General features: G+C 34.3%; 8 protein-coding genes and 3 non-coding genes across 11 annotated transcripts; 8 read left to right on the top strand and 3 right to left on the bottom strand.

Moving 5' to 3' along the window:
• Positions 1-58,352: 58,352 nt before the first annotated feature.
• Positions 58,353-60,107, bottom strand: LOC129800706 (iduronate 2-sulfatase). The gene is made up of 2 exons (XM_055845301.1): positions 59,747-60,107; positions 58,353-59,689 (listed from the first exon to the last, which is right to left on the bottom strand). The coding sequence occupies exons 1-2, from the start codon at positions 59,933-59,935 to the stop codon at positions 58,358-58,360; spliced, it is 1,521 nt and encodes a 506-aa protein (XP_055701276.1). The 5' UTR covers positions 59,936-60,107; the 3' UTR covers positions 58,353-58,357.
• A 3,874-nt stretch (positions 60,108-63,981) lies between these two features.
• On the top strand, positions 63,982-65,307 carry LOC129800708 (ADP-ribose pyrophosphatase, mitochondrial). The gene has a single exon (XM_055845302.1). The coding sequence runs from the start codon at positions 64,024-64,026 to the stop codon at positions 64,909-64,911; it is 888 nt and encodes a 295-aa protein (XP_055701277.1). The 5' UTR covers positions 63,982-64,023; the 3' UTR covers positions 64,912-65,307.
• A 144-nt stretch (positions 65,308-65,451) lies between these two features.
• Trnap-ugg (transfer RNA proline (anticodon UGG)) lies at positions 65,452-65,523 on the top strand. The gene has a single exon. It is a non-coding gene; the product is annotated as a tRNA-Pro (tRNA).
• A 2,448-nt stretch (positions 65,524-67,971) lies between these two features.
• Positions 67,972-68,043, top strand: Trnap-ugg (transfer RNA proline (anticodon UGG)). The gene has a single exon. It is a non-coding gene; the product is annotated as a tRNA-Pro (tRNA).
• Positions 68,044-68,362: 319 nt separating this feature from the next.
• On the top strand, positions 68,363-68,434 carry Trnap-ugg (transfer RNA proline (anticodon UGG)). Its single transcript has one exon. It is a non-coding gene; the product is annotated as a tRNA-Pro (tRNA).
• A 2,034-nt stretch (positions 68,435-70,468) lies between these two features.
• LOC129800710 (CUE domain-containing protein 1) lies at positions 70,469-75,428 on the bottom strand. Its single transcript, XM_055845304.1, has 3 exons — positions 75,210-75,428; positions 74,529-75,138; positions 70,469-71,377 (listed from the first exon to the last, which is right to left on the bottom strand). The coding sequence occupies exons 2-3, from the start codon at positions 75,054-75,056 to the stop codon at positions 71,141-71,143; spliced, it is 765 nt and encodes a 254-aa protein (XP_055701279.1). The 5' UTR covers positions 75,057-75,138; positions 75,210-75,428; the 3' UTR covers positions 70,469-71,140.
• Positions 75,429-87,864: 12,436 nt separating this feature from the next.
• LOC129800709 (trypsin-1-like) lies at positions 87,865-89,053 on the top strand. Its single transcript, XM_055845303.1, has 2 exons — positions 87,865-87,947; positions 88,110-89,053. Exons 1-2 carry the CDS (start codon positions 87,894-87,896, stop codon positions 88,911-88,913), a joined length of 858 nt encoding a protein of 285 aa, XP_055701278.1. The 5' UTR covers positions 87,865-87,893; the 3' UTR covers positions 88,914-89,053.
• A 4,288-nt stretch (positions 89,054-93,341) lies between these two features.
• On the top strand, positions 93,342-103,999 carry LOC129800705 (uncharacterized). Its single transcript, XM_055845300.1, has 4 exons — positions 93,342-93,846; positions 103,029-103,194; positions 103,260-103,512; positions 103,576-103,999. The coding sequence occupies exons 1-4, from the start codon at positions 93,836-93,838 to the stop codon at positions 103,644-103,646; spliced, it is 501 nt and encodes a 166-aa protein (XP_055701275.1). The 5' UTR covers positions 93,342-93,835; the 3' UTR covers positions 103,647-103,999.
• A 133-nt stretch (positions 104,000-104,132) lies between these two features.
• Positions 104,133-115,157, top strand: LOC129800704 (syntaxin-6). The gene is made up of 5 exons (XM_055845299.1): positions 104,133-104,730; positions 104,857-105,014; positions 110,783-111,325; positions 111,659-111,788; positions 114,605-115,157. The coding sequence occupies exons 1-4, from the start codon at positions 104,696-104,698 to the stop codon at positions 111,733-111,735; spliced, it is 813 nt and encodes a 270-aa protein (XP_055701274.1). The 5' UTR covers positions 104,133-104,695; the 3' UTR covers positions 111,736-111,788; positions 114,605-115,157.
• Positions 114,581-116,810, bottom strand: LOC129800703 (selenocysteine-specific elongation factor). The gene is made up of 2 exons (XM_055845298.1): positions 116,621-116,810; positions 114,581-116,564 (listed from the first exon to the last, which is right to left on the bottom strand). The coding sequence occupies exons 1-2, from the start codon at positions 116,745-116,747 to the stop codon at positions 115,150-115,152; spliced, it is 1,542 nt and encodes a 513-aa protein (XP_055701273.1). The 5' UTR covers positions 116,748-116,810; the 3' UTR covers positions 114,581-115,149.
• Positions 116,811-124,081: 7,271 nt separating this feature from the next.
• On the top strand, positions 124,082-134,653 carry LOC129800702 (vesicular glutamate transporter 1-like). The gene is made up of 5 exons (XM_055845297.1): positions 124,082-124,409; positions 129,077-129,380; positions 129,439-129,982; positions 133,854-134,130; positions 134,195-134,653. Exons 1-5 carry the CDS (start codon positions 124,339-124,341, stop codon positions 134,517-134,519), a joined length of 1,521 nt encoding a protein of 506 aa, XP_055701272.1. The 5' UTR covers positions 124,082-124,338; the 3' UTR covers positions 134,520-134,653.
• Positions 134,654-138,206: the final 3,553 nt, after the last annotated feature.

Below are 138,206 nucleotides of genomic sequence, written 5' to 3'. Positions count from 1 at the left end.
ATCTTTCCACAGAACATTTTTTTTACTGTTCTTTACTGTTCTCAAATGTTTCTAGGGAACATAGTCGAGACAGGAAGCATAACAGAGACAAGTCGATACTACAGAAGCACTTGAGAACAGTAAAGTGGTAAAAAACATGTTCATTTTTTGAAAATGAAAAGGAAAAATTTTTTCCTTGAACATTTTTTTACCACTTTGCTGTTCTCAAGTGCTTCTGCATTATCGACTGTTCATTGTTATGATTCCTGTCACAACTATTTGGGGGTTTTAGAACATGGGCATGATTACAGAACAGTCGAGAGACTTACAGTCGAGACCAAAAGCATAACAAAGAAAAGTCGATACTGCAGAAGCACTTGAGAACAGTAAAGTCGTAAAAATCATGTTCATTTTTTGAAAATGACAAGGAGAAATCTTTTCCCTGAACATTTTTTTACCACTTTGCTGTTCTCAAGTGCTTCTGTATTATCGACTGTTCTTTGTTATGATTCCTGTCACAACTTTTTTGAGGTTTTAGAACATGGGAATGATTACAGAACAGTCGAGAGACTTACAGTCGAGACCAGAAGCATAACAAAGAAAAGTCGATTCTGCAGAAGCACTTGAGAACAGTAAAGTGGTAAAAATCATGTTCATTTTTTGAAAATGACAAGGAGAAATCTATTCCCTGAACATTTTTTTACCACTTTACTGTTCTCAAGTGCTTCTGCATTATCGACATGATTCCTGTCACAACTATTTGGAGGTTTTAGAACATGGGCATAATTACAGAACAGTCGAGAGACTTACAGTCGAAACCAGAAGCATAACAAAGAAAAGTCGATACTGCAGAAGCACTTGAGAACAGCAAAGTGGTAAGTAAAACACGTATATCTCTCCCCTAAACATTTTTAAGCATTTTACTGTTCCCAACGTTTCTGCATTATCAACTTTTTTTTGTTATGATTCCTGTCATGACAATTTGGCGGTTTTAGAACAGGGCCAGGATTAGGAAACACAGTCGAGACAGGCACCACTACAAAAAAAGTCGATACAGCAGAAGCACTTGAGAACAGTAAAGTCGTAAAAAGAAACGTGTTCATTTTTCCAAAATTACAAAGAGAAATCCTTCTATTTAACTTTTAGCACTTTACTGTTCTCAAGTGCTTCTGCACTATTGACTTTCCTTTCTGTTGGGTCTTGTCCCGACTACTTTCCTCAGTCCTCGCCGTGTTACAAAACTTCCAAACAGTCGTGACAGGAACCAATTCAAAAAAGTCGGTGCTGCAGAAGCGTGTAAGAACAGTAAAGTGCTAAAAAATATCTTAATTTATAATTGGAAAAGCACCATTACATACTGAGGGGTACATTAAGATTTTCATAGCTTTCATCTTCATCTTCAGAAGTATTTTATTGCGTCTCATAAATGCTCGTGTTCTCTTTCATAATGAAATATTTAGCAAAGAACTTGTCGAAGAAAAATCATGCACGGGACTGGAAAACAATTTGTACAATTCTAAGCTCAGTCTAATTAGCAATATTCTCCAGAAAAAAAAAAGTTTGTAAAAGCTTCATTCATCAATTTACACATTTTTCTCCTGGCAGAAATTCCGGGTTTTCTTCAATTACCAGTTTTGACACAAAAAAAAAATGATAATTATTCGAGAAATGGTGATAAAAAATTGTTTTTGTTGAGATGGTGCAGACCGGAACGAAGAAGACGCCTCCGAAATAGGAGACCAAATTATATTGACTTTAGCATTGCAATAAACAACAATGGATCTTAAGTGATTTTTCGGGGAAATTTTATTGAAGAGAGCTGTATGAGTTTTTCTAGAAATTCTCACATCTTCAGGTTACTTTTGGCATTTTTCTTTTGGTGATTGGACCGAAGAGATCTTGAGGATTTGTTTGGTTTCTTTTAAAGTTCTGGTGATGAACAGAAATCCCGCCAATAGACCTCAAAGAGTTAATAGGCTCAGAAATGCTGAAATATTCCATATTCAGTGGTTGATATTGAGTTCAGATGCTGAGTTCCGCGAAAGAATGCCTATATCTAAGATGTGCGTAAATCACTTAACACACTGCGTGAAGGTGAAATAGACAACGGTGATCATCGGAGATGGCAAAACGGCGCCCAATAAATCCCCAACCAAGACGCTTTCTGCTTTTTCTCCCACAAATCGTCATTAGGTTCATACACGTGGTCCAATCTGCCGGATCCTGGGATGGGTGATTCGAGAGAGAGAGGTGCGGTACATCTCCAGACTCAGGATCACCCTCCAAGAGAAATTTGATCTCGATCGTGATACAAATTAACACTGTGACAGACGACGAGGGATTACAGCAAAGATGCTGAGGATGGAATTTTATTTGCCAAATGCTTATTTATTGACAATGACCAGACTATAAAATATTGATAAGTAAATTTAATATCTTACCATATTACCAGCAAAGATCATCACCAAGGAGGATCGGATGCCAATGGTGATCAATATGAGCTCAATAAAAAGATTATATCCTCCGCTTGAGGAATTTTTACTTCAACTCCTCACAAGCATGATTAATAAGATTTAGAGATGATTTCTGAGACTTCTTCTGGGGTCCAATCAGAGAAATCCTTATTGATGATCTTGTTAGCCTCTACAATTCGTAACTGATGCCGCTGATGCCAAAGTGACGATATCTTACTGCATTTCGCACTTTTTCGGCAAAACTTCATTAAAACACTAAGAAAAATTTACCCAGAACTGATTTTTAAGAAAATAGAAACCGTTAAATTAAACAATATTTCTCCAAAATCACAAGTTTCTATACGTTCTATACCTGATCCGGTAGCACAAATTAGATCCAAATTTCAGAATGTTTCCAGCCCTTGAAATTTTCGACCAAAACAAGAAAATACATTTAAAATTTGTAATTACATAAAAAGGGTGGTAAAACGTCTCAGACTTTGCGAAGTGCTCGAACTCGTGACTCATACGGGCTTCAGACCTACGACTTAGCCATATGGCTTAACTGCTATAATTTGTTAACAGTTAAGATATCCTGGAAAAATTTTACTTAGGATTGAATTATTAAGCGCAGATGTTCTATTAGATTACAAAAAACCAATAGAATTGGTTGCTATATAGGATTTTAAGACGTTCAGGAACTAGGCTAAACCTCTAGTCTAATAACGGCTTTAGATGCTATACCTCACAAAAACTGATTCATGAATCACTTAAAATATTTCCCAAAATAGCTTTAAAGGAAATAGAATTGATCTTCGGACAAAAATTACTTAACGGTTCATAACCGATTCCTTACCGGTTCACAACCGATTGAAACCGATTTATAAACCCCTCAAAACATATCCCAAAATGCCTTCAGAGTAATGTAATTGAATTTTGAGAGGTTACCGATTGAAACTGGCTCAGGTTCGTCAGGAATTTCAAGACCTTTCCAACGAGCTCAAACATGACTCCATTCGGTTAAGAAATACACTCTTTAGAGCCTTTTTGTCCTTTGACCTTGAAAAAGCGTTACTGGGAATGATTTAATGGTATTTTCGTGTATGAACGAAATGTCCGCCTGGGTAATTTCTAAATGTTAATGGTCCCAGAGTCGACTTATAGAAGGGCCCCCCGAATGTCCCAAGTCTCTATTTGTGACCATTTGGGACTTCAGACTTGGTGTAAAGAATGACGCTGAGCAAACTATTCGTGGCGGTCGAAACGGATGAAATTAGGTCGCCGCGGTTCTTTAATCTTAAAATTCAAAGACTTTACTCTCAAAAGTTTGAGTATAGAAGCAGAAGGCCAACAAAATAAAGTTCATTGATATCGGTTAAGAAAAATTAAAGATAGAGCTTGGTGTTTTCGTTATAGTAAGGGTCGGGGTACAGTGGGGTAAAGTGGGGACGGATGCCACCTATCGCAAGAAAGATCTCGATCTGAGATGCAAGATAGTAAAATAGTATAATCGAAATAGTTTCATAAATACCGAACATATGGTCCGGGCAAGTTAATAGCTCCGATCAGGGTAGAGTAAGGGAACAGTGCGACCAACCATTGAAACTTTCGTTGCCATTAAAAATGAAACTTCTGACATGTCCCAGCGAGCACGACTTTCCGAAAAAAACAGCGTTTGCTGATTGACTCAGCAAAATTATGCTAATCGGTCAGCAGTTCTCGAAAAAATGCTAACTAATTGGAAATGGCACTACCTCGGAAGTATTGTATTCAAGGTATCAGAATTCAGCTAAAATACATGTGTTTTCAGTTGAATTAAAATCGGTTAGCATTTGGTTCATTTACAAAAATCGATTTTTTGATTTTATTTATTTTTTTATTTTATTTATTGTACTTACACTCGAGTCCTTTTCAAGCTTTTCAAGTAATTTTATGTTTTGCGTTTATGCGGCCACCGCCGTCTTAGCGTTGATGACCAACCTCTGGAGTGAAAACGATGGAAAGCTTCTTCACAGGTTGTAGGGTGGAATCATCGCTTATGGACGTTACACACTTATGGACAGCGTGCAAGAATCTTAAGTTTTTACCTAATACTGATTTTTAGTTTATTTACCTAATACTGATTTTTAGTTTATGACGTGATTAAAAATTTTGTGGTTTTTCGAAATATGTTTTAGGTAAGAACTTATGATTTTTGCAAGCTGTCCATAAGTGTATAACGTCCATAAGTGATGACTCCACCCTATATGCCAATAATTCATAGGATACATATTTTACAATTCTTGATATATGACATAACAACTTCTCCTAAACACCGTTATGCAAAGTTTAACTTTATACCGGACTAATCGAAATATATAATCAGAAATATAATCGGTCTAAGATTAATCGAACCTTCCATTAAGTCGGATGGAGTTGATGTGTTCAGAAAATTTGTAGCTTTTAACGAAACCTTTATAAATCACCGAATTTTTCCAAAGTCTGACGATTAGATCCGGTGATATGGCCGTTTTAAAATTCAATTTTTGACTACAGTGCCCGCTTTGTAATCCAGATAATTGGGAGACAAAATGACAGATGTCCGTTTCGTAATTCGGATGGACTTTTTGAATTTGTTCAACATTCAACGTCTCGAAAATATAATACAGGATTTTTTTTTGTAGGATTAGAATAAAACTTTTAAAGAAGATTAATAAGACATAATTGGAGAAGTCTATTCTATTATACTTCATTTATTAAACAAAAACATCACAGGATAGTTCATTTTCATTGCTGAACACGCATGCATACATAACCTGAAAAGTATTTTAAATGTAACCGTTGAGAACTTGTCCGGGTTACGGCGATCTGGATTAGAAAGCGGGCACTGTACTTATAGTTCGTTATGCAGGGATCGGAGTGGGAAAGGGGGCTCAAATCTTTTTTATCGAAAGGTATTAGTCCCAGCTATAACATACTAAAATTTGAGACTGATCGATGTCACAGGGGCTGAGTTATTGAGAAAACCGAATTTTGGTAGTGTTCCAAAATGGCCTAAGAAGGGATGGACAGATCTGATATTGTAAACCTATTCCTAATAAGTTGTACACGTTTACGAAAATCATGGCTGTTCTAAACGTTACTATTCAAATCCGTTCTTGGCCCGATTCTCAGCAGCTACGTGATGCCATTACCTTCTGGGTTTTTGTCATCAGATCTATTAGTTAGATCTATAAGTTAAGTGGCTGCTAGTTGCTTTAAGAGTTTCCATTCCCTCTCAACCCTTCCAATCTGAGAATCCGACTTGTAGACATTGACATCATAAATTTCAGAAGTTCTTTGAAATTCCAGTTTCAAACAAATTAATAGTTGATTCAATAAATATTCGTCTCAGTGACGGCCTAAGGAATCGATTTCATAAAATTCCCGAAAATGCCTCGTGTAAAAAAATGCTGATCATCTCGAAACGGATATCACTTTAATTCAAACGTATTTTTTTCATCATCTCCCATCGTCTTAAATAGAAGTTTTGTATATAAAACAGTGGTGGATGCGTATCTGGGAGCTGTCAAAACGTTTTGGTTCGTTTATTGTGATTGACTCGGTCTCGGGAAGATTAAGATGAGGGGGTGAGATCGTGTGAAGATCACCGTGAGATGGGCATTTTTCACAAAGACGGTCCTTGCTTCATTTAATTTTCTTTTTATTTATTTATTTATTTTTAATTTTAAAAGAATGATGGACAGGAATGAACCGACACACGCACGAGGGATCCCATTGTATTACTTCTAAATGGCCTGTCAAATGATGAGAAAAAAATTTCATTAATTCCATCCCCTTTGGGGAATTGTGATACTCGTGCCATCCTTAAGATGCCAGTCTCATGTCCAATTCCATTGAAACATTCACGCGAACCGTGATAACCGTGAATTGATCGGAATCTCCCTGAAGTCTCTCTTTTCTGCTTTTGGATTTGAGCAAATCAGCAGCCGAACACCTTCTGCAGCTCGTTCCATTTGACGCCAACAAATCGCCAGGTTGATTAACGGGGTATCCGTAGAATGTCTTTTCTTCTGCTCATTCTCCAGAACAACTTGGCAATCTGACTGATTGTGGATGGTGTGCTTGAACTCGGAGGAATTGTCTTCCAACCAGAGACCAAGCACCACGATGATGAAGAAGTTGAGGGGAAAAAACCATGATGATGGAAGAGAAAGAAAAGAATGGCTGAGCCCATTCGCGAGATAAAAGAGAAGTTTCTCCGGAATGACCTTGTGAAGGACAGCGGTCAAATTTTAAAACATATTTTTATGTTTATGCTGAAAGTGCACTAAAAAGGCAACAAGAGTGAGTCGAAAGTCACATTGCGTTCTTTTTTTTTATTCTTGCAAAAAGCATATTCCTCATCATTTTATTATTATTTTATTTCAACTTCACTCTGGCATCATATTACAAAACTGTACATTTGCGAGAAATTAAAGGGGGAGATATCTCAAGGCAAATGATAAATATAGCAAGAAAATTATATTACTCACGCAATAGAATACTTTGCAAAAATTATACCAAATTGTACATAAATTGTATTACGAAAATCAATTAATAAAAGTTATCAAATATAGGGGCCAACTCAATCTGAGCCGTTTTTCAGGAGACAGCACGAAAGATTCAACTTTGTATAAATAATTATCTCAATTAAATATGTTAATAAAAACAATTTAATTCTTTTCTGTTTGTATGAGCATTATTATAAAAATCGAAACATACATATTTTTACCTTTCAAAATATGTTTTTTTATAAGTTAGCTCTTTGTCATTCTAAATGATGAATTTCATGAAATTAGAATGACACGGGATCAACTTGCTTGAGTTAGTCCCTTGTTTCACAAAAATTTGAACGATAAATATATTTTGTGCCCCTTGACTTCAAACAAAACCGCGCAAGCAATCATAAACAGTAAAATTTTGAAAAACTTTTTTAATAACGAAATTCATTGACTCACATCATCTGAAATTTTATTAAATTCTCTGTCTGAGTGCATTAAAACCTCAAAATCGCCAAAAAGTGAGTTGGCCCCTTGTAATTTCCAAGGAGCGATATATTCGGGAGACTGGGGCAAAAAGTCACAAATCGAAAAGTTCAAAATTCAATATCTTTCAAGATAAATAAGATAGTGGCTTAAGCTTTTTTCCATAAGTTGCCTCCATAGACCTTCTTCGATGTTGTATGTCTCTTAGAATTCGAACAAGAAATTTAGGAAATAAAAAATATTGAAATTTTTGGTCCTATTTTTGAAATATTATTCAAAATTTATGCACTGATGATTATTTCCTAAATGATTTGAATTCTTTGAATACGAATCCGCTATCTATTTTAGAATTTTACAGAGATTATTTTCTCAAGAAATCTTTCTATTAGAACGACCACTTGGGGTAAAAAGTAACAGAAGGTAGGGAGCAAAAAGTAAGGAAAACCTAAGCAGTTTCTGATGTGTCAAACGATTTGCAGTCTCTTGTGTGTTTTTTTTTTCCTAAAATAGCTTCAAAAGAGTTTTTCTCGTTCAAATAGAGAAAACGGTGTTTTACAAAGATGTAGAGAAATAAAGTATCTATGACCATATGTTATCTAGGTATTTTTTTTTAATTTACGGAAGCCCGTAACACAGCGAATCAAAATGTGTTAATATCCCATGCCTGATAAAGCGTGTCTACGACAAGATTGTTCTCTTTGGGTACATAACGAACGTCGTTCTCCTCGTACCATTCATTGGTTGCCTTTGAGTAATGGCACGACGCCAAATCTAGCCAGAAGATCGGGGGTATCATGGCATCTGTACAGAGGCAACAGGGGTTTTTGGAGGCACTCCGTGATGTAAATTGACGATTTCATGTTGCCTGCATGAAGAACGCCTTGCTCGGACGTCCACACGAGCAGATCGCCATTCAAACCATGTATTTTTTTTTAAACTTTTCATAATTTTTGTACTTGTACTTTCTTTTACATCCTGTGCGAGACTCTGCGGTGTAATATTGCTGTCCTGTAGGGGAATTCTGTAATTTTCGACATTGTCAAGCGTGAGTTCGAAACCTGACCATGACCATGCCATTCGGGCTTTTTTTGTCATATCATATGAGTTCGAATATGCAATTCATTGTATTTTTAATGAAATCCCTTTACTTGATGATTTTATGAAAATACAGTACGTCTTGGTTAATTTATTTAAGAAAATTCATTGTCATTTGATTTGCCAGAAATCTCAATTATGTGACTTCTGTGAATGCCACGTGAACTCAAATTGCAATGTCACGGCTACAGAATCGCATTTTCGAAAAAGCTCTCCTAAGATTTTGTTAGATGGCGCTTAAAATGGAATATCGATGTCGATCAATTGCTATGTACCACTGACTATTCTTTTATTCAAACTTTTACTCTGCCACCAGAATTCAATGTGTAAGCATCAAATATATTTTGTCAAGTTAAATAAAGGGAAGTTAAACTTATACCTGGAGTTTTCGGCAACAAGGAGGGATTATTTCTATATTAATTTCCTCTACCCTCGCAGGTATTTAATTCACTACACGACAGATTTGAACCCAATTTGTTATATGGCATTGCCAGAGCGTTACAGAATTCCCCTCCTGGTAATTGTTTGAAGTCTCCTTTTACGTATGTTTCATCATCCATCAAGATGCGCCCACTAAAGCCAGACATCATTTTATCGTGCAGCCTTCGAGCTCGTGTTTTAGCTCACTGATTTTGTTCATCCGTGCGATGAGAGGCTGCTTGGGCCTTAAAAGTTTGCAGTCCGTTCCTCTCTTTGATTTTGTGCACAAGACTGGGAGAACATTTAAGTATTTTAGCCATATCCCTCACAGATGTCGAAGGACTGTTCTTGTAGCGCATGATCGCTTTTTTCTCCAAATCTCAATGTCCAATACCCCGATTTGTTCCACATCCCGGTTTCTGAGCAGTGGTTTTACTGTCTAGGAATCGAAGAACCACCCTCCGGACGGTCTGGCGTGAGGCATCTTTGAGTTTTCGAATGTCCGCGCAATTTATTCTAGGATTTTTTATAATAATAAGTAATTTTCCAGGATCTCTTCCATTACTATTTCGTATCTCAGTGAAAAATGAACAGAATTTCATGAGGTCTGGGTGATAATGATTTTCTGGGCAGTGGTTTTACTGTCGAGGAATCGAAGAATCACCCTCCGGACGGTCTGACGTGAGGTATTTTTGAGTTTTCCAAGGTCCGCGTAATTGATCCCAGGATTTTTAAATACGTGTACACGATCAGTTTCCTTCTCTTTTCCATTATTATTTCGTATCTCAGTGAAATGAACAGAATTTGATGAGAGTTTGACCAAAAGAAAGGTAAAAACACGTGTTAAATATCAAATTATTTGGAACAATTTTACCGTGGACACGCTTTATTCTTTTATAGCCAAATTCTACGATCTAAATATTCTTGAAGATCCTTAGTTTATTTGGGCCCTAGGAAGTTTTTATCCGAGCTTTTATGATTCCTTTTACCCAATTCTTTATCCGAACTTCATATTAAGAGAAAATGTATTCCTGGGGCTCAACTTTTTTGTCCAGATAGAGCTGAGTAACCATATCACTTCAATCGAATGCTTTTTCTGCAGAAGCAGAGATAATTCCCCCTTGGATTGTTTTATTACAATTCTTCTCATTTACTCTTCTGGCCCTGGAGATCACTTCTCTCTGCTTCGCGATCATTCTTAAAGATTCTTTGGGCTTTGGGCACTCCTACAAAGGAAAACGTCTTTCAGACCACCAAATAAAAGGGAATAAATCATAAAATGAGGTTGCAGCAAAATTTTTTCCTTCAATCTTCTTTCGATTCATACCACAATTGGTTGAATACAGAGTTCATTACCGATCGCAATCGTGCCGGGTGTTTGGATATTGGAGAATTCTGGTCAGAAATTTTTGCGAAAAACATTCCACAATAATTCCAGTATATGTATATTTTTTTACGAGCAAAAAATGCTGAGACGCAGAAGAAAAATTATTCTCTAAACATAACCCCTGAAGAGGAATTTTGCAAATTTATCCACAATGACGCAGAAAATTACTTTTTGCTGCTGATCTTGCCGGCAAAATGCGATGCTGGTAACAGGACATGGGAACAGGGAGATGTCCAAAAGTTAAATGCTTATAATTGGATTAAAATATTTGAATGTGTACAATGATGATCTTGAGGTGTTTGGGTATTCCTACAAAAAGTGGTCAGATGTGATCTTCTTGTGATCGTTCCATGATCTTCCAGGTTAAATCCTCTCTTGTGCTTGGCAATGGAATAAACTGGAAATTATAGAGACAGTAGCTCCTATATTATATTTAATTGTCAATCCTCTGGTATGTCTTTTATTTATGATTCCTGAAGAGAGTCTTAGTTGAGAAGGGAGATTTCCAGAAGTTGATACAGTCTCCATAAGAGGCAATAAGTTACATTTTTTTTGTCAACACTAAATAGGAAGACAGGTCACACAGATTCTGAAGAAAAAAAAAGATGCTGAGAGATGGTTCAGATAGGACAAGAAAAATGTGTCAAGGATCTCCTCAATTCATCACTCTTGGACGACACTCCAAGTGATCCTCGTGTGATCGTCAAAAGCTTTTGTTGGTGATCCTCTGGATGGTCCTAAAAGTAGTCCCAAATGGCATCCATTTTCCCACTCTCTATGCCCAAATATTCATCTTTTGAAGCGTGTACGTAACACGGTAGCGAATGTTTGAGATTTTCTGGTTTTTTTCAGCATCAACCTCACTCTTTCATGACCACGATCGAATGATCTTCCATCTCTGAAATCTTTTCTTTTGGCTTTTTTTGTTATTCTTCTCCATCTCTCCTTCACTTTTGGTTGCTCGATCTCAAACGGTCATTAATATTGCATATGATCAATCAATTTTGAAATAATACCATTGGTAGCATTGGGACGATGTGAAATTTTCGCTTAAGATCTTCAAACACAGCATATAAAATTCGCTGAGGCATCAAAATGAAACATTTACACGAAAGGCTAAAATTCATGTGAGTAACACGGATGCCAATGATAGTTACTCAAATTTTACAGAAATAAAATAAATAAATAAAGGGTGGGAAACAGCCCTGAAGGTGCGGGGCACCCGATCGATCGGATCGATCCGTCAAAATTCCGTTTACCCTGCTGTCCCATCGATCTGGGGCCGTATCCTCCAGATGTGAGAGTTTGATTTTGTGGGAAAAGCCAACTCTCCGTGTGGAACTCGCCTATTTGGTATCCACGAAATTTTCGATTGGAAATTTTCTCATGAAAAACCGGAGAGAATTCTCGAGTGGTATTCCCGGTGAGAGTATGTTTAATTCACGTAGAAAATAAGCAAATAAATTAAAATATCGCGTTTTTTAAAGTTTGAAATGGTTTTTAAATGATTATTTCAATTAATAAATACAATTTCCGTATATTTATAATAAATTTCAATTAAGTTTTTTTTCTTAATAAACTGGGCAGGTATTTCGAACTTCTTTTTATTATCTGTTTTTATTTGTCTAATTTTTTTGAGTTTGATACCAATCATTTTCCAAATTGTTTATTATTTTAGCTTTTTTTGTTTCAGCTCTCGTGAATAAGAAAACGGTTGTGGCCATTAAATGATTAGACCTTTGAATAACCTATTTATATTCTTAATAAATACGAAATTGAACAGATTTTTAGCAGTTTACTTGGCCGTGAACTCTTTAAAACTCTTAATTTTTGTTTGAACTAAAACTGGAGAAAAAAGATCGCATAATTTATAGGGAGTTTATCAGGAAAAAGGTCTTTTTTTAATAAGTTGAAATTGTTAGATCTGAAGAGTCAACAAAACAAATATTTTAAACAAACATTTTTTATTTTTTATATGTACGTGTTCCTCCTTAAATTAGGAAAAATATATTGAGTGAGATTCTTGAAATTTTAATCTATATTATCCTTTTTTATTCGACATACATTCTAAGAAAAATTGTTACTTCTCTATTGAAAAACTAATTACAATATTTGAATTTTTTTTCTTTAGGTTAATAAAGTTTTTATTTGAGAAAATTCCTTCAAATACTCCATGTAAAATAGAAAATAAAACGGATAATGTCTAGAATTTTCCGAGAAAAACATATATCAATTTTGAATTTTACTTTTGAGTGATTGTATGTATATCAGTATCTTATAAATTTCAAATTTTCAAAGATCTTTCTATTTTTCTCAAATTGACTATAGTTCTTTTATGTGTTCTTATAGAGATAAAACCGAATTCTGAAATAATTCTGTAATAATCGAAAATCAAAAAATCCTCAAACTGTCATTAAAATAGCGGAAGTTCGAAATGATTATCAAACATTGCGAAACTATCTTGAATATTTGTCGAGGTTCTCGTTACAAAAATACTCCCGAAAACAATACCTAATTAACCACAAAGAAAACTTTCCTTGGTGAAAACTCGTAACCTTCATAACCAGGGGGGTGACATTAGCTCTGAAAAATGCTACCGGATTTAGTGTAATTTTTTCCCTGTTTTCGTACATATTTCACGAGATATCTCCAAAACTACGTAGGTTGCCAATTTAGGGTTTCCGGTTGACTCTTCGTTATTAAATTGGCTTTTATTTTGTATTAGTATTTTTTGCTAATTCATTGTACAATGACAGAAAACAGCTAATGAACTCAAAAGTTTTTTCGACTCGCTAGAAACATATGGGAAACATAGGAAATGTCATGCCCCTGTTCATAACATTTAACCTTCATAACATTGTCACTTGAAAATTGATAGATAGATAGATATTTATTTCATCATCAATGACTTAAAAGCGCAATACAAATATAACTTTGTGTAAGATTTGTAATTATACGTCCACCGCCGTCTTAGCGTTGGTAACCAACCTACTCCGGAGTAAAACGGTGGAAAAACTCCATCTCAGGTTGTATATGCCAGAGAAGTCTCAAATGGTTACAAATTAAAAGTTATACAAAACTGATTTTCATTAGCACATCTTAATAAATGTAACAGAAAAATGCTGATCTGCCTAATTTTGCGCGATTTTAAGCATTGTGAGAGGGTGAATGGCTAGCTCTAACTGAGCTGTGAGCCATTTGGGCAAACGCCCGAGTGTGAACACTAAGTCACACATTACAATGTGAAGATTCCCATTTTCAAGATTCTCCAATAAAAAATAAATAAGGAATAAATGCAATATATCAGAAAATCCTTATTAATATTTACACTTCTAAAAAAACTGAAAAAATCCTGTTAAATTAAGGGAAAGGAAAAAGGAAAAAAGTGGGCAGAGCGAGCGAGTAATCCAAAATTTTTTTTTTTTTTTTTTTTTTTTTTTTTTTTTTTAACTGCAAGTGCATTTATTTACTCTCTGTCTAAATTCAATATGTGACAATTAGTAAATTCAACAAAATTTTCCATGCATGACACGACGATGAAGAACTCGGCCAGTGCCTCATTCTTGCAAACCAAACGATCCGCCTTTACATAGCAGGGGAAACTGTCTCCCAGCGATGAGGGAGATTGATAGGGTCGACTCTTTTGAGTCTTCTATATCTTGGAGCATCGGACAGCCGCCTGGCTAACTGGTTAGGATGTATGGTGATCCTTGACTGATATCTGGTGCTTAGGGACGAGATTTCATCATATACTGAGGGAACTCCCAACTCTCTCTCAATAATTTCGTTGCGAACGTACCAAGGGGCATTTGAAATTTTTCGTAACAGTTTGCATTGAAACCTTTGTAGAATGCTTAAATTTGATTTGCTAGCAGAACCCCATATTTGGACACCATACGTCCAGACTGGTTTAATTATTGCCTTGTAGACTAAGACTTTGGAGCTAAGCGGTAGTTTTGAATGTCGGCCAAGAAGCCAATGCATTTTAGATGTACGGATTTTGAGCTGGGCCAACTTAGACACAATATGGTTCCTCCAAGTTAATCGCCTATCCAAATGGATGCCAAGGTATTTCACATGTTCTTGTTGAGGAATTTTGTTTCCATTAAGGGTAATTGCGGGACAAGTTCTCTTGTTTAGCGTAAACGTGACGTGAGTGGACTTTGACTCATTCACCTTAATTCGCCAGCGCTGGAGCCATGCTTGTATTTCCAGGATATGATTCTGCAGTTCACGAGAGGCAGTATTGGGGTTCACGTGAGAGCAGAGGATGGCTGTGTCGTCTACAAAAGTTGCTGTTGTGACATAATCTGACGTGGGTAAATCCCCAGTAAAAATTTGGTATAAAATAGGTCCCAGAACACTGCCCTGTGGAACCCCTGACTCGATCTCTTTCACCACAGAGAAGGCTGACTGGAATCTGACACTAAACTTACGGCCAGAGAGATACGATTTCAGGATCTGGAAGAACTGAGGGGTTGCAATGCGTTGAATTTTGTACAGGAGCCCTTCATGCCAGACTTTGTCAAAAGCCTGGGCAACATCAAGAAAGACTGCAGAGCAGTATTTCCGTCCTTCCAGAGCTGTTTGGATTTCAGACGAAATTCTGTGGACTTGCTCTACTGTCGCATGGCCGTGCCGGCAACCGAACTGGTGATTTGGGATAACACCTTTTTGTGCTAATAAGGGGGAGAGCTTAGATAGGATTAATTTTTCGCACACCTTTGATAAAACTGGCAAAAGGCTGATCGGTCGGTAGGATGTCACTAGATTTTCGTCCTTTCCAGGTTTCGGGATCATTGTTATGGTAGATAGCTTCCAACTTTGAGGAAAATAGCCCAGTCTCAAAACTGAATTAACAATAAATGTGAGCACCATCACACAACGCTTAGGCATTTCTTTGATCATCCGACCATTCACTAAGTCCCATCCAGGAGCTTTCTTGTGGTTAATAGTTTTAATAGTAGCGATTACTTCTTTAGGTTTAATAAACACTGTTTGCGCATGATCAACCATTAATGAATCACTTGGTAATTCCGCTGGCTGGTCTTGATTATAAGGGGTAAAAACCTCTCTAAGGTGCTCTGCAAAAAGATTTGCTTTCTCATCATGACGTCTAGCCCAGGTTCCATCACTTTTACGTAGTGGCGGCTGCGTAAGTTTCGGTTTCTTAGCAGACTTAGTGGCTCTCCACAAAGAATAATCCTTTTCAGCAAAAGGAGATAAATTAATCAGGAAATGATCAAAATCTTCTTGTCTTTCTCTCTCCAGTTCGATTTTCAACGTCTTTGTAATCTTATTAAGCGCAGTTTTCGTTTTGGGTGCCCTTGTTTGCTGGTATTCCTTCCTTAAAGCTCTTTTTTCCTTTAAAAGATTTTTAATCCTATTGGAGATGGCCGCGGAACTGCATCTGGAAGAAGTCACTGGTGTAGCTACTCTAGCAGCATCCACCAAAAGCTGGGTGAAGTCATGTACAGCATTTTCAATTTCTTTGTCGGTTTTCAACGATATATTTAAATTACAATTTTTATCTAAATAGGCTTTATAAGCTTTCCAGTCAGTAGAAGTGTTTGTGAGCTTCCAAGGTCTATCCACAGTGATAGGTTTTTTGGAGAGAGTGATGATAATGGGAGAGTGATCTGATGATAAATCAAAACATGGAGTGACATCTACGCAATTTAAGTTAAATCCCTTTGTTACAGCAAAATCAATCAAATCAGGTGTTTTTCTTCTATCACTTGGCCAATAAGTTGGTTGTCCAGTGGATAAGCATGTCAAATTATTAATATTAATAGATTGCATCAATTGAGTGCCTTTTGGATTATTTAATCGTGAGCCCCAGAATGTATGTTTGGCATTATAATCGCCAGCAGCAATAAAACAGTCTCCCAATGATGAGAAAAATTCTGAGAATTTCTCTTCTTTCACAGTGAATCTCGGGGGACAATACACAGCTGATAGTGTGAAAGCACCAGATTCAGTGAGCACTTCAATATTTGTAGCTTGAATATCTTTTTGAGACCATTTGGATAATTCACAATGATTGATCCCTCTGCGAACCAGAATCGCTGTGCCCCCGTGAGCCTTTCCATCAGGGTGTTTAGTGTCGTACGTTATATAGTTGCGAATAACAAAGAAGTTTTTAGAAGTGAAATGTGTTTCAGAGATTACCATAAGGTCGATGCTTTCCTGCGTGAGGAATTTGTGAAGCTCCAGCTTGTGCTGGGAAAGCCCATTCGCGTTCCATACAGCAATTTTTAAGTTCATCATCTTCATTAAAAGGGAGGTTTGAAAGAAGACAACGCTTATTTCTTACTGAGTAAGAGATTCATTTGTTTTCTGAGAGTCATAACACTCTCTTCCAGCGCTGTTTGTTTTTTAATCATTTCGGCCATATTAGCTTGCATGGTATTCATATTAGTTTGCATGAGAATAAGCAATTTTATCATGTCATTACTGTCACTGAGAGGATTGACTTGTTTTGGTTTTGGAGTACTGGGCCCTTGTCCTTGATTACTTAGTTTTTTAGAAAGAATCTGAGCTAATGATTCCCCAGAACTATCTACCTTTTCTTGGGCAGGAACATCACGGATCTCAGGGCCTGGAGGAGGCCTCTTTTTCGCATCTCTAAGCTCTCGTCTTTGCCTAGGATTAACTCTCTCGAGAAATTCTTTGTAAACCACACACCCCTTCCAACTGGCTGCATGATTACCACCACAATTATTACACTTCCTGGATGCAGGATCATCCCTTACCACAGTGCAATTTTCTGTAGGGTGCCGGAGGGCACAAAGGGCACAAATTGGGGCCAAATGGCACCTATTTTTTGTGTGATTATATTCTTGACAGTTATAGCACCTTAAGGGTTGTTTCTTCTTGTAGGGCTCTTCAACGCTGACAACCACATGCATTAATCGGTTAAGACTATAAATGGGATGGGGCCCTCGAGAGTTAGTTTGATTTGGGATCAAATCAACTATAAAAATGCCAGATTTCTGACCATGGCGATTTTTGAGGTTAGTAACCTTTGTTACATTGAACTTCAATGCGACAAGCTCACGCGCAACTTCTTCTGGATTTGTCTCAGGATGCAGACCCTTAAGAGCCACTCTCAACGGTTTTTCGCTTTTCAATTGGAATGTAAAAAAAGGGACATCACCCCTAACAAACCCTTCCTGCACTTTACGGTAGTCCGGCACACTGTACAGCTGTAGTTTCGCCTCTTGGCCCAACTTTAAAAGTTTTATATCGAAACGATCAATTGCAAGTTTCTTCATATACTGCGGGAGATCTTTGATATGGTTGCTTCCCCTTACGTAAAGGGGCGTGGGTTTCTCTTGGCTTTCACCCTGAGACACATGAGCTTGATTTGAAGGTCCCTGAGTTGGGTTGTCTAAGGCTTTGAAGCGATTCTGGGTCGGGATTGGTCCCGCGGTAGGGGTGCTTACGGTGCTTACCTTACCGGGACTTCTCTTTCTTTTCACCGTCTGGAAGTATTTATAGATGTCAGCTCCAGTAGGCACAGGGGGCTGTTCGACACTGCATGATACCTGCGTAGGTGCGGGGGACGCATTGTTTTCATTTGGAGACAAATCTCCGTCAGTGTCCATTCCAATTAGGTGGGCCATTTGGGGCTGTCAAGACTACCAATGTCGACAGTCTGACAATAATCCAAAATAAAACATAAAAAAAAATCAGCATCGTCACGGGTAATTAGCAGGACCCCACGCCGCGACAAACCACCCACCCGCAATGACGATGGATCCCGGAAACGCATAGCTAGCCTCCACATAGATAGGCCACAGCTTCACAATCCCAGGGGAGAGAGAGCCTAGTGAAGCCAGGAGAGAGAGACCCCGCAGCATAGGACTAATTGTCAGGCCCTGAGCTATAAGACAAGCTCATACCATGCGAGTCCGTGTTTATTAGAATAGAAACTCTAAAAAAAAAAAATTAAAAAAAAAATCAGACCACCCCAAAGCGAGCCAGGAATAATAAGTCACGACGAAGAAATTCCCACCAAGTCCAGACGATACTTTAAAAATAAAACTCGCCATTGAAGATCACAAAAAAAAAACAATAAAAATAAATAAATAAATAAAACTAAAGTTATAAATTACAACAAAACTTAATAAATATGAGCAATTTTAACGATTTATAATAGATTTTTAACGATTTATGATTTAACTATTAATAATAATAATTAGTGTTAAGGAAAAAAAAGGAGCATGTCAAGGGAGAGCCGGGATCGACAAGTAAGAAATCCAAACAGAAAAAAAAGATTCAAGAGTAGAGTCCTGCAATAAAATCCACGTGTGCATTGACAAGAAAAGCCCTCAATTCATCAAATGAAAACGAATCACGCCCAAACACACTAAACAATGAGTTCGCAAGTCTGGGGGCACAGTAACCAAACGTGTGCTTGAAAAACTCTTTTCTAGGCCTCGGAATCAAAAATGATTCTCGCAGCCGTACACCTATCAACGGTTGTGCATTACGTGGTCTAAAGACTCTTTCCCCACATCTGTTAAAGTACAATCTCATAGTTCTATACGCATAGAGTGATCTAAGAGTCAGAATATTCCACTCCCTGAATAATGGATGCGAACTCTCAAACCTCCCCCTGAACGACATAATGCGCATAAGTATTGTTTGTGCCGCTTCTAAATTTCGTAAATGTGAAGGGTATGTAGAACCCCAAAAAGAAATACCGTATTGCAACTTAGACTGCACCATTGCATAATAGAAAGACGACACCACCCTGCGCGGACATGCCTCCCTGAGTTTAAAGCAGTAGCGCATCGAGAGCCTAAGATGTGTCTGCAAACCCTCAACATGTTCCTTCCAGTTCAAGGCCTGGTCCACGTTGATTCCCAAATATCGGAACACGTACACCCGTTTGGTTTGAAAAATCACAAAAAAGTACAAGAAAATGAGAAAATATTGAAGACAACCCTTGTCAAATTACTTTAAAAAAAAATTAAATGGTAATTGACTTTTTGTTACAAAAATCTCTGAAAATTCACTTTAGCATTAGGGTAGAGTAAGCCCTTTTCGCCACCTTAAGGTTTTGTACCCTTGTAATTCTTACAATTTTTGTCGAAATAAAAAGAAATTTTCTGTACAAGTGCTTTGAAGCATTGTCTCTCTAATGAACCAGGAGACTTTCCGGGAATTTTTGGGCATCTAGTTGAAAAAATACATTTCCTGCAACAATGCATGTTTCAGTACTTTTCGCCACTTTGTAAACACTTTTTCACCACTGTGTAAGCACTTTTTCGCCACTTGTTTTTAATTGATTTTTAAGAAACAGCAGCTTTCGAAAACCCGCAAAAGTACATTGCACAGTACTTTTCTTATTTAACACCTATATTAGACAATTATTAGAGTATTTCGAATGATTTTTTGCACATTTTTTGTTTGCGACAAAAATCAATTGACAATTACGTCTGTTTCAACTAAATTTCCGCGAGGTGCGCCACTTGTAAAATGCTTGGAAAAATGAGTGGCGGAAAGTACTTACACAACCGAAAAAAGTAAACCCTATTTCACCACATCCGAATATCTTTATTTTTTGGAAAACATTATTAAATAATGATATTAGAGCGAAGCTTAGTTAATAACAAAGTGACTTTCAGTGAAAAAATATCAAATACTGTACTGCAAAAACATAAAATATTGCAAGACAATTTGTCTGAGCGTTGACAAGTTTATTAAGAACTCCATATTTTTTTGGTGACTGTTCACCTTGTCGACAATTTCTTCAATTAACTTGCAAATAATCTAGTCGGTGGAGCACCAGTAATGGTTTTCTGATCCGTTGGACTAGAGGTTACGAAGTAATAGTCATTTCGTAGTTCCATGAGCTCATAATTCCTTGAAAAAGTGATTTTATTTGTAGGTGGCGAAAAAGTGCTTACTGGCGAAAAAGTACTGACTCTACCCTATTTGACAATTTTCAGAAAATTTATACTAAACCACAAGAAAATCAGAAAATCTATATACGTATAAATACGTATTTATAATTGAATTAGTATAAATGCAAAGGGGTTTTCTTTAAGTTTTTTTTACTGTAGTAGAATATTAAAAAAGAGAAATTTAGCAAAAATTCCGGTGCAGTCATTTAAGTGTTAAGAGGAGTCGCGATGAATAAATCAAAGCTTATAACAATGTTAATTAATTTTTTATTCATTCTTTTAACTTATAATTACTTCTGTATTCAGTTTTTTTTTTGTGACCAAAAACAACGCGCGAAATGTCAAAAAACGATTTCCACAAAGAGTTCCACACGAAAATGTCACCTGATTCTCTCCGATATTCATGGATACGGAGAGCAGGCAGGTGGGAAAAATAGGAGAAAACGTCACGGAGAGAAGCTCGCGTAAAATCTTCTCTCACAAAGTGGAGGATACGGGCCCAGACTTTTGTATTCCTTCCCGATTACCTTATATGGAAACACGCAATGGACCGCCGAACTCCGATACGGTGAACAATTGCACCAGGCCCTCCATAACCATTGTCACCAGTGGCTCTCAGTTTACATGTAGAGGATAGAGAGAGGTGAGAGATCCCTTCTTAGAGATAGCTACTGTATCAATGGTTTGCAATCCTTCCATTATCCGGAACCTAAAGACCCGATCCATGACCCTGCAAGGGATGATCTATCCGGAATACGCACAAAGCTTACTTGTAAAAAGCTTATTTATTCAGCTGTGTACTTCAAACTCATATAGGGGAAGGCTTTGATCGTTCGCACATACGCTACCTTCAAACACTTCATATTTCTCTCATATTCCTTTATGAATCTCACATATGGCTATATATTGTAATAGCTAGCTTTAAATCCCATCTTTCCTGAAAAAATTGAGAGTCTAATCCTTTATTCCTAGTTTCAGGAAGCAAAAAAAAAACAGGTCCAAAACTGTAATTTTGCTGTGCAATACTTCAGACGATTGTGTGCAATTAATATCACTTTTCTGAAAAACTACTATCACAGAGGGTAGAGTGGTTATTAGGGTTCAGATTTATGTAAAAATCTTTTAGGCTGAAGAGGCACTTTTTTGTCGGTAGAATAAAATTCACAAACTTGACTCACATTCATCGATCGCACATAGAAGACATTGCTTCTTCGCACATTTTCCAGGAAACTTCATTTTAGATGCGATCCTCTCATATTCACATATATTGTAATCTACCGATTTGATCTACCACTAAAGAGTAAAACTTAAAAATCTTAAAGTTGATAAACACAAGAAGTAATTCGACTCAAATAGACCGCAGTTGAGTAATTTTTAAGCAATTTTGGATTACTTTGATATAAAAATATTTTTCAAGCTTGCACAAAGTGAATGTGCAATAAAAGAATCACATATACAATAAGCTCACACAGTTTACAACTGGTTTTTGACAATCTTTGACATAACCTCACTTTTGTGTTGTTTTTCACGTCAAAGAAAAAAAATTGTCCGTGAGAAGCTGTTTTGTGAAAATTTTAGCGTGTTCACCGGCTCAAGCTCAATATCTGTGCTAAATCCCGATTCCTGCAGCTGCAGGAACAGAGAAATCTTCAATGATGCGCATTCAAACGTTTTTGTGCATATCCGGCTCCATGGAGGAATGGTGGAATCTTGTGTGATCTTCTCGCTTGCAGAGTTTTAGTCAATTTATAGCTTTAAAAACTTATTGATTCGTGTAAATTTGGTGGTATTTGGACTTTTCAAGAAAGCATTCATCAGATTTAACCGTTTCCGGAGTGAAATTCTCATAGAATCAAGCAAAAAAAAGTTCTAAAAAAGTGATATAAAAATGTTTTATTCCTTGTACAAACGGTTTAATCAAGTAGATTAGAGTTCCCTTTAAACAATTGATGTGCAACTTTTAGTGTCCGGTGCAAAATTTACTGTGAAAATGGGGTGTTTAATGATGGCGTGAATCGTGTGCGAAGGTGGAAACTTGATTGATCTATCGGACAAATCGCCATTAAATTTTCATTTTCCTCTGGAGGAAAATTTAAGGATTTCCGGGGATTTTGTGGTGTGGGATTATGAACCTTATAAGTAAGAAATTTTTTTGGCATAGTTGGAGAATCCATACGGTTTGCATGGTAGTCCGAAAAAATCACTGAACTTGAACATTTTGTGTGCGAAACATCAAAGCCTCCCCCTACTTATAAAAAGCTTACAGTATAGACTCTCGCTCAATCGGCTCTTTCCAGAGGGGTGACATTAGCTCTAAAAATGCGACCAGTTTTAGTGTAAATTTTTTCCTATTTTCGTATACATTTCAAGAGTTATCTCCAAAACTACGTAGGATACCAATTTGGGGTCTTCGGTTGCCCATTCCATATTAAATTGGCTTTTATTTTGTATTTGTATTTTTGTTAATTCATTCCACAGTGACAGAAAACACCGTATAAACTCCAAAGTTTTTCGGCACGCTTGAAACATATGGGAAACATAGGAAATGTCATGCCTCTGGCTCTTTCTCAATCGGGCGAAAGATTTTGTTGACAGTTTTCACGTTTAATTATGAAGCTAATTTTCTCAAATTCGCTGTAGTTCTTCCTATTTTATCGTGATTCTTTATAATTGAGCGCTTTTTGTGGAATTTACAAAGGCTTTGACGCCCAAATCTATCGATAAACCGGATGACATTTTGCCCCAAATACCCAATTGAGAGAGAGTCTACTGTACTTACTTATTCAGCTGTGTGCTTCAAACTCATATAAATTCCAGCGTTCTGCCTAGTCTTTTCCATTTAGACAAAAATTTTTTTCGTGTTCTCTTGCATCTCCTTCATGCTACTTCCTGGCCCCAATCGTTCTATCCTTCCTCCATGATCTTCATCCAACTCAAGAATACTGTTGCCTATGGAGGCAGCCATGATCACTACAATTCCATACACTGTGTCCATGTGTAAACATATAAATCTCAACTCCATCTCGCCCAGAAACGCGCGCGAGTTAGTCTCGACTCTTCTGAAATGGTGTAGAATGATCCTCATCTCTTGCCCTCTGTCAGCATCCGATCGAGACGAAGAATCTGGGCAAAAGAGATTCTCCAAAAAAGAATCATTTGAATTTTTCACCTTCAGAGCTGTATTTTGACGATTTCAGTGTGTTTCTCAATTTTTTTGTTCTTTTTGTTCAAAGTGCGCTCAACGATGAGACAATTTCTGATGGAGTCAGGGTTAAGATCACGTCTTTAGAAGAAATATTCACAATTTAATTGCATTCGTCAGCAATAACTGCAGAAATCTCCGGATGATCATTTGGCATGATCACCACAATCTCCGCAATAAATGTCGAAAAGTATGTCCAGCACCATATTTCATGGGTTTCCTGTGCACAGATCGCAGATTTCTCAATATTATCATTATTTTTTTCTTTAATATCTTTTTCTCCTAGGACTTTTATTACAATTTAAACTAGAAACATAAAACTTTGTCAAGAATTAGTCTAAAGGAAAAGAAATAAAATCGATATAATAAAATAGTTTTTTTTAAATAGAACAACTTGTGAATGAGGTTTTACTCATATTTTTCTAAAAAAAAAACTTAATGAAAAGGCAAATCACGTATGAGTTCTTCGGAGGAAATCGCCAGAGGAAATAGCTTCCTGGGGAGAATGGATTCCACGGTGAACCACGGAGGATAAAATGGTGAAATGCAAAGGAAAACTTGAATGCAGAAGGGAAACAATAAGACGGTATGCCAACGTGCCGTCGATGAACAGGAAATTGATAAAGCACCATTAAGTGGAAACAATGGGGAATGGCTCCGAAGATGTTATTTGTATTGTCAGCAAAATAATACAGTTGAAGAAGGCGAAAGAATAAAAAAAAAGTATGTGGAGGCCAAAAGAGATGGCCAATGCAACATACAAATTGATTAATGAATTTCTTAGGAAATTGTGAATGGGATTCTCGGAGACGACCTCTTCAGGGATATTCTCGGCACAAGATGCTAAATGGATGAGAAAAAAAACCAGTCACTAAAAGAAGTGACTTGTATCTGTAAACCTTGGCATTGTGGATGGCTAAGCTCAAGAGGATTGAGTGTTTCAGGTAAAAATTTTTCTTATTACGTTAATTGCGCCATTTAAAAATTGTTTTTCGTGGAGAATTAGGGAAAACTGGGGCACCACCAAACACTGCGATTTTTAATCAGATATTCGACTTCAGAGGATAAGACCTAGGGGAAAGTGCTGTCCCTTCGAACGTTCATACCTTCGAATAATGTGAATTTCTTTTGGTTTTCGGAAGAGATTTACACTAAATTATCACGGAATTATCAACAATTGATGATAAACTAATTAATATTTAATAGAAATGTGTGAGTCTCTTAGGAAAACTTAAAGAAAATTCACATTATTCGAAGGCATGAACGTTCGAAGGGAGAGTACTTTCCCCTATAGGAATTTATAGGCACTATAGGGATGCTTGTCCACTGAAGGAATGGTCGAGATAGTCCAAGTAGTTTAGAAATAAAAATTAGTGTTTGGTGGTACACCGTGTTTGGTGGTGCCCCAGTTTCCTCTAAGTTTTAAAGCAATGAGAAAGGGAAATTTGCGGAGTGCTCCAACTCATGAATAGGGGCACTTCACACAGTTTTACATAATCCGATAAATCCTGACAAAAATTCTCGAATTCCAAGGAAGTGTATAACACTTTTACACTAAAAAGTGGTCAGATCAGTGTTATATTTGCGAAAAATCACTTCTATTTTAAAATTATTACTATTTGCGAAATTTCACACATTTTTTTCTTAACCTTAGAAAGAAAGATTGAAATATTCAAAAATTAGTGATTCGTATAACAGTTTTATTCTAAAACTTGGTTAGATCAATTTTCGAAAAAAATATAAAATGACTAAGATTTGCTTTCACTTAATGAAGAATATTTTATCACATATGTTTTGCTTTCTTTCATTATTAATACATATGGCTGTATAACAGTTTATCTGTGAAATTTAATTAGTATATTATTTAAATTAAAAAAATGTATATTTCATTAAAGAAATTTGAAATTGCGTATAAGTTCATCAAAATGTTGTCTGAATATAGCAGTAGGTACATTTAAACGACAGTATAACAGTTTAAAAACTAAATTGTTATGCTTAATTAAATTCTTTTTTACAAATTTATAAATAGATAATTTGATTTTGAATTTTTTAAAGGAAAAATCTTTATTAAATGCATGAAACTTGATTATAACTGGCAGTGGATGGAAAACTTATACCTAAACGATTTTCTTAATTTTATTCTTGTACTAGAATCGAGCAGAATAGAATAGAATAGAATAGGATAGAAAGAAGAAGATTTAAATGGAGAGAATCAAGAGGGTTCTAAGTTTCCTGTTCACTGCCTGTTTTATTTTTATAAATTGAGTTAATTTTGTATAACACTTAATTGAAATTATTTTACTCTTTGAGAAAAAATCTTTAGTTGTTGTAAATGAAATTTAGTTAAAATATTAATTATTATTATTAGGATTGTCCTTGAAGGTATGTAGGGGTATATTGTATAACCTTTTAGATTTTATAACTCTTTGCAATCTATAAAAAGTTATTATCATATAACTTTTTGATATAGTCCCAAACTGCTGCACTAAGACATGAGCAATAATTGTATAATAAATAAATAAATAAATTAATTAAATATGTCTCAAAACTGTATAACAGTTTTGAAACATTTCCTGTGAGGTTATTTATTAAAATTCATAACTGATAATGAAAAAACATTTATTAACGATATTGCAAAGAAATATTACAAATACTAAAAGGAAATAGACAATAAATTGCTGTAAATAAATAAATTCTTAAGTTTCAAGCGGTTTCAACATAAAACAAATTAACCTGTTGAGAATTAGTCACATATTGTAAATGTCCAGTGAGCTGTTATACATCAATAAGAATAAATAATTATGCATAATGTACTGTCTGTTATATGTGACAATTAGCATGAATTCATCTTGCTCAGGAATCTCGGATTTTCAAGATCAAGATTTCTCGGATTTTCAAGATTAAAGTGTTCATAAACTGTCGTATAACAGTTGATACACACAATTCATTATACAAGTAAATATTATTTAAATTCATCTGATTTGAATCTAATATACTTCATACTCTGTATAATATAATTAAGTTAGAACGTGAAGGACTGTCGTATAACACTTTATGGATCTGTTCTTTAATCCAAAAGCTAGCTTATGAGCCATTTAAATGGATCAGATTTCATTAGAAAGATCAGAATGCTTTTAAATTATTATAGAACTTCACATACATATATGTGAATTATGTTTTAAAAACTGTATAACAGTTTATAGGCATAATTCTGCCATGAAAACATGTTGTTGTAAATTTCTATGCTTTTTAATTTTGTTTTTCAATTTAATTAGTCATACTGAATTTCTGTATAATAGTTTGCTAATTTAACTCGTATTGATGATTATTGATAAATCAGGTACTTATTAGAAAGTCTAGGATGCTTTTTAATTTATAGTGGAATTTCACTTAAATGTGTGCAAATAATACTGTATAACAGTTCGTAGATATAACTCTGCTAAAATAATGTTTTCTTATAAACACATAGAATATAAATTTAATTGACTTTAACTCTTGGGGTTTCGTATATATTTGCATCTTTGTTTAAATTAACCTTGCTAAACTGTTGTATAACAGTTTGTAAATTTGACCTATATTCCAGGTAATTTCATGATATTTCTTGACTATTCAGGTTTGAGTATGGATACTTGGTATAAAAGAACATAGATTAAATTTGCAGGTGTAAAAAATATCGTAGACTACAAGAACCATACCAAACTGTTGTGTTATAATTGTTATAATTATGTTTCATATTACTTACATGAAGTTTCTCATTATCTTTTTGGCATCTTTCAGGTAAGTGTTTCTTGAAATTTTATCCTAATAGTCAATAAACTGTTATATGTATCACAATTCAGTGGCGCCATCCTGTGGCAAAATTTCCCATTTCTTTTATAAATATTTCATATTGAGCATATATTACTGAACTTTCTTATTAAAGAATTGACTTAATGGTAAATGAGAATTGCGCAGGCAGATCAATAAAATTATCCAGAATGATCTCGTTGAAGTTTCCTCTGGTGAATCTTATGACGACAGACAATGGAGGAGCCGAGAGGCCATTCTGGAATTTATCTCCAATCTCTGCAACCATTGGAATTCTCCTTTCAGTCATTCAGAACATCCTGTTTGCAAAGAAGTGACAATTATATCGTAAATCATTTCCTTTTTGTAGCCTTTTTCTCTCTTCAAGCTCTCTTCTACCTTATTTGTGGTCTCGGATGTCGTGTTGCTTTTTTTTGTGCTGCGATTCTTCAACATCATCATCTTCCTCTCACGTTGGATGTCTTCCTGTGTATACAACATCCAACATCCTTTTCCTCCGGCAGTCTCTCAAGAGGAGTCACAGATGAGACACGGTAAATTCACCGGTGAGTTAGATAGAAAAACATACAGAAAAAAGAACAACAAAATATTATGCACAAACCGCCTCTCCCGGGGATTTGTGTTATTTTTTTCATTAAACAAAAGTCCCAGGCACAGGAAATGTATTGAAAAAGTCACAATAGAGCCACCAAATGTCGTCCAGAGGTTTGTATTGACGAAATCGCGCCAAAAAGCGAGAGCCAAAGGCACATTTGCAGAGGAGATAAACGCCCAGGCACAGATAGATTAATGATGCTTTGGAAAAAGTGCAGCATCATTCACAAAGTCAATGATAAGTCTTGATAACTTTATGGCAGGTGAGATTCTTCCAACTAAAATCTTGAGAAGTACATTCTTCAAACTGTTTTAGTAACTTTTAGGTATTTAGTACATGCACGTACTAAATAAAATTATTACAAATACAGATACATGTACTAATTTCGTATGAAATTTATATTTATTACTATTTGAGTATAACAGAATTTTCAAGTGCAAAATTTTTAATATGTGAACGGAAGTAATATTTTTAGCACAAACATGTACCAATCAAATTTTTAATAATGGTACATACACTATTTTATTCTGGAGTTTCACAATTATAGTAATCTTAATATACCGCATTCAGTAGTTATAAAATTGTAAATATGTAAATAAAAGATAAATATTTAGCACATGCATGTACTAAATAAAATTAGGTCAATATGAAATCAAGCTTAGATTTAATGCAATTTTTGTATGACAAATTTTTTGGGTGTAAAACTTTAAATATGTGAACAAGAGCAAGATTTTTAGAACATGCATGCACTAAACAAGATTATAACAAAAGTAGATGTTCTCCTATATTTTGGAGTCTCAGAACGATAGCTGGAGTGTACTATATTGAACAGTTACGAAATTCCAATTATGTAAAGAGAAGTTGAATATTTTGCACATAAATGTACTAATCAAAATTATGAAAAAATCAGAATATAATTGCTATTCTGAGATTCCAAAAAAATATTGAGCATAATTCAATAAATAACGAAATGTGTAAACATAAGATGAATTTTTAGCACACGGTTGTTCTAAATAAAATAATGACAACAACAGATATTTTCGATAGAGGTATATTTTTGGGATTGTAACTATTTGTGTACACTAAAATTAACAATTATGAAATTTGAAATGTGCGAACAATAACAAACCATGTACTAAAAAATGTACTAAATCAACACGTGCCAAATATATAATTTGCACGTGAGATTTAAAAAAATAATAGGTAATAAAAACAAGTTGTGCTCATATTAAATATTTCTAAAAAAGAGCCCGTGTATATTTTTTAGTACATGTGATAAGGATTCAAATAATGTAATTTAAATAAATGCCAAAAAAAGTTTAGAACCTGAATGTACTAAAAATTTACATTTTTTATATCTGTTCTACATATTTTCCAATAGTTTTTGATACTTTAAAGACAATTAGAGAGTTATCAAATTGATGCTATATCTCTACTAGATATCTGGAACGTTTTTAAAAAGCGACATTCTTTTAGTACAAATTAAATAAAATATTCAAGCATTGAAATTGGAGAAACACAATATGGAGATTCTTGCTAAATTGTTGAGATCATCCTGAATAATGTATTGTACTAAATATGTTCTTGGTTAAAAACTTGTGTGAAATACTTTAGAAAAGTTTGAGCCCAATCGTGAAACATGAAATATTATGATGATTTGTACATGCCACATAGAAATACGTGCTACTTATGAAAGCCGCCAACGGCGAGATTGGAAGAGCTGGAAATAAGCTCACGCAGCTTTGAAATGCAACGGCGAGAAGATGTGTGCGCATGACCGGATGTACTTTCCGGCTTTAAGACACAATCTGCATCCGCCGCGAAACACACACCAAATGGGGAATATCAATGTGCAGTTCAGGGGGTTTATTGCTCGTAAATCGGAAAGGCAGCATAAGAAGAGAAGAAAAAAAGCATTGATTAACAACCTGGAATTTCATTTTAGTATAATGGGTTTTTAAAAGCAAATTATAGCCATGTTACCACACAGTTGGAGAGCAAGAAACCCGTGCTTCGAGGAAATGTGCCCAACATTGTATTATAAAAGATTTAATAAAATTTGTAATTGGACCTGAGAGACATCCACGAAGGATTTGATGGCTTATTCGAATAAATGACTTTGTTTAAAGGTCGATTTTTTTGTTTTTTTTTCGATTTTGGAATCCATAAAAAATGTCTAACCAGGTGAATTCGGGATTCATCTAGATTTAAAAATAACGAATTTTATGGCTAATTAAATTAAATTCGTGATGTGGATTTTGACTGCAAAACCGTAACATTGCTAAATAAATTTGTAGTTATAATAATAATATAGTAGTTAAAACAGGGGCATGATATTTCCTATGTTTCCCATATGTTTCTAACGAGCCGAAAAAACTATTGAGTTTATTAGCTGTTTTTTGTCATTGTAGAATGAATTAGCAAAAAATACTAATACAAAATAAAAGACAATTTAATAACGAAGAGGCAACCGAAAACCCCAAATTGGCAACCTACGTAGTTTTGAAGATATCTCGTGAAATGTGTACGAAAACAGGAAAAAAAATTACACTAAAACCGGTCACATTTTTAGAGCTAATGTCACCCCCTTGAGTTAAAATGTCTAAAAATATACCTTATAAAAAATTTGCTAGAAATAGATCATTTAAATGATAAATGACGGAAGGTTTGTAAACCTTTGCGTCTGTTATTTGTCAAGAGTAAAGATTCTTTAAAAACAAAATCGTTATTTTGTGTTCTTCAAGTTTTTGACAAACAAATTAGAAAAGTTTGTTAATTGTTAGAATTGATCCTTATAAGTAAAATACTTTTGAGCAAAGGTTTGTTGTTCAATCACCAACCAACTTTTTTGTCAAAATGAATGGCCAACAAACCTCTTTGTCAAATTAGTGCCTAAGTAAATTTGTCAAACTAATGGACAAGAATTGTTTCTGGTCAAAAACGTAACGTATAACTATTTCATGTCAAATAAATAAATAATAAAGTTTTTTTTGTCAAAATATATGACCAACAACTGTTTGTATGTTGAGTCAATGGCTAATAGAGTTTTGTCACTTAAATAGCCAACAAACTTTTATAGCCCAAACAATATTCTACAACAATTTATTGCGAAATAAATAACCATGACACGTTTCTTGCCAAAATAGTAATCAATAAAGGTTTATCGGTTATTCAAGGACCAACAAACAATTTTTGTCAAATTAATGATTAACAAATGTTTGTAAATTCTATGACCAAGAAATGTTTGCAGTCAAGAAAACCATTTTACAACTATTTAATGTCATATTGAAAATTAGTAAAAAAAATTGTCATATTTATGACCAATAATTGTTTGTTGTTTTGCCGATGGTAACAAACTTTTGTCAAATTGAATGGCCAACAAACGTTTGTGGTCGAAACAATAATAACCTATTTACGTCTCTATATACGTCTTTTTCTAAATATATAACCAACATTGTTGATAAATCAATGGCCAATAAACCTTTTTTGTCAAATTAATTCAATTCAATTAATTTAATTTTAATTAATTTAATTAAATTAATTAATTTATTTAATTAATGACCAACAAAAGTTTGTTGATATTTCAAATCCAACAAATGTCTTGTCAAATTACTGACTAACCGACTTTTGTCAAATCTATCGCCCAGAAGCGTTCGTGGTCAAAAAAACCTACAACTGTTTGATGTCAAATAAATAAACGTTTTTGCCAAATTAATGACCAACAAAGGTTTGTTAACAAATCAATGACCAAGAAATTTTCGTTATCAAAACAATGGCCTACAACTATTTATTCCCAAGGGGCATTTGATATCCAAATAATGTATGTCTCAAATGTAACCGACATATTTTCAACGTAATTGAGCTATTTCTTAAAAATATAATGTATGAACGCAATGGATGTATATTATCTGAAAATTATGTGCGTTGAATGTCAGTATAATAACTTGACTAAAAATTGTATAGAAAATATCACTTATTTTCTATTAATACATATAATAGATTTTGTTTGATAAATTCCAGTTAAAATATTGTTATTTTCCCTTAAAATTACGACCAAACATTTTTGATCTATAATCAAGTCATAATAATAATCTATTTTTGAGTGAAAATGTATAAAACTATGTCAAAAATTTCTAAAGTATATTTATCTTACATTGCCATTATGTTCACATAATGTCGTGAAATTGTATGAACATCATGTTCTGATATATTTTCGTTACATTTGTTATGAAACTAAATTGCAGAATGAGTGCCCAGAATTCAGAAAAAGTTTATCAAAAGCATAATCTTTCAGTGTTTTGACATTTTTACTGTATAGTGATATTATTGACGTAAGAAGTCTACAAAATGTAAATATGATATACGAAATCTTGTAAATATAATCACTAAAATATATAAATTTGTTTTATTTTCTGCTTTTCTTACTTATTCGGGTTACAATATCTTGATTTTATTTTATCGGAACAAAAAGAAGATTATGGCGTGGCAAAATACAGAAAATTGGCGACGCCAAACTCAAATTAATGGAAAAATGATACACAAAACATTGCAGTGCAATGATATTTGTCCAGATTAGTGTTTAAAGGGCTGTATTCTATCAATACATGCAGTAAAAATTTATGAACCATAAGTTTTTTGAATGATGTAATGTAAAAAGCAATCAATTTATTCAATTTTGTTTTTTTTTATTTCTCAGTTTTCCCTTAAGAATTTTAAGTCGGGAATGAGAATTTGTTCACTAATATTGTATCCTCTGACGGAAAACAATTATTGCATTAAACTTTCATACGCGATGAAAGTGCACGAGGCACAGAAAATGTGACTGAATCGTTGAGGATAAATATTTGAGCAAGTCTTAAAGAAAAATGGAAAAGAAATGGCAGTTCTTCATTCGATAGTTATAATATTGTTATTACAGAGTGATTATATTTTATTTAGTCACAATCAATACATTTTACCGTACAGGATGACTTGAATAGGTATAAAATAAAAAATTGTTATATTTTGGGTATAAAAATTTCCCATTCACCCGAATATGGGCCTCTTTTATACGGTTATATAGAAGAAATTTATAAAGTCTTCGCCATCGTTTTCGTATAGATATCAGACATCTCTACTCATTTATGGCGATAAATGCTCTTTGGGTTGTCAAATAAAAAGACTTGTCATTAAGTCTGTAGCCAACAAACTTCTTTTGTAAAGTTATTTATCAACAAAGGTTTGTTATTAGCCAACAAATGCTTTGTTTGTTCAATTAATAGCCAATAAAAATTTGCATTAATTGCAACGTTCGACAAATATTCCTTGGCTACCAATTTGGCAAAACTTTTCCAAATGTTGTACAGGGAACATCTTTTCAACAAACTTTTAACAAACCATTTTACAAGCATTTTCTGAGAGAGATCTTGTTCAAAACAAGGCTTTTAATCATTGGTTAATGATTAGTGAGACCCTGTTAGGTCGGGTCTTTAAGTTTCTGTATCTAGATTGCAAAGCTGTTAATGTTAGAGGCCGACTGCATAACTGTGACCAATCTGAGTGACCAGAAAGTACTCTTCATAGTTTAATTAATCAAAGCCACGCCAGAAAGACATTTTCCAACGTTGCAGATCTTGGTGGATGGCGCAGTGGGACGCTAGTTGTGGCTTTTACACAATCCCAAAAAAAAAAAACGCATAATGAGAAAAGAGAAACATGTTAAAATTTGTGCGTGGAATAGACAAATTCAATGGAGATCTCCTCCAACGCATTTTGTTGCGACTGTTTGGCATTAAATGTTGCTGCTCCCATGCACATTTCTCACCACATCCACGACAATCTGCTGCTTGAGTCAAGCACTGCTCTATCTACTGCCCCCATCCACAGCAGATACGACAATTGCCGATAGAGGTGGTGAATTGACTACCATTTTCTTCATCCAAACACGGTGTGATCCCATAGAAAAAAGGTTGTGTAATGCCTCTCGTGAACGCCAACGCGAAAGAAACTCGCGACTCTGCCTCCAAAAACCCTACAAGAGAGTCTCCGAATGGTAATTTCTTGGACAGAGAGAGAGCTGCTGGAGTAGACAAGAAATTCCTCCGAGGGCACTCTCAGGGTGGACACTTGGGTTATACCAACATTTTGGAAAGTTGCATGGTGATACGTCCGAAATTTGGGAAGTAAAAGAGTGTCATTATCATGCCATTATCAGTGGGTGAAGATATTGACAAGAGGTAAACATTTGTCCATCGACACGTAAAAAAGAGTTCCAAAATATTCCACCCACAGCTTTGGATCTCTTTTGCTGACTTAATTTATAACTATGAGATTGTCATCTTCACTCCGGGTGACAACTGTGAAGGTGAACTGTTAAAAAATAAGTATTTTAGGATACCCAGGTGCCTCATTCGATCTCCAATGAGCTTAATCAAAAATTCATGCACTCATAGTGCTCCCTATTTCACAGTAAATATTTGATTTTAAAATTTGGGTGGGTCGTGATTTTCTCCAATTTAACCTTAGGCTTCCTTGCTGGTAACGATTTTGAAATTTTTTATTAAAAAATTCTAGATGCCACAAAATTAATTCAAAATAGGAGGTTCCAAAGCCATACATGAATGATTCATTTGGTATAAAAACATTTTACGACTTAGCACTGTTTGGTTTATGAGAGGTGTGATTCTAACTTTGCTATATGTTCTCTTTCGAATAAATCGATAGAGGAAAATGGGTCAATTTCATATAATACAAAACGAATTTTGTCCACATAATTTTTGTACATTAATTTATAATTTTAAGTTTGTATCAGACAATTTCGTATCCCCAAATTTCGTATCTTGTAAAATTTGTAGGGGAAGGCTTTCAAGCTTTATACACAATCTGGCTTTGAACACTTCATACTTTCCCTCACTGAGAAAAAAAAGAGGCTACGATTAACTTTTTTTCTTCATAACTTTAACCCTTTTTAGGTGTAAAAATATATCAACATTTTTTAATGTTAATTTTACACCTTTTTGAGGGTAAAATTAACATGAAAAGGGATTACTTTAACCCCTAATGCACCTAAAAAGAGTAATACTTACACCGATTTTGAATCAATACTGCAGGGTAAAATTAACATTTCCGGAATGTTATATTAATTTTTTTGGATTTCTCTGAGAGTGCTATATTCCTTTAATGAATCTGACATATTAGCTATATATTTTAATAGTCAATCTTAAGTCATGCATTTCCTGAAGATTCATTAAAGGAATAAGGAAAATATTAAGTGTGTGCGAAACCTGAAAGCCTTCCTCTAACCGAAAACTGTAAATCGGAATTTCAATGGAAAATTCCGTACTTTGAAATTCATTAAAAATTCGACACTGAAACTTTTAGATTATCTTTTAACCCTTTAAGGACGATTGGAACACCGGTGTCCCATAAAGAAAATAATTTTTCCTGACTACCTAAAGTTATGTTTTTCTAATGTCTGTACCTTATTGTAAAGTAGAAGGTTGAAAGAATCTAGAATATTTTTTGAAAGTCTCTAGCTATTTGACATGTAGTAAATATTTGAGCTCAAAAATGACGAATTTTTAAATTATGAAATTCATAATTGATTTTATTTACTTTTTATACTTCCAATTTTTTTTAAACAAAACCCTCTTTGCAATAAAAACTACAATACTCATACGTAATATTTTTCATTAAAGCGAAAAATATTATTCATTGGTATTGTCAGAAAAATTACTTGAGTTTTTGAGCTATTTTTGTCCCTATCGTTCATAGAAGGACAAAATACACCGAATCAGACTCTGTTGGACTTTCCAAGGTTAGATGAAAGACTTATCATTGATTATGTTTCTCAGTTTAATTTTTATTGTTGATTTTCAGTCCGTAAAAAGTGTCTCGTATTTAAAGGGTTAAAAATTAAGTTATTTTTAAAAAATATTTAAGGGAAAGTGGGGCAGCTTTGAAATTGAGCTTTTTTCTCCTACTTCTAAATGGAAAAGAGCCTTATCATGATGAAATTTACCTTCGCAATTAGTTTGTTGAGCTATTATTATTTCATAATAAGTTCCAGTTTAATTTAAAAATACATGAGAAAATCCCAAATAGACCCAAACAGGGACATGACATTTCCTATGTTTCCCATATGTTTCTAGTGAGCCGAAAAAACTTTTAAGTTTATTAGCTGTTTTCTGTCATTGTAGAATGAATTAGTAAAAAATACTAATACAAAATAAAAGCCAATTTAATAACGAAGAGGCAACTGAAAACCCCAAATTGGCAACCTACGTAGTTTTGGAGATATCTCGTGAAATGTGTACGAAAACAAGGAAAAAATTACACTAAAACTGGTCGCATTTTTCAGAGCTAATATCACCCTCCTGGGCCCAAAGGTGACCTACTTCCCTTTATTGCTTTTTATGAATTATCTTCTGCAATATTAGGGTCGAATGAAAACGTCTTCGACAGGGAACCCCTATTAACACTATTGCCAAAATGTTGAAATTTATTTAATGTAAGTAATACTGCGTTTTTTTTTATTAATCTACGTTTTTCGTATTCCAAATGGTACAGAGTATGGTGTCAATAAGTCCTGACACGAGTTCTTAAAGTGTTAATAGGTGTTCCTTTCACCCTAGTTTCATTAATTCAGCACATTTTTCAAAAGGTAATTAATTAAAAATCAGTTTATTAATTTTCAAAAGAAATACATTATTAATGATCCTACCTTCAGTATCGATACTTACTTCACTTTACCGTACTTCGAAAATATCGCAGAAAATTCATAAAAATCCTAAGTACAAAAATTGCCTAAAATGTTGTATTTGTAAAATTTTGAAAATTTTGTAGGAAATAATTTGTAAATCCGAAAATTATTTACGAACTCCGAAAGTATCGTACACGGAATTTCTGTACCTTTTTGATAATTTATCAGTAAATTTCGTTCTTACGGAAACTCCGTACATTATTGCAAAGAATGCTATAAGAATTTTCTTCACAGTAATTTTTCTAAGAATTTAAGAGTCTGAAAATCTCTAGGCCCGAACTTGTGAAAACGAGTTTTATGAATTTCCGCAAACATATTTCTCAAAACTATGTTATTTTTTGTTTATTTCTAGAATGGATCAAACGGTTTCTTTTATTTTTTGATATGATTTGGAGGTGGTCGTGGTGAACATTTCGTTCATGCACCTTTAACCTAAAAATGTCATCTTGAATTTTTGAATTCTTGAGAGAAATCCGAAAAAGTTAAAATAACATTCCGGAAATGTTAATTTTACCCTGCAGTATTGATCCGAAATCGGTGTAAATATTACCCTTTTTAGGTGTATTGGGGGTTAAAGTTACCTATTTTCATGTTAATTTTATCTCTAAAAAGGTGTAAAATTAACATTAAAAAATGTTGATATATTTTTACACCTAAAAAGTGTTAAAGTTATGAGGAAAAAAATTAATCGCACCCTCTTTTTTTCTCAGTGCATATAACCATATTAGGCGGTTTATTTATCAACCGATTTGGTTAAATTTGGATTTTTTGGAGAGGTCTTGAAATTTCTAAACTGGCTGCATTGGTAGCATTTGGTAATGAATCTGTAGAGAACCCAAAAGTGACTAATCTTTTATAAATATTTTTTTTCTGTCTACAAATTTGTTGCCCAACTAAAGGCCAAACGGTAAGAGATACGTTGTTCGGTCTCCCGCATAATTCGACTCAATCATCATAATTATAACCTTAATTTTTTCTTCTTTCAGTAGGCTTCAATATTAAATTTTATAGACACTGAGCCACTGAGAAGCAAAATGGGGTGCGATTGACTTTGTTTCCTTGTAACTTTAATACTTTTTAGGTGTAAAAATATACCAACATTTTTTAATGTCAATTTTACACCTTTCTAAGTGTAAAATTAACATGAAAAAGGGTAACTAACCACTAATACTCCTAAAAAGGGTAATATTTACACCGATTTTGGATCAATACTGCAGGGTAAAATTAACATTTACGAAATGTTATTTTAACTTTTTCGGATTTCTCTCACGTGGAGTAATTCTTTGACCCTGTGTCTTCCTCTTCTGGGTTTCTTTTGGATCTTCTGTCTTTCCTCTTCCCAATATTTTAAGAAGAAGAATTTTTAAGAAAATAGAAGTCGACCTACTTCTATTTAGAACGTTACTTCTTCTATTTAATGTAAATCCTATGATTACAAAAGCTGCGATTTAAGAAAGCATCGTAGCCAGAGATATTTATATGCAGAATCAAATGGTCTTGGAGCTATGTTTGCAGATGGGAGCCATGGTGTGAAGAAATGTTGTGTCTTCAACATAATTGAAATGGAATGACGACGTTTAACACGCCTACCGAAAATGCAAAAGATGTTGAAGGTATATTTTCTGTGGCGATATAAAATGTTATTGGAAATGTCAAAAATAAATATTTATTGTTATGTTTTATGATTAGCATTAAAATTTATAATTAATACAGAAACACCGCAAGTCACTATTGCTTCTTTGGGTATACCAAATGACCGAAAGAAGGATTGAAAGAACTTTTGGGTTGTCCACTTTTGAGACTTTTTTTCCGATCTCCATTTCATTAATGGCACTCTCCCGCCCTTTTTGGTTTTGGTTTTCTTGTAAGTGCCATCGTGCAGTTGGACAGAGTAAACTCATCAGCAACCGGATGTGGTACCATGTTATTTTTTAATACATTTTTATCAAAAAGGATGGTTCAAAGGCAAAGTTGAAAAGTGTACACAGTAAAAAAAATCTACGATTGATGCATTTTTGTATTACGATATAGGGGAAACTGAGGCACCATCGAACATGGAGTACCACCGAATATTGATTTTTATTTCTAAACTATGTTGATCATAGTCAGTGGACAAGGTTTCGTCCAGGGGCATGACATTTCCTATGTTTCCCATATGTTTCTAGCGAGCCGAAAAACCTTTTGGGTTTATTGGCTATTTTCTGTCAGTGTAGAAGGAATTAGAAAAAAATATAAATACAAAATAAAAGCCAACTTAATATTGAATAGGCAAACGAAAACTACAAATTGGCAACCTACATAGTTTTGAAGATATCTCGTAAAATGTGTACGAAAACAGGGAAAATTTACAATAAAATCGGTTGCATTTTTCAAAGCTAATGTCACCCCCCAGGTTTCGTCCTTTAAAATCTAATAAAAAAATCGCTGTGTTCGGTGATACCTTTCCCTAGTCTTTAATTATTAACATTATTAATAAAATAACGTAGAATATATCACAAGAATTGCGATTTAAATATGATGTTTTTTTACCGCCTGATGGCGTTATGATCAAGTCTATCTCAATTCTATATCAATCTTCTTTATAGGTAGTCTCATTGAGGCCATTTACACCGAATTAGACTAATTACAGACGATTTTGAGCCAATTCAGTTTCAATCCTATGCGAGATTGCAAATGACCTTAGTTATTGTTTTCCTGGTTGCAATAACGTTATTGTTTCGAAAATATTACGATGTAACCTCTACGTACAATTCCGAAGGAATGTTTTAAAAATTTAAAAAAGTTTAAATTTTTAAATAAAGTTTAAAGTTTAAATAAAAGCGCAATTTAAAAAAGTTTAAATTGCACTAATTAAATTATGACTTAAATTTCCAACATAGCAAGAATTTAAGGATTGTGTTAGTAATGTTACCTTGTTGAAGTAACTTAAGTAACGTAAAAAATACCTTTTGCTTACCTTAAGTTTCTAATTCAGTGACACAATAGGGAAAGTACTCTCTCTTCGAACGAATAATGTGAATTGTCTTTTAGTTTTCCTAAGAGACTTACATATTTCTATTAAATATTAGTAATCTTATCATCAAATGTTGATAATACCATGATCATTTAATGTAAATCTCTTACGAAAACCAAAAAAAATTCACATTATTCGAACACTGAGAAAAAAAGGGGGTGCGATTAACTTTTTTTCCTCATAATTTTAACACTTTATAGGTGTAAAAATATATCAACATTTTTAATGTTAATTTTACACTTTTTTAAGGGTAAAATTAACATGACAAAGTGTAACTTTAACCCCTAATACACCTAAAAAGCATAATATTTACACAGATTTCGGATCAATACTACAGGGTAAAATTAACATTTCCGTATTGTTATGTTAACTTTTTCGGATTTCTTTCAGTGAAGGAATGAACGTTCAAAGGGAGAGCACTTTCCCCTATTTGTGGTTATTTTTAATAATGTTATCTTATTATGATAAGATAAAATTTATTATGAAATGAGTGAAATGAGAATTATAAATGTTCTGTACATTTGTTTTTAACTGTGTTTATTTGCCTTTAGCTACACTGACCACGTGGTGAACCTTTGATGAGGATCATTAGGGGTCCCCGCAGCATCAGTAAAAAAAACATCCCTCGACCATTGAAATGATGCCTCCTTTATTGAATGAGATGAGATAAAGAATCAGGCCTAATGATCTCTTTTATGTCCTTGGTTGGACATCGAGATAAAAATTTTAAGAGAAGAGAATCATTAAATGAATCTTTTAAATTGACTTTCATTAGCACCTGAGAAGATGTTCTTAATTGGAAAGTCCAATTCTTGGAGCGTTTCTTACTTGTGACCCAAGACGATTGAGATTGGTATAAAACAGACATCAGTTGGTACATTCAGCACAAACACCACATTGATGGTGAATTCCATGAAAAACCAGACTCCACACGAGTCGCCCAGGCCAAAATGAGATTTCTATGAGTAGGTAAAAAGAGATCTCTTAGATGATCGTAGGCTGATGAAGGTGTGTTAGCTTCTCCCATTGACTTTGGTTAAAGTAATAATAAAACTGTGTTTGGAGCCATGGAGACTCGAAAATGCGGTCGGAGGGACGTTGAAACCATGAAGAGGCCAAATCCAAAAGAAATTGATACACCAAAAGCAAAATCCACACACTTTCAGCACACGAAAGACAACCCAGAGAGACAATTTTACGCTTACAAGATCATCCCGAGATGCGTGGAGGATGTGGGTAATGACTTCTTTTATTTTCTTCTTCTTATACTTCCATCTCCCCACACAAATCTTTCCCTGTCGATGGAACACTTTTTGTCAAGTGGCCAAAATCCAAGCCCAGTTGTGGATAGAAAGAGAATCCCTCAGAGCACCGCATGGTCAGATATATATGTACGTATAGAAGTGCAGGTATGGGCTTGGGATGTTGCTCAAGAATCTTACGAATGAAGGAGTATTTATCTGGTCGTACAATTAAAAAAAAAGAGACTATTTTACAGATTTTTAATGAAATTATCCATTTTATGTTCCAGAAAATATTTATTAGGAATCAATTTTAAAATTATAAACAGATATAGTAAGGTACGGTAAGAGGATCGTTTTCCGCAGAGTGCTACTTAAACGCTTGTTTTCGGAGTAATGAATTTTTTTTTACTTCTTCTTAATCCATAGAATTATTCACTGTTTCATTCAGAAACATAGGGTAAGTGTGCCTAATTCCGGCCAGCTTGCAATTCCGGCCACCTTTTCTGTTCCTCGAATTTTCATGAATTTTTAGTTTTTACATACTCTAGAGATTGTACAATGCAAAAGAATGACAAAAAATGTAGCTTCGACAAACGAGGTGACGTGAAAAGGACATTGAAAGAATTCCCTAAGGGCAAAGAACCATGAGAATGAAGGTGGCCGAAATAGGGCACCAAAGCTATGTCTGCATTTTTATTCATTTTAAAATGTATTAACAATGATTTTAGAGTAAATAAAGATGCTAAACGCTTTACAAGGTTCTAAGCAACACTCCTTAAGAAGAAGGAATAAAAAAATCAATTTGTATTTAATATATTACATTTCAAACTTGAGACTTTGGCGCTTGCATGCAACTGTGCCGAAATTTGGCACATTTACCCTAAATAAAATAAAAAATTATCAAAAATATTAAAGAAAATTTATAAAATAATGATAATGCTGAAATAAGTTACCGTTCACTAAATAGATCGCCTCTTCGCTAATTGGATCAAATGGTCTTTTAATTGGATCACTCAATTTACAAGCATATTAAAACGAGAAAATAGTATTTCATTCAATTTTTTTCCAATTTCCAATTTGTAATTTGGTTACGACTGCCGCCGACTTGCCAATACAGGCCTTATCAGATAAACCACAGAAACCCTAAATCAGTAGACCATGAATCTCACACAAACTAGCGTTTGCTAAATATAATTCTCAATCATAATAAAATTTTTACGCATTCCGAGTTGCATTCATTTCGAGGTTACTGTAAAGAATCTCAGCTACCGTAAGCTTAACTGGCCTTATTTCCCATATTGCTCTAATGAATTTGACCAATATGACCTATAGCAACATATTTTAACGGCTCGTATCAAGTCATACATTTCTTCAAAGAAATTGGATTAGGTTCATTAAACGAATAGGATAAGGGCTCATAATTTAGCCAAGTCTGCTTATAAGCATCGATGTTCCAAGTTTGAAGTGCGATATTTTCGATACTAATTGACTTTTTTTGCTACTCTCTTTTCAGAAGGGTCGCTTAGAAACTTGGCAAGGGTTTATTGTCTTTGTTTTTACTAAAATCAGTTTTAATACGTCTAAAAATGAATTGATATGTAAAGGTGAATTTGGTTCTTATTTTGGACAACTTGGTTATTAATTTGGACAACTTGGCTGTAAATGTGGACAACTAATCCGCCTCAACAGTATGCCCATTGTTCCTGATTTCATGAACCAATCTTACCAAGTCCTTTTCCTGTTCATGTAAGGGAACCGTAGAATGTCACAAGAAGCACGGAAACTTTCCATATCATTCATTAAAGTGAGTTGACTTCGGTACTCCAAGTACTCGCGATTCGCTCATTCCCTGGCCTTTCCGGAAGCCTTTCAAGGCGTTTCTTGCTACATCTCTTTCGTAGAGATGATGCTCCTTTGTTTCTCTAGGCATTTGTCCAACCTAGTTATCACAAAAGCTAAAACTTCACGAAATTTCGTGAGAAAAACACCTGTCCAAAATAAGAGTCATCACCTCACTAGTAAATGTCTTAAAAAATTTCCCATTTTTCACACGAAAAATTTAATTGGCAAGGCAAATCTCACTTTAAGTCAAATGTACTAATCACCACTAACGTGAATCAACACAATGTTCAATGAATATTCAATAATATCATTAAGAAAAAGCGAGGAAACATTGTTAGTACTTCATCACAGCTAAATAAGACTGAAGTAAACACGAAGTTCTGTCATATTTCTCGTAAGCAATTGCTCACACTGAATTTTCAACAAAGCAATTTCAACTCAAATCATATTCAAAATTTAACGTATTTAGTGTTAAAATCTTCCAAAAAGAACAAGTAGGGTAAGTGTGCCAAATTTCGGCATAGTTGCATGCAAGCACCAAAGTCTCAAGTTTGAAATGTAATATCTTTAAAAGAAATTGATTTTTTTCATTCATTCTACTTTAGGAGTGTTGCTTAGAACCTTGTAGACAGTTTATCGTCTTTATGTACTTTAAATTCGTTCTTAATACATTTTTAAATTAATAAAAATGTAGACAAAGCTTTAGTGCCCTATTTCGGCCACCTTCATTCTCATAGTTCCTTGCCCTTCGGGAATTCTTCCAATGTCTTTTTCACGTCATGTCGTTTGTCAAAGCTACATTTGTTGTTATACTTTTGCATTGTATAATCTCTATAGTACGTAAAATCTAAAAGTTCATGGAAATTCGAGGAATAAAAAAAGTGGCCGAAATTGCAAGCTGGCCGGAATTTGACACACTTACCCTATTTAGGTAGAATTCAATATTCATCAAATATTGCAATAAAAATCCATCATTTTAATCAATTTATTTTTAGTGTCCAATTTTATCCTCAAAGTGTCCAAAATAAGAAACTGGACAGAATTATGTGTCTTTCCCCTATGGGAAAAATATGAAGTGTTCGAAGCCAGAATATGTGCGAAGCCTGAAAGCATTCGCCTAATTTATTTTATATTTGTTTGCAATATGTAACCCCTTTGGTCTACGCACGCAATAGCAAGAAATCCAATGACGTGGATGTGGACATCCATCGATTTCACATCTCTTAGCCGTTGAGTTGACATAAACTAAGACCGCCAACAGGTGAACGAAGTGGAGCAACAGAAGAAGATGGAAGCGAGAAAAAAATCAAGCTCGAGGCATATCGAAGCCCTCACCCAACTTGAAGCTGGCTTTTATCTGCACACCATCCTCCATCAGCTGTTGCTGGCCAGTAACATTGTTGCATCCATTGGCACTGCAATTTATTGGAAATTTACTTAATGACGGGTAATGGTTTGGTGTTATTTGGAAATGTACGAGAGACTTTGTATCTGATTGTTGAAGGATTTTTTTTGTCCAGAAAATTGCGAGACACGCCTGTTTTTCAGGCGGAATAGGGCCTAATCACATTCACCGTCAAAGTCTTACCATCACCGTCAAAGGTCTTATCTCTAATCGAAAGTTTATGAATTGTATTTCAATTCTTGCATTAATACGAAATAATTGGAATTAATAAAGCTTTAAAGATCTGAGAAAACATAATGAGAAAGATTAATAATTACGAATATGCTTGAAGATTGCTATAAGAATGCGTAAGTTTAGGAAGAAAACGATAAGGACTTTGATAGTCAATGTGAATCTTCCTATATAGCAACCGTATGATCCTGGTCTAGCATCTCAACATTGGGAACTCTTGAATCTAATGGAATTTTCTTTAGGCATTTCCTGTTGAATGGGTCGGATATCTGAAGAATTTCAAAATTTCCGTTGACTACTTTTAACGGATATGACTGTAAATTTCTCCAAAAAAATCTCTGGGAATTTTTGAAGAAAGGGTGATAAAAGAATGGACATGATTGCAGTGAATTCCCAAAGACAATGGCGGGAAAAATTTCCCGAAAAAAGTAACACCTAATTGAGAGTGAGTTGAAAGAGAAATCACAGTCAAGAGATTTGTGAGCTGAGAAAAGGTGATTGTTCATTAGGGATAGCAATTTTGCAATAAAAATATTAAAGACTCTATCCTGCTTTATGAGTACATGACGAATTGACGAACAATCTGAATGAATCTGTGGAGAATTCAGTAGAAATGTTTATTTATCATTCAATCCGAGAAAATCGAGAAATTTGATGAAAAGAGATCTAGGGTAAAGTGATATAAGTTGGACATAGTGTTACAAGTTGGACAATTCGCCGGTACAAGTTGGACATGGCTTTTTTCTTGATAAATACAGTACAAAATTTGTACTGTATGTAATAAAAATGAAGTTCTAAATTTATTAAAACAAAAAGCTCTGTCCAAATTGTACCATTGATTGTCCCACTTGCACCACTGTCCAACTTGTACCACTTTATCCTATTTAGGCATTTTAAAACTGATAGAGGGAGGTTCTGCATCTTCGTACGGAAAATAATGTCCATAATTTAAGATTTTTTACTGAAAGCCATACAAACCAAATAGATTATACCACTATGTCAAAAAAATCTCTTACTTATTAGGTTCATAAATTCGCCTCACAAAATTCCTGAAAATCTTGAATTTTCCTTTATAAGAAAATGAAAATTTAGTCGCGATTTTTACGTAGCTGCCCTGGTTTGCTCAGCTTCGTACTACGCCCACCTAGACCTCATTTTCCCTGGAAACATTATAGCGGACACAAAAATTTGGATATCACTGCCTAGCTGGAACTTTCATCTACTTATTTTCACCGTTTGTAGGAGGTAGGGAAAAGTACTCTCCCTTCGAACGTTCATGCCTTCGAATAATGTGAATTTTCTTCAATTTTTCATAAGAAATTCACACATTTCTATTAAATATTAGTTAGATCATCAACATTTATTGACAATTGTGTCAGTCTCTTAAGAAAAATATGAGAAATTTACATTATTCGAAGGCATGGACATTCGAAAGGAGAGCATTTTCCCCTATCACGCATTAGAAAATCAATTCCATGCTATTTTTTGTAACACGTCTCTTTTGACACTTGCAAAACCATTTTTGCACTGCATTCTGACAATCAGTTAAGTGCTTGGTTAGGTGTGATCATTTTAATTGGTCTTACAGAACGTATTTCGGAAATAGGTTACCGATTTCGAAAATGACCTGGCACCAATTTAAAGTGAAATGTGAGAAATTCCATTTCAAAACAGGGAAAATTTAATGAGAAATACTCTAAATACATCGAAGTGGCAATTACAGAATCACATTTACCATAAACAATCTGATTTCATCACTGCACAAATCAGAAAGCATTAATTATAGAACATTTTTTGAACGTCATTCATTATAAAAATGATCAGTAACCAATTTAAAGTAAAATGTGGAAAATTCTGTTTGAAAGCAAAGCAAAAATGCTCAAAACGCACCTATTATAAGCACACTAGTAAAAATAAAAGGGTCAAATTGATCCTTTTCAGAAAAAAAGTGGATCATATTTGTTGTTTTGAAAGGTTCACTTGTAGGGGAGACTGGGGCAAAATTTGTCAAAACGAAAATTTCAATATTCACTATTTTCTAAAATAAAAGAGACTGAGGCTTGAAATTTTTATTATAGATAGCCTTCATGAACCTCCTTAAACTTACAAAGTTTCAAGGGATTCGAGGAAGGATTATGTAAAATAAAAAATAATGAAATTTTCAGCCCTATTTTTGGAATATTTGGCTTACAGAAAATATCAATACTGATTAGCTCAATTTAAACACATTTCTCGTTAAGATAGAAAAAAATTTTCTTCGAAAAGGTTGTAGAGGAATAAATTTCCTATAAAAATATGTCTATTTGATATTTTTAACGTTTGCGAGAGTAAAATTTCACAAATTATCCGAAGACTGACAAAATTTGCCCCAGCAATTTTGAGAATCTCCACAAAATCGACTTTTCGAAAATGGTTGGAAAATCACATTTCTTTAAAAAAAAAAGGGTAAAAAGGTATGTAAAAAGGTGTCGAAATAGTGACCCATTCAAAGGATCATCGGTGACCCTTTCATTTTTACCAGTGCAGATTTAGGCTGAATGTTTGATTTGACAAAAGAAAAACAAAGACATCTGCTGAAGTCCCATTTTGATGTGGAAGTGCGTGTTTTCCTCCGAAATTTCCGTGAAAATTCTTTAATATCCCAATTTTTTTGTAAACTTATTCAGTGGAAACTCTGGATGGATCGAATATTTCAGAGCAGCGTGCACAGTGTAACCTAAAACAAGAATTCTCAAAGTCGGCGGTCAATAATTTTGCCAAATGTTTTTACGAAGCTGCAAAATTCAATTTTCCTGAGCTGCAAAGGTGGTAATTTTTGGAAATTTTCCTCTACCCATGAAAACGACGCCATTCCAGCAAAAGATTTTCACTTTAAATATTAACCCTGTTAAACCCTCTATAACTTGGAATAGTTCTTTTTTACGAAATGACATTTGAAGTGTTAAAAAATGCATAAAATATTTCACATCAGAGTTACAATTTTAAGCCCATTTTTAATTTTTTCCTTCTGGACCCAGGAGAAAAGGCCTAGGATTTTAAGTTTGTGAGGAAATGTGAGATGTTGGACTGGCTATTAGGATATATGACTACAGATGAAATTCAACTAGTATAGTAGACTCTCGCAAATTCGGCTCTTTTAAGATCGGGCTACTTTTTAATTCGGGTGACAGTTAAATTCGAAAAAAGTTTGTTGTCGTTTTTCAAGTTTGATTATGATTTTATCAAATGAATCAAATGTGCTCAAATTTGGCATGGTTTGTCTTAGTTTTGATGTGATTTTGCATTATTGAGGGATTTTCAAGCAATTTACGTTATATATGAGTGTGTAAACTCAATATCTATCGCACATGAATAAAAAATCGTTGCATTTAAAAAAGTTTGTCGCCCGAATTTCTGTCTAATTCGGCTGACATTTTGGTCCCATATGCCCGAATTTGAGAGAGTCTACTGTAACTTGGAAAAAAAACAACTTTTACGAAGCTGCAACATTACGAAGCTGCAAAACCTTCCCCTATAAGTATTTTCAGAAAGAAAAGAGCAGCATTTCAGATGAGACAGAATGGGATCTGGTCAATAAAGCGAGATTATGTCGATGATTTTGGATAGGATCGTTATTGAATCTCGGCGCCCCGTGGGCTATAGATCCTCTATGAAAATTATGTGTGCGCAAACATTAAGAAATTGATGTGAAATGTATTCAGAAAATGGTTGGAATTCCAACTTGTTTCACCTCCAATCTCAAATCCCGCGGTATTCTTGGGTCTTGATGGAAAAGTGGCGGAATATTGTGGGCGTCGAGAGAGATCGTTTTCGTCCAACAAAAGCGTCTTTGAGTCTTTCTCAATGGCCACGGAAATCAATTTGTATTTGATCCAAAACCCATTTCAACTGCTAGGCCTAATAGGACGCAATATTCTCTCCATTTGGGAAGAGGAGAGTACCCATCAGTGGGTTAAGGTACTGAGTGGATTCCTGAGAATTTCTCACCTACGCCTCTGCATCCTCAATGAATCTTAATTCAGTGGTTTTTGTCATTCTCTTTGGCCATAAATTACTTATGTGCAAGGTTAATGAGTATTTGTTGCGCTTTTATTGCAATCTCAGCACAAGAGTGTAATTTCTATGGTGAATTTGTGCTTTATTTTATGGCAAAATTGTGCTTTATGCGATGTCTTCTTTCATTCATTATTCAAAACACATTGTCTCTTATGGGTGATTATTTCCAACCCAGAACATCTTTCTCATGCACGCAACAATTGGGGAATTTTGAAGGAGTTTCCGCCCAAGTGACATTTATGAGCCCAAGAGTGAAAGAGGCTATTTTTAGAGACTCTATCAAAAATTATTAAAACACTAGAATTAATGTCCATAATACAAAAGAGTGTCTTTGAATGCAATATGACTTGAAAAATTCCATAAACGCCTCTACACATTTAACGGAATTTTCGTCAAAAATTGTTTTTGAATAAAATTGCCTACAGTGTTGTAGGTGGAAACGTCAAAATTCTGTCAAAAATGCAATTTTTGACGAAAATTACTCGGAATGCTTAGAGGTATTAAAAGAAATAAAGGTGAAAACGTGGAAATCTGATCTATTTCTTTGAGATATCGTCGGTTTCATTGACCGTTGCCGTACCTGTATGTGGCAATGAACGATAAAACAGATGATGATAGATCAACAAGGGGTAACTCATTCCCATTTTTTCTGACAAGGGTTTCTGGTTTCTCGGGTTTCGCGATGCAATTTTTGGGTTTCTCGGGTTTCGCGATGCAGAAATTGGGTTTCTCAGGTTCCGCGTTGCAATTCTTGTGTTTCTCGGGTTTCGCGAAGCGTTTCTGGGACAATTGACGAGGGTTTCTCAATATGAATTACCCCTTGTAGATCAAGAAGTCAAAAAGAATCTATATAGTGTATTTCGCAATCTATTTGGGCAAATATGGATTCAACATAAAGGTCTTGGAATTTCGTACAAGCTTGAACTGATTCTAATCAATTTAACCTGGAAAAATAATTAGAAAAATTCTCATAACGATTTTTTTTTAATTTGGGGAAGAGAGATTGTCTTGTTAATGACAGGGATTACACATTTCCCAAGTCGATATCTATAACCGTTTAGTCTGTTGATCAAGTAATGTCTGACTGATAAATATAAGGGTGGAAGTTGAATAAAAATTCACAGTAAAGGAGGTTAAAAAAATCTTCTTGAAAGTAGTGTATCAAGTCTATTAAATAAGTATTTCAGTTGTGATTATTAAATTAAGAAGATTTTTATGTAGGCTTTTGAGATTTTGGCCCACTTTTATTTTGGTTTTTTTTGGATTTTCACCAATTCGGAATTTTAGCTTTTTGGGATTTTGATTCTTTGGGATTTTGGTCCTTATGTATTGAGGCTTTTGCTATTTTGACCTGCGGGATTTTGGCTGACAAGACTGCAGCTCATTCCAGATCTTGGAATTCAGGATTTTTGGCTTCCGGAATTTTGGCTATCGGGATTTAAGTTTCCGAGATATTCGCTTTCGGGATTTCAGCTTCCGAGGTTCTCGCTTTCGGGATCTTGGCTCATTCGAAATGTTGATTTTAGAGATTTTTTCTTTTGGGATTTTTGGTCCATTCGGGAAATTCCGCAATATTGACTTTCAGGATTTTTGACTCTTCAGTATTCGATTCAATTCGGGATTTGAACTTTCGAGATTTTGACTTAGGGGTTTTCGGCTTATACAGAATTTTAGCTTTGGGCATTTCGGAATTTTGACTTATTGATTTTGGCCCATTCGCAATTTATCTTTCAGAATTTTTATTTTCGATTTGGTCCTTTCGGAATTTTGGCTCGCAGGATTATGGCTTACGGAACTTTGGTTCATTCAAGATTTTGGCCCATTCGGGATTTCTACTTGTAGGAATTCGGCTTATTTGATTTTGACCCATTCAGGAAATTAGCTTTCGGAATTTTGGCTTTCACGATTTCGGCCCATTCGGGATTTCTACTTCTAGGAATTCGACTTATTTGATTTTGACGCATTGAAATTGGCTTTCACGATTTTGGCCCATTTGGAATTTTGGCTTTCGGGTTTTCGCCTTCCGAGATTTCCGCTTTCGGGATTTTGGATCATTCGGAATTTTGGCTTTTTAGATGTTTTTTTTCAGGATTTTTAATCCATTAACATGCAGAAATTTTGGCTTCCAGGATTTTGGCCACGAAATTTTTGACTCTACGGGATTTTAGCTCTTCGAGATGTTGGCCCATTTGTATTTTGGTATTCGAGAGATTTCAGATTACTGGCCTTCGAGCCATTCAGGATTTCGGCTTTCGAGATTTTTGGTTCATTTGGAATTTTGGCTTTCAGGGTTTCGGCCCCTTCCAAAAAATAAAAAAAAAAGTTTCATTAAATAGATGCCCTTGATCCTAAATAAATAAATAATTTTTAAGTTTATTGATGATTTAATAATTTTAAATACAATTTTTCCTATGACTGTTATGCCCAACGCACAATAACTTTTGTTTTGTAAACATGTTTTTGAAATTTCAGTCAGAGTGAATGAAACGTAGATCTAGTCATCCTGCTCTCTCTTATAGGAAATTTTGAATACATGTTTACAAACAAAAGGTATTATGGTACGCTGGGCATTAAGCTTTACTTGCTGTTTTGTGATAAGGATTGCAAATTTTGCAAAATTGTGGTACAAGTTTGTTTTTCTTTCCTCTGTTCTCTACTTGGACTAATTTGTAAATATGAATTTTATTTAAAATGTTTACAAAATATATCGAATAAAATATAGAATCTTATTTAAAAAAAAATTACGTATCTAATAAATAAATTTCTATAAAACAACTTTTTTTAAAATAAGAAATATAACAGCTTGACATATGAATGATAATCTCTCTAAAGCCACTCCATTCAGTAAATTTCACCCCCGCACTTTCGAGAAGGTTGAGCCGGAGTTTTTGATGGAAAGGAGGTATTTTCAGCCCATAAAGTGAGCAATTTAAAAATAAACAACGCCTTTAGTGGGGCTTTAAGGTGAAATCCCCCGCAAAAGTCGTCTAAACGTCTCACATGACGAAAAGTCAATTGTCCTCCATCGATGCACTCCAATCAAAATGCCTATTTATAGAGATTCCACCGCGATCTCACGCCGAACTGATCATCTCAATCTTATCTGCGAAAATAGACTTTGTGGGGTTCAGCTGGTGGGATTCTCTAATGAGACAACTCTGAATGGACTGAAGAGGCGCAGAGAGATGGATTTCTCATGAATGAGTCGCGTGGAATGAGATTCAATCTGTCCACCAATTCCACCTCCACATCCCACAAATTCCCCCATTGAGCTCTCCTCGCCCATGTGATGAAATCTCAAGCAAATTTCACGCATATTTCTCGTGGAATTTCAGCAGAAAGCCTCTCATCGTGGGCCTTCTTTCCCGCCAAATCATTTGCATTTCAATGATTTTTGCATTCCAGTGGGCAGTACTGATACGTTGCACAAAATGATTGCACATGCGGAAAAATCACATATCTTATAATGAATTATTTTAAACTTAAATTAACCTCTGAATTCCAGTGTTCTAGTTCTGGATACATAGAAGTCTAATACCTAATAAGGCTTGTCAATAGAATAAAAAAGGATGGTAAGGTGTCCTAGCTTTATGGAAAAACACCCAAAGTAGCATAAATGCAAAGTTCTCGTATTTCGAAGAGATTAATTTACTGTTTAATAACCGATTTATTAGCGGCTCATAACCAGTAGAATCAGCTCACACTCGTAAGAGATTCTAAGGCCTTTACAATAAACCGTAACTTAGCCAATTCGGTTGAAAAATACGCCTCTCAGAGCCTTTTTAATCTTTGAATTTGAAAAATCCTTATCAGAATTCAAATGTAAAAGACATTCAGAGATGAAATAAAAATTGTACACTGAGAGAAATCCGAAAAAGTTAAAATAACATTCCGGAAATGTTAATTTTACCCTGCAGTATTGATCCGAAATCGGTGTAAATATTACCCTTTTTAGGTGTATTATGTGTTAAAGTTACCCTTCTTTCATGTTAATTTTACCCTTAAAAGGTGTAAAATTAACATTAAAAAATATTGATATATTTTTAGACCTAAAAAGTGTTAAAGTTATGACGAAAAAAAGTTAATCGCAGCCTCTTGTTTTTCTCAGTGTAGGTTCTCTTTTAGAAATATCCCAAAATAATATGGTTTCGGAAGGTTGGGGCAATAATAAGAAAGTTGAAGAACATGTTAAGGATGCAATGACAGTCTGAGGTTTCCAGAAGATCTAAAGTCTCATTCCTTAACCGTTTGACCTTGTAAGTACTCATAAATGCAGTACAATGTAGACGCGAAATATTTGAAAAGAAACTCTTGAGGCGATCTGTAAAATTTCCTGAGGAAAATACGAGTAATTGGCAGCAAAATAACATATTTGCACTAAAGACTAAAATTCATGCGAGTAACTCATACGCCAGCAATAGTCATGGAGGCGACGCTGAACACTGAGAAAAAACGGGGCTGCGATTAACTTTTTCCTCATAACTTTAACACCTTTTAGGTGTAAAAATAATAATAATAATAATAATAATAATAAAAAATTTATTCACTCGAGCTTTACATGATAGATGGACATAGATATAAAAGAGGTGTGCTTTGCAGGTAGACAAAAGACAAGTAACTGCAGACTAAGAATTCTGCTTCAAGAGCTCGAGACTTCACGACTTCACGACAACATTTATCAACATCAACATTTTTTAATGTTAATTTTACACCTTTCTAAGTGTCAAATTAACATGAAAAAGGGTAACTTTAACCCATAATACACCTAAAAAACATAATATTTACACCGATTTCGGAACAATACTGCAAGGTAAAATTAACATTTCCGGAATGTTATTTTAACTTTTTTGGATTTCTCTCAGTCAGTCAAAGTCAAAACAGGCTGGGTTGGAGTGTAAAGTTACTCATGCTCAATGAAAGGGTTGTATGGGTTGCCCATTGAGCGGGAACCCTTGGTTTCCAATCTTGACTCATTCATGTGTGAGCGACAGCTATTGTCTTTGACAATACTACGCGATTGGGCTTGAACTGATGGTGTTCTACAATCGTCCAAAAAGAGACGAGGTTTTAGTACCCTATTTGATTGCCATCGGTTCCCCAAACTCGTTACCTTGAGTGGCGTGGTTATCGGAAATACAACCGGGGAAAACTGGAACCGCGAATGCTGCACTGCTCTTCAGGAATTGACAAAACGATCCCTTTTAGCATTATTATTATCGGGAAGTGTTAAGGCTATTGCCCTCTTTACTGTTAGACAAGTCTGCACGTATGTGTGATCCCGGTATGTTGCAGTCTCGATGAAGGAGCCGAATCCGCTAGACCCTATCTCGATATAATTAAACTCTACAGACCAATTGTTAATCTAAAATACATTGAGGCAAGGTTCAATTTCAAGGGCATTCAATGGGTCAAGTGGTAGAGCACTCATTCTATGATGCAAGTATCCCGGGTTAGAACCCCCTTTAGGTCATCAGGATTTTTTTCTGGCGTTAAAGGTGTTCGGATTGCATCCAGTGAGCTTCACTGCACTTGATACCAGGGGCATGGGACTGACAACCTCATCCCGTACAAGAAAAATAAATAGTGATATATAATTGAACTGGTGTGATGAGTTGATTATAAAATTCCGGTGATCACCAGTGAGAATTTCTTCACCTCAAGACTAAAACACCTTTTTAATCTTGCCCAGAGCTTTCGGTCCGGATATGGACCTTCTTCAGTGGTCGACTAAGACTATGTTTTTTTGATTTCTTGAGGATTCGTTCACTTTGTGGGAATTGAGGGTAAACATCACAGCAGGAAAAATCAGTTGGGAAGGTTTGTATGTTAAAAAATATTTCACAATTTTATAATTTTTTAAAAATTATTCTGCAAAGACTCTTTCAGTGACGTGTTTGGCGCTTTTACTAACTTTGGTTAGTAAAAGCGCCAAACACGTCACTGAAAGAGTCTTTGCAGAATAATTTTTAAAAAATTATAAAATTGTGAAATATTTTTTAACATACAAACCTTCCCAACTGATTTTTCCTGCTGTGATGTTTACCCTCAATTCCCACAAAGTGAACGAATCCTCAAGAAATCAAAAAAACATAGTCTTAGTCGACCACTGAAGAAGGTCCATATCCGGACCGAAAGCTCTGGGCAAGATTAAAAAGGTGTTTTAGTCTTGAGGTGAAGAAATTCTCACTGGTGATCACCGGAATTTTATAATCGAAAAATAAATAATGCATGTCTAGAAATCCCCTTGCGGGAAGGCCTTGTTTCTTCATGGAATGTTGTGCCAGCATTATTATTAAGGCTCAATTTCAATTTAAAATAAGAGGAAAAGCCAAATTTCAAGATTAGCCCAAATTCAAAGGTGCCTCACTTGTCCCTATGCGCATCCTTTTACCGCGCCCGACGACGCGACGTCTCGTCCTGATTCTTTGGCTTCAATGCCGTTGAAAATGAAAAAGCCAATCAGACGAATGCCGAGCCTACTGTCTTAGCTCCTACACTGAGAAAAAAAAGAGGATGCGATTAACTTTTTTTCCTCCTAACTTTAACACTTTCTAGATGGAAAAATATATCAACATTATTTAATGTTAATTTTACACCTTTTTAAGGGTACAATTAACACGAACAAGGGTAACTTTAACCCCTTAGACACCTAAAAAGGGTAATATTTACACCGATTTCGTATCAATACTGCAGGGTAAAATTAACATATCCGGAATGTTATTTTACCTTTTTCGGATTTCTCTCAGTGTACGTAGAAGGTGCCGTACCCGAAAATATGGGATGCCGCTCTAAGAGGCCGATTCTTCCCTACCAGATTAAGTAACGACTGTCCAAGGTTGCGCGTTTACCAAAGTTCTACTTCAATAAATCGTTAAGTTTGAAATTAAGGGGAGTTAAGGTTAAGCAAGGTCAGGTTAGGTTAAAGGATTCAAGCTTCGGACAAATCAATTTTTTCCTTGTTCGTAATGGATGTGACACATGGCGCTTATTAGGAAATTTGAGGCACTGGACTAGCCATTAAAATACAATATCATACAGGGTAATATGCATTAAAAACATATTGAAAAAAAGAAAAAATAATATGGTGGAACGCAGGAAAAAAAGTCGCATGCGAGTAGTGAAGAGAAGAAATTGTAAGTTTTGGCGCCTCAATAGTGTGCCATTGTGACGTTGCATTTCATTCACAAAACTCCGCATCTCTCAACAATTAAGACTTTTTCCTTGAGAGCCACTCTCTTGTGCTCTCCAAGCCAACAAATACTGCTTTTACCCCAAAAATAGAAAATATCGACATAGAGAGAGACAGAGGTAGCTCCATTTGTGGATCATGTTGTTATGTAAATTTTTCAAAGTCCACCAAATAAAAAGCCAGAGCTTTAGCAAAAAAAAAACAATAACGAACTTACATAATTTCCACATATTTGCGCGAAGGCAGCAAGAGGTAGGCCGAAAAAGAGAGGAAATAGTGTGAGAAGCCCATTAATTGCACACAAAATACGCAATGGAATTTGTTTCTGTAATGTCAACAATGGCAATTATGAGGTGGAATTGATATGCAAAACAACATAAATTACGGATGCACGCGTTCAATTTCCGCTTTCGACGCTGTACGTTTTCTTTTCTTGCCTTGTGGCCATTGTTTTGGGCCCTCTGAGGAATCCCGCCTAATTTTAATTCGTGAATGAGGTATTTTTCAGGGAGACTTTTTATTACGAGTATTGAGACATTTTTTTTTGAATGGATGAGCCAAGAATGTTGAGAAAATAAATGAGCGCGAGAGAGCTGTTCGCCATTAATAAATTTTTGCGGCTTTATTCAACTGCAAGAAATCTTAGCAGAGACACACATTTCATTCATGCTTTTGGTGGATCTTGTGGAACGAATTATTTTTGAATGTGTAACGACAAATAAGCTCTGATGAAGGTATTTTTTCTCCAATTGCGACAATTTTGGGTTCTTTTGAAAGGTCTTGGAATTCTAGATAAAACTATAACCGATTTGAAGTTTTCAACACGTTTAGATCCGGTTAGATAGGACAAATAAATGTTTATCTGAAATTTAATTGTATTTCTGTATTACTGGTAATCATAAAAAGATGTGAAGTGAAAAAGAATTCAAGAAACTTAATAAGAAGAATTTATTTCAATTAAATTATAATCTGTAAACAGAGTAAAATTTTGAAGTAGAGAAATTCAAATTATTTTAAATTAGATAAATTTTGGGACTGACACTAAATTCTTCTATGGAAATAAGTACACTGAAAGAAATCCGAAAAAGTTAAAATAACATTCCGGAAATGTTAATTTTACCCTGCATTATTGATCCGATATCGGTGTAATTATTACCCTTTTTAGGTGTATTGGGGGTTAAAGTTACCCTTTTTCATGTTAATTTTACCCTTAAAAAGGTGTAAAAATAACACTAAAAAATTGATATATTTTTACACCTATAAAGAGTTAAAATTATAAGGAAAAAAGTTAATCGCACCTCTTTTTTTCTCAGTGTATATTTTCCCAATTATTTTGATATTATTTCTGCATTCAATTCGAAAATCCGAATTTTAATATGATGTGGCTAAATAGAATTGAATCTAGTGAATCCTGTACTAAACTTCTAGAAATTTTGGCATTAATTTTAGTATATTTTCGAATTCAATTAAAAAATCCGAATTACCGAACCGAAATCCGAACCGAGTATAGAGAGTCCTGTAGTACTAAGCTTTTAGAGATTTTGTCATTAATTTTAGTACATTTAAGTACTGATTTTGAAAAACCCGCACTTTAGCAATAATAATGTCATTGAATTTAGAGAATCCTGTACTAAACTTCTAAAGAATTTAATATTAATTTTTGTACATTTTATCAATGATTTTGAAAAACCCAAATTTAAGCAATGAATGAGCATTGAATCTACAGAGTTCTGTACTAAATTTTTAGAGAATCTCGCATTAATTTTAGATCATTTTAGCACTAATTTTGAAAAATCTAAACTTCATCAATAAATAGCATTGAATCTAGCGAATTCTGCAATAACTTCTAAAGAATTTAATATTAATTTTTGTACATTTTATCAATGATTTTGAAAAACCCAAATTTAAGCAATGAATGAGCATTGAATCTACAGAGTTCTGTACTAAATTTTTAGAGAATCTCGCATTAATTTTAGATCATTTTAGCACTAATTTTGAAAAATCTAAACTTCATCAATAAATAGCATTGAATCTAGCGAATTCTGCAATAACTTCTAAAGGATTTGGCATTAATTTTAGTACATTTTGGGACTGATTTTGAAAAACCCAAATTTGAGAAATAAATGGCATTGAATATTCAGAATTCTGTACTAAATTTAAAGATATTACGGCATTAATATTAGTACATTTCAGCAATAATTTTGAAAAACCCAAATTTTAAGGAATAAATGACATTGAATTTAGAGAATCCTGTACTAAACTTCTAAAGAATTTCATATTAATTTTTGTACATTTTAGCAATGAATAGGCATTGAATCTATAGAGTTCTGTACTAAATTTCTAGAGATTATGGAATTAACTTTAGAACATTTTAGCACTTATTTTGAAAAACCTGAACTTCATCAATAAATGTTATTGAATATAGAGAATCCTGTACTAAACTTCAAAAGTATTTGGCATTAATTTTAGTACATTGTGGCACTGTTTTTGAAAAACCCAAATTTTAGAAATACACGGCATTTGATCTTGAGAATTCTGTACTAAATTTCTAGAGATTATGGCATTAATTTTAGTACATTAATAATAAATGACGTTGAATCTGGGGAATCCTGTACTAAACTTCTATTAATTTTAGTACATTTTAGCATTGATTTTGAAAAACCCGAACATTAGCAAGAAGAGGTACTGAATGTAGAGAATTCTGTACCAAACTTCTAGAGATTTTGACTTTAATGTTAGTACATTTTTCCATTGATTTTAGAACATTTTTCAATATTCAGTTGAATTTTTCTTTCAAAATGCTCCTCAAATACATTTTAATATCATTAAGTTGAGTCCTAGAGGCAAGATTGATGTTCTCTTCTGGATCCAGGCTGTGATCGTAGAGTTCCTCTCCGAATATTTTATCCCAATTCCTTGTAAAATTCCCTGGATTAAAATCAATCCACAATGTGTAGCGGAATCTATGTGTTCTCAGAGAATATCCCATGATCCTGATCTCCTCCAATCTTGGCTTATCGCTATTTGGCTTCTCAGTTGGATAATCTCCAGGACGAGGATACTGGCTGAATGCCATCTTCCTGAGATTCCTCTTGTTTCGGTTTTTTAGATAAGGGACTAGGGATTCCCCTTCTGTACAAAGATCTTGCCTGATTGGATTTGTTGCTGTACACTGTGGAACCTGGGGGAGATCCAGGAGATCCACAATTGTAGGGAAGAGGTCCAGAAGCTCTGCTGGTTGATCGATTCGGTTTTTGGATTTGGGTCTAAAGTCAGGAGTCGTAATAATAAGAGGAACTCGAAGGGCAACTTCGAAGTTGCTGTATTTGGCCCATTCTGCGTGTTCTCCAAGAGACCAGCCATGATCTCCCGTAAGGATGATGATTGTATTGTTCCTGTCAATGCTGGAGATCAACTGACCAATTAGGTAGTCAATGTAGGTCACAGAAGCGTAATAATGACGTCGGATTTGGGCACGGAAGTCCTTAGGAAGGGGTCCAAAAGGAAAGCTTACATTCAACTTTTTAACATCATGTCGTCCACGGACGTCCACAAAAGGATTCCAGGCTACATTAGGCAGATCATAAGGCTTGTAGCTTGTATCCGGACGGCTGAATTTCCACATAGGATGGAAGTCTAGGAATTCTTTGGGGAATCTGAATGGGATGTGAGGCTTGTGGAGACCAACAGCCAGGAAGAATGGCTGTGAAATATTCCCTAGCATCTCTTTGGCTTTCTCGACGGATTGAATGTCTGGGAGAGAATGTCCAGGCTGTGATAGTACATCCACAGGACAAAGGAGGTTCTGAACAAGATTTCCACTCTCTGAATCTTCACAGACAGCCTTGTGCATGAATTCCTCTGTAGGAGGATGGTAAGCTTCAGTTGCCCAGGAATAGGGAAAATCGTCAGTGAAATTTGAAGTTATTCCCGGATGGAAGACCTTCCCGATCGAGGCTGTGAAGTAGCCCTGAGACTTGAGGTATTGAGGAAGTGTTGTGTAATTTCCGGCAAATGATCTCCAGTAGCTGTAGAAGTCGTACAAGTGCAGAGTATCTGGGCGGCGGCTGGTCAACATGGAATTGCGACTTGGTGCACAAACTGCTTGCTGTAAATCCAAATAATTAATTTTCAGAATAAATAAAATTTAAAAATCCTCTTTCACCTGAGCATAAGCCCTGTTGAAGTAAAAACCATCCTTCAGGAGACCATCAATATTCGGGGTAATTGCTCTGTGATCTCCATACGAACCAATTGCCGGTCGCATGTCATCCAAAATTATTAAAATCACATTGTATTTAGCATTCACAGAAGATTGAAACAGTAAAACACTCCACAGCAGCACTAAAAACATTTCAAACTCCAATGTCTCTCGCAAACAAATGATCTCCCAGAATGAAGATCAATTGGAGAGGGATCGTATGTGATTGCTGAGGGGCTTCAAACTTAGGAAAAGTGTTGATATTGATAGAGAAAATATTTTACAAAAATCAAATCTGAAATCGGACATCTCGATAAACCTTGAAGTTTCAAGTACCTATACGTAAATCATCGGCGTCGGTTGACTCACTACCGTCAGCAATTGTTGTAACTTCCTAATTACTTAAATCAGAAATTGTTCTTAGAATGTAGAAATAGGGTAAATTAAGCTAATTCAAAACCTGTTTCAAATGGAAATTTTTGGCGACTCCAAATGGAAACGTTATTGTTTTCATGATATATACAGTACTAAATTATTATATTTATATATTTTCTATACCTCGGTTTCATTATATAGTTAATTTTACTCCACATAAAGCGAAAATCCATTCATATTCACAAATTTTAATTTGTTAACTTTTCAGAAAAATTAAAAGTGTACCTTTTCACCATCGAATTTTTCATCGATCGACCATGTTTTCCAATGAAAAACACAATAAAGTGACTGTTGTTTATTCGTTTTGTTTAACATTTTTATCATATTTCTGACTAATTTTAGTTAAATTAAGTGCTAATCTTTATTGTTAACGGCACGTGAAGTTTTCAAATGAAATAATTACCTATTTCGTGAACAAAAAGGGGTTTTCTGAAGTGTCTGCAAATGCTTCAATAGGAAACCCCGGAAATATGATTTTTTGGAGAGATTTTCTTATTGTTTTAGATGGGAAAGGAGAAAACACCAGGAATAAGAACAAATCTTGCACTCAAGAGCAACTCAACAAGGTTTTGGAAGCCTTTTGTCGCAGTTTCAGTTACACTCTTTGTCGCCAATTAGAAACTTTCCATTGTCTCCATTTGGATTAATTTGTTTCCAATAGCAGCATTTTACACTCGCGTATTTTTCTTGTATTTAAGAAGTTTTCAAATTATATTTAAAGAATTTTACTAAACAGTAGCATTCTAGAAGAGTCAAGGAGCAAATTTATGTAATTCTTTTCAGAAAAAATTGAAGTTAATGTGTTGAATCTTCTGTCAAAGTTAAAGCGTCTGAAAATGGTTTTGAATTAGGACATTTACCGTACACACAGTATACAAGAACTGCTTGTTAAGGTGATAAGTAAGTTACGACAATTGATGATACAAGCGACGATATATTCAGAATATTTCTTTATTGGTTTGTATTTGGTTATTCACGAAATTTATCTTTGTCACATGATTTAAAATTCAGTAAATTTTTGATGTATCGACAGTTATCGCATCGGGCTCTTCTTCTTTCAGGTTTTATTTTCCCTTGAATTTATTCAACATCCCGGCTAACACAACACGTACTTATTACTAAGTACTTAATTAACTATTAACTAAGTTCTTAACTCAATGACTTAATTTCAAGAAGTTGTATAGAACATCCAACTACTTAAAAAAATGAAAATGAGACAAAATTGAGCGGTTTATGGTGAGGAGAAAAGCTAATATGGTACGACTCAGCCTTAACTCTAAGTATTTAATTAAGGCCTTTTTTAAAAAAAAAAAACCTGATTAAGTAGTTTGTAGTTTGTATTAATGGGATGAAAAATATTTTTACTAAGTACTTAATTAAGGACTTTAAAATTTCATACAAAATTTGAGTAGTGATTAAGAATGAGGATACTCAGATCAAAGTCCATATTTCTAGCTTTAAATCACATAATTTGCCATCATAAATATTTAATGGTACAATGAAATTACGAGCTAATCTGTCTATGCTATACTTTACTGACCCCTTGATGAATTTCCACCAATGCGAGCTTGTTAAGAATTTTAATACCTTTCAAATGAATACGATCTTGATTAAATTCAATAAAAAATAGTTTCATTATAGTCATTTAATTTTGTCTAAATGGAATTTTGTAAATTACCTATCCTTTAACTTTCCTTATATTCAAGAAAATCCGCTATAAATCTTTAAATTTAAAGACCTTGTTAGGCTTTAAAGGCTTATAATAAAGAAAAACTCTTGAAAATCTTTTAAAACAAATAATTACTTGAAGATAATTGCCGCCAAAATATTGCCTTCCACAATTTTCGTTCAATTGTGTCTATGCTAAACCGTAAGTAATGTTCCAAAATTTCGTGAAATTTTCAAGCTACTGAAATAAATGAAATATTCCGTATTAAAAGAGACGAGAGTAATATAACAAATATTTACTTTATTATTCTTAGTAATTTTTGTACGAATCTTTTTTCAACATGCATTTTCAGTTGAATTTTATAAGAAGTTTGGAAAATTATTGTTTCATTTCTGAATTTATTTATATTTTATTTTTATTATTAATAATCTCTTATTTTGAAATTGTTCAATACATATTACACATATTTCAGTCCAATTTCCAAATTAAGTTAATTTTACTCTAGCATTTGTTCTATTAATAAGAATTATTAATTTTACTAATATTTAGTTAAGCTTAAATTAATATTTTAGTATACAAAATTGCAATTTTTAGTGTCGCATATGGAAAATAAAAAAAATCTATTTATTTTACAAAAACTAGCCTTTAAATTATCTGTATATTAAAACAAAAACAATATTTTTTTTTTTAAACTTTCACAGCTAATTTCCATTCTTTGTAATGTGCGGTTCAGAAATTAAAAAAAAAGTTTAATCATTGGTTATGATTGAGTTTCATGAACTGTTTGAGTTCCAATTTCAATTTTTTCATCTCAAATGACTTTAAAAAAATCTGTAAAGGAAAGCATTTAGACTTCGAACACTTTATATTTTTTTCCATATTTCTTTAATGAATTTCATGTCTTCAGCAAATGTGTGACTTACGGCGTTATCACACTTGCACATTAAAATTTTAATGTGATTCAAATTAATTGTCGCTTGTGAACGTCCAAATATTTTATTTGTGCCTTTGAGTCACTTAATATTTAGGGTTTTTGTATTTATTGATAAAGAAGTGGACTTGGCCTGCAAAAATAAGTTTAAATTTACCTAAAGCATAAATATTTTTCACATTAAAAAATTAAAGAGAAAATCGCATTAATTTTTTGCATTAATGCTATAAATTAATTTATATCAAATTTTGCGCGCCAAGTCTACCCTTTTATCAACAAATAGATCAAATTTTGAATATAAAATGATTCAAACACACAAATTACACATTTGGACTCTTACCAGCGACAATTAATGTGAATCATATTAAAATTTTAATGTGCAAGTGTGATAATACAGTTAGACTGGCTTACAGTAGACTCTCTGTCAAATGGGTATTTGGGGCAAAATGTCATCCGGTTTATCGATAGGTTTGGGCGTCAAAGCCTTTGTAAAATCCACAAAAAGCGCTCAATTATAAAGAATCACTATAAAATAGGAAGAATTACAGCGAATTTGAGCAAATTAGCTTCATAATTAAACGTGAAAATTGTCAACAAAATTTTTCGCTCGATTGAAAAAGAGCCGATTGAGCGAGACTCTACTGTATATTGCTATAAGGTCAGATTCGTTAAAGGAATAAGACAAAAATATGAAGTGTTCGATGCTTGAGTGCATGCGAAAGCTGTAAGCATTTCCCTACATTTTAAACGAATTTGAAATTTGAATAAATAAGTACAGTGCCCGCTTTGTAATCCGGATGATTGGGAGACAATATGACAGATGTCCGCTTCGTAATCCGGATGGATTTTTTTTGAATGTGTTCAGCGTCTCGAAAATATAATACAAGGCTTTTTTTAGAATTAGAATAAAAGTTTTAAAGATGCTTAAAAAGACATAATTAGAGAACTCTATGCTATTATACTTCATTTATTAAACAAAAACATCACAGTATAATTCATTTTCATTGTTGAACACACATGCATACATGACCTCAAAATTATTTTAAATGTAACCGTCGATAACTCGTCAGGCACTGTAAATAAATTTTACAAAAATGTATTTTTCAAATGAAATATTTCAGTGATAAATTTTATTTTTCAAGTCCTAATAGCCGTTCAAAAGCCGTTACCGGTAACACGACCATCGATCAAACAATAGTAAAAGTGATGCGATTGACAGAAAAGTTGTTCAGGAGAATCACAGATGAAGTGACCAAGATGAGTTCTGGGACGAAGATCATGAATACAACGTGCCGGAACTGCAAGTATCCTGGAAGTGAAATAGATCGTTGCCACGTGGATGATTCTTCTGTTACCTGGAGTGCAGAATACCCAGATTACAAGCCAGAATTGTACGATTCCGAGAGACTCGCCGGCAAACCATGGGCTGATCCTGCTTTGGGGACTGAAGAATACCGCCAGATTAAGTTTAACACCAAAGATGGGAATGTGGATCGTACCAGTCATTTAGGGAATTACAGAATTGTCGATGGATTGCCTAGGAATCCGATTGGGAGGACAGGAATTGGAGGGAGAGGACTCCTGGGACGCTGGGGACCAAATCATGCGGCAGATCCGATTGTCACGCGCTGGAAGAGGGACGCCAATGGCATTGCTATGAAGAATCCCATCACGAAGCAAAAATACCTGCAGATGTGTGCCATCAAGAGGAAGGATTGCGGAGAATGGGCCATTCCTGGTGGTATGGTGGATCCTGGGGAGCAAGTGACGGCAACTCTGAAGCGGGAATTTGTAGAGGAGGCTCTCAATAGTGATACCCGTCCCTTGGAGATCGATATCTTCTTCCAGCTCGGCGGCAAAGAGGTCTACAAGGGCTATGTGGATGATCCAAGGAATACAGACAATGCCTGGATTGAGACTCTAGCCATGAACTTCCATGATGAAAATGGGGACTTAGTGGGGCGATTCAATCTCGAGGCTGGAAGTGATGCAGCTCGTGTGATGTGGAAGGATATCGACAGGAATATCAAGCTCTATGCCAATCATTCGAAGATGGTTAAGGCAGTTGTTCAGCGACTTCAAGCCCATTGGTGAATTATTTATTCTTTATTATTCAATTTCTAAAATCCTCTTATCATAGAAAGATACTTAAGCATTTATCGACATCTCATTAACAAATCTTGCAACTTCATTTCTCTAAAATTCATTTAAATATTATTACTATTTTCTTTCGAAAAAAAAAATTCTATCGCGGAGGATGTGAAAAATTGGTGGAATAGGATAAGGAATATTAATTGAAATTTTGTTTTTTTGATATGAGTGTCTCTTTTTGATATCTTGTTGAATTGTCATTGGATGTTGGGAGATTAAAATTGTGTATTTCGTTAAGATTGAGTAGGATTAAGGAGAGGATTTACAATGTAAATTAATACCAAATAAATAATGTGAAAATGTAAAATAAATTGAGAAAAATACAATACTTGAACTCTTCCTGCTCTGAAAGTTATTAAAGACCCTTTAAGCCCTTTTTGTAGGTGATTCTAAAACCGGATTTTCTTAATACAAATATTAGAAATTGAAATTTTAGTTCTCAGATAAAGTGTGGGTTCTTTCTCTGAAAAGCTTTCGTTAAGTGGCTCAATGGTCTAGGGGTATGATTCTCGCTTTGGGTGCGAGAGGTCCCGGGTTCAAATCCCGGTTGAGCCCAGCTTTCTTTTTCTTTTTTTTTCATTTTATTCACTAATTTTGAATGATTTTTTCAATTTAAAAATTTGCATTAAAAGGAAACATATCCAAGTTTGGATTAGGAATACACTCTGCAGAGAGAGAAGAACTTGAAAACTTTCAAGGAAATTTTCTACCTCTGGCAGACTGAACTAGAAAATTTTTATTAGAAAAGGATGACGAGAAACTTATTAAAGTACTAAAAGGATTTTAGTAGGGGAAAGCAATGCACCTTCGGACGAATCAAGCTTCGAAGGACTCATTTTTTTATACGTTTTTAGTGAATTTTATCTATTATAAAATTATATTTTAATAGCTAGCCCAATGCCTCAAATTTCCTGAAAAGAGCCATGGGCCAAATCCATTAAGAAGAAGGAAAACAAATGAGTTGTACAAAGCTTAAGTCGTGAGAAGGTAGCGCGTGAATGATGCTTCATAAATGGCAAATTATGTTAGAAACATAAATCATATCTCGCAATTTGAAAAAATAAAATTATTAATGAGATAAATCCTTAAGCTTTAAGTTGAGATTTATATCAAATTTAGTTTTAAAGTGTGAGATATCTTTCAATCTAAAGTCAGAACATAACAAACTGTAGAAGAACTCAAATGAAACGGAAACTGTCAAACTTCTTAAGCTGTCATTATCTTTAAAAGATTTAAAATTAGTCAAGTAGCCCTTGTAAACTTGAAAATATTGAAAATTTTGACACATATTTAATTTATGTTGAAAATTTGTATATCTTAGAACTAAAAGTAAATGTACCAAAATCATTTAAATAATGCAAGAAGATAGTATAAAGATGTCTTAGTAAGAAAAAGTGAGGTTATTTTATCATAAATGAGTCTGCCATCGAGAGAAATCCAAAAAAGTTAAAATAACATTCCGAAAATGTTAATTTTACCCTGCAGTATTGATCCGAAATCGGTATAATATTATCCTTTTTAGGTGTATTATGGGTTAAAGTTACCCTTTTTCATGTTGATTTTACCCTCAAAAGGTGTAAAATTAACATTAAAAATGTTGATATATTTTTACACTCGAAAAGTGTTAAAGTTATGACGAAAAAGAGTTAATCGTAGCCTCTTTTTTCTCAGTGATCCAACTAAGGTCAATACAATGGGTCATGATGTCATGATTCATGAATTAAATTACAGATCTTAAACTGAACTTTGCATACTCAGTGTAAGTCTGACAGTAACGTAAAACAGAAGAAGAAGTAGAATTGAACACATCTTGTTTCTTTTCTTAGATAATTATTATAAGAAAAACTCAAAACGGATTTCATTCTTGCATTTTGCGTTAAAATTGACAGTAAGAGACTTGAAAAATATTTACTGTCAACATTTTTATGGTTATGTGGACCTAAGTGAATCTTATAGATTTAACATAAAACTGAAGTACAGAAAATAGTATTGGTATACAACGTTAAAAAAAGTCTTGTAAAGACTATAATCTCTATCTGTAACCGTTTGTCCTTTAAATGTATTAATGGATACTCTAAGCTATGTCTTAACTTTGAATACCTCATGCCCTAGACATACATACGATTTCAGCCGAGAGACGATTTAATGTATTACATTTAAACACTGAGTGAGAGAATTCCGAAAAAGTTAAAATAACATTCCGGAAATGTTAGAATTTTACTCTGCAGTATTTATCCGAACTCAGTGTAAATATTACGCTTTTTAGGTGTATTATGGGTTAAAGATACCCTTTTTCATGTTAAGTTTACCCTTAAAAAGGTGTAAAATTAACATTAAAAAATGTTGATATATTTTTACACTTAAACAATGTTAAAGTTATGAGGAAAAAAAAGTTAATCGCACCTTCTTTTTTTCTTAGTGTAATCAAAATAATGATTTGACTAAATTTCCATCAGTTTCTCGCTAACTAAGACGTTTCAAGTCTTACGCCGAGAGACGGATTAGTCAATTTTGATTATAGTTACGCAAAGTCATCTCTCGACTTAAGTCGTAAGTGTGTCTAGGGCATTAGTTTTGAACTGTGTGCTCAGAAATGACAATTTTTTGCTAATTAAGGAACATAATAATAAATTAGTATTTATATGCTAATATTGAAAGTCTGAAATGATAATAAAGGTTATTTTCAGTTTTTACCAATAAAGAAAAATAAATAACATATTTTGTACAGCAGACCTTCAGAAAAAATATATTAAGAACAATATTATATTCGGTTTTATTATTTCTTTGTACAAAGAAATGATTTGTTTTGATAAGTTTGACAGCTTTGACAGGTTAGGAAGTTGTCAGTTCAGTCATTACGTTCATTTTTAAATCATTAAAAGATATATTTTTAAAACAAAAGGTTTCTTAGTTTGAATAAAACTTTAGAAATATCTAATGTCAAATTGTTTCCATATTAAAAAAAAAAAACTGTGGATTTTTTTGTGAAAACTATCGATAAGCGGCTCAATGGTCTAGGGGTATGATTCTCGCTTTGGGTGCGAGAGGTCCCGGGTTCAAATCCCGGTTGAGCCCACTTTTACTTTTTATTTGCTTATTAATTAAATATTAAGTTCAATTTGACTAACCGAGTTTTGAATTATTCAAAAATGAGGTAACTGATTAAATCTTATTTTTGTTTCGGTTAGATTAGATTATAGAGGGGGTGGTTCCTTACGAATCCGTTACGTACAGGCCGCTATTTTGTCCCATTATGAATCCGCAAGGTTTGTTTTGTATTATTTGGTTAAGGATTCAAAATCATAATATTTTATAATTGTGTATTATAATATCTTTATATCGTTATTTATCTTGAAAAAAAAACCGTCAGATTTTTGGAAAGCTTTTGATAAGCGGCTCAATGGTCTAGGGGTATGATTCTCGCTTTGGGTGCGAGAGGTCCCGGGTTCAAATCCCGGTTGAGCCCTATTTTTAGTTAATTGGAAACTAATTCTTAAAATTTCAGGGACCCTTTCAATTCAGGTAATTTGTTTTTATAAATGATAAATAACTTTTTTTATGAATTAAATAGAAATTAATTAATGAGATTTTATCTTTGAAAATCTCAAAGAAATTATTTAACAGAATTCCTCAAAACCCAGTGCGTTGTCCTGAACTGTTTATGCTTCTTTTGTAGACTTTATAATTGGGCCTGCAGATTTTATTCAGGGCACTAACTGCACTGATGTAGAGTTCAAGTAGAATAAATAATTCATTTAGTGAGACGTAAACAATAAATTGGAAGTTTTTGGTTTAAAGGCATGTTAAATCATTTAATAATTTTTATATATTTTTTAAATTACGATTAAATTTTAGAACAAAAACAAACAAATTACTTTTTCACCTTTATATCGGACAAGGACATGTCCCTAAACTGAAAATCATTACTTGTTTTCCTCTTTTTTCTCGTCTACTATGAGAACTTAAAGACTGAATTCTAATGGAGGACGCACAATTGGCTTTGTTTTGTTATGTTATACGTCACGTTCGAGTTGGTAGATATATATTTGCTTTCTAAACAAAATAAAAACTTATTAGTATACGTTTATAGTACATTTGTAGTTAATAAGTAACATAGAAGACCTTTAATTATTTCTGACATTTCTTACAAAAACATGCCTTTGACGTTTCTTCACCGAAAGTGAACGAAAATTCTAATTTGTGTTTCAAATGTGTGTACTGTACGTATTGAGTATGCAAAGAGATTTTAAGTATTTCTTTTATAGCGTACAGAGAGGTCTCCGATACTCATCTGATTGGGACCGAAAATGACAGATAGAAACCCACGCGAAAGGGGATTTTTTGACTTTTTCATGTGTTTGACAGCTGTCACCGCAATATCGGAAAGCCGAATATCGCCGAGTTCTGTGCACAAAGTAAAATTTTCGTGAAAATATTTTCGAAATAGCCTAGGTGTGTGAGCGAGATAACTAGATCTAGACGTCACCCGTTCATTTTAGGTTTCACTGAGAGTGAATGCTATCTAGATTTATGACCAGCGCACAATAACTTCTGTTTGTAAACACGTTTTCAAAATTTCCTATGAGAGTGAGCGAAATAACTAGATCTGGATCTCACTCACTCTCATTGAAATGTCAAAAACATGTTTACAAAACAGAAGTTACAGTGCCCGCTCTCTAATCCGGATCGCCGTAATCCGGACAAGTTATCGACGGTTACATTTAAAATCATTTTGAGATTATGTATGCACGTGTATTCAACAAATGAAAATTAATTATCCTGTGATGTTTTTGTTTATTAAATGAAGTATAATAGCATAGAATTCTCTAATTGTCTTTTTAAACTTCTTTAAAACTTCTATTGTAATTCTAGAAAAAAAAACTTGTATTATATTTTCGAGACGTGTAACAAATTCAAAAAATTCATCCGGATTACAAAGCTGACATCTGTCATATTGTCTCCCAATCATCCGGATTACGAAGCAGACAATGTATTGTGCGCTAGGCATTAGTCCTCTCGCTCACTTCTTGTTTTGTAAAAATGCTTTCGAAGCTACCTATAGAAGTAACCGAGATGACTAGATGTTGATTTCATTCGCTGTCATTTAAATGTCAAAAACATGTTTATAAAACAAAACTTATTGTGCGTTGGGCATTTACTATTTCTTTTGCTTTAGAAACTTTCATATTAGTGAGTGAGATAACTATATCCTGTTTTCGTTTAATCTGACGGAAATGTCAAAAATGTATTTACAAAAATTAAATTACCAAACAAATATAACAAAAACAAAATCAATTGTGCGTTATCCATTAATTTCAAAATGGTTATTGATATTAGGTAACTTTTATAAAATCTACCAAATAACAAAATTTATACCTATTTGTGTTATCACCATTAGGAATAACTATTCTAGCCGTTTCATACTTAAGTTTGTAAAATAAACAAAAATGAAAGGTTAGAGGATATTTGAAGAAAAAATCCAATAATAAAAAAAGTCAAATGAAATATAATGTTTTTTATTTAATAAATGTATACAGCAACAAAAAAGGGATTCGGTAAAATAATAAAATAATTGTGTGGATAATCCCTAAGGGATAATTAAATAATTCTCCAAATATTACCAGCATTTCTGTAAGTGTTTTTTTGCTTATCTAAAAGGAACAATAAATTGCACAGAAGACATCACCGTAATTATGGACACATTAAATGTTTATCTTTTTTCTCAATTATTCGTTATCTTGCAGTAAGTTATTGTATAAGTTTTTTTTTCTCTTTATATAATTTCTTTTTTCCTATGATCCTGCCTTTGGGTTAGGGAGTGTTTTGGCTCCTACTAACCCTTACCTTCGAGTATCGCGTGACTCTTCCCTCTCTAACACTAATGTAAAATAATGAGATTGCGGAGTTCTGCAAAAGGGGATTTTTTCAGGGAGATTCATCGCAAGTATCAGTGCTTAGGACAAGTAAAAATTAACAAATGGCTACAACACAATGGCCAGGAGTTGGAGGATAATCCCATTATTGGCAACACTTTTTCGGGAGCAGACAAAGTCCTCATGTGACTTCATCTGCTCAAGGATTCACGAAGTTATTGATAAAATTGGAAAGATTCTCATGACTATCACACCAAGATCCTCCTCGATAACAAAAAAAAATAAAAAAATTGGGGGACTTATTTTTTCGCCCGGCGTGGCTCATCATCATCACTGTGCTCCTCCTGGAGGAGTAGTGAGTCTGGATGTCGAACAGCTCCGGGTTTCTTATTCTTCTGCCATGTAAACACTCTGGCCAGCTGTAGGAATTTCTTCCTGGACTTCTTGCCCATGTGCTTTAGACGCTCCTTGAACACAGCATCATCTTCAGTCCTGGCCTTGCCCTGCTGCTCCTTCTCCAGGGCCATCATGAACTCCTGCAAATTACCACATTGATAATCATGATTCGATTTTTGTTAGTGGAATTTTGTGAACGTTAAGAGAATCTGGGGCACATTAGAGCACGGGGTAGCAATAAACACTGAGATTTTTAAATTTACATATTAGACTTTAGAGGTCTAGAACCATATGAATTCATAGATACTATAGGGATGCTTGTCCATTGAAGTAATAGTCGTCATAGTCCTAGAAGTTTAGATATAAAAAATCACTGTTCGGTGCTACCCCTGTCAGCGGTACCATGGGTTACGAAAGAGACAGCAAAAATTCTAAAGAAAGAAATTACGGACGACAACCCTAAAAATACGGCTACGAATCGGAACAGAATTAAACAAAGTGACGCCATTTACGCGGTGGCAGCCATAATCCCGAAAGCCAAAATCCAGAAATCCAAAATCCCGAATTTTTAAAATCCTGAAAGGGATGAGATTATATGGAGGAAAATGTTTAGAATAATTTTCCAAGACACAGAAGATTTCCCTTTGCCTCCAGCAAGCGCGAGTGAAATCGCTGGAGTAGCTATGACACTTTTAAGAATTCGGGATTTTGGCTTTCGGGATTTTGGCGTTCGGGATTTTGGCTTTCGGGATTTTGGCTTTCGGGATTTTGACCGGGACTCCATTTACGGAGAGCGACTGATGGAGGCACTCACATTGAATTTTGACACTGTGAGTTCTCGAACCTTAACCAAAACCCCCTTAATCGAGAGACACGACGAATACCCAGGACAACCAGAAATCATGAAGAAATTTATTCTAAAATTTTCAGTCAAATTTTTGAATGAACGCAATAAAAGCTTAAAATTACTTTTGCAACTAGATGGCGCTAGACCTTATGAACATCGTTATGAGCACATTTAACTTTGAACTTCGAAAATTCGATGTCGAAATTTTTTCGGTCATGTCTATGGACGTAATATTCACATAAACTATCTTTGAAACATTTATTTATTTTCCCAGTCGAAAGCCATGGTTGCGTCTGCTGCCGACTTACCATAACCGGTCACACCAGGTAAACGGCAGAAACCCATGGTGTATTGACCGTATAAGCCAGCTCATATAATCGAGCTTCAAATGCAGATCATTTGTAGTACAAAATACAAAATAAGTTTGTATGACTTAAAAAGAACAAAATGAATTAATCTCATTTGGTAAGGTAAGGGAACGAGACAGAGAAGGGCATAGGACATATCCTAAAATAAAAGAAATCGCTAGATCGTTTTTCGAGAAAAAAACATTGTTTCATCGAAGTTGGAGTGAGAGAAAAAGGAGGAAAGGTTACCCTGGACAATTGAGACTTATACCGGCTTCAGATTTAAGACTTAGCCATATGGCTTAACTGCTCTAATTTCTTATCAATCACGATTTTTGGGAAAAATTTAACTTAGGATTGGGTTATTAAAGATAAGTGACCTATTAGGCTCACAAAAAGCAATAAAAATGATCGCTATTTAAGATTTTGAGACCTTCGGGAACTGGGCTAAACCTATAGTCTGAAGACCGTTTTACGCGCGGAGGTTACCGGAGACCGGAAGTCGATATCTATTACTGTGTACCTTCTAGATTTAGAAAATAAATACAACTAATAAAAAAGGTATTTGCAGTCAACTTGGAAATTTCAAGGCCTTTCCAAAAAGTTCAAAATTAGGCAAATTTGTAGAGAAACTGGCTTTCTATGGACGAAATGTCGACATAGACTACCTCTAAAATATATTCAAAAATTAATGCGAGAACAACACAAAAAATATGGTTTTGATGAGGATGGACGGGGCTGGGAAGAGAATGCGGAAAAACGTCACTAAATAATAATGGTTTTAGGGGCAGTGGGTAACCGAAAACTAATAATATTATCTCTTACCGTTTAACCTGCAGAACAGTAACAATTTGAAAAAACCTGATTATAGTGCTTTGTCTTTTACTTTGAGCACTACTACATTATTATTTACTAAAATAAGAAAATAATGTTGCAAGGGGCTGTACCAATTAGTAAAAACTTTCGTTGTTCGTTTGTTACCCGAAAATCAATTTTTAAAAATATTGGATTGGAAATAAAGCAATTTTATGAATAATTTTGGGCTTCTTCAGTTTTAGTCAGAAATATTTAAATAATTTCGCAAGTTTGACCTTGACTGAAGGACGTGTGGGGTTTTTGAAAGTCCTTTTGATTATATTGGACGAAAAGCTGAGTAACGTTGTTTGCTAAGAGTTTGTCAAAGGGATGTTTTTTTATAAAGTATTGTTTAATCAAAAGAGTAATTCATATTCAGAAATCCTTGTTAATTTTCCGAGAAGCGCTTCATAAAACCCGAGAAATCCAGTTTTTACACCGCGAATCCGGAGAAATCCAAAAATTGCATTACGATTTGATCATGTGACAAACCTTTGCAAACAGGCCTACAAATATTTTTTTTAATGGTAGGGTAAGTGTGCCAAATTTCGGCATAGTTGCATGCAAGCGTCAAAGTCTCAAGTTTGAAATGTAATATTTTAAATCGATCCCTCAGAATATAATCCGAACAACTCGATATTTTGCAAAATTCGTTTTTTTTTTTTTTGCTTTTTGGGTACTCCTTGACACCCTTTACCTTTCTGGTGAATATTATACCGAAAAGTTAATTTTTTCCAAAATTATATGGGTTTCAAATCTTAAAAATTCTATGATCAGCATGTAAAATCTCAGTTTTAAATCGCTCTCCTGAAAAGTTGGTCATTCGCGAGTTGTTCGGTTTATATTCTGAGGAATCGAAATAGAAATTGATTTTTTTTTATTCTTTCTTCTGAAAGAATGTTGCTTGGAATCTTGTAAAGAGTTTACCGTCTCTACTTACTCTAAAATCATTCTTAATACATTTTAAAATGTATAAAAATGTAGACACAGCTTTGGGTGCCTTATTTCGGCCACCTTCATTCTCATAGTTCCTTGCCTTTCGGGAATTCTTCCAATATCTCTTCACGTCATCTCGTTTGTCGAAGCTACATTTTTTGTTATTCTTTTGCATTGTATAATTCCTAGAGTATGTAAAAGCTAAAAATTCATGAAAATTCGAGGGATAAAAAAGGTGGCCGAAATTGCAAGCTGGCCGGAATTAGGCACACTTACCCTAACGGCTATAAGAAAATATAGATTTACCTGATTCCAACGCAACTCATTCATGAATTCTTCGTTCTGAAGCATCAGCGCAAATTGCTCATCCGGGAAGTCAGTCTCTCCCTTCTCATTGACGCACGTGACCCGGAGGAAGGTCGGTGGGAGTGGACTGAGAATCGGTGGGTCCCATCGCTTGGTCTTCCGTGGAGCTGCAGCTGCTTCGGGAGACGTTGATGTCTTCTTGACCTTTGGAGATGCTCCAGTGCTGGTCAGAGCTGCTGGAGATGTACTCAGTAGGGAATTGTGTTTCTCAGGAGTTGTACTGGGAATTGGAGATGTTTCCCGGGAGGATTTCTTCTGTGGTGAATCACTCCCTGACTTTTCAAGTTCATTCCTCAGTTTCTCATTCTGATTGTCCGTACTCATGGCCAAAAGCTGGTCAATTGTGGCATCCACAGCACCCTTATTAACTCTCAGAACTGCCTCAATCACATCCCTATCCATTTCTGGGAACATTGTCTTGAAATCAGACATGGCCTGAGAGAATTCTAGTTGCATGGTTGATGCCATTTTCTGAGATTCTTTTAGAAGTTTTTTCTGGAGATTCTAGGATGATATCTCACTCCTCCAGTGGCTGATTCATTGGCAACAGCTGGAAGATTTATGGGCAAGTTCTGTTTGTCAAAGTGTCAGACGCAAAAAAAATCTCTTCACACAACTCACCGCGTCTCTTACGTGCAATTCCTCCTGTGAGGAGGCAATAGTTCAGTGCCTGGGATTTCTTACAATTCCAGGCAGAGGATCTCTCACCATTTCACACTGCACAAAGACACAATTTTCTGGGAGGAAAGACACAAAAACTTGGGAGATTCTGCAGAAACAGAAAGACAGAAGTGACACAAGACAGATGAGAAGCAGGGAATTTTAGGTTCTCGCCGGGATTTGCGCAATGGGAACACTCAGATTGGAGAAATTTCCTCAAAAGCGTGTGTCTCAACTATGATTGTTCCAGAACCAGGCGCCCCCACTGCTGCCTCTAACTCTTTGACCAAGAATCTCTTCAAAAATTTGCATCTCCCAGCTACCCAAAAAAAGTCTTTTCCAATCAATTCTTTCATTTTCCCACTAATCCTTCAATTTTCTCCCATTTCCTCCTCCGCGCGAGGGCACAGGAAAATCCTCCTTCGAAATATCGTGGGAAGGAAAAAAAATGCAGGAGAACTTTTCTCCGTGATAAATGTCTCTTAAGAGATAAGGCTCATTAATGCACAATCCCTAATAATGGTCCACAGGAGAAAACCAAGGAGTATATGGAGAGAAAATTGAGTGATTAGTTAATTTTCCCACGGAAAAAATGGATTTCACTGAGTATGAACAATTACCTGGCCTTAAGCGTTTTATGGGAAGCTCAAAAGCCAAAGAAAAATATAATGTATGCCAAAGAAATTTACCGAGATTATGCAGACAATTTTTTTTTACCAAGTGTTTCCTATTCACAATTTCTAATTAATACACGATGGAGGAGTATTCATGGTTTGATATCATTAATTTTACCCCGAAGCTCTAGACATTTTCTCAACAAATTCACAATTTGTGTCAAGATGAGCTTTCTCTAATAATATTGTCCTTCAAACCAGAATTTGAATAATAGCTGACAGTGAAGTGGGGCACCTTTGAAATTAGGATTTTTCTCCTATGTTTAAGTGGAATTGAGCCATATCGTAATGTAATTTAGCTTCTCAATTTATTCATGCAGCTAAATTATATCACGATAGGGCTCAATTTTATTTAACCCATTCCTTACCATGGTATTATACATCATACGCAAATTGAGTGATTTTAGATGATTTATTCCTGGGCAATTTTTATCCGAATTGCTGTCGGGAACGAATTTTTAGTAACTTTAGTCTTTCAAATACTTGGAAAAAATAGTCTGACAGAGATGAAAATACATTTTGTTATTGTTTTCTTGCTTCGCGGAAGGTCATGCAAAATTTTTCTCAAAATGGCGGGCGGAAAATACGACATCCCTTCGAATTTGTTAAAATTGGTCTTTTTCCTCTTCCCTGATTTGAATTCTAGTTGCCAATTTGTGTTCTTGGATAGTTACTCTTTCTAAATCAATAGAGTTTGTAATGAATTAATGCACAGAATTTAAATTCAGTGACAGTTAAGACGTGTGTTTGACAGGGGCTCCCCGCGCCCCCATAATAGATAAAAAATTTTTCTTTTCAAAAAATTCATCTATTAATCTGTAGGAAACTAATCCCAAAATATGAACATTCTGTCTCAAGTATTTCTGGTACATTGACTGAATGGATTAAAAATAGGTGAAAAATCCCAATTTCAAAGGTTTCCCACTTTCAAAGGTGCCCCACTTCCCCATAATTAAAATTCTATGACATAGTGGATAATGTATTAAAAACATTTTGTCTAGACTCAAAAATGCCCTTGAATCATTCCTAATAACACAGTTTCAAGGTTAAAGTTTAAAAAGAATTTAGATAGAGTTCTACTTAAACGATTTTACAAATTATCAATTTATCAAGGGGGAGATATTAGGATGAAAATGTGTACACCACTTCCAGACACTTCCACAATTTTTGTGGAAGAGCTCTTTACACTTCCAGCATTTCGGAAGACTCCGGAAAAAGCTGCAATACTTCCAGTACTTCCAGCACTTCTTGCACTTCATGCACTTCTTATACTTAGGAATCAGTAATTTATTCAACATTATGAAAAATCTAATTAAAAAACTTAAAAAAATTATTTTTACGTATATATTTTTTTTTTAATATTTTGCTTATATTTTGAATTTCTAGCTGTAGATTGTCTTGCATACTAATGATATTTTAATATTTTTAAAATTTACATTTACATTTATTGATAAAACAGTAGGGCATGCCCTCTTATACAAGAAAAATGTACATAATAAAAGAAAACAAAAATACAAATGAACAACAGGAAAATAAAACGAAAAAGGAAAAACAGATCTTAAACACTCCCAATCAATGACGATAATATTATCTGTGTTTTACGACCAACAGAATTTCTTTTTATGGATTTTTTAAGAGACTAGTGAAACTACTTTTGGAAAAGAGAGTCTCTAAAAAATGTACTCTTCCTTGTAATTCCTTGTTAAATTTAGATTTAAATAAATAAATAAATATATTTTCCTTGTTAAATTCGATAGGATAATATTAATGATTCATAATTCTAATCAGTGCACGTATGTCTTTGCTATACAAGACAATGGGGCATGAAAGGCATGGCAACCAATGCTCAATTGATTGACTCATCACATTCTGTTGTGTTTGGAAATGATGGCAAAGGGATTCTAGGAAATCTGGAATTACATCCTAACCCAGCCATTTGATCAACTGTAGAATCTATGAGACCAAGCGCCTGGAAAGTAGGCCTTATGGAGCTATTTGAAGCCAATTCCTAAATTGATCTCGGACTCAGCTCACAGTGCTCCGAGGAAAAAATTTATTTAAACAAAAATTTAGTATATTTATCTCTCCATACGGAAAGGTATCTTATAATACGGAAAAACTTCTCACTTTTTAAATATTTAGCATAACGATCACGAGTGCAGAAAAATTCCCATTCACATTTGTATGTGAAAGTAAGAAATTGGCTTCAACTTTGAAGGCCACTCGCCGGGAACTAGGAGCATTGTTTTCAGTGTAACTCCTTCGAAGAGGCCTTCGGTGAAAGTTTAAGAGTCTTTACTTAAATTCTTTTAAGTTTACAGGTTACAGAGTTTCTTCCAAGGACAATAGTCAAAAATATGTTATGCCATAGGCAATGAATCTCCTGGGAGATAATCTCAATCGCACAGAGGAGTGAATTAACTGCGGAAAGTCTTTAAGAGATAAATCAAAAGACGGTCATTGCTAGAAGGGAATTTCCTGATAAGGTCCTATATCAATGGAAAATACCATGAAAGTTTCTTTTGTTAGCACATTGCTGCATTTTCTTTCACAACAAACTACAAGTACAGCTAATCGATAGATTCTTAACAAAATTTCTTTTTTCTTGAAGCTCTTAAATGAGACTTTATTTGTAAATGACTTATCTTGTGACATTAGATTAATAAATGAGAGTTCATCAAGCTTAATAAATTCATACATTTTATTGCTTTTTGCAACATAATGAACTGTAATGCTTTTTTTTTATCAACTACAAACATAAAAGTACGAGATAAAATTTTCCAGTGAATCTGGAAATGTCTGAAACATTTTTTTAATGAATAATAAATCTCTCGTTTGAAGTAGATTTTTTTCATTGTAATTTAAATGTACAGGGTTGTTTATAGATAACATTTTAAATATTACAACTTTTACTACTCAATTGTTACCCTTTTCAGAACTTGAGTATACTTAAAAATTTAAAATTGGCAGTTAGAAGGGCTTTAGGGGATGATTTAGGCTTCGCACACACTTTGGCTTCGAAAACTTCATATTTTTCCCTTATTCCTTTAATAACTCTGACCTAATGGAAATATATTTTACTAGCTGGTCTTAAGTCACACATTTCTTGAAAAAATTAGGTCAGATTTATTAGACAAATATAGGAAAAATATGAAGTGTTCGAAGCCAGAGTGTGTGTGGTACCTGAAAACCTTCCCCTACTTTCTAAATCATATCCAGAAAATAGAAGAAAAAATCTAAAAGAGGCATTTTCAAAAAAAAAAAAAAAAATGGTTTTCGAGTGTTTTAAGGGGATAAGAAAGAAGACACTATCCTAGATACTGTCGACTTATAGAGCCCGATCACAAGTAGATTTTGATTCTCCAATAGTGTCTTGGATGAAAGGTAAATGGAACTCTATTTGTACAAAAAGTCGTTGATGTTCGAAGAATTCAAATTCAATTTCGAATTTTCATACTAAATTTTCGAACAAGGTGGGGAAAATTTATCAAGTATCACACTAAAAAGCTAGAAAAAGAGTTACTCAGTGATTATGGTGTGATTAAATACTGGGGCAAGAACAGTAAACGTCGTTCTTCTGTTTTTCTCCTCACAACAATGCGAAGACCGTCACATTTTGACACTTGAGCACTTCGAAATTCGAATAGGATGTAACTTCCGCCACCTTTCGAAAGTATTAAGAAGTAAGAAAGTCTGTTTTTTGGATCTTCAAATAGATTTTCGAATTTTTCAAGATCTACTTCTGTACGGAAAGATAGAGTGGATCATCGAAGACCGGAAGCTAATATCTTTTACCGTTTGGTCACTAGCCCTGTTACAAATTATCGGACAAATAAACAATGTTTTTTTTTTAAATGTTCGAAACAGATAACCCTATTCTTTCCGTACAGAAGTAGATTTTGAAAAATTCGAAAATCTATTTGAAGATCCAAAAAAGAGACTTTCTTACTTCTTAATACTTTCACAAGGTGGCGGAAGTTACATTCTGTTCGAAATTCGAAGTGCTAAAGTGTCAAAATGTGACGGTCTTCACATTGTTGTGAGGAAAAAAAAAAACAGAACAACGACGCTTACTGTTCCTGCCCCAATATTTAATCACTCCATAATCACTGAGTAACTCTTTTGCGAGCTTTTTAGTGTGATATTTGATAAATTTTCCCCAACTTGTTCGAAAATTTAGTATGAAAATTCGAAATTGAATTTGAATTCTTCGAACTTCAACGACTTTTTGTGCAAATAGAGTTCCATTTACCTTTCATCCAAGACACTATTGGAGAATCAAAATCTACCTCTGTTTGAGCCATTACGGATGCTTTTTATCGATTAATTTCGATCAACACACGTTGAAAATTTCACTTATTGGGGGGTCACTGAAAACCAAAAGTCGATATCTCTTAACATTTGCACTCCAGGTCGATGAGAATTTGAAAAAAAAGCGGATTATATAACTTCATCTATCGATTTTTTCTATTTAAATACTGAAGATCCGTGTTAATTGTGACAGCTAGGTATTAGCACATAAAGGGTAAAATCAAGCCACAATAAAACCCAATATTATCAATTATTTTTCCAAGTGTACAAATGTTTCTAATTTTTTATTTAAGGACCACCATGATTCTGTTTTTCCAAATCTTACATCATTAAGTCCAAAATAAGCAATTTCGCACGTGATTGTCGTTCAATAAAATGCTGAGTAAGAAAGTTGAAAAGCGAATAAATCAAAATATTGACACTTTGATCATATGTGGCAAAATGAAAATAAATAAATAAAAAAGAAAATGAAACAGGAAAGTTTTGAGTCCTACTTCTTGGGAAAAGAATTGATCTGAGAAAGTAGATCATGCGCAGTGAGTCTGGTTTGTGTCTTCCTTGTCGGAAGATTCCACCAATAAAATTTCCACTGTCATATAATTACAACATTTTTTTTTATCAGTTTGCTCAAGGGAGCCGCTCACCAAGATCAATTCATTGAAATTGAATTCATTGATTGATTAAAATGGCAGAGAGAGAGATCAGAATTGGTACAATTTTTTTTTTGCTCTGCATCCGATAGCATTGCTTTTAGTTAAGATTGGCGCGCAATTAAATAATCCATCTTGTTTGTGTTGTTTTATTTTAAAAAGATAGTATACAAAATGCAGAAAAAAAAGTTCACGAAAAAATATTTACTATTGAGGAAAATTTTTTTTTCTCTTCAACAAAAAAGTACGAGTTCAATAACACAGTGAGATTATTTTTAAGCGAAATTCTCTCTCCTTTTTGGAGGGAACTTGTGTAAGAGATGTTGTATTTTTTTTGGTCATAAAACACTGGATCTATCTCGTCTACTTTTAGCATTATGTTGACCACGAGACGCTAAAAAATACCATTTGACCCACTACTTGACCCCAAAATCCGCCACACCTAAACCCTTGGCCATCACCACTGATAGCGAACAAATCTCATGCAATTGTGGCTATTTATTGACGAGAATCGTGTGATTTTTTTTCTATTCAAAATTCAGTCTCGTTGCTAATCTATCATCCACGCATGATACTAAATTCCCCAATCCCAGGTCAATCCGCGGAAACTCTGACGAAAATGGGAGGGAGATGACATGGGAAAAACCCAAAAGCTCATTCAGATGATCAGATTTTGGCTACAGCTCTTTGGTAAAACGTTATCGCTATTAAAACGTTAGGCTATTTTAGTAAAAATAAATAAATTCGTAAGAGAAATCTCTCCCTCTGGTGAGAACGGACTAAAAACTTTTTTCGCTTCATTCAATTTTAATTCGCTACAACTTTTCGGGAATACGAAATACCCTTCATTAGGTTTACAAAATGTTTTGTAGGGGACATCGTATTCCTGAAATGTTGTACCGAATACAAGTTGAAAGAAGCGAAAAAAGATCATAGTCCGTTCCCATTAGATATTGTACTCCACCAGATCGTACATAGTCTAAATATCTCCTTTTAGTTTTTGAATTTATTGTTAGAATGAGAAATGATTAGAAATTGTTAGAAATGTAAATTAAAATAATTTCTAAAAATAAATTCAAATTTGGTCAGTAAAAAATTCAAATTGATCTGTAGCAAAATTCATGTTCCTTTCTTTCTCCTTCTTGCATAAATCTTTCTCACTCTTCCGGACTCAAAATTGGGCTGAACTAAATTTAAATTAGTGTGATGGTTAAAAGAAGAAGAAGAGTGCGAAAATATAGGATAGGCATATGCAAAACTTTTAAGAAAGAAAGGGACGTGAATTTTGCTTTCATGAAATTTTACTGATCTAAAAGGTGTACTGGAGCTATGGAAGATTAAATTCTGACAGCACACAAAATTAAATTTGGTCTTCAAATAAGTATATTTTAATAAAAAGCGATTCTAGTCAAAAAAAAGTTAATTTAGGTTAGTAAAAATTTCGGTAAGTAAAACAAAAAAAATATGATTTAAATTAGGAAGATTCGATTATGATTGGTAATGACCTAAGACACACATTTTAGATTAAGAAAATTTCATGAAATCGAAATTCACATCCTTTTCGTTCTCAAGTTGTTTGCATGAGACTCTGTTACTCGTTCGCACTCTTCTCCTTTTTTGAACATCACACAAAATTTAATTTAGTCCAATCTAATTTTGAGTGGGAAAGGATGAGGTGGCATATGCAGAACGTTCGAGGGAGAAAAAGGTGTGAAGTGTGAATTTTATTTTTACGAAGTTTTCGTGTTCAAAAAGGTGAGCCCGAACCATAAATAACCATTTTTGGTGAATTGAATAAACGTCTTTGGACAGTAAAAAAAAACCCAAATAGATATCATTCAACACCAGTAAAATGTATCTTGACTAGTAAAATTTATCTCAATAAGGGACAATATAGATTATTCATTGTTGAATAGGGTACATTTGGTGGATTCCGAAATTGACTTAAAATCTAAATTTTTCCCAATGCTAGAAAGGAATAATACAGAATTTTATGCTCAATAAAAAACAGTAATTTTTTTTAATTCACTTTCTAGTCGTATTATTTTTTTTTTGTACTGCAGATAAAAGTTTTGATCCATATATTTTTTAGAATAACTACTGGTAAATATAACTTTTACAACTCGTTCCAAAAAGCAGTCTTCTGCATCTGCGTATTTTTTCTTGATTTTTCTGTGGAAATCATGAAGATCGCTGTGGGTATTCTGTTGGCGTTGATCGTCTCAGTGTCATCAAAGGTATGTCTTATTCTTAAAGAACCTGTATATGGAGGTTTTCACGTATCAACCAATAATAAATATGGTAAAGGTTTACCATATTTTCAGATGATTACAATGTTTCTTTTGTGCTTTAGGAAATCAAATTATCAGGAAAGAGTCAAAATCAAGATGACTTGGTCAACCAAAATTTCTTTATACCAGAAAGTCGTATTGTTAATGGTGGTATAGCACAAGAAGGGCAATTCCTCTATCAAGCTCATATAACTATAAGATATGGTTTATTGGGTATAACAACTTTTGAATGCGGTGGAAGTATCATTGGTGATGGATGGATTTTAACGGCTGGCCACTGTTACCGAGAACCTGGCCTATTGTCTCAGGTATCCTACGATGTCACAGTGGGTTCTTTATCTGCTAGTGGTACTGGTGGAGAGAAAGATACCGTACTCCCTGACAATGCTTTTCTTCATCCAGACTACAAAGTTGAAAATGATATTCCTATATACGATGTTGCTCTACTGAAAACTAGAGTATTCCCGCATTCGATAAATATAAAACCAATTGCGTTGATACCAATTGGTTCTCTCCTTGAAAACCATCTCACGGTTTCGGGTTTTGGTTACATAAGCAACGGTGGGCCATCATCTGATGTTTTGAGATTTGCAGTGATGAAGGGAATAGATAATCTAGCGTGTTCAACTGTTGATTCTGTTGGATGGTTCTGTGCTACTGTCGATGACACTACAGAAAATACAGGAACACCCTGCACAGGAGATTACGGAGGACCGGCAACAATAACCTTAAACAATGAGGTAGTTCAGGCTGGTGTTGCATCATTTGGTTACGCGAATTGTTCTCCATTACCAACAGCATTTGCAGATCTCACAAATGAAATTATTGGAAACTGGATAAAGGAAAAATTAGGAATTACTGAGGACTGAAAAACAATTGCAAATATTGTACCTCCAAAATTCGATGAAAAAGTTCCATAGAAGAATTATGGAAAACAAAATGTAGATGTTGAATAAAATAAATTACCTTCTGGATTTTGCTTTTATTATTCTTAAATTTTTAAAGGTCTTAGATGCAGTATTCAAAATAATCAAATAAGTCATCTTTATGAAAAAAAAACTTGATATCATTGGAGCATGTTTCACTTCATAAAATTTCAAAATAAGCATTCCTATGTAGGGTAAGTGTGCCAAATTCCGACCAGCTTGCAATTCCGGCCACCTTTTTTGTTCCTTGAATTTCCATGAATATTTAGTTTTTGGATACTCTTGAGATTGTAGAATGCAAAAAAAATCACAAAAAATATCGATTCGACAAGCAAGATGATCTGAAAAAAATATTTAAAGAATTCTGGAAGGGCAAGGAACTATGAGAATGAAGGTGACCGAAATAGGGCACCAAAGCTATGTCTAAATTTTTATTCATTTTAAAATATATTAAGAATAATTTTAAAGTAAATAAAGACGATAAACTATCTACAAGGTTCTAAGCAACACTCCTAAAGTAGAAGGAATGAAAAAAATCAATTTCTATTAAAGATATTACATTTCAAACTTGAGACTTTGGCGCTTGCGTGCAACTATGCCGAAATTTGGCACTCTTACCCTATAAGTTTAAAAATGCTCTGATGGAAAAAATAATAAAATTTTTGGAGTCGTAAATAGACATAAATTGATACACTCACTTTCATTTCTAATTGTCCGTTAAAAGGTGTGTCAAAGCATCCAAGGCTTTCCCATCCCTCCTAGGGTGGTTCAACCTTGACCTTTAATAATTCAAAATTATGATTTTTTTCTGAGAGAGGTGTCTTAAGAAGAAATATTCAGCTGGACTACCTCCAAAACATGTCCGAAAACGAACGAAATCGCCTAGATAAATCTTGAGATAAGTCAAAAAACCATGTTTTTAAAAAGGAAGGGCCTCTACTCTAATAAGTTTTGATGTGTTTTTAAATATACTTTACTTTCTTATTTTTATAAGTTAAGAATCGATATGGAATTTTTATCTGAGTCTCAATTTAGCTACGCCTAAGATATTTTGGGTGAAATTTTGACTAATTCAACCGGAAAACAGGGCATGATGCGAAAGTATTTTTGAGGTATAGCATCTAAGTCAAGAATTCGAGCATTTCGCAAAATATGGAACGCTTTGCCACCCGTATTAATTAGCGTTGTGCCCAGCATTTCTTTATACTCAGATAGTAAAAATTACAATCCAGATATTGAATTATAAAAAAAAAACAAACAGCAAGCTTATCAGACTGGGAATTAGATTTCAGTACCTGGAGGATTCTAAATTCCAAGAATGATTAAAAACATACAGTACCGTTCAAAACCAAACAGCCTTATTTGCTAGGTTTTTCAAATTCAAACCTCTCTCTGTGAGCATACTCTATCTAAGTACTCTATTTCCATATAAGTGACCTACGTGAATATGTACGGTCCCGAAATATCGTCGGTTGCGGCTACCTCTGTCGTATCTGCATTTGTTTTGTTTCTACATTCGGAGATTAATCCAAATTATTTAATCCAAATGGAGACAAGGGAAAGTTTCTAATTGGAGACAAACAGTGTAGGGGAGATAGGGGTAGAATTAGCCAGCAAATGAAGATTTTTTTCGCGCGTGATTTGTGAAAAAAATGATAAGGTTTGTCTAATGTTTTTATATTTCATAAGTAGCATTAGGATATTGGCTGTATGAAACAGTGTAGTCCAAGGCTCAAAAATCCTTGAGTTTTTCTAGAGAGGGTAATGAAAAAAGTATAACACATTGGCTACACTTGCCCCGGCCTGGGTAGATATAGCCACTTTCGGGGTGCTAATTGCCACCAGAATTCCAGACGAAATTTTAAACTGGAGATACCAAATATTGTTTCGCTTGATACACTGAAGACCACTGATGCTAAATATGTCACTTAAGTTTAATGAAAAAGGCTTTAGCCGACTTTTTTATGACATTCTTGTAGTTGCGACAAAAGTGATGAAAATATCATGAAAAAAATCTATTTCACAAATTTTTCATCCGAATGGCAATATTGCTTGGAACATCAATAGTACTCTTTCATCTAACAATTATTCATGTATTAGTGAAAAATCATTGATAGTTTTATCCGGCCACGGAAGAGTGGCTACAACTGCCCCGAAGGGCTGTTTCAGTGTTTATCATCTTATATAAGAAATTGGATATTATTATCCAAGTGAAAAATATTTTTTAATTAGGTTTATTAAACCAGAAACGAGGTAAAACTATGAAATCTTGACTACAAACTCAGAAAACCAAATACTGGTCTAAAAATTGTACTATCAAAATAACAATTTTATACCCATTTTATAAAAATGCTTCTAAATTGTAGGTTAACTGGATCAGAGTTATAAGTATTTCTGGCAATATAGGGATGTGTTCCTACTTTCATTCAAAAATACTTTGCTCGATGTACATTTTAAGAGATACGAGAAAAATCCACTGACTAATTCTATCCCTGGCTATAGGTACCCCGGTCTCCCCTACCTTAGTTCTCGAGATATTTCAAGTTTAAGTTTGACAAAAAGTAAAAGAAAAAAGTATAGGTATTAAAATTATTTAATAAATAGCAATAATATCGATACCGGCCAAAATCCCGAAAAACCAATATCCCGAAAACCAATTTTTAGTTATTTTTAGGAATTTGGCTTTCGGAATTTTGATTTTAGAAATTTAGGCGTTTGGGATTTTGGTTTCCTGGTTTTGGATTTCGGGATTTTGGATCTCCGTATTTTGGATTTCGGGATTTAGGCTTTCGTAATTTTGACCTTTTCGGGATTTTGGCGACCCGAATTTTGGCTCTGGGAATTTTACTTTTGACCTATATACATAACGTATATTGACGTATCTTGGCGGCCCGGGGAATTTTTCGCGTATTTTCGCGGACTGCATTTTCTGTGAATTTCTTATTTCATCTTATAAATTGTAATGTTTGTGGCCTCTATTTCCTATCATTTCCTAGAAAATCGGCTACAAGTCTTTCATTTTGTGCAAATTAAACCAAATTAGCATTACTCCGAAAAAAGCCTAGTTTGCCTAAAAACCGAATTTGCTATATGGGAATCACACCTTTATAATCTGATCTAGACTTATCATTTATTTCATGGAGATATGTTGAACTGTTTTGCCCATTGTGCTTTATGGATATTGTCGTGGTTGTCACGAAAAGAAATTACAGTAGAGTCTCGCTATAGTCCATATTTGGTTTCAAATTTGACACTTGGATCGCACTATAGTCCATGTAATTTTTTAAAATTATCAACGATTTTAGTATTGAAATTGCTCGACGGCTTCCACTTTCTTTGCGATTGTGGTACTTGTCCTTGCTCTCTTCATTGTGGATCACAATTATCACAACTACTTAATAAAGTTTGCCAAAAATATTAAAATAATTATGCATGTCGCATACTAAAAAACATAACCTAACTTAAAATCAGTGTTTTGAAATCAACGGTCGATAAATTGTGGACTATAAGAGCGATGGCCTATAGCGAGACTCTACTGTATATTTATTGTGTTACATCCTTTATGACAATTCAAAGATCTGGAAATAATTTGCCATATCTAGGAAATTCTTTTCTTATTATTTCAAAATCTTATCAAAAATATTGTCAATTGTGAATTATAATCAAATTATTACCTGTCTTTCATAAATTTTATTGGGCTATTGAACACAGAAACAATGAAAATGGAAAATGTATAAAAAGCGCCGTTAAGGTTTTACAAATTTAGTTTAAGAAGTAACTTTCTGTGGAAATCATGAAGATTGCTGTGGGTATTCTGTTGGCGTTGATCGTCTCAGTGTCATCCAGGGTGTGTAAAAAATCTTAATTTAAAGGGAGGGACAGAGGTTATAGAGGAATTTTTAACATTACTTTTGTCAATAATATGAATTAAAATTTCGAATGATTTTTTGGTGATTCACCGTAGCGACTTATTTTCCAAAATGCAATATGATTTATTGCTTCGTTTCAGGATATTAAATTATCAGGAGGTGGTCAAAATCAAGATGACGTGGTCGACCAAAATTCCCTAATACCAGAGGGTCGAATTATTAATGGTGGTACAGCACAAGAAGGACAATTTCCCTATCAAGCTCTTTTAACTATAAGATATGGTTTATTGGGCTTATTGACTAATGTATGCGGTGGAAGTATCATTGGTGATGGATGGATTTTAACGGCTGGCCACTGTTACCAACAACCCAGCCTGGGGTCTCAGGTGTCCTACGAGGTCACAGTGGGTTCTTTATCTGCTAGTGGTACTGGTGGAGAGAAAGATACCGTACTCCCTCCCAACGCTTTCCTTCATCCAAACTACAAATTTGAAAATAATATTCCTATAAACGATGTTGCTGTAGTGAAAACCAGAGTATTTCAATATTCGTCAAATATTCAACCAATACCGCTGGTAGGATCTGGTTTGACCTTGGAAGGAAGCCAGTTCACGGTTTCGGGTTTTGGTTATACAAGCAACAGTGGGCCAGTATCGAATGTTTTGAAGTACGCTAGGATTATTGGATTGGAACCTGAATCGTGTGAATTTGGCACACCGAATGAAGCATGGTTCTGTGCTGGTGCCGATGCCTCTGCTTCAAATGGGGGCACGGTCTGTTCTGGAGATTCTGGAGGACCAGTAACAATAATCAAAAACAATGTGGTAATGCAGGCTGGCGTTGTATCATTCGGCAGCACAGATTGTGCTGCTAATCCAGCAGCATATGCAGATCTCACAAATGAAATTATTTTGACTTGGATATTGAATGCAGTAGCAGTTTAGGGTTACCCTGTATCACCTAAATAAAATTTTATAAATTCAACAGTTTTGTATATTTCATGGAGTAAGTAGTTTAAAAAATGTGTATAATTATACCAAATATTGTAGTCAGTTCCAATAAAGCTACCTAGCTGTCACAAATCGTGTCTCTATAGTTTTTAGACAGGCGAATGTACTCTGAGAAACTTGTCCACAGAAAAATATATATATTTTTTTAGACGCCGTCCCTAAATATCAGGTCTTAATTCCAATGAAATTTACTGTTCTCAAGTGCTTCTGTATTATCGACTATTTTTTATACTGGTTCCTATCACGAATTGTTCGATACGGCGAGTACTGGATAAAACGGTCGAGACGGGAACCAATACAGAGCAAAGTCTATAATACAGAAGGACTTGAGAACAGTACCGTTCTATAAAAACATGTTCATTTTTCATTGAATTAGCACCATAACTCACTGAAAGGTGCGTAAAAATTTGTATTTTAACAAAAATTGTTCGTACTCTGAAAAAAATGTCTTGTTAAACGAACAAATGGATTTTGTTGAAATTTTGTCAAAAGGATGTTATTTACCAATTTAACAAAACTTTTTATTGCATTTTATATGGAAAAACACCCTTTTTACAAACTTTTAGCAAGATTCACTTGGCCGCCGATTTGATAAAACTTTTCCATATTTTGTATGGAAGAAAATCCTTTTTACACCCAAAGAGCATTTTCTGACCAATTCGAAAATTTGACAAAATTTTCGAATTGGTCGATTTGCCCAAGTTTTGCTTATTGGGAAACTTGTCTTGTTACAGTTCTGTCTCTCTATATGCACACTCTCTATATGCACAGCTTTTGTGTCGGTTACATTCAAAATCAATATGTGTACATTTTGACAAAGTAATAAAGAAAATTATTTTCTTGGTAACTAATTTTTCTCGTTTTTAATTATCTTAATTTTATTTTTTCTGTCTCATATTATAGTTAAAATAACACGGGAAATTCTAGAACAATAAAAAATGATAATTTATTAAAAAAAAAGAAAAAAACCGTTGGGAATTTCGAAAAAAAAGGTGTGCATATTCAGAGAGAGAACTGTCAAAAAAAGTACCCAAACTGTGCATATAGCGAGACAGCACTGTAATTTGAGAGAACATTTCTTTCAGAGTAGATCACTTTACCAGCATTTTTTTGCTCTTTTGCAAACATTTGTTTGTAAATGTTCGTAAACATACAGAAATATGTTGGTAAAATTTTATCATTTCTTCGTAAAGTTTTTCCAGACATACAAAAATGTACAAACAAATGTTTCTAAAGGAGCACAAAATGCTCAAGTGATCATGTTACGAACAATGTTTGTGAAAAATACAAACTTTTACGAAATTTTCAATGGGTTAGACATTTTGCATATATGAAAAATGAATACTTTTCAGCACTTTACTGTTCTCAAGTGCTTCTGCGGTATGGACTTTTCTCTTTATTGATTCTTGTCTTGACTTTTTTTTCAATCCTCGCTGTTTTCTAAAACCACCAAACAGTCGTGACAGGAACCAAAAAATAGAAAAGTACCTTATGTAGAAGTACGTGAGAACAGTAAAGTACTAAAACATCTAAAGTAAGTAATGAAAGACAAATTTTAGTACTCTGAGAAAAATAGTTTGCAAAAGGATGTCAAAAGTTGGTCGTCACTTCATGTAATTAACCAATCAGTAACCCATTTTCCAACCAACTTTTTTGCAAAAGGAGATCAATTTTTTGTAAAAGAAGGTCAATTTTGTGGAAAATGAGCACTTTCCAGCGGCTCCCAGTGTCAGTGTCGCTGTGTTACTCAGAATTGTCAAATTGCAGACAAAATATTAATTCATTTTAGATTTATTTTGCAAAGTGGTGATAGTTTTCGCGTGTTTCTCAATAATTATAATAGTGGAAATTGGGAGGAAAAGCTCTTCCGGTAGAGATTTGTGTTGTGATTTGAAAAAAAGACAGTGCCGACAGAAATTAAATGAAATTTGAGCAGTGTTTTGCAGGAAAATTGCTCAAATTATTTATTTGCAAAATTAAATTTTGTGGTTCAGAGGGCTTGCTCAAGTCTCTGGAGTGTTGTGTGATAAATATTTTGTATCCAAAAGACTTCAATTCTGAAATATTTAAAGATTTGTTCGCGAGGTTGCATCCCCAGTGCAAAAGTTTTTTACATGTCGGATGGTTCATTTATCAATAATCCGACGGTTAAAATTCTTACATATCGCACATTGAATATTACAATGGCGGATGTCAGATTTCAGCATTTTTCAGGAGACGGCCTCAAAAACTAAATTTCATAATATTTTCTTATTTTTATTTACAAATTTTAAAAATTGTTTGTATATGATTCCACTGGATAGAGCACATATGTGGAACTCGAAATATTGGACTTTTATTACCCAAAAATATAGTTATTTAAAAAATTAAAAAATAATCCGTCACTTTTACACTTATGGGGCAAAATTGCCAAAATTATACGTCACTGTAATACTTAAAATCCAGACAAGGATTTTAAGATACGCCTCTTGTTTAGTAATTTAAATTTTAATAGAATTATTTTTTATTGGATTTCAACAATATTTCTTTTGTTGTTTGACCATAAATTAATTTTAAAAATCATAGACCCATTGAAATTCAAAATAAATAATGAAAAGTTGTGTATTTTATTTATATTTCATTTTATTTGTCCATGAATCCAATTCATTTCTTCAGATCTCTTTGTACTCTATATACAATTGACATTTTTTATATAAAAAAGTCAAGATTCGAATATTTACAATTTAGTCAAGATTTTGATAAAATGTGTAGTGCTTTTTTGGAATAAGATTTCCCTCACACAAAGAAATAAGATCACGTTTCTTTGTGTCTTTTAAAGGCAGTGGTCCATTGTAAACCTTTTCCATCTTGCAATTTCTTTCTAAAAAACAATCCACTGCACTGCACGAGAGAACTATGTAGGTTGTTGTCACTGTTTATTCCTCGAAATGTCAAAAAATGAATACCGTTTAGTGATACAGTGGCGTAGGATTCATGCTCAGTGGAATAGTGGCGTATGATTCCTCAGATAACGCCATTGCAACACTAAAAACACTCAGAGAAATAATTATACGCCACTTTTATACTATTTTTGTTCTGCAAGCTTGACAAATACTCAAAATTATGAAAAATATTTCTAACAAAGTTATTGAGATTATTAAATATAATGAATATTTAATAAATTTCCTATCAGAAAACAGCAATATCTCAAAATTGACAAAAACCAAGATCCGCCGTTGTAATATTCAATGTGCGATATATTAGTCTTATATCAGGTTAAAACTGACAAAATTTTCCAAGAAATTAAATAATAATAGCAAGTGTGAAAAATTTATTGTGAAAAAATGTGTATAATCGTAGCAAAATTAAAACTGTTAAGTGCAATTGGCTTCTTCTACGTCGATTTTGTGTCTATACGGCAGACAAGGACACTAAATTTGCTTTATGATGTCTCAGTGTAGATGGCGCAGCTGTAGTGTTCAGTTGTCGGCAAAAAATTGCAAAAATTTGCATAAGGACAATAATATGCAAAAATACACCCAAATGAAAATATTTACATCCAATTGCAAATTTTTCGATTAATTTACAGCTGATCTCCAAAATCAATCAATTTTTGCATCCAAATGCAAATTTTTGTAAACTATTTTTTTTTTCAGAGTACTTTACTGTTCTCAATTGCTTCTGCGTTATCGACTTTTCTTTGTATTGGGTCCTGTCACGACTGTTTGGTGGTTTTAGAACACAGCAAGAATTGGGGAAAACAGTCGAGACAGGAACCAATATAAGGAAAAGTCGATAATGCAGGAGCTTTTGAGAACAGTAAAGTAATCAAGCAGAGCATGTGACCTTTAAGCTGTAGTGATAGAACATTCATTTGATTAACGAAGGGTATCCGGTACGATTCTGGGTAGAAGCAGAAATTTTTCCTATCTCAAGTCCGAAAAAGACTGGATGATTTGAGTGTTACTTAATAAAAAAATATAAGTATTAAAGCTTAAATGACGTAAAAGTTATGTTTTCTTACGTTTTATTTCGAAAATGGTGACGTAGTTAAGGTTGTAAATAACTTGGTATTGCACCAATATGCATATCTCTATTTTTATAAATTTATAAATAACAACATTAAATATAAGGATTACAATTGAACGTTCTTTGTAAGTTCAGAACTATTTGATAGATACACATTGTTCATGGTACAAAGGATTATTTTTATAAACTTGTTCAATTGAGTCGTTTTAGCAATCTGATCGAGTGACAAAGAGCTAGACTCTTAACACAAATTGTACGCAGAGTGTCTTTAAAAAAAAATCCCTTATCAGTTAGCAATTTAAAAATCGTGCGATTCACTCAGTTGTCTGTTCCAAGTCTCTGCTAAAAGCTTCATTTGAGAAGCAACCACAGTTTGACATACACGCAAAAATACATCCGACCTCCAAAGGAACAAAATCGGCAAAAGGACTAAAAATTGTGTTGTAATATTAAGAAGGTTCTTTTGAAGAAGAAAAGTGAGAAGGAATTTGTTGAGGTGTTGAATTGCCTGAAGAAGATTTTGTGGTTGAATCTGGGTGATTCCTTTTTCGTCAGTCGTACCACCCCCACAAGCCACCTGTTGAAGGTATAAAAGAAAGCCAGCATCGTGAAAGTCTTTCACTTACTCGCTAGACTCACGTTGGTGCAAATCAATGCTTTTTCGCTCTGCAAAGTGAAGAATTTTCCACAGAAAAAAAAGACCTCGTAAAATAATTTAATAACTTTAGTGAATCTCAGTATCTCAGTTTGTGAAGAAAGTGAAGGTAAATCATATAAATCTTAGTGATCTCTAGAGAAGTTTGGTGATTCTGTGAGACTTACGACTGCGGAGGAACATATTGCAGCATATGAAAATGAGGTTTGTGAAAAGTTCATCAAAAATCACGTCAGAAAGATCATTTTATATTTGATACTTAAACCATGAAAAATATCGCTCTAATGGAAGAAAAACAGGGAAAATATCTACTTTTTTTACATCCCATGGTTCTATATGAAAAGTTCTATGGTTACACTATAGCAATATTCTGCATCAATGGTTAATATTCTGCGAAAAAAAATACAAATGAGAATTTTATGAAAAAGCTACATGAGGAAAAAAATTCTGTGAATACTCCTTCGGATATCCAGATAATGATAGATTGAAAATTATTCAATGTAAAAAACAATTTCTCTCTCGAAAGATTTAACTCGCATAATTAACAATTTTCTCATTAGAAACATCCCAAATAATTAGTGAAGCATAAAATCAAGGTTCGCTAATGTTTTTCTAGTAACACATAAATATTTTGTTCTTATCATTCCCAAAATTAACCTCCACAAATTTCTGCATTTTAATTGATGGTTGATATTGATCAAAAGCCCAAGTCTGATGAAAATTAATTTGCAAATGATTGTGATAAAATTGCAGCTTACTTTTGTATGGCTTTAGGCTCAATAAATGAATAACATGCGATGTAAGAAACCTTAATGTTTCTTGAAACTTTCATGGAGAAATCACATTTTCCTTAACGTGTCCTTTAAGAATTTATTTTATACTCAAAGAGAAACTTCTTCTCAATTGAGCTAAAATGCACTTTATACAGAAAATACAAACTAAAAAAGAAAGGAAGCAGAATGTTTATGGAAAGATTTCTGTAACTAAATATGAAATGTTATCCAAGAAAACACCTCACATTTCCATATTGCTCTACAGGAGCTTTCAATGAGCTTTTGATCAGAGCCTTTTGGCATTGTAAGGAGAAAAATACTGATCGTTTTTCTTGCGGCTAAATTTTAAACATTGAGAAATAATAAAATCCATCTTAAGCGAAAATTTTCTGAACTGAATATGTGACAGCAGAAAGCCACAAAAGTTCACAAAAGCTTCGGGATCTTAGAATTATAGTGGCATGTCTTAAATGTCTTTCAAATTTGTTTCATTTAGTTCCATTTACATATATCATTTTAAGAGGATTCTACTTTAAAGAAGTTTGAGTAAAACAACACTGACTATGTTACTGAATTACTTTAAAATCAGTGACCTTGTTTCAATGACTATCCTTAAAGATATTTTGAACCTAATAATAATATAATAATTAGGGATTCACCCAAGTAGGATAAAAAAGTTATAATGCAATAATTTTTACAACACACATAGAAAACTCAGGGTAAAATTTAATATTTCGAACAAACGAATTGAGAGTTCGGATCTAGATTTAAGGCTATTTATTTATTTTACTTAAGTACACTAAGAAAAAACCTAAAAAGTTAAAACAACTCTATCGTCGAGTTGAATTAACTCTACGAATATCGATGTAATTGTTACTCTTTCTCAATGTAGAATTTCATCTCGACTGAAGTATATGCTTAAGTGTTTTCTCTTTAAGAATATACTTCAGTCAAGAAGATTTTCGTACGACAAAGTTCATATGGAACTTGAATTAGAAATATGCCTAAACAGTGCTTCATAAAGACATGTGCTTGCATCATACGTGATATTTCGCTCGGAATATAAGGAACTTGAGGTCAAGAGAATATAAATAACGAAAATAAAAAAAATAACGAAAATAAAAAAAAACATAAATTGCAAAACATATTCATTTTGGGATTTGAAAATTTAACTCTAAAAAAGATTTTTTTTTAACTGTTGAAATGAGTTATTTTCAGTCTTAAAAAGAGTGTCATTTCTCACAAAGAAAACCAAAAAGAGTGAAGCTAAAATATTGTAAACTGACACAAAATTAGCAAAATATTAGAAATTAAAGTACAGTTGCCTCAAAATCCCATGCCCTGTGCATCCCTAGACCATATGACAAAGCAAGGAATTGTTAGATTTGACCACTGAAGAAGGCTTGGAGACTGAGCCGAAAGCTTTGGGAAGAATCGTTGTTTTTCTGAGCTGCCCTATATCCCCGACGCTCACCGGTTTCTTCACAATTAAAAAGAGTTATTTACACTCTTTTGTCATGTAAATTTTAGGGAAAAAAAGTTAAAACAACTCTTCCGAATATTACATCTAAATAGAAGTAAAATGAGTAAAATCAACTCTAAAATATAGTTAATCGAAAATCACAACGAAAAAGAGTTAATTCAACATCGATTCGAGTAAGTTTTACTCGATTATTTTTCTGAGTGTAGGTTAAGTTAAGGAAGGTTATTTAGCACAAAAAGAAAATGATTTGGATTTGCAATTTTTATCATGTTTTACGCGGACCTTTTAGACAACATGTAGGGGAAAGTGCTCTCCCTTCGAACGTTCATGCCTTCAAATAATGTGAAATTACTTTTATTATTCCTAAGAGACTTACACATTTCTATTAAATGTTAGTTAGCTTATTATCAATTGTTGATAATTCCGTGATAATTTAGTATAAATCTCTTACGAACAACAAAAAAAATTCACACTATTCGAAGGCATGAACGTTCGAAGGGAGAGCACTTTCTCCTATCTACGGTTACTGTGAAACGCCTTATTGTGGCTATTTACATCGACACATTAGATTGAGATTAAACTGTCCCTAAATCGGATTTTTAGGACAAATCTGTATCAATCTAATACGAGTGTGTAAATAACCTCAATAAAACTGTTCATATTGCCGTCTCAGATTGAATCTATATTGTCCCACAACCCGATTTTGGGACAATTAAATCTCAATTCAGTGCGGCGGGCGGTGTAAATAGCCTTATTGTTTTTTTTACAATCGACGCGACGGTTTTCACTGTATTTTTTAGACGAATTTACAATTAAATTTATCCATGATGTACTGTACATGTAAGACATTACCCAAGAAGCAAAATAGCTCCCTTATAGAACCAAATATTAAACAAGTCTTTTAGTACACTTTTAAAAGACTTAAAGTGAGAATTTTCTGTTGAAATTCCTATAGAAGCTATTAAGATACTTAATAGAGCGCCACTTTACTTATAGTAATCTCAGTGATGGAACCAGGAGCGTTATAAGCAAATAAAATGATTTTTGGTTATATAATGCCTTACTTTGGGAATTCTACAAGACTATATTGAGAAAAAATGCTTCTTGGATAGATAAAGTATTAAAAAACAATTAAGAAAATTTTATTATACGGCAAGCATAGTTTTTTGTATTGCCGTCCCTGCTCAATTGTACAATGTGTACACATATAGGGGATGATGGGGGCTCTACTACGCAGCTCAATACTTGTTCCGGTTTCTTTAAGTGCAATATTTACAATACAAATTCAAGTTAAAATTGACTAAAATTAATCTTAATACGTTTAAAAATGCAATTTCGTGCAAGTTGCTTGTAATTTTGGACACTTTGCTTGTAATTTCGGACAGCTAATCTACAACAATAGCATGTCCATTGCTCTCCATTTCAGAATGGTGAACAATGAAAAGAAATAATGTAACGTATTTTTAAGATTCCATAATTTGAATGATTTTGAGGCCTAAGACAATTAATGAGAGTAGGGGAGACTGGGGCAAAAAGTCACAATTTTAAAAAATTCAAAATTCAATATCTTCCAAAGTAAAAAAGATAGCGGCTCAATTTGCTTTTCTATAGATAGCCTCCATAGACCTTCTTCAATGTTGTTAGTTTCTTAGAATTCGAACAAGGAATTTAGAAAATAAAAAATATCGAAATTTTTAGCCCTATTTTTGAAATATTTTTCTTGCAGAAGATAACAATTATTACCTACTCATTTTCCAAAATTGATGCACTGGTGAATATTTTTTTTTAATAATTTGGATTGTTTGAGTACGAATTCGCTATCTATTTGAGAATTTCACAAAAGTTCTTTTCTCCAGAAATCCTTTTATTAAAAATGTCCACTTGGGGTAAAAAGTAACAAGAAGCGAAGCAATTTCTGATGTCACACGGCGAAAAGAAACGTCATTACCATGTCTCGCCGCTTGTTGTTTGCATTGGTCAAACGATTTGCAGTCTTTTTTGTTTTTTGTTTTTCTAAAATAGCTAGAAAAGCACTTTTCTCGTTTTCTCACTTTTCTTGCAGAGAAAACGGTGTTTTACAAAGGTGTAGATGAATAAATTTTCTATGGAAATATGTCCTCTCGGTATTTTTTCAAATTTACGGAAGCCTGTAGTGATTCGAATCAAAATATGATAATGACCAATGCCTGGTACTATTTGCCCCAGCATTTTTAAGAATTTTCACAAAATTATCTTTAAGAAATTGACTCGATAAACGTATTTCCTTCCAAAATAGAGGAAAATTACTTTCACAAAGTTATAGAGCGGCAAATTTCCTATTAAACTGCGCTAATTAGAAATTTTTGAAGCGATCGAGTAGCTTGTAAAAAAAATAAAATATCCGTTTTGTGACTTTTTGCCCCAGTCTCCCCTACTCTTTGCTTATTATTGATTCAGATTGTTGATTGAGACGCTTTAGTAAGAATTATCCGGGTCTGGAATCGGTTGAAGCAAACAAAAATAAAAGTGAATTGCATAGTCACGATTAGAAATCTATGGATTTGTGACTCGTTATCAGTTGATTGCTAAAACCAGGGGCATGACATTTCCTATGTTTCCCATATGTTTCTAGCGAGCCGAAAAAACTTTTGAGTTTATTAGCTGTTTTCTGTCATTGTAGAATGAATTAGCAAAAAATACTAATACTAAATAAAAGCCAATTCAATAACGAAGAGGCTACCGAAAACCTTAAATTGACAACCTACGTAGTTTTGGAGATATCTCGTGAAATGTGTACGAAAACAGGCGAAAAACTACACTAAAACCGGTCGAATTTTTCAGAGCTAATGTCACTCCCCTGGCTAAAACGAAGTATAATGATAATCTGTGGACCGTGAATGATTTGAATTAAATGCTGCTGAATTGAACTGTAAATGGTAAACCTCTTTAAGGCATTTCGAAGGAGTTTATCTCCTTAATTTCCGCAATTTACTTAACACTTTTCATATTAGGTATATACAATCTCAAGTGGAGTTCCCCATCATTTTGCTACTGAGTAGATTGGTTATCAACACTAAGATAGCGGTGACCGCAGAATTATAAATCTAACATTATGTTATATGTACTGTGCTTTTAAGTCATTAATGATATGAAACAAATATCTATCTCTTAAAATATGTAGTAATTAGTAAGAATATCAGATATTTTGCAGATCCCTGACCCAACTCTTATGCCCTAGACACCTTTACGACTTAAGTCAAGAAACGGTTTAATGTAATTATTATCAAAATGATGATTTGACTAAAGTCTCATCAGTTTCTGGCTAATCAGTCTTTCGGATTAAGCCGAGAAATGACTTAGTACACTGAGAAAAAAAGAGGGTGCGATTAACATTTTTACCTCATAACTTTAACACATTTTAGGTGTAAAAATATATCAACATTTTTCACTGTTAATTTTACACCTTTTTAAGGGTAAAATTAACATGAAAAAGGGTAACTTTAACCCCCAATACGTCTAAAAAGGGTAATATTTACACCGATTTCGGATCAATACTGCAGGGTAAAATTAACATTTTCGAAATGTTATTTTAACTTTTTCGGATTTCTCTCAGTGTAGGAATTTTCTATTAACTGCCTAGTTGAGTTCAAACGGATAGAGATATCGACGTTGTATTCTCAGTGGCTCCCCTACAAACCAAACATTCTCTACACTTTACCATTTTTTTTTAATTTCAAGTCGATATGCTTTTATGACTTTTACTTGATTCAAAACTGTTTTTACCTTAATATCCTTGAAAGACAAACATGATAATAAAAGTCTTCAAAAATTCATAAGCGTCGGGTTTAAAGATAATAATTGTTTAGCGAATATGTCCAAAAGAAATGAGTACTTTTTCACTGAACTTTGCAACCAAATAACTCCTTTATGCCATGTTCCTTCTGAGAATATAATTATTATGTGTATTTAATCTAAAAAAAGGACCAATTTTGAAGTTGAAAAAGAAAAGACAGAAAGGTAATTAAATTACAGAAGCTACGTGATATCACGGCAAAATTATGATTGTGGATTTTTTCTCCATTCATCAATAATTGATAAGAATGTAGGAATTATTCATAAACCGATACTCGTATTTGCAAACTTTTCACTCACGCGATTCAGATAAGAGAGATAGCAAATACTGTGGAATTTTTGGGGGAGCGTCGTATGACGAAAATAAGTTAGAGAGATGCAAAATAAATGTATTATTAAAACATTATTAATAATTCTATTTAATTAAAATGCTCCATTACGAAAGAGAAGTATTACAGAACTTCTGTACGTCTACGGAAGGATTCAGGATGGGGAAAAATAAGGCTTTTTAGCTTTTACCTCGCGAAGGCGTTGTGTCCATTTTACGCATAAAATATTAAAATTATTGAAATGCCAGGGATACTTTTTTCTGATTTTAATGTTGTGTAAGGACAAATCCTCAAGAATCGATGCTCTTTAAAGCCTAGTGCGAAAAATGCTAGAATAACAAAGTGTTGCTGGAAAAGATTGCAATCGCGGTGAAATTATTTTTCCTTTGATTGATGACACAAATCGCAACCTTTCCGTCGAAGGAAAATATTTGCACACAAATTGTTCCCACTTTTCTATTTCCGATGCTTCCGGAAAATTGCGAATTTCCACCTCTTTTCAATACTGAGCATTTAATCAAGAGATTAAGGAGATAACTGAATTAAATTTAATTGAAGATAAATAATTTGGCAAGAAGAACATAATTAAACCACCATTACGCGCTAAAAATAAATAATTACTTAAATTCTTTGACTTATTGAGGTTATGTTCTTCCGTGCGGTTTCTATTTTGGTAAATTTCCTAAGTCTTTGATCTTATTTGGGATATTTACTTAACAATTAAATCGACATTAATCAACCAAAATGTGTTTGAAATTAATTAATCGGATTGTTTTGAGGTTATGTTTTAAAGCCAAACCTGTGTGTACTTGCAGTTCACTCACTTCTTTACATTTCTCAAAGGTTATACTCTGAAATTATTCATGATTCAATTCTCTAATGATTTACTAAAACTTTATTATTATTCGGGATTAAAATAATAAATAAAATAAGTCGTTTTAACTGGATGAAATATAAAATCTCTTTTTAGAGGTTATGTTTCCAAGTTAGTTTTTGACTTTTTGAGGTTATGTTACAAAATAAAAATAGGTTCAACTAATTAATAACCCCTTAATATTTTGGTTTAGCTTTTAATCCAAGTCGCTTGGACTTAGTTTACAAAAAATCGGATTAGAATTTTTGAGGTTATGTTGTGTCCACGCATTTCTATTTACAGATCCTAATGCTTTAGAAATTAACTATTTTTACTGATATTGATATAATATTTGCTTAAGAATTAAATTACATTAATTTCTTTTAATATGAACAATGAATAGGATTCTAATTTACTGAGGTTATGTTATATTACAAACTCTGATTATACTTTGAGTTAACTGAGATTTTTTTAAATTGTATTTTGTTATTTTTTATGGTAGATTTTTATATTTTATTGGAGATGTAGTCAAGTTCATCAAGTATGACCGACCGACGATGACGGTTGAATTCAAAATGTAAAATTTAAGGTTATGTCTGAATTAGAACCATTTTTCTCCGGTACTGCCTTATTAACACCGTATTATCTGAATTTCCTTGACAAATTCTATTTATTTGACAACAAATTACAATAATAAATTCTCTAAATTTATTCATTTTGATTTAGGATATGTGAATTTTACATGGTTTCCGTTACGTTTTTGAACATTTTATTCACATTTGAGAAGTAACACTGAGAAAAAAAGAGGCTACGATTAACTTCTTTTCGTCATAACTTTAACACTTTGCAGGTGTAAATATATATCAACATTTTTTAATGTTAATTTTACACCCCCTTTTTGAGGGTAAAATCAACATGAAAAAAGGGTAACTTTAACCCATAAAGAAGAAAATTCTGTAATTTTTTTCTAATTTTCAAAATATAGTAAACCGTTAACTAGAATCAAAAAATTAAAATGTCATTTACACACAACAACAACCGTTTGAAACCGAATAAACGTCAAAATAAGTTTGTCCAGGTAGCGTTTCGGGCATTGACGTATAATTTTTAATTGACGTTTGTTCGATTTCAAACGGTTATTGCTCACCTTTGATCTAAATAATGGGATATCAGTTTTCTAAGGTTATGTTTCGAAGTCGAATTTGATTCTTCAGCTCATAACCTTGCTTAGAATGTTTCCTTTAAAATCAAACACCCCCTATAAATTCGAAGACTTAGATTTTTAACCCATTCAGTCAATGTACTAGAAATACTTGAGATATAATATTCATATTTTGGACTTATATTCCTACAGATTAATTGATGGTTTTTCTGAAAAGAAATAAATATTATCTCTTATGGGAGCGCGGGGAGCCGCCCACAAACACGCGTCCTAACGGTCACTGATTTTAAATTCTGTACATAGTGTTTGTAATCTATTGATTTAGGTAGAGTAACTATCCAAGAAAACAAATTGACAACCAGAATTCGAATTAGGAAAAAGGATGAAGGCCAATTTTAATAAATTCGACAGGATCTCGAATTTTCCGTCCACCATTTTGAGCAAAAATTTTGTATGACTTTCCGCGAAGCGAGAAAAGAACAACAAAATGTATTTCCAAGTCTGTTGGGCTATTTTTCCCACGTAATTGAAGTACTAAAGTTACTAAAAATCCATTCCCGACAGCAATTCGGATAACAATTGCCCAGGAATAAATCATCTAAAATAACGTAATTTGCGTATGATGTATAATATCATGGTAAGGAATGGGTTAAAGTTGTGTTGTGAAATCAATTTTGGTTGTACTTTCTAAGGATTTCCTAAGACGGATCTACCTTTATCAGGTTACGTTTTTAAGTTACGTTTCTTTCGACTTCAGTACAATTCAACTTTGCTTAGAAAAAAGGCTTTCTATACGTGTCAATCGGGCACTCAAGGGGTAAATCGGATCGTCGCGATTTGCCGATCTACCACTCATGATTCACTCACTAGCCATACTTATTATCCCCCTGATCAAATTCGTCAATTAGTAATTCGATTGTAAGGTTATGTTTCAAAGTGTAACTTTTCCTTTCAGACATTCTGTTCAGTCTTTGGTTTTGTTTGGGATCTTCTTCGTTAGTGTATCAGCCCTAACTCCACGGGAACAACACAATCTTATAACTCTCTTTCGGAGATTAGAGCAGCATCCGGAATTCTACGAAGTTGATCCCTACAACTACGATGACAATTACAGTGAAATGGTGAGAAGAGAAACCTAACCGCAATTTGGGTGATCTAAAATTACCAAATCTCTTCCCTGAAACAGAGAGATCTCGAACCTAATGATCATTTTATGGCAAATTGGCCTTGGCTAAGGGAACTGCTTCCCAATTCCAATGAAGTTGATTTTGCTCGAGGAACAGGCCTCAAGAAGCATGACATCACAGCAAAGTCCATCCTGGAAAATCCAGAGGTTTCTGAAAGGAATCCCTCAGACACTCTGCCTACACCATTGCCCTACGTCACAAACTATGGTACACGAGGAAATTTGCAAAAGAAGGATGCTCATTCCAGCAATTGTGAGTTAGAAAAGATGGTGGCTGTAACTGAAAGTTTATTGTTGGTTTGATGGTTCTTTACAGACATGTCACTCTGTCACTTCAAGATATGCAATATGGGCCGAAAGAGAAATACTCGCAACTTTCACTACTAAGCCCATAGCTACATCACCACCCACAATCAGTGTTGCAAATCCACTAAGCATGATATATACGTTATTCGCAGTCCAATATCTCTTATCTATGGTCTATGTGGATGTAGCGATGTGTAATAAAACTGAGGGAATGCTGCTGAATATGAATAGTATTGTATGACATAGAAACTCATGCCAAAAATTGAATTATAATCCTCACTTATTCTTCATATTGATGATACTTACTGACTGTATTATAGACGTAGTTTGATGTGAATCTAAGCAAATGGCTCAATCAACAATGTTGTTTTATTAATGTATAAAAACAAAAGAGATAAACAAATAATATATTAAATACAACGTTTAATTGAAAATGCAAAGGACTATGTGAGAAAATGGCGGAGTTGTGTTTTGATTTTCGAAATTGCAAGCGTCTGAGGAAATGCTGAGGCGTTTTTTTTGAAACACGAGCTTCCTGTGTCCGCCACCAGGGGAAATCACAATTGTCAATCAACTCAGCTGTGCTGTACCTCTTGTAGAGTGTGGAAAGTTTGACATCGTGCGTGAAAAGTCTTTTCTATTTGCCCTTTTCCTTTGTAGGGGAATTTTCCTGGCTTTTCCATCTGCCAGCAAGAGACAACAGATGCTGTGGCATTTACCCCTGCGACAGTGACTCATATATGAAGATCAATACGGGTAAGTTCATCAATAATTCTTCACGGTTCAGTGTGAGTGGAAAAGCGCTGGGGAAAAGCGATGTAGTGCCACAGGGAGGAAAAGCCAAAACAAAATACAATTTTTTCACTCCCATAAGTCCAAAAACAAATAAAAAAACAACACTTGAAACATTTTTTGTACAAAGATATCCAAGCCAAAGATTAGAGATAGGTGAACAATATATAGAGACATTTATACAAGAGAAAACTTTTGATTAAAGAGTGTCGTAGGATTTTTTTTCGTGACATTTTTCTTGTGCAATTTTCACTTCAATCGGAAGACATTCCATGTTTTCCCCATTTTCACCTGCAATTCCACCTTGTGTTTAGTTTTTTCGTCGTCCTCAGTGTGTCATGTCTTTGGAGGATCCATTCTTTGTGGTCAAGGAGTAAGTATAGCCAATTTCCGGATTCGGGAATCCGGATAGAATACACACTTAAGATTGAGGATGTTGAGACTTTGTTGTTTGATCGATTTTACGTGACATTCACATTCTTCTCCTTTCCCTTTCCAGCGAGGTTTTCAAAGCACTCAACAAGACACGAGGACTGTACTTAAGGTGGAGGGAGTTGGGTGATTCCAGTGGAGCCGAAGTTGAGTGGACAACGACAGAATTGAGGAATTCCCTGAGGAGTATCGAGTGGGATTTGGAAGACCTTGAGGACACCATAGATATCCTTTTGAATACCACAACCATCTGCTGAGAAACTCATTTGGGTTTCTCAGTAGATTGGGATACTAACCACTATACTACCGAGGAAAGCTCTTTGAGCAAACTTCTCTTTCAGGAACAAAGGGGAACTGGGCAGAGGGTAGATAGTATGATCGGAATAGTATTGTGGAAATGGCGAAGAAGTCACTGAGAAAAATCCGAAAATTTAAAATAACATTCCGGAAATGTTAATTTTACCCTGCAACCCCTGCAGTATTGATCCGAAATCGGTGTAAATATTACCCTTCTTAGGTGTATTGCGGGTTAAAGTTACTCTTTTTCATGTTGATTTTACGCTCAAAAAGGTGTAAAATTAACATTAAAAAATGTTGATATATTTTTACACCTAAAAAGTGTAAAAGTTATGAGGAAAAAAAAGCTAATCGCACCCTCTTTTTTTCTCAGTGGTATCACAAGAAAGTAATGTACCTGGAGTATTTCATAAGCAATCAGAATGGCTCGAGTTTCCGGTTCCCTAAATTATTATATGGTTTCCCTGAATTCCATTAAAAATCTAGGGATTCCCTGGGTTCTCCGTGGGCTTCTTGGGTTCTCCATGAGTTTCCTTTCCAGATTAGATCGAGTTTTCCGAAATAAGTTACTTAGGAATTGTCTTGGATGATAAATTAACATTTGAAGAAAATATTAATAGTTTAGTTTAAAAAATTGGGAGCTCTAAAGGGAACAATAGCTAGAAATAAATATAAAACCATCCCGAAAGAAATTAGGAAAATTATTTATCATTCTCTGTGTGAATCTCTATTGAGTTATGGGGTTGAGATCTGGGGCTGTACAAATAAAACACTATTAAAAAAAGTTCGAATATCACAAAACAAATTAGTAAAGACAATATTTAATTATAATAAATTCACAAGTTGTAAAATATTATATAAAGAATTAGATTTGCTTCCATTACAAAATTTAACCAAATTACAACAAATACTTCACATACATAAAATGAAAATTGGTAAAATTCACACACAAAGCAAAATAGACTTAAAAACACAAGACAGGAGAAGTAAAGGAAATATTATTAACCCAAAAGTTAAAAGCACTAAATATGGTTTAAATTCTATAAAATCTATTTCCATCATAAACTATAATAAATTACCACAAAAACTAAAAACTATGGGAAATAAAATCCATGTTAAGGAATTTAAAAAGTTAATCAGGGAATGCTTTGTAAGCTAGAATTCTGTATTATGGGCGGTCACAACGCAATGTAAAAATCGTACATATAGTCTTAAGAAAGGATCGTTGGATACAAAAGGCAGGAAATAAACTGAAATCTATTCTAATCTAAATGTAAGTTACGTTGGTTTATAAGCCCAAGAGTATTTTGTTATTGGTTTCAGTCAGAATGAGTGACATCCAATCCTCAGTAATTGATATTAGTCACACAGAATACTCAGTCAGGACGGGTGCCCCAACAGCTCAGTCAGTTTCCTATCTCAAATGAGAACGGAGAATTGGATGTCACTTTTACATGTAGGGGGAGGCTTTGAACTTTCGCATACTAAAATGATGTTCAAGTTCAGTGATTTTTTCTGACTACCATGCAAACCGTATGGATTCTCCAACTATGCCAAAAAAATGTCTTACTTATAAGGTTCATAATCCCACCAAACATAATCCCAGGAAATCCTTAGATTTTCCTCCAGAGGAAAATGAAAATTTAATGGCGATTTATCCGATAGATGAATCAAGTTTCTATTATCGCACACGATTCACGCCATCATTGAACACCCCATTTTCACCGTAAATTTTGCACCGGACACTAAAAGTTGCACATCATTGTTTAAAGGGAACTCTAATCTACTTGATTAACCCATTTTTATAAGGAATAAAACATTTTAATATCACTTTTTTGGAACTTTTCTGAGAGATGTTTTATTGACATTAAAAACCATTTTTTTGCTTGATTCTACGAGAATTTCACTCCGGAAACGGTTAAATCTGATGAATACTTTCTTGAAAAGTCCAAATATCACCAAATTTACACGAATCAATAAGTTTTTAAAGCTAAAAATTGACTAAAACTCTGCAAGCGAGAAGACTACACAAGATTCCACCATTCCTCCACGGAGCCGGATATGCACAAAAACGTTTGAATATGCATCATTGAAGATTTCTCTGTTCCTGCAGCTGCAGGAATCGGGATTTAGCACAGATATTGAGCTTCAGCAGGTGAACAAGCTAAAATTTTCACAAAACATCTTCTTACGGACAGTTTCTTTTCTTTGTCATGCAAAACAACACAATAGTGAGGTTATGTCAAAGATTGTCAAAAACCAGTTGTAAACTGTATGAGCTTATTACAGATGTGATTCTTTCATTGCACATTCAGTTTGTGCAAGCTTGAAAAATATTTTTATATCAAAGAAATGCAAAATTGCTTAATAATTACTCAACTGCAACCTATTTGAGTCAAATTACTTCTTGTTTATCAATTTTACGATTTTTAAGTTTTCCTTTTTAGTGATGGATCAAATCGGTAGATTACAATAGATGTGAATATGAGGGATCGTATCTAAAATGAAGTTTCCTGGAAAATATCTGAAAGAAGCAGTCTTCTATTTGCGATCGATGAATCTGAGTCAAGTTTGTGAATTTTGTTCCACCCACAAAAAGTGTCTGTTCAGCCTAAAAGATTTTTACTTAAATCTGATTCCTAATAACCCTTCTACCCTCTGTGATAGTAGTTTTTCAGAAAAGTGATATTAATTCTGCACAATCGTATGAAATATTGCACAGCAAAATTACAGTTTTTGACCTGTTTTTATTTTTTGCTTCCTGAAACTAGGAAAAAAGGATTAGACTCTCAATTTTTTCAGGAAAGATGGGATTTAAGGTTAGCTATTACAATATAAAGCCATATGTCAGATTCATAAAGGAATATGGGAGAAATATGAAGTGTCCGAAGGTAGCGTATATGCGAACGATCAAAGCCTCCCCCTACTTCCCGTGATATCTTCTAAACTGTAAGCCAGAAATCGCCTTATCGAATCAGCTTTCAAGGCATAGTACTCTCGATTTAAAGAAGTGCATTAAGTTTTGCCCATTTTGCCACTGTTTTCTTACGTTTACCGCATTTATAACAGGTTTGAATTGGTTCCCAAGGCTATTCCCGGATTTTTACATATTCCGGACTTATTTGTTGTTGACAATTCCAAATGTTTTTCTAGCGGACAATTTTAAATTTTGGCTTGACTTAGGGCAGAATCACATTGACAGTAAAATGCTCACCGTCACCGTCAGAGTTCTCACCGTATTTCGTTAATTTACGCATTTTCATTGCAATTCTTACGGAAATTTTCCATTACGATATTACCTTGTCTCATACTCGGTGGCACTAGGTGAAAATAATATAAGAAAATTGAATAAATAAAGCGAAAATGCGATAAACGGTAAGCAAAAAAAACTAGGATTTTTTTGCTACAGTTTTTCGTACAGTTTGTTTTGCTCACCGTTTCTCGCATTTTCGTTTTATTTCTTCAATTTTCTTATATTACTTTCACCTAGTGCCACCGAGTATGAGGTAATGTAACACGGTAATTGAGAACTTGCATAAAAATTACAATGAAAATGCGTAAATCAACGAAATACGGTGAGGGCTTTGACGGTGACGGTGAGCATTTTACTGTCAATGTGATTCTGCCCTAAGGCTCAAAAAGTTACTGGTATGCAATCTACTACAAACGAAAACTTATCGGACATGACAGATCGAGTCGGCAAAGACCATTTGAGTCGCATTCTGACCACCAGCATGCAATTGTCGTCCAGTGTATATATACGTAGTTATTTTGTGGACAGACCCTGTTTCTTACCCATTACTTTGCATACCTGAGGAAGGGGCCAACAAGCTCCGAGACGTTGTCCTAGTAATAAAGGAGGAGAAGGATCTAGGTCAAAATCCGTATTTCTTTACATTCAAAGTAAAGACCATCCTTAAGTGCTATAATTAAAGAAAAGCTTATGAACAGCAAGGGGACAAAATCACCCCTGGAGTCCAAATTCACCCTTATCTACGGTAATTAAGATGCCTTATTGAACTCTAGATAGATAGAATAGATTTAGAATGAATTTTGTGATAACGGTAGCCTGCAAGTACTATGGGGTTACTCGGTAGGCGGTTAAGCAAATTTTTTTAGAGTACTCAGCCCAAAGATTTTGCAGTAGAAACATGCCTTATCAATCATGACGGATGTATTAATGTATTAATCCGGTTGCGTTAGGGTTGTTTATCCCTTCAGGACAAGAAAAACATGTAGATCTTTGCCAAAGCTTTCGACGCTACCAATGCGCCTTCCTCAGTGGTGAATATCGTGAACAATGTCTCCGAAAATTGTCGTATTTTAACTCCTCCGCTCCTAATAAGGAAACACCAGGGAAACACAGGATTTAGCCGGGAAAGCACCTCTCCGGACATTGATCATAGGCCAACTCCTTGAGTTAAAAGGTAGACTCGATAATAAGGCCCATAATTTGTGCCAATTTTGGCGGGATTGGGGAATCGATTAAAGCCATTATTTCCGAGGATACAATTTTTTTAAAATGTTTTTATGCAACCGAAGACCTAGTCGGGAAGGCTCTTCTATGTATTCAATTCCCCAGAGGTATTAACGGTCCTTCTGGATCCCGTTTCCACGATGAAGTATCAGACCACCTAAAATTTTATCGGGCACTTTATGGGTAAAGTGGTAGATAACTCGTTCAATGATGCGTGTCCCGGGTTCAAATCCCCTTTAGGTCACTAGGAATTTTTCTGGCGTTAAAGGTGTTCGGATTTCATCCAGTGAGCTTCACTGCACTTGATTCCACGGACATGGGACTGACAACCTCATCCCGTATAATGAAAAATATTTAATAATGCATGTCTAGAAATCCCCTAACGGGATGGCCTTATTCCTTCATGGAATGTTGTGCCAGCATTATTATTATTATTATTCATTTATCATGAATAATAAGTCCTATCATCTATAAATTAAGATCTAAGTGGCAAGAACTTGATGTCAAGCTGCGTTAAAATTCTTGAATGTTTCCCGATAAAAGCTTCGTGCTCTCTCAATTTTGGGTAGGAAATGCGCGTTATTGTCCTCCTGGGACGTGATAGTGTTGACACAAATCGAGGTCATTTGGTGACAATAACACGCCAAACCCTCGGGACTAAACCCGGTGGATAGAATTGTAGCACAAAATTGGGCAGCTGATAAGCCTTGAATTGTTGATTGATCTTAAGGCCTCCATATTGTGTTGTTGCATTTCAAGAATTCGCACAATAAGCTGCTAATTAAATTGTCTAGCGATAGCAGAGTCTTTGTAAGATTACACAGTTGGTTCAGCGAAATTACGTAGTGTTTATTATCAAATAGATTGCTATTAAATTGTTTAATTAAAGTTCATAATAATGAAGATTAATGAATATAGTCAACAGTGGGGTAGGTTTTTTTTCTTCACCTAAATTTAAACAACCCTAAACTACCAAAAACCTCGCAACTTCACCCTCAAAAGCAAATTGAATTTATTACCTGGGAAAGAGGAAGAGGCATTCCCATCCCCCAAAAATCTATTTCGCTACACGGAAGAAAATTTAAATTGGCCCCAAAATGAATTTCCATAGCGTGTCACTCCCTAATTACCGAGCGTTCTGCAAAATGTACAAAGTTTTGTGGGGAAAATCAATGAAAAAGGTTATTTTTGCAAAGGGTTTCCCTTGACTGAGGCACACGAATCGTCGAAAAGAATCCCAGTAAGTTTAAGATCGACAATCGTGAACTGATCACAAGGCGTCACTTCATTGAAGCCACAAGGAATGAAGTGAAGTCGATGAAAGATGAGATTTGCGTGAGTCGGAGTCGAGATAGAGACATTACAGCTCGTCAGCCACTTCTGGACGCCCCTACAGACAGTCCCAGTGTCATAACAGCTCCACCATCCCTCATGAGTTCAGCCACGCAGAATCTGGCTTCGGCCGCTGCTCGCCACAGTGGCACAAAGTACTCAAAGTTGGAGAATACCCTGGACAGCCCGACGCATAGGTTCCTGGGCGAGAGTGTCTCAGCCCAGCAGCGTATGTTTCAGGGTCAGGATGAGCAACTAGATGTGATCAGTGACTCAATTGGCACACTCAAAACAGTATCTAGGCAAATTGGGTCAGAACTGGACGAGCAGGCGGTCATGCTGGATGACTTTGGGAATGAACTGGAGAACACAGACTCCAAACTGGACTCTACAATGAAGAAAATGGCCAAGGTCCTCCACATGACCAATGGTAAGGGACTGTAGCTTCGCACGGGGCGCAAAGCGCTCGTTCATTTTTTCAAGTGTTCCGAATTCAAATCCCCTTTTTTAAGTCAATGAAATTAACTCTACTTAGTCCCTCTGGGTTTGTGTCTGAGATTCTGTCCCCTATCCCTGTATCCGAAAAGCAATAAGGTCTATCTAAAAATCTCCCTTGCGATATGGCCTAGTTCCTCTATGGAACAGGGAGCTGTTGACTACAAGGCTTCTGCTTTTTCAAGACCTTCAACCTTTACTTAAAGAAATATCAAATCAACTCAAAATCAAAACTAGAAATGTGCTGATGAGAACTTATATATTGCAGACAATCGACAGTGGATGGCCATTGGAGTATTGTCTCTGGTTCTTCTGATTGTGATAATTCTGTTCATTCTGCTATAGAGCTGAAGACGTTCGGAGGGGAGAGAATGGCCAGAGAGAGATCGAAAAGACAGGTGAATTTAGCTTAAGAGTCTATTTCAGTAAGATCCACCTGCACATTTAATTGATTAACGATTAACGAGGACTGATCAAACATGTGTCGAGTTCCCAATTCTCAGAGAAAATCCATGGGATCCGAAGTGTTCCCATTAAGTTCTCAACTATCCCTTGTATGATCTGAAAGGTTCTTTCTGTGTTCACAAGTTTTTACGGATTCCTGATCGATTTTCGTACCAACGGGTTCCCATCGGTTCTTAGGAGTTTAAAGTCTCCCCCTAACCTAGTATCCAGAGGGATTACAAGAAACAGTTCCTAAGTGTTTCGAGAATGATCTCAAATGTTTCTCTTGGATTCTCAAACGGTTACCGTGGAGTTTGAGGAGCTGCCCGGGGGTTACGTAGGGTCCTCTAAAGAGACGGCTTTGAGTTCACTTCAATGAGTAAGGGTTAAGTTACATATAATCCAAGTAGTTCCAGTTCCCATTTCTCCGGAAATATCCATGGATTACCAAATGTGTCCCAGGGAAACCTAAGCGTTTTTGGTACCATATTCTTATATTGAGTTTTCCTAAGTATTTTTAAGTGTTACGGGTTTCCTGCAGGGGTATGAATACGTTCCTCGTGTGTTTTTGCGTTTCAATTGGATCCTCAAGTGTTCTGGAGAACGAAACGGCTAGATGGATTTGTATTAAGTAGAATGAGATACTTCCTTACAAGAAGGTTACTCGTTACTCCGATTATTCTTCGCCGAATACCCAAAACACACAAAATTGTGCTCTCCGAATGATCGGGAATAAAAATTTGTATTCGTTTCAAACGACGTCTCGCTGCGTGGCTTTTGCAACCAAGGGAGATCCAAAGTGCAGTTAGGGCAATTAGCTCAATTTCTGATCCAACCGATGATACATCAACTGACGAATTATTTAAATTTGTCGAGCGTTTTGACAGTTAACGCTCAGATATCATAGATCATAGACCGAGATCCTGGTAATAACGGACCTAAACGAATTTGACATCTAAAACGTTAAACGGTAGGAGAAAAAGAAGAATCAGATCCAGATGGACAGAAACATTGAACTTCTCTTGATTTTCAACGATCGGAGATGCATGTCCTCTTCATAAGAATTGATAGTTTCTAATAGTTGATTTCTGAAAAACGTTTGTCATGCTATTTATCCGTCTGTCCATCACATTTATCAGACAAATGGTATCACGTTTGGGCTCATTGGAAAGGTCTTGGAATTCTGGAGAAGTCTAAAATGATCTTAATTCTGAACCGATAAAAAAAACGGTTTATAACTGATAACTAATTTTTATCCGAAATTCAAATATATAACTCTTAACTCTTTCGTCTCCTTTGGGACTCTGGGTACCCATGGAAAAAAGAATATTTTGGACTATTTAGAATCGATAAAAAACCGATTCTTGTGGATGATTACAAACTATAAGGATGTCCAAATTTAGGATATTTTTTGCAGGATACCAATTAACTCCTGAGCTAAGATTTTTTTGGTCAAAAATCGTGAATTTTCGATTTCCTGCTTCCTTGCAGATATTGTGACTTTTTCGATATTTCTAGACCCGAATAAGAAAAAATGTCTCGGGGCCAATAAGTATGATAACTAACAATTACAGATTGCATAAATTCGAAAAACATTTTTTCTTAAATTTTCAAAAAACTTGTTCAAACTTTATGGGTACTCTCGTCCCCAAAAATCTAGAGGTCAAATGTAAGGTTATCCCGCCAATGCCCGCCATTTGCTTTTTGACACCAACCTTGTAAGAAAATTCCAAGCGGGAGCGACATTTTTGCCAATATGGCCGATAATTTTGACATTTGGCAATGCAGGAGATTGCTTTCAGGAAAGTTTTTCCTATTCTTCCTGATTTTGGTGAATTCTCATTGTCCAGGAAGTGTCTTTTATGCTTTTGAGAAAGCTTAATGTGTCTGCAATAACATCGTGTTGAGAGAAATGTGTTTTAAAGTGTTATGTGTAAAATATTATGAGGAATCTGTTGACAAGAAGGAGATGGGTTTCCTTTTTAGCACTTCCTAGACCTCCCACAAGATACTGTTCAATAATTCACCTTGTTTTAGTTATCAACATCGTACAGGAGTCCTTTGACACGTACAAATAGTTTACAAAATCGATAATATTGGCTTTGGGAAAATTGAAGTTTGTATCCTTTGCGTTCTTTTGAGGACGAGAGTACCTATAAGTTTTCCAATTTCCCAGAGGAGGAAAAAATTCTTTCTCTGTAAAAGTATCATATTTGACCACTAAGAGTTACAATAAAGTGAGTTTTATTGAAATTCGTTCGCTGGATATGTTGTGGTCCGGAAAGAGTTAAACCTTCTATTATAGAGCGTTTAATCCTACATAATTCAGAAGTGGGATTTGCTCATGATCCTAATGAGAATTCTGAGGATAGTAAGTGCCTCGAGAGACCTGAAGATTAGCCGAGAGACTTGTTAACGTAATTATATTCGAAATAATGATTAAACTACATTTCCATAATTTTCCATTAAGTCGTGTCTCGGCTTAAGTCTTAAGTGTGTCTAGAGCATAATAGTGAATTCGGAGTTTGACTCCAGAATATCAAATTCTGCCCTCAAAAACATGGCAAGTAATGGGACATTTAGATCGGTAGATTTGCATTTCCAATCTGTACATTGGCTGCGACTGTCACCAACATACTAATACCAGGTCTCTCTATCAAATCAAAGGATTATTATCACATTCTATGTATATGGAGTGCAGGTGGATAAAAGCCAAGATGTTCAAAAAATCAAGATAAAAGACTTCTTTATGTAAATATTTTATTTCCAGATGATCGTGGTGTGTAAATTGAGGAATCACTTATCGTGTATTTTAGAAATGAAATCAACGTCTTGCACATGCAATTTGTGTGGAGAGAGTGTTTGTGGAGAGTATGGCTAGAGGAAAATATAAAATCATAGAAGAATATTCACAAGGAAAATTTGATCAAAGAAGATTATAAAAACGTAAAACAATTTTTAATTTATGTGAAAACAGAAAATTTTGTTCAAAACGAGCAAAAAATGCACGAGATTAGTTTCTAATTATTGAAATAATAGCATTTTTTAAATGTATTTAAAAAAAAGAGAATAATGGTGAACTCAAACGAAATAATTCTTCCTGATATAAAAAAAAGACGTAGAAAACAATTCTCAGAGTTTGAATTAGAAGAAAAAATTCCAAAAAAAAGTTCAGAGATATTTTCAAAGATTTTACGGGGACCGATTATGAAAAACTAGTCATTTACTTTTGAACCTCTGTACATAATAAATCCAGCATTATGAGTATTTATTGTAGAATGATTATAGACATGGAAATACAATTATAACTTACCCTTATTGGCGTATTTTCTTTTGGCGATCGAAGATGTACTTCTTGAAATGGAGTTCAACGGAAATTGGACAGGATTTGCTTTTCAGGCTGTCAATTGTTGATTGAGGAAGGGGTTCCTGGAATCGAAGTTTCACCTTCGAAGTTTGACCGAAGGTACTTTCGATTGTTCCTTTTTCCCCCGTTGACAGTTGGATGTGCATCCCTATGAAGACTTCCCGGCTTCCGGGCTTTAGAAGATTAGCTGCAATTGCTTCGGAATTGTTAACGACCCTCTGAATTGTTCCTTTCTTTGTTTTTTCCTTGAAGATCTTCAGTCGCGGTAGGAAATTTGTTTGGAAGTCTTTGTCTTCCGTCGCTTCCAGAAGCTTCCCGTAGAAGGCAAGCCTGCAGGAGGTAGTGGCGACATCTAGGTCCAATTTAGAAGCAATAACCAGGATACCAGGGATCACAGAAATAGGTCTCTTAAACTGCAGCAGTACAAAAATGTTTTCGTCCTTTGAATCTTCATCCTGATTGACTTCAACAAATCTGTACTCTTCCTCAAAGGCAAACTTTGAATATCCCGAGAATAAGAGAACACTGGCCAGGATTGTCTCATGCCCAGCGGTTATATGGAATTTTGTGTTGGACGCTATCGATGAGCGATAGAAGGAGATCCGGGATAATTTGATAATCCCACAGCGGCATTGGATGACACTTCCAGGACGGCAGATAAAGCCTCTCTCCAGAGATTTTGCATCAAACTGAGTTATGCTGATCCCTATTCTATCACCCTGTTTGGCTTCTTGCAGAGGAGTCCTGAACATCTGGATAGTTTTCACTTTCCGGGAGAGCTTCAACTGTGCCACTTCAACCTCATCCCCAACCCTGACGCTTCCCTGGAGTACGGTTCCTGTGCAAATCGTCCCCTGGCCACGAGTACTAAAACAATGATCTACAGCAAAGAGGAAAGGTTTCTCAGACTCCCTCTGAGGAATAAAAGAAAATTCCCCAATGGCGTCAAGCAGAAGCTGAAGATTCTCTCCAGTTGATGCAGAAACCGGAACCACTGGACATCCTCGAATATCCAAATTTTCCAGTGTCTTCTTCATTTTCTTCGTCATCTTCTCAATCTCTTGCTGCTTCTTCTTCTCCTCTAGCTGATCTATCTTGTTCAGGACCACTAGCATCTTCTTGCAAGTCAGCTGCCCGATTACTATGCACTCTGCCGTTTGAGTCTGAAGACCCTTGACAATATCCACGACCAGAATCATAAAGTCGATTATCTGAGCTCCACTGATTATTGTCCGGATAAGGCTTGCATGCCCAGGACAATCCACAAAAGTATACTGAAGTTTCTCTTCAGACTTTGCAGCATCCTTCAGGTGATCCGGAATTGAGATTTGCAGAGCACTGAAGCCCAAATCCAAGGTAATTCCTGGAATAAATTAATCATTGTCTTTCTGGCATGAGACAGAAGGCAATTGGAATTACCTCTTTCCTGGGACTGAGGACTCTTGTCAAATGCCCCGGTACTGGCTATGGCACTGAGGGCTCTGGCCAGAGTCGTCTTGCCAGAATCAACATGCCCAAGAATTCCTATGTTGAGATTTATGGGCATCGTTCCCGGTGGATTTTGAAGCCGCAGAGGAAGATAAATGCCTCTACTGTAGTTCCTGTGTTTTCCACTGAAATTTTTATTGGCGGAACAATTCAAAAAGTAACGGTTTCAAACATGCTCTCCCAATTAATACAATTATTCTGAAAAGAAAAAAAGACACCCAATACCATTCGCGACACAGCTCACTCAAAATCACATTCAAGACTAAAACTAGTTGCCCAAATCAGGAGGAAATCCACTGCCAATGCAATATTTTACGGGAAGTTTCTTCTTTTGTTTCACTCCCAGTCCTGTGGGCATCCACAATGCACCCGTAACATCGTTCTGTTGAATTATGTATACTACTTCGGAGTTAACCAAATTTAACCCTTTCAGGATGAATGGACTAATTTTAACCTTCATGAAATTAGCATGGATAAGTTCCATATACTAATTTCATGAAGATCATAAGGGGTTACATGGGAACCGAAGACTAAAAAACTGCGTTATTTCTTTAATTATTTTCAGCATAATACAAGAAATAAGGGCTAAGGACTAAATAAAGCGGAACTTATTCAATTCACTGTTAATTCAGGAGAAATTGTCTGAGAAATTGAGGTGGTTTAATCCAAAATAAGTGAAAACTATTATTATTATTATTTATTATTATATATTTATTACTCTCAAGCATATACAATTAACAAAAAATATGCAGCAATAAGGTATGAATCAGGCGTCCGCCGCCGTCTTAGCATTGGTGAAAAGCCTCCGAAGCCAAACAGCGGAAATGCTTCTTCTCATAGGCTGTGTAGTCTTTTGTCGTGTATAACTGTAATAATATGTCGTGTATAATTGTAAGTAACACTCATGGAACATTGGTAATACTGAGAGTGTTTCAATTCGGGATTAAATTATTTGACCGGCACCGACGCTCACCGGAAGGATTATTTGTCCTGAAATAGAAAAATAAAACGTTTACCATCGACTCACGATCAGAAAATACTTCTTTAATCGACTTTACATAACCAATTGCTAGTCTTGGCCTAACTTAGAACCATTGCTACTGGAATCTTGTACGATTTTGATTATTTCGGATCTATGATTTCTGTTATCCTCTGTATAAAAGACAGAGAACGACATAGGGTGGATTGTATGCTATACGAACAGCATGGAGAGGGCTAGGTTCTCCAAACTTTTTCTAAGGTATACCCATCTTCAAATGTACGTAAATAGCTTACTGAGGTGGTTGCAACGTCCTTTTAAAAGACCGGCCCTCTCGTATTAACCTCCTTCAGTTCTGGCGACTCTCTGTGAGCTCGCTATAAAAACGTAGCATAGGCCGCTGTCGAAAAGTTCGTCCTATCGGAGCCTCCTTAGGCGAGGGGCTGTTACTCTGAGGTTCGTGACTTCCCAGTGGGGTTAACTACCCAAGCTTCCATCACTCATCTGAGTGTACCGGAATCTACCAGACATCTAGCCCATTTGGAGTTGAACATAGAAATTAACTCTTTCCGGACCGCAGCATATGCTGGAAGCCAATTTCACATTTTTTTAATCAAAAATATCTAAGCTCAGGAATTAATTGAGGTCCTACAAAAAATATCTTACATTTGGACATCCTTATAGTTTGTAATCATCCACAAGAATATGATTTTTATCAGTTCTAAATAATTTAAAAAAAAACATTGTTTTTCACAGAACATTCATATGCTGCTTTGGGTACTCAGAGTCCCAAAAGAGACGAAAGAGTTAAGGGGAAGGGGCTATGTATCGCATTACCTCCCATTTAGATTCCGCACGTACGTAAATAGTCTACGTAAATTTTGACGGTCACGAATATAATCTGGGGACTGAATATTTCCATCGTTTTCCCCTGAAGGTTGGCGTCGAATCCAATGGTCTTTACACAGTAGAGTAATTTATTAATGCACGATTTCGAAATATATATCAGACTGATAAGTCAATTCTCTTTAGCAAAAACTTGCCAATAGTCTTCAGTGCCATTATGCAAAAACGTATGGAAAAATGAAACGTCGAGAGGCCCCTGGTTCAAGCCAGCCCATTTTACGGATAAACTCCATTAAACAGAGCGGCTTTAATCTTGATAGGTCTTCACCAGACAGCACCGCTTTATCCAATAGCACCCGTCTAATGTTACATAGGATGGAACAGTCTCATACAAAGTGAGTGATCGGCTCCTCAATTTAATAGCATCCTCTCCATTTGATACTTACTGGGAAATTTTCCAGAACTATTGCCACTTTTGGTTACCCAGGTAGAGGGAAATAGGGCACTTTCGAATTGAGGAAGCTTTGAAATTGGGTTTTTCTCCTATTTTAAATGAAATTGTATCTTATCATGGTATAATTTAGCTCCAGAAACCGATTGCGAAGAATTAATTAATAATAAGTTGTGAAGAATTAATGAAATTAAGCTTTATCATAATGTAATTTAGACATTATAATAAAGCTCAATTCCAAATGGTTTCTCAGTTCCAAAGTGTCCTATTTCCACTTAATTCGACAGAAATCGAAAAAGGTTCTGAAGATTGCGGGAGCCTACCTTCCCCTTCGGAAAAGAAGGTAATTTTGAAAAAAACCAAAGAACACGAAAACCCTTATAGGAATGCTAAGAATTCTGAGTGACATAGGGATCCCTTGCAGAATTATAAAACCTTCATGCACTCAAGAATTAAAGCAATGTTTAGTTGCTCATCGGGTGGCCTTAACTAAGATAAGGGCACCAACGATCTTTAAAAACCCTATAGCGGTCTACAGACCAGAGGTTTAGCCTAATTTCCAAAGGTCTTAAAATCTTACATAACAGGAAATTTTATTAGTTTCTCAGAACCTAATGGATCATTTACCTTTAAATACTCAATCTTAAGTGATTTTTTTCAAGAAATTTTAACAGATAGAATTTAGAGCAGTTAAGCCATAAGCAAGCGACTGGCAAGTTGGCCTTTTTATATGGAGCTATTTGAAGCCAATTCCTAATTGATTTCAGACTCAGCTCACAGTGCTCCAAGGAAAAAATTTATTTAAACTAAAATTTAGTATATTTATCCCTCCATACGGAAAGATATCTTATAATACGGAAAAACTTCTCACTTTTTAAATATTTAGCATAACGATCACGAGTGCAGAAAAAATCCCATACGCATTTGTATGTGAAAGTTAGAAATTGGCTTCAACTTTGAAGGCCACTCGCCGGTGACTAGGCCATAAGACTACCCTAGGTCTGATACTTCTGATGCCAGTATATGGGTTGTGGTCTGTGGCGTTGAAATTATATCTCACAATGAGGTAAATTTTAGGTAATAACAACTGATCTTGTATCTTAAAAAGAATGAAAAGTTTTTTATTAAAACGTTAAGCTTGAATATCTACTTTCCAGCCTTTAGTAATTTAGCATATCGTAGCTTGGTTAAGAAATTGTCGTAACTTCCATGCACTTCACGGTGTTACAAAAATTCTAATGGGCAGTTGCTATGTGATTTTTGATCTAATCGACGTTATATCAATTTGGCAACATTTTACACAAGACGTTCTTAAAAAACTAAAAGATTTTTAATGAACCTAAATTTTATAAAAAAAATGATTGAGATGTATTTTATAATACCTAACTTAATTTAAAAAAAAAAATTCGAATAATTCTTTCCTATTTGTAGCTAATTTCGTCGATTATTTATTCAAATTTGATTTAAAAGAGACAAAAACCTCATTCAACAAGCACGATCACGATATGCTAATTTACTGATAGGAATGATATTGAGCGACATATACCAGACTTATTATGGGTGGGTGCTAGTTGGTGCTAGTACAAGACAGACGAGTTAACCATGGCTAAGTTCTCAATAGACTTTAATAAAAATTGCACAAGACCGTAATAGCCATGATACAATCGATAGATGATAAAGAGACAACCCAGGGAAATGCTGAAGAAATTTATCAATTTATTAAAACCTTCTGGAACGACAATATGTCAAAACTAGCTTAAGATCCTTCATCGCCCAGAAAAAAGTCTAACCGTAAAATTAATGTCTTTAATGATCATACATGAAGATCACAGCGATCATTAATAGAAGAAGCCTCGAATGAGCCCAATCTGCTGCGCAAGTACACTTGTCGCGATGTTTAATGTCTCAAACTCACAATAAAATGCATATAAATTCCAGTTAACAACTGTATATATCAATGAACTTGAGGTGTGATAAGACTTTAATGGATTTATTAATGAAATATCTTGCGCATCGTCGATTTTTACAAATGCTCTTGATCACAAATGGATATTTCGAATCTCATGCCATAAAATGCCACATGTTTCCCAATATCTTTCTTTTTTCCCACCACACGAGGCTTTGAAAGTTTCATGAAATTTAAATGTATACTTCATTTGGAAATTTCTGTAGAGGCAACGCCATCTAGGATTACTGTTCTGTTTGTGCGATTTTCATATTTACCGAAGAATTAAAGAATATAGGGAAGAGCGTGCTACATTCGGACGATTTATGCATCGCACAAATCATTTTTTTTCAATGTGTTATAAATAAATTTGGCCCATTATAATATTATACTTTAATAGCTAGTCCAACGCCTCAAATTTTCAGAAAAAAGCTTTAGGTGAAATCCGTAAGGAACAAATAGAAGAAATTGAATTGTCCGAAGCTTGAGTCGTCCGAAGGTAGCGCGCTTTCCCCTACTTTAAATATAGTTTTTTTTTTTAATTTAAAGAAATAGTATTAAAGAAAACGAATATTTGATAATTTTTTAAATAAATGTAATAGATTTTATTTAATCTTAAGTCGCTAACTGTCTCTTTACTTGCTCTAGCTGTCTCTGTGTTTTCAAGGGATTTAATCCCAATAGCACGCATTGTAAATAAATAAATAAATAAATAAATAAAATAAAAGTCATTTTAGAGGCATAATTTCAAAGCTCTTCTTGAAATAGGAATTTCAGATATCGTTTCCTAGACTTTTAAATAGATAGAAAAATATATTAAAAAAATACTCAGAAAATGAAAGAAGCGGGAATTTGAGATAAGTTTATTATTTAAAGTGATACATTTTTCTTTAATTCCCGGGGTCTGGATGGGCCGCTTTAGAGACCAAGGATAAGGCGATTTCCCCCAGAAGATCACGCTCGGGAAAACCGGGTTAGATCTCCAGAGGTTCGACTTCCCAAACTCAAAACTCGCCACTGAGGAAGACTCGTTGAAGCATTGAAAGCTTTGGCAAGTAAATTGTGTTTTCCTGTCCCGAAAGGATTGCACTCTCTGACGCAATGAGAAGAAGTTGCTGGTTTGATCCTTTTTCATTTACATAACCAAGTTTTTCGATAACTTTTCAGATTTTTGAATGAACAACAATGACCCATTTAAACGAAAGTGATTAATTTCAAGATTTACTAATAGGAATTGGTTTTGGAGGTATATATGAGGTGCGGAAACCATGCAGGTCATAATAATCAACCTTGGCTCGGCTTATGGGGGGTCATTTGGAGACATGATCTTCGTATCTCTTACCGTTCGATTTCTAGTTGAGTTACAAATTTACGGACAAAAAAGAATATTTAAAAAAGATTGGTCATTCATGTGTACTTAACTGATTCATTACGAAAGGTCTCCAGTTCGATTCTGGGTGGAGGCAGGAATTTTTCCTAGCTCCATTGAGAAAAAACTGGATGATTTGAGTGTCATTTGCTCTGATTGACGATTTCTCTGTACATAAATACAATTAACATTGAACTAAAGTTCGTAAAATTCTCACAATGATTCATTACCGATTGTGATGCAGTCGAGTTGGAAATTTCAAGACCTTTCCAAAATATTCAAATTTAATAACTTCGGTTGAAAAATAGGCCCCCTAGGAGCAGTTAAACTTTGACCTTAAAAAAAATTCAAGATGGCGATTTTTTAAGGTCATATCGCTCCTTGGAAATTACAAGGGGTCAACTCAATCTGAGCCATTTTTCAGGAGACAGCATGAAAGTTTCAACTTTGTATAAATAATTATCTCAATTAAGTATGTTAATAAAAACAATTTAATTATTTTTTATTTGTATGAGCATTATTATAAACATTGAAACATATATATTTTTACCTTTTAAAATAAGTTTTTTTATGAGTTAGCTCTTTGTCATTCTCAATAATGCGCAAATTTTCATGAAATTAGAATGACACGGGATCAACTTGCTTGAGTTAGTCCCCTGTTTCACAAAAATTTGAACGATGAATATGTTTTGTGCCCCTTGACTTCAAACAAAACCACGCAAGCAATCATAAAGAGTACAATTTTGAAAAACTTTTCTAATAACGAAATTTATTTACTCATATCATCTGAAATTTTATTAAATTTTCTGTCTGAGTGCATTAAAACCTCAAAATCGCCAAAAAGTGAGTTGGCCTCTTGTAATTTCCAAGGAGCGATATGTATACTTGGACTAAATGTCACCTGGACCACTTTCAAATCATATTCAAAACTAAAAGAAATCGTAAGAAATCTTTCCAAAATAATCCGAAAAAACGGTTTTAGAGGAGTTACGAGAGAGAAAAAAACGTTTAAAAAATATCGTATCTTGTCGAAGTTATCTTTTATCGGGTCGACGAAGACCGAAAGCTGATTATGAATGTACATATACTGATCTCTGTAAGTTCGGACAATAATACAATAAATATGTGATATTTCTTTTATTTTAGCCAGGACATATCTAGGGGTATTATTCTAGTGATTCATTTCCAAGATAAAATTTCCTTGATGATCGTTATAATCCCCCTAGATGTGTCTTGGCTAAAATAAAAGGAATATCACATATTTATTGTATTATTGTCCGAACTTATAGATATAATAATAATAATAATAAAGATCTCTATAAGTTCGGACAATAATTCAATAAATATGTGATATTCCTTTTATTTTAGCCAAGACACATTTAGGGGGATTATAACAAACAACAAAAGATTTTATCTTGGAAATGAATCACTAGAAGAGACTCTCCAAACAAAAGGGATTTGTATGAAATACTGTCGTTTAATCGGGTTTTTAAGGATCAAAAATACATTAAATGGTTAATAAAGCAATACAAAAAGCATTCTTTTCTTCTAAAACATTTTATATTATCTATTCATTGAAAATGTTTTCGAATAAGAATATTTTAAATAATTCAAATAAAAAAATTGAATAAATTCGTTAATATAACTTCTTCTGTGAATGTTTCAATAAACTCCCACGATAATTTCTCATAAATTTCGCGAAACTTGTCACCCTTTTATTAATCTGTATTGGCAATCCCCACACATTCCCCATACTTTCGCGATCGCGTGCCACTGAGCTTTTTTATAAGAGGTCTCCTCATTCCAGCAGACTCTCCAGTCCCATTTGAACTCTCCACCTGTGCCGGAGCTTAAGTGATCGTGAAGTGTGTGCCAAAAAGTGATTTAGACATTCCAAAATATTTTGCCTTTCCTTGGAACAAGCATTTTGCAAGACTTGTCCAAATGGCTTCTCCACTAAGAAGTTGATATGATGCAATATCAGTGAAAAGAGAAATAAGAAAAAGTTGTTTTAGTGTGATCAATCAGGTGAAAATTGGACAAGATATTTTGTGCTACGATGACACAAACTTACGATGTTACAAGTCAACAGAAGCAGATCAAAAGCCCACCGAATGAAGTGGACAGCAGGTGATCATCAATTACTTACCTGCGGTTTTTTTTATTTTGCGATAGATGAATGGATTATTTTTTTGTGTGAAAATTGCATGTGATTTAGCTATTAAGTTGTGCTACTCACGGTCGTCTCGTCTCATGCCATTTCCATATGACGGCATAATATATTTCATCGGTAGCAAATATTTAAAATTTACCTTATCAAAAAAAAAAGAAAAAAAAATACCAGATATGCTAGATGATCATGGAATTCATCTTATGCTTGTTAGAAAATTAAAAACATATTTTCAACGACAAATTTTACACAACAAAAGATCTCATTGAAACTCTAACTATAATTGTAACATCTTGACCTTCGAGTGCGTATTCTTGAGTCTAAATGTTGCTATTCTTGTGCCATTTTTCCAATTTAATTCTAAAATCATTTTTATAACGAACTAGGAAGTGATAAACCAGCCACTTAACACCTCTTTGACACCCTTCAGAATGTCTTCTTGCTAATTGCAAATTAGGGCAATTTTGTAGGAAAAAAGCCAGAATATCTTCCAAGGTTTACATGAAAAATTATGACCTCAAGGCATTCTAAATGTTCGACATATTGAGGTCATTGGGATTTCCCAAAAAGTCATTGAAAAGGAATAATTTATTAAATAATTAGTATTTTCAATAAAAGTCTCCTCAGTCATTTGCATCTTAAAACACGGCAAAATTTTAAATTATTGCACGTGCCACTTTAGCAACATCTGATTTAAATGTGAATTTTTCAAAATCACTGATATTGTAATGCTATGGGTTGGTCAATCATCCCTTATTGGCCTTATACCTGATAGTTTATTACACTGAGAAAAAAAAGAGGGTGCGATTAACTTTTTTTGGCTCATAACTTTAACACTTTTTCGGTGTAAAAATATATCAACATTTTTTAATGTTAATTTTACACCTTTTTGAGGGTATAATCAACATTAAAAAGGGTAACTTTAACCCTCAATACACCTAAAAAGGGTAATATTTACACCGATTTCGTATCGATACTGCAGGGTAAAATTAACATTTCCGGAATGTTATTTTAACTTTTTCGGATTTCTCTCACTCAGTGTTCAAGTGTCACTGAGAGAAATCCGAAAAAGTTAAAATAACATTCCGAAAATGTTAATTTTACCCTGCGGTATTGATCCAAAATCAATGTAAATATTACCCTTTTTAGGTGTATTGGGGGTTAAAATTACCCTTTTTAATGTTAATTTTACCCTTAAAAAGGTAAAAATTAACATTAAAAAATGTTGATATATTTTTACACCTAAAAAGTGTTAAAGTTATGAGGAAGAAAAGTTAATCGCACCCTCTTTTTTTTCTCAGTATAATAAACTTAAAATAAACTTCGTCTTTTTGTCATTTGATTTCAGTATTTATTTTTCAAAATTCCGTCTTGAAGTTCTAATTAACAACAAATTTTAGTAATTTTTCAAAATCTAAAATTGTTTTAAACTAGAGGTTTAGCCCATTTCCTCAAGCTTTCAAAATCCTAAATAGAACCATTTTTTTTATCTTTAAGAGTCTAATAGATCATGGTAATTCAATCCTAAGTTAATTTTTTCTAGAATATCTTGACTGATAAGAAATTATAACAGTTAAGCCATATGTTTAAGCCTTAGGTCTGAAACTCGTATAAGGGATCATATTTTTGGCCTAGTTTTGAACAGTACTAACTCATTTCTTTCCAAAGATCTTACTTGATAATAAATTAGATAAGTTAAGCCAAATGGCTTAAACACCTTAAGTCTGAATTCCACATTTCAGATTTTACAATTTGGTCTAAGCAGTTTTTGCCTTTAACCCTTTAAGGACGATTGGGTCACCGATGACCCAAAAATGAAAATTTTCCTACTTCCTTCTGAAGTTATATTTTGCTATAAAAAGTCAGAAAAGTTTTATTTTTCTGGCCACCAATTTTTGACCCTCTCGTCCTTAAAGGGTTAATAGTGTCTTCTGAACTTTACGTCTTCAATATTTCGGCTTAAATAGTTCGTTCGTAGCCTTTACGTTTGGTTTTCAAATTTTGATCTTCGTCTTTACGTCTTGAATATTTTATCTTAATCCTTTCGTCTTGAACCTATCGTCTTTACATTTTGGTATTTTTCATTTTACTTTAATATTTCGTTTTAAATACCTCCTTATTCAATTTCTTGATTTTTTTTTAATATTTCGTTCTCAACTTTGCGTTTTAAATATTCTATCTTTTGTTTTCATTTTGTTTCTGTTCTCGTCTTTGTTGTTTTAGTCTTATTCATTACGTTTTTAGTATTTTATCTTTAGCCTTATGTTTTCAACTTTTGATATTTACTTTTTTGTCGTCTAGGAACATTCCGTTTCCAATAATTACTCTTCAATCTTCCGTCTTCAATGTTTGGGTTTCTATAAATTCGTCTTTATAGTAATTTATCTTTATATTTCATTTTCAACTTTTCGTTTTTTTATTTTGTTTTTTTTTTCATTTTACCTCAAGTATTTTGTTTTAAATAATTCCCATTCAACTTTTTGTTTTACATATTGTATCTGTAGATTCTCGTCTTTGTCTTCTTCTGGTCCTTAAATTTTGGTCTTTGTCATTACGATTTTAGCATTTCATTAGTCTTAAGTTATCAACTTTTGGTCTTTACATTTTGGTCTATTGGCAATTTTTCATTTTATCTTGAATAGTTCATTTTAAATACTTCTTGTTTAGCCTTTTCCTGGCGTCCTTTGAGAGGACATCTTTGATTCCGAAGAAGAATAATTGCCAAAATTGGTTCGCTTATCGATATCAAATCCGTAAACCTTTTGTTAATTAAATAAATTATCTTAAGACTAGCTTCTTCCGACTCTTCGCAAAGGTTAAAAAATTAAAATTGGTTATTTGAGTTGATATCAGAAGTGTTTACTGGAGTCAATTTCTGTTGAAAACGTTATAACTTTTAGGCAAAGGTATACCCCTATGCCCCTACATAGATAGGGGTATTTTGAGGGAGAAGTAGTGGATGTCAATCCACTACATATTGAAGCATGGTAAATCGTAGAAGTGTAAGGTCCCAAAGAGACTCAGGATAATCTTCAAGAATATTTAGGCGAATTAAGCTGTAAAATTTGGCAATGAAGGATTAGGTAAACACTGAGAAAAAAAGGCTACGATTAACTTTTTTTCGTCATAACTTTAATACTTTTTGGGTGTAAAAACATATCAACATTTTTAATGTTAATTTTACACATTTTAAGGGTAAAATCAACATGAAAGAAGGGTAACTTTAACCCATAATACACCTAAAAAGGGTAATATTTACACCGCTTTCGGTAAATTTACTGCAGGGTACTGCAGGGTAAATTTAACATTTCCGTAATGTTATTTTGACTCTTTCGGATTTCTATCAGTGAAGGAAATTTATTCAAAGGATCTCTAATTGCTGAATTTGAGCCCTCAATTTGTAAACACTTGGTCGGATTTTTAGGTTGGGAATGGTCCCTTTTAAGGTAACTAGCCACAACAGTTTTCTAGTACCCAGCCATATTCCCACGAGAAAACCAAGTCCCTACGTCCTCATTCTCTGACTTTCTAGACCGGACTGATTCTTTCGCATTCTTTCGGGTCTCCAGCTTATCTTATTTGAAATATTCTTAGAAGTGTACCGTGGATACGGGTTGCTTTGTCCTCCTTCTGTTCGTAAGCTTTACTTTAATTCTACCACTTAAGGATGGTCTTTATCGATCCGATCTACCATATACGATCAGTGAGGACCGTTCTTAAACATTAAAATTCAAGAAAAGTTTATGAACAGTAGGGCAGTTAGGTAGGGTGGCAAGTTACCCGCATTTACGGTATGATAATTTTGGATAAATCTATACTGCTAAATTTATATGCAAAATATTGTCAAGCATGAGACTGACTCTATTTATTTGGTTCCTTAGCATGAACATTGTAGTGTTTGAAGAAGCTCCTGGAAGTCAAATCTACGCCCCTATATTGTCTGGTATTGTATCAAACTTAAATAAGTAATTTTGAAAAATCGTTTTCATATCTAGGTCTTAAACTGGGTTTCTACGCTTAATCGAAAACTAGTTTATGTTTTGTATTTCGTTTTTTTGGTTACCAAATTTCTTTATGAATAAACTCATATGTGCCAGGAAAATCCTGTTCAACTGAGCTGGGTTTTCAGTAAATCGTATTGAAAACCATTTTTTACTTGAATGATAGAGTGTAAAAAGTACTTAGAAAAAAAGATCTTATGTTTCCAGTTTCCTCACAAACCAAGATTAACGTGAAAGAATCTCAATCACAATGAGCTCAAACAACTTTATCACTAGCATTTTTTTTTAAAGTCGGCTATCAACAATATGTAGTAAATCTATAAAAGAGATAATCTGGACTCCAGTGGAGACTTCTTTGCGATAAAATTGACACGCTCAGCACAAATTTTACGACTCCCAATTTAAGATTTACGATATCAAATACTCGTGTAAGATTCGTCCAGATCCAAATCTAGCTATTTTATTAATGGGAATTTCACAGACAATCTGCCTTCATTGAGATTAAGTTGATTCATCGTTGCGGTAACGGAATGCAGAAACTGCAAGGATGCTCATGAGGGCAACATATCTGAATGTGACCTTGACCTAAACAGTCATTGCAGTTTTTCTCATAATTCACTTTACAGCAATGATAAGCTGGTTGAGGATGGCCTGACATGGAAGTTTTGGCAGAAGAGGCGTTATATCGTGGTCATGATGGCCTTTTTCGGTTTCTTCAATGTCTATGCTCTGAGAGTGAATCTCAGTGTGGCTATTGTGGCCATGACCCAGAAGATCAATGTGACTCTGGAAAATGGAACAGTAGTCCAGGAGCAACTCTTTGATTGGGATACCACGCAACAGGGACTGGTGCTAAGTTCCTTCTTCTACGGATACATCTGGACTCAGTTTATCGGAGGAGTTCTGGCTTCCAAGATTGGTGGGCATTATGTGAGTGTCTGTTCTTAATTGTTGTTGGGTCTTTGGATTAAGGAGATCTTCTACCCAGGTATTTGGAGCCGGAATTGGCATAACTGCAATCCTCACTCTTCTGACTCCAATTGCTGCTAATCACAGTGTTTACATGCTCCTGGCGGTCAGGATTGTTGAGGGTGTCTTCGAGGGAGTCACCTTTCCCTGCATCCATGCTGTCTGGGCTCGATGGGCTCCAGTCTACGAGAGATCCCGGATGGCTACAATAGCCTATGCTGGAAATTATGCAGGAACGGTTATTGCTATGCCCCTGTCTGGTGTTCTGGCTGTGAGATTTGGATGGGAGAGTGTCTTTTACGTATTTGGTGCCATAGGATGTATCTGGCTAGTAGCCTGGTTCCTGATTGTCCGTGCTGGACCTGAGTGTGATCCCTTCATAAGTGTTCAGGAGCGTCAGTACATTGAAAACAGTATTGGTGATCCCAATGAGAAGAAAAACATCAAGCATCCCTGGAAGGCCATCTTCACCTCTACAGCTGTCTGGGCAATTGTAGCGTCGAATTTTGCTGAGAACTGGGGATTCTACACACTTCTCACGCAGCTTCCGACATTCTTGAAAGGTATGTCGTTCTATTTGGCCTTTTTTCTCTGACTCTCTTGAAGGTTAAAGCCGAAAGTTATTCAAATCACGTCAATGCTGGGAAGAACACAATAAATCTTCATAATTTTTTTTTTACCCATGAATTGAGGTGCCAACAATAAGTATTGTACATCAGAATTAGCAAAACAATTTTATTTAAAAAAAAAAAAACTAATTCGTTACAGCAATAATCTTGCACTACAACTAGTTTGTGGTTTTTTGTTTATGGCTCAAATATTTGCAGTCTTTTGTTGCTCGAACTCTATGAGGAGAGCAACACATTATATTTATTTATTTTTGATATTGCCATATTTTTACCACTTGCTCTTGAGGAAGTCAAAGTCATATCTCGTAATAAGTTATTAATCTTACAATTAGAAAAGAATTTTAATGTATACTGAAAAAAAATATTTTGTAAAAATATTCGTAAATATTTGTGAATTCCTATGGGGGAGTTACAAAATGCTCGTAAATCGTATAACCCACAAACATTGTTCGTAACATGATCACTTGACGAGCATTTTTCGTACTTTTACAAACATTTGTTCGTAAACACACACAAAAAATGTTCGTAAAATTTTGTCATTTGTTCGTAAATGTTTGTTTTCCTGTCGAACATTTTACGAACATTTACAAACAAATGACAAAATTTTACGAACAAATGTTTGTAAAAGTACAAAAAATGTTCGTCAAATGATCATCTTACGAACAATGTTTGTGAAAAAAGTACAAACTTTTACGAGCTTGTTTGTGGGGTATACGATTTACGAGCATTTTGTAACTCCCCCATAGGAATTCACAAACATTTACGAACATTTTTACAAAATATTTTTTTCTGTGCAGTTTTTTTATTCGTTTGCATTACGGCATTTAATCAAAGTATTATCATGATATTTTGAATTATTTTTCAATCATTTGAATACAACAATCAGTTGTTTTTTAATGAAACTGGTTGAACTAACTAACTAACTATAACGAACTTACTAAATGAACAGAACATTGGCTCTGTGATGCAGATGTTCTGGATTCGATTCTTATATCGAATAAGCGACCAAGTTCAGTGTCATCATCATTATCATTTTCAACCGCTTATCCATCTCCAGAAAATCTCAGATGTTCTGGGATTTTGTTGTATCTTTTATCAAGTACGCCCGGAATACTCATGTTGGTCAGAAGATTTCTCCTGGTTTCCTCAAGAAATCACAGATCTTCTGGGATTTTCTTCTATATTCTGCCAAGAACACCCAAAATATTCAAGTTGGTCAAAAGATTTCTCCTGGTTCCCCCAGAAAATTACAGATCTTTTTGGATTTCCTTCTGTATTTTGCCAAGAACACCCAAAATACTCAAGTTGATCAGAAAATTTCTCCAGCTTCTTCCGGGAAATCACAGATCTTCTGGGATTTTCTTCTGTATTTTGCCAAGAACACCCAAAATACCCAAGTTGGTCAGAAAATTTCTCCTGGTTCCCCCAGAAAATCACAGATCTTTTTGGATTTCCTTCTGTATTTTGCCAAAAACACCCAAAATACTCATTCATTCATTCATTTTCAACCGCTTATCCCTATTGGGGTCGCGGGCCCATGACATCCAACTTAGCAGCCCACGCTTGTCGATCCTCCGCCACTTCAGGAAGATGTTCGGGTTCGATCCCGAGGCGTTCCAAGGCAAGATTCTGAATTTGATTCAGCCACCTTGTCCTAGGTCTGCCTCGAGGCCGAGGTCTCCTCACAATGGCTTGCATAACTTTTCTGGGGAATCTTTCCCCAAAATACTCAAGTTGATCAAAAGATTTCTCCAGCTTCTTCCAGGAAATCTCAGATCTTCTGGGATTTTCTTCTATATTCCGTCAAGAACACCCAAAATACCCAAGTTGGTCAAAAGATTTCTCCTAGTCCCTCCAGGAAATCATATCTTTTGAGATTTTGTCCTGCATTTTGTCAAGGAATATTCATGTTGATCAGAAGATTTCTTCTGGAGGAATTTGGAGAAATCTACTGACCAACTAGGGTATTTTGGGTGTTCTTAACAAAATACAGAAGAAAATCTAAAAAGATCTGTGATTTCCTGGAAAAAGCAGGAGAAATCTTCTGACCAACTTGAGTATTTGATAAAACACACAACAAAATCCCAGAAGACCTATGATTTCCTGGAGATATCAACAGAAATCTTGTGACGAACTTGAGTATTTTGGGTATACTTGGCAAAATACAGAAGGAAATCTCAGAAGATCAGAAGTCTTTCCTTCTTAAAAATATATTTATTTATTAGAGAAAAATTGAAGTTATGTTTGCCAATCATTTTTTCACTTGATTTCTCGAGCATACAGTGGTGGCCAAAATAAAAGGACCACCCCTGCAAAAACCATTTTTTTTGTATTTTATTTTATTTTATTCCAATTTGTTCAAATAATTTTGACGTAGAAGTATTCAAATAATTACCTTACGTCGAATACATATTGTTTTGGGTGCAAGAGGTCTCTATTTTTCACAGAATATGTCAATAGTGAAATTTTGCATTGACAACGTAATAGGATCACTTTCATTTAAATAAATGAATGTGACCTATAAATCGAAAAGTGGAACTAAATCTATATTTAGAAACTGTAAATGACAATTTTCCTATTTTATTGTCCGAATTGAATTTCAGTATTTATGAATTCTGCGCAATATAGAGACCTCTAGCGGACAAAAAAACTTTTATTCTACGATGTTAATAATTTGAAGATTTCTACATTGAAGTTATGGCAACAAGTTGGGAAAAGATACAAAAATTAAAACAAAAATAAGCTTTACAAAGTGGTCCTATTATTTGGACCACCACTGTACCTTTGTCAAGAAACTTTTGGCCGATACTATAACTTAGAGCTGTTTTTGGTTAGTTTGCTTGGTTTTATAATCTTAATAATTCCATTATAAATGCACAGTAAAAAATTATTGGTTGCTTTACTATGATTTTCATTATAAATTTTACATTAAACATGTAATCGTGTGTACTGATTCACATTTGTGTAATTTGTACACATTTTATTTGAAAACTGTGTAATTTTACACGAAATATGTAAGAAAATGTACACAATTGTGTAATCATTCGCAATTTATTACACGGTTTGCAATTACACCAAATTTAAGTTACACATTTTTATATTACACATTTTGCTGAAATACATAATTTTTGTAACTTTACAAGAATAATCGTGGTAAAAAAGCAAACCAACGATTATCCTTGTAAATTTTTACTGTGTAAGTGATAGAGTTATAAATACTAATGACCTTGTATTATTTCTTCTAAAAGGCTTTTCAAGGTCAAAATTTTAAAAAATAACTAGAGAGTACTTATAAGCTTCTTAGGCTGAGTTCTATTTTTTCTCAGTTTATCAAAGTCAGAATTGATCATAAAAACTAGTAAACTGACCTTAAATCATTTTTTCTAACAATTTTTCAAGGTCAAAGATCTAAAAGTGTAGAAGAGTGTGAATTCCAGTGAAATCAAAGCAATTTCGAACCTCTAATTCTTTATGCTCATTTAAAATGTTTTTTAACTAGTTTTGTACGTTTTGATGTAATTTATGAATCAGTTTAAATTAAATGTGGGCTTTGTTCCATCTACTAAGGCATTAAAGATGTCAATTCATTCAAATAATTCGTAATCAATTTCCAACTAATTCGAGCGTTTAGCGAAGTATTCTTTACTTAGTCACTAATTTTAATTAACATGCAGATTAAATAAATATTGAGAGAATACTTTGAAAATTTGTCTATATTAATTGCCTTTTGTGCCTATTTCTGGCCCATTTCTTTGGCGGATTCTGATTAAGATCACCTGCTAAAATATTTATTTTGCAAATACAGACACTCTGCACTTTGAAGTGGGAAAGACTGGCTTCGTCTCAGCTATTCCCTATCTTGTGATGGGCAGTCTCCTGGGTATCTCTGGCTATCTTGCTGATTGGAGTCAGGTCAAGGGATACCTCACTACATCCCAAGTCCGGAAATACTTCAATTGTGGAGCTTTTCTTGGGCAAACCGTCTTCATGATGTTGGCAGCTTATCTGCTGGATCCCACCGGAACTGTGGCCAGTATTACAGTAGCTGTAGGCTTGGGAGCTTTCGCCTGGTCAGGATTTATGTGAGTCCTTACGAATTTCCTTTCGGCAAAATTTATTCTTAAACGAAACTTTTGCAATTTTCAGAGTTAACCCCCTGGACTTGGCTCCCAATCATGCTTCCGTTATCCTGGGATTTTCCAATATGATTGGAACGATTCCTGGTATCGTTAGTCCCCTCTTGACTGGCTACATCACGAGCGAAAGGACCAAGGAGCAATGGCAGATTGTTTTCTACATCACATCAGGAATTTACTGCTTTGGATGTGTTATCTATTGGTTCTTTTCATCCGGAGAACTCCAGCCATGGGCTAATGCCCACGAAAAACCTCTGGAGAATCTTGAGAATCCCACCACGAAGAATCCAACGATGAACGGAATTAAGAATGAAGCCATGGAGATGGATGAGTGATTTTATCACTTATTTCTCCCAATTTTTAGTGATATTAAGCTTGGCAATAATTTATTGAATGTAAGAAACTTGTAATTAAAATAAAGCATTAAAGAAAAACTCTGACAAAAATCTAAAACAAATAATTCCTAAACGTGTTTTTTGTCTGTCCGCTATTCCCAGAAATTCCACTTAATTTCTTTTTTTTTTTTTTTTTAAATATTTTTCAACGAAAAACTCAAATGGTACGTTTTTATGTGTGATTTTTAAACAATTTTCTTTGGCATTGAATTTGTTGTGACGATCATGTCGCCTTCCAATTGTTCAGCTTTTGATAAAAGCAGGAAGGTTGGTTGAAAAGTCAAACAAGATCGTGAAAAAATGTTAATTAAATCTTAACAGACAGTCTGGGGTAATGATAATGAAGAGAGAAACTGGAAAATTAGTTAGTGGCCTATTTATTGCAAAAGATAATTAGAAAATTAGTTAGATAGTAAACAATGACAAAGCGTGTCTTCAGGTTGAAGATTTTTAGGAAAAGAATTGCATTGTAATACTATTAAAAGTAATTGTAAAGTTTTCATTTGAAATGAATGATCAAACTTTTCAATATAGCAATTCGATTTCTAATATTATTATAAAATTAAGAAAAAAATATATTGACTTTCTTATTAAGTCAGATTAAATTGAATAAATATAGCTTAATACCGAAATACACGTGTTAAGATTCGAAATAAAGAAGTTAACTCAAAATTTAAAGATGTTTTTCAAAAATATTTATGAAAAATATTTTTTATTTTTTTTTAAATTGGTTGCGAAGTGGTTTTTCGAAAGTTTTAATGATTTTCAGAAGAAAGAATAAGCACCTCTCGTGATTAACCATGAACAGCAAATTGACAAATCGGCAATGATTTGATTTTGAAAATTCACAGATCGGCGCGATCATCTATCCCCTAATCTTGCATCACAGAATCAAACCATAAAACTCAAAAATTAACATCTACGAAATTGTTGATAAATAAATTTCGAAATTACAGTAGAACCCCGCTATAGGCCATCGCTCTATAGTCCACAATTTATCGACCGTTGATTTCAAAACACTGATTTTAAGTTAGGTTATGTTTTTTAGTACGCGTCATGCAATGTTCTCATAATTATTTTAATATTTTTGGCAAACTACTACTTCAATACTAAAGGTCGTTGATAATTTTAAAAAATGACATGGACTATAGTGCGACCCAAGTGTCAAATCTGAAACCAAATATGGCCTATGGCGAGGCTCTACTGTAACACGATAGTTTTTTTGAAAGTAACGATTAATCACAAAATAGGGCTTTAAAGTAATGTTTTTAAGGTTATTAAGTAATAGAATAAACAAGAATATTCGAAGTTTAGCTCTTTTTTTCACCATTTCAGCGCTGATAGAAATTAAGTAACTTTATTTAAATTAACATGATTTAATGATAAAAAAAAAAGATTTGTTGTGCGGTTTAGTCGATATTGTTAGAAATTTATCAGAGGATAGACTTGCCTAATTTTGCAAAGTTTATTTTATAAAGAATATCCTTTTGAGGAACTTATGCTAAATTACAGACCTTTCCTATTTGAGTAGACTTCCTTGTGACCTTTTTTTAATATTTCTCGAAAGTTGAATTTCTTAATAATTCAAAATAAAGCTCTTGTCAAAAGGATGTTCATTATATCAAAAATTTGAAAAAATATTTTCTTTCAATTGTTGACTAACCAACGTGTATTAGCCATTGATCCTTTACACTTTATGTGAATAAATATACTTCAGAATAATATAAAAAAAACTGTTTAGGGTAAGTGTGCCAAATTTCGACCAGCTTCTAATTTCGGCCACTCTGAGTGTAATTTCGGCCATGGAAATAAATTAATTCAAATTATGTATGTAATCTTCGAATAGTCAATGAATTCATTTTGCTTGTAAATATTTATTCATTTTAGGATGTATTAACACAAAGACCGTTAAATTTTAGGTATAATTCATTAATATTGTATTGAAAAAAAGCAGTGTGGAAAGAGTCTTACAAAAATATGTGACAGATCTTTTCTGTTTCTAGCAGTCTTGTGATTTGTGGTGAAGTGCAGAGGATTTTCTTCGGTGTTTTTCATGAAAACTTATTAGTTTTCATTAAATATTGTTTCTGTTTATGTTAATAGTGAATCATTCTTTAAATTTCGAGTAAAATTTCCCAGCTGGATCCAGTATTTCGCGTAAAAAAGTATATACTTTGTGAGCGTCTCCCCGGTGAGGTAATGTTGCCCATTCCGGCAACATCTTTTGCTTTCCTAAATTTCTTATTCATTTTATGTTTTTTTTTCGATTTCTGAGTTCTACAATGTCCAAAGAAAAAAAAAACCATCGCTTCTACGAAAAATATGATGTGGAAAAGGCTTTGGAAGAGTTCAGGAAGGGCAAATTGCTACGGGAATCTGCGCGTAAATTTGAGATGCCACTCTTCAGGGCTTCTGGACAAATTACATGGAAAATCTCAGGGCTCGTGGGTCATATAAACGTATTAAACTAAATATTAAACTCGTTCCGTTTGACGTTTTGAAATTTTCTATCCGTTGCGTCACAAAAGGTGGTCAGAAAATAGGTGTCCAGTATTTCGCTGAAAGTGGCCGGAATACTACCCAAAGTAATGTCCATATTTTTATTAATTTTTCAATATTTAAGGAAGTGATTTAAAGAAAACAAAGATGATAAACTAGTCCCAAAAAGGAAATAACAAAAAATATCAATATGAATTAATAATATTGCATTTCAAACTTAAGACTTTGGTGCTTATATGCAATTATGCCGAAATTTGGCAAACTTACCCTACATATCTTGTATCACAGCAGTATAATGTTTTTTAGAGAAAAACTCGTGAAACTTTACAAAGATTTATAAAATGAGTGAAATTTTGTATTTAAATCACAAAATAATACAAATATAAAAGAGATTGTCGCCAAACTACAGAATTTCGACCAACTCTTACAAATAAGATAAATAATATTTTATTATTTACCCTTATTTGTCAAGCAAAATGAGAAAATGATTTTTAAGCATTTTTGTAAATTCTCTTTGAGAAAGTGTTATAATTTCAAATATTTCGGATTCTCACAGCTGAAATTTGATTCGTGAATTTTTTTATGGTGCCATTGCAATGAAAGAAATGAACATGTTCTTTTTTTCTATACTTAACTGTATTCAAATACTTCTACATTATTGGCTGTTTTTTGTGTTGGTTCTTGTCTTGACTGTTTTCCTCGGTGTCTTCGAAAAAACACAAAACAGTCGAGACAGGAACCAACACAAGGAAAAGTCGATTATCTTGAAGCACTTGAAAATAGTGCAAAAAACGTTTGCGTTGCATTGGAAATGTCAAAATTCTGTCAAAAATGCAATTTTTGAAGAAAAATGCTCCCAATTCTAGAGTCCATATGTCTTAGTAAATTAGAAGTTATTGAACATCTTTATCGATAATGCTTCGGAGAGTTTTAAAGCTGTGAGGGTACTATGAAATTCTTTTCTACTATTAATTTATTTATAACAAAGTTAAGATCATAATGCATGTTGACGCCAGAGATTCCAGAGACTCTACAGACAGTGGTGTTGCTAAAGAAGTCAGAATATCTCCATTGCATTTTTAACAAACATGAAATACATATCACTTGAAGAACTTGATGTAAGCTTGG

Source organism: Phlebotomus papatasi, chromosome 2, assembly GCF_024763615.1.
Source record: "Phlebotomus papatasi isolate M1 chromosome 2, Ppap_2.1, whole genome shotgun sequence".
In the NCBI taxonomy this organism is placed as follows: Eukaryota; Metazoa; Arthropoda; class Insecta; order Diptera; family Psychodidae; genus Phlebotomus; species Phlebotomus papatasi.
Note: the sequence above shows the minus strand (reverse complement) of the source record. Positions and strands in the feature narration are given on the sequence as shown.

Bases quoted from the DNA above. Each gene is read 5' to 3' on its own strand.
- LOC129800703 (XM_055845298.1), bottom strand. From the start codon at position 116,747: ATGCCCATAAATCTCAACATAGGAATTCTTGGGCATGTTGATTCTGGC. The intron at 116,565-116,620 runs GTAATTCCAATT...AATTTATTCCAG, and splicing joins TCCTCAGTCCCAGGAAAGAG to GAATTACCTTGGATTTGGGC.
- LOC129800702 (XM_055845297.1), top strand. From the start codon at position 124,339: ATGACACAAACTTACGATGTTACAAGTCAACAGAAGCAGATCAAAAGC. The intron at 129,381-129,438 runs GTGAGTGTCTGT...TCTTCTACCCAG, and splicing joins CCAAGATTGGTGGGCATTAT to GTATTTGGAGCCGGAATTGG. The intron at 129,983-133,853 runs GTATGTCGTTCT...TTGCAAATACAG, and splicing joins GCTTCCGACATTCTTGAAAG to ACACTCTGCACTTTGAAGTG.
- LOC129800705 (XM_055845300.1), top strand. The intron at 103,195-103,259 runs GTGAGAAGAGAA...TCCCTGAAACAG, and splicing joins ATGACAATTACAGTGAAATG to AGAGATCTCGAACCTAATGA. The intron at 103,513-103,575 runs GTGAGTTAGAAA...GGTTCTTTACAG, and splicing joins GGATGCTCATTCCAGCAATT to ACATGTCACTCTGTCACTTC.
- LOC129800710 (XM_055845304.1), bottom strand. From the start codon at position 75,056: ATGGCATCAACCATGCAACTAGAATTCTCTCAGGCCATGTCTGATTTC. The intron at 71,378-74,528 runs GTAAATCTATAT...GGTAATTTGCAG, and splicing joins ATGAGTTGCGTTGGAATCAG to GAGTTCATGATGGCCCTGGA.
- LOC129800704 (XM_055845299.1), top strand. From the start codon at position 104,696: ATGTCTTTGGAGGATCCATTCTTTGTGGTCAAGGA. The intron at 104,731-104,856 runs GTAAGTATAGCC...TTCCCTTTCCAG, and splicing joins CCATTCTTTGTGGTCAAGGA to CGAGGTTTTCAAAGCACTCA. The intron at 105,015-110,782 runs ATATCCTTTTGA...ACTGAGGCACAC, and splicing joins AGACCTTGAGGACACCATAG to GAATCGTCGAAAAGAATCCC.
- LOC129800706 (XM_055845301.1), bottom strand. From the start codon at position 59,935: ATGTTTTTAGTGCTGCTGTGGAGTGTTTTACTGTTTCAATCTTCTGTG. The intron at 59,690-59,746 runs GTGAAAGAGGAT...TTGGATTTACAG, and splicing joins TCAACAGGGCTTATGCTCAG to CAAGCAGTTTGTGCACCAAG.
- LOC129800708 (XM_055845302.1), top strand. From the start codon at position 64,024: ATGCGATTGACAGAAAAGTTGTTCAGGAGAATCACAGATGAAGTGACC.
- LOC129800709 (XM_055845303.1), top strand. From the start codon at position 87,894: ATGAAGATTGCTGTGGGTATTCTGTTGGCGTTGATCGTCTCAGTGTCA. The intron at 87,948-88,109 runs GTGTGTAAAAAA...GCTTCGTTTCAG, and splicing joins TCGTCTCAGTGTCATCCAGG to GATATTAAATTATCAGGAGG.